The 144179-nt window shown below is 46.9% G+C and overlaps 4 protein-coding genes across 4 annotated transcripts in view; all 4 read right to left on the bottom strand.

Annotated features, from left to right (window-relative positions):
- LOC311121669 (uncharacterized protein) overlaps window positions 1-23736 on the bottom strand; it is a gene marked incomplete at its 3' end in the record, with an annotated part of 30389 nt that extends 6653 nt beyond the window's left edge. The window contains exons 1-10 of the mRNA XM_084196127.1: window positions 23614-23736; window positions 23233-23276; window positions 22723-22798; window positions 21750-21925; window positions 21570-21653; window positions 13082-13123; window positions 10355-11671; window positions 7434-7613; window positions 7252-7306; window positions 6892-6982 (exon numbers count right to left, since the gene is read on the bottom strand). Of these exons, the coding sequence (XP_084052253.1) occupies window positions 6892-6982; window positions 7252-7306; window positions 7434-7613; window positions 10355-11671; window positions 13082-13123; window positions 21570-21653; window positions 21750-21925; window positions 22723-22798; window positions 23233-23276; window positions 23614-23647 (2099 nt within the window). The remainder of the gene's footprint in view (window positions 1-6891; window positions 6983-7251; window positions 7307-7433; window positions 7614-10354; window positions 11672-13081; window positions 13124-21569; window positions 21654-21749; window positions 21926-22722; window positions 22799-23232; window positions 23277-23613) is intronic.
- An 8308-nt stretch (window positions 23737-32044) lies between these two features.
- LOC311121668 (putative N-acetyltransferase CML1) lies at window positions 32045-42257 on the bottom strand. The gene is made up of 2 exons (XM_084196126.1): window positions 42181-42257; window positions 32045-33202 (listed from the first exon to the last, which is right to left on the bottom strand). The coding sequence occupies exon 2, from the start codon at window positions 33191-33193 to the stop codon at window positions 32519-32521; it is 675 nt and encodes a 224-aa protein (XP_084052252.1). The 5' UTR covers window positions 33194-33202; window positions 42181-42257; the 3' UTR covers window positions 32045-32518.
- An 11279-nt stretch (window positions 42258-53536) lies between these two features.
- On the bottom strand, window positions 53537-105343 carry LOC311121666 (beta-mannosidase-like). Its single transcript, XM_084196125.1, has 17 exons — window positions 104938-105343; window positions 93010-93104; window positions 92655-92760; window positions 92120-92293; window positions 86632-86755; window positions 85868-86037; window positions 82607-82720; window positions 81133-81284; window positions 79415-79532; window positions 77535-77621; window positions 76731-76898; window positions 67944-68162; window positions 67686-67850; window positions 65781-65925; window positions 60059-60201; window positions 55576-55839; window positions 53537-55137 (listed from the first exon to the last, which is right to left on the bottom strand). Exons 1-17 carry the CDS (start codon window positions 105151-105153, stop codon window positions 54910-54912), a joined length of 2688 nt encoding a protein of 895 aa, XP_084052251.1. The 5' UTR covers window positions 105154-105343; the 3' UTR covers window positions 53537-54909.
- Window positions 105344-109077: 3734 nt separating this feature from the next.
- LOC311121671 (ubiquitin-conjugating enzyme E2 D2-like) lies at window positions 109078-137889 on the bottom strand. Its single transcript, XM_084196130.1, has 7 exons — window positions 137439-137889; window positions 128727-128790; window positions 128504-128535; window positions 128259-128336; window positions 127581-127686; window positions 127183-127276; window positions 109078-110129 (listed from the first exon to the last, which is right to left on the bottom strand). The coding sequence occupies exons 1-7, from the start codon at window positions 137460-137462 to the stop codon at window positions 110084-110086; spliced, it is 444 nt and encodes a 147-aa protein (XP_084052256.1). The 5' UTR covers window positions 137463-137889; the 3' UTR covers window positions 109078-110083.
- Window positions 137890-144179: the final 6290 nt, after the last annotated feature.

Raw genomic sequence — 144179 nt, 5'->3', positions numbered from 1 at the left:
GATAACTAGCTAACGAAATAACTACTAACTAGTTAACATTTCACACAGATTGCCAGGGTCCAGTATGCAACTAACGCGTTATAACGTGAGGAACGGTAAGGAGTCGTATACCAGTTAATACTATAGCGAATTGGTTGGGTTACTAACATTAGCTCATCTGATGTAACGTTAGCTGTCTTGACTATTAGCCAGCTAATTTTCACACCATAAACTCAATTATTTTGATCAGTTAAGTTCGCTAACGTTGCTCAACATTTCTCTGGCTAGCTAAAGGAGAATTCGATGGAGCTAGCAAGACTCTTAACAACGCTAACAACACTTGTCCCACCACGACACTTTTTCCCTCACCTCAAACTTTCCAAATGCCAGGTTGTTTTTCGGTTCCAGCTCATGAAGTACGCATCATCATCATCCCCCGTTACCGTTCAGGGGGACGCGTTGCTGTAACTGACAAACTGCCTTTCTAGCGCGCGCTGACGCTGTAACTAGGGTGTGGGCTGTCTCTTCAGTCGCGCGCTGACGCTGTAACTAGGGAGTAGGTTGTCTCTTCAGTCACGCGCTGACGCTGTAACTAGGGAGTGGGCTGTCTCTTCAGTCGCGCGCTGACGCTGTAACTAGGGAGTGGGCTGTCTCTTCAGTCACGCGCTGACGCTGTAACTAGGGAGTGGGCTGTCTCTTCAGTCGCGCGCTGACGCTGTAACTAGGGAGTGGGCTGTCTCTTCAGTCACGCGCTGACGCTGTAACTAGGGAGTGGGCTGTCTCTTCAGTCGCGCGCTGACGCTGTAACTAGGGAGTGGGTTGTCTCTTCAGTCGCGCGCTGACGCTGTAACTAGGGAGTGGGTTGTCTCTTCAGTCGCGCGCTGACGCTGTAACTAGGGAGTGGGTTGTCTCTTCAGTCGCGCGCTGACGCTGTAACTAGGGAGTAGGTTGTCTCTTCAGTCACGCGCTGACGCTGTAACTAGGGAGTGGGTTGTCTCTTCAGTCGCGCGCTGACGCTGTAACTAGGGAGTGGGTTGTGTCTTCAGTCGCGCGCTGACGCTGTAACTAGGGAGTGGGCTGTCTCTTCAGTCGCGCGCTGACGCTGTAACTAGGGAGTGGGTTGTGTCTTCAGTCGCGCGCTGACGCTGTAACTAGGGAGTGGGCTGTCTCTTCAGTCACGCGCTGACGCTGTAACTAGGGAGTGGGCTGTCTCTTCAGTCGCGCGCTGACGCTGTAACTAGGGAGTGGGTTGTGTCTTCAGTCGCGCGCTGACGCTGTAACTAGGGAGTGGGTTGTGTCTTCAGTCGCGCGCTGACGCTGTAACTAGGGAGTGGGCTGTCTCTTCAGTCACGAGCTGACGCTGTAACTAGGGAGTGGGCTGTCTCTTCAGTCGCGCGCTGACGCTGTAACTAGGGAGTGGGTTGTGTCTTCAGTCGCGCGCTGACGCTGTAACTAGGGAGTGGGTTGTGTCTTCAGTCGCGCGCTGACGCTGTAACTAGGGAGTGGGCTGTCTCTTCAGTCGCGCGCTGACGCTGTAACTAGGGAGTGGGTTGTCTCTTCAGTCGCGCGCTGACGCTGTAACTAGGGAGTGGGTTGTGTCTTCAGTCGCGCGCTGACGCTGTAACTAGGGAGTGGGCTGTCTCTTCAGTCGCGCGCTGACGCTGTAACTAGGGAGTGGGTTGTCTCTTCAGTCGCGCGCTGACATTGTAACTAGGGAGTAGGTTGTCTCTTCAGTCACGCGCTGACGCTGTAACTAGGGAGTGGGCTGTCTCTTCAGTCGCGCGCTGACGCTGTAACTAGGGAGTGGGTTGTGTCTTCAGTCGCGCGCTGACGCTGTAACTAGGGAGTGGGTTGTGTCTTCAGTCGCGCGCTGACGCTGTAACTAGGGAGTGGGTTGTGTCTTCAGTCGCGCGCTGACGCTGTAACTAGGGAGTAGGTTGTCTCTTCAGTCGCGCGCTGACGCTGTAACTAGGGAGTGGGTTGTGTCTTCAGTCGCGCGCTGACGCTGTAACTAGGGAGTGGGTTGTCTCTTCAGTCGCGCGCTGACGCTGTAACTAGGGAGTAGGTTGTCTCTTCAGTCACGAGCTGCATTCTGTTGCTATGTGAACGATTGGCTGAGCCTTACTTACAGCCAGTACTGCTCCAAACGCGCATCACTTTTTTCCTTCACTCTGCGGTCCAACTCATCCCAAACCATCTCAATTGGGTTGAGGTCGGGGGATTGTGGAGGCCAGGTCATCTGATGCAGCACTCCATCACTCTCCTTCTTGGTCAAATAGCCCTTACACAGCCTGAAGGTGTGTTGGGTCATGATAGTTCCACTAAGCCCAAACCAGATGGGATGGCATATCGCTGCAGAATGCTGCGGTAGCCATGCTGGTTAAGTGTGCCTTGAATTCTAAATAAATCACAGACAGTGTCACCAGCAAAGCACCCCCACACCATCACACTTCCTCCTCCATGCTTCACGGTGGGAACCACACATACGGAGATCATCAGTCCACCTACTCTGCGTCTCACAAAGACATGGCGGTTGGAACCAAAAATATCAAATTTGGACTCATCAAACCAAAGGACAGATTTCAACCGGTCTAATGTCCATAGCACGTGTTTCTTGGCCTAAGCAAGTCTTATTTTTATTGGTGTCCTTTAGTAGTGGTTACTTTGCAGCAATTCAACCATGAAGGCCTGATTCATGCAGTCCCCTCTGAACAGTTGATGTTGAGATGTGTCTCTTACTTGAACTCTGTGATGCATTTATTTGGGCTGCATTTATTTGGGCTGACCTTCATGTCTTAAAGTAATGATGGACTGTCGTTTCTCTTTGCTTATTTCAGCTGTTCTTGCCATAATATGGACTTGGTCTTTTACCAAATAGGGCTATCTTCTGTATACCCCCCCCCCCCCCCCCCCCCCCCCCTCCCCCTACCTTGTCACAACACAACTGATTGGCTCAAACTCATTAAGGAGGAAAGAAATTCCACAAATTAACTTTTAACAAGGCACACCTGTTAATTGCATTTCATGAAGCTTGTTCAGAGAATGCCAAGAGTGTGCAAAGCTGTCATCAAGGCAAAGGGTGGCTACTTTGAAGAATCTCAAATATAAAATACATTTTTGATTTAACACTTTTTTGCTTACTACATGATTGCATATGTGTTATTTCATAGTTTTGATGTCTTCACTATTATTCTACAATGTAGAAAATAGTCCAAATAAAGATAAACCCTGGAATGAGTAGGTGTGTCCAGAATTTTGACTGGTACTGTATGTATATTGCACCTTGTGTATTCTACTATTCTAACAATAACAATTGTTTTGGGAAATTGACCCGCCAGCCTACTAAAGGGGGGTTGTTAGCTAGCTAGCTAGGTAGGTAACATGACTGAACAATGTTGTTTGTTATCAAACCAATAATTAGCGGCCCGGAATTCGCTTAAAACTGCCCGCGACATGGTTTGTGAAATTATTTCAAATGCGCGCGATTTCAGCACTAAAATGAAAAAATGTAGTTGGCTAGAGACATGCCGTTTTCTGTGTTGTAAAGCTGCGAGCATGCCTGTCGCGAAGCTGTGCACAATTTTCCCCTCTCTGGCACTCAGAGACTGCATGACAGCGAAACACGCAAAGCCTCAGACTGGCATGTGCTTTTGGTTCTAACAAGCGATGAAATTATACAATGTATCAAATCAAATCACATTGTATTTGTCACATGCGCCGAATACAACAGGTGTAGACCTTACAGTGAAATGCTGACTTACAAGCCCTTAACCAACAATGCAGTTAAGAAAAATAAGTGTTAAGTAAAAAATAAAAAGCTGTAAAATAACAGTAGTGAGGCTTTATACAGGGGGTACCGGTTAGTTGAGATAATTGAGGTAATATGTACATGTAGGTAGAGTTAAAGTGACTATGCATAGATAATAAACAGAGAGTAGCAGCAGCGTAAAAGAGGGGTTGGTGTGGGACAATGCAAATAGTCCAGGTAGCCATTTGATTAGCTGTTCAGGAGTCTTATGGCTTGGGGGTAGACGCTGTTTAGAAGCCTTTTGGACCTAGACTTGGCGCTCCGGTACCGCTTGCCCTGCGGTAGCAGAGAGAACAGTCTATGACTAGGGTGGCTGGAGTCTTTGACAATTTTTAGGGCCTTCCTCTGACAACGCCTAGTGTATAGGTCTTGGATGGCAGGAAGCTTGGCCCTAGTGATGTACTGGGCTGTACGCACTACCCTCTGTGGTGCCTTGCGGTCGGAGGCCGAGCAGTTGCCATACCAGGCGGTGATGCAACCAGTCAGGATGCTCTCGATGGTGCAGCTGTAGAACTTTTTGAGGATCTGAGGACCCATGCCAAATCTTTTCAGTCTCCTGAGGGGGAATAGGCTTTGTCGTGCCCTCTTCACGACTGTCTTGGTGTGTTTGGACCATGATAGTTTGTTGGTGATGTGGACACCAAGGAACTTGAAGCTCTCAACCTGTTCCACTACAGCCCCGTCGATGAGAATGGGGGCGTGCTCGGTCCTTCTTTTCCTGTAGTCCACAATCATCTCTTTTGTCTTGATCACGTTGAGGGAGAGGTTCTTCTCCTGGCACCACACGGCTAGGTCTCTGACCTCCTCCCTATAGGCTGTCTCATCGTTGTCGGTGATCAGGCCTACCACTGTTGTGTCGTCAGCAAACTTAATGATGGTGTTGGAGTCGTGCCTGGCCATGCAGTCATGGGTGAACAGGGAGTACAGGAGGGGACTGAGCACGCACCCCTGAGGGGCCCCCGTGTTGAGGATCAGTGTGGCAGATGTGTTGTTACCTATCCTTACCACCTGGAGGCGGCCCGTCAGGAAGTCCTGTATCCAGTTGCAGAGGGAGGTGTTTAGTCCCAGGGTCCTTTGCTTAGTGATGAGCTTTGAGGGCACTATGGTGTTGAACGCTGAGCAGTAGTCAATGAATTGCATTCTCACGTTGGTGTTCCTTTTGTCCAGGTGGGAAAGGGCAGTGTGGAGTGCAATTGAGATTGCATCATCTGTGGATCTGTTGGGGCAGTATGCAAATTGGAGTGTGTCTAGGGTTTCTGGGATAATTGTGTTGATGTGAGCCATGACCAGCCTTTCAAAGCACTTCATGGCTACAGATGTGAGTGCTACGGGTCTGTAGTCATATAGGCAGGTTATCTGTTTAAAGGTCTTACTCACATCGGCGACGGAGAGTTTGATCACACAGTCGTCCGGAACAGCTGATGCTCTCATGCATGCTTCAGTGTTGCTTGCCTCGAAGCGAGCCTAGAAGTAATTTAGCTTGTCTGGTAGGCTCGTGTCACTGGGCAGCTCGCAGATGTGCTTCCCTTTGTAGTCTGTAATAGTTTGCAAGCCCTGCCACATCCAACGAGCGTCGGAGCCGGTGTAGTACGATTCAATCTTAGTCCTGTATTGACTCTTTGCCTGTTTGATGGTTCGTCGGAGGGCATAGCGGGATTTATTATAAGCTTCCGGGTTAGAGTCCCGCTCCTTGAAAGCGGCAGCTCTACCCTTTAGCTCAGTGCAGATGTTGCCTGTAATCCATGGCTTCTGGTTGGGGTATGTACGTACGTACAGCCACTGTGGGGATGTGGTGTACTCCTCAATGCTATCTGAAGAATCCCGGAACATGTTCCAGTCTGTGCTAGCAAAACAGTCCTGTAGCTTAGCATCTGCGTCATCTGACCACTTCTTGTCGGGTGTCTGAAGTAAATCCTTCGCGTCCGACTCGTTGAAGAAAAAATCTTTGTCCAGTACGAGGTGAGTAATCGCTGTCCTGATATCCCGAAGCTCTTTTCGGTCATAAGAGACGGTGGCAGAAACATTATGTACAGAATAAGTTACAAATAACGCGAAAAAACACACAATAGCACAATTGGTTAGGAGCCCATAAAACGGCAGCCATCATGTCCGGTGCCATTATGTACATATCAACTTTGGTCGCGCTGCTCCAATCAGATGCCTCATCAGGGACTGCATCTCCGCTCGATATCAAAGCTACATTCTATATTAGATCTTAAAAATAGATGGAGAAATATAGATGAACAGGAAGAGCCGACGGAGAAGCAGGAGTGAGGGCTGGTAGGAGATGTGAGGGCTGGTAGGAGATGTGAGGGCTGGTAGGAGATGTGAGGGCTGGTAGGAGATGTGAGGGCTGGTAGGGGATGTGAGGGCTGGTAGGGGATGTGAGGGCTGGTAGGGGATGTGAGGGCTGGTAGGGGATGTGAGGGCTGGTAGGGGATGTGAGGGTTGGTAGGGGATGTGAGGGTTGGTAGGGGATGTGAGGGTTGGTAGGGGATGTGAGGGCTGGTAGGGGATGTGAGGGGATGTGAGGGCTGGTAGGGGATGTGAGGGCTGGTAGGGGATGTGAGGGCTGGTAGGGGATGTGAGGGCTGGTAGGGGATGTGAGGGCTGGTAGGGGATGTGAGGGCTGGTAGGGGATGTGAGGGGATGTGAGGGCTGGTAGGGGATGTGAGGGCTGGTAGGGGATGTGAGGGCTGGTAGGGGATGTGAGGGCTGGTAGGAGATGTGAGGGCTGGTAGGGGATGTGAGGGCTGATATGCGCATGAAAGTGAAGTTGACATTATTGGACCTAGCGCATACAAGAGAAATACTAGATGCTGTTGCCCGAAAATATAACTGAATTAAACTGTCTTTATAAACATTTTAAACCAGGCAGCAGCGGGGTTTTTAAACCTGTAGAGAAGAAAGGTGGTAGCATCATGTGAAACGGTATTCAAAAATATTTTTTATCATAAGTATTATGACATTTTGGTACCGTGATATTACCATGGTACCGGTATATCATGGGGCACTCCTATATAGGGAATAGGGTGGCATTTTGGATGCAGTCCATAGCATACATAAGCCGAGTGCCAGCCGGTGTCATTGACGTTGATACTCACTTAAATTCTGTAGGATTGTGTTTAATAGCGTCAGTGAAATACTTGACTGCCATTTCCAACTGGCCACAGGCTGCGAACTGGTTTCCTATGACTGGGGAGAAGAGAAAGACTGTTAAAAGCATGCCCCCTTGTGGTTTAAATAAGTACTGGAAATAAACCCACCGAAGTGGAGTGCTTTGATTTGATGTTTTCGATCAGTAAGAGCTCGTCTGTGTCCCAAATGGCACTATTCCCTCTGTAGTGCAGTGCTGTTGACCAAAGACCAAAATGGGCCCTGGTGCACTACACAGGGTACAGCTCGGCATTTGGGACACACCGTAGTGATCGACATTTTACCGGTATGAATGGAATAGGACTTACGGGCGAGCTCTGTGCTTCTTTTAACAATATCATCAACATTGGCCTCCGCCTTTTTCTATTGGGAGGCATGGTGTCAGTTAGTACATCACAGTGCAGGAGGTCTACGGCATTACACTGCAGACAGACATGTAGTACACGCTTCATCATAAATCATCAAGTTTGTTTAATTCTTTCAAAATCACCTCCTTTTTCCTGACAATAACCTCCCGCTGTTCCTCCAGCTCTTCCTCCTCCTGCCGTTCCACAGCTGGCTCATGAGGCTTCTGGATAATCGTTTTCTTCTCTGGTTTGGGGTTCTGTTGTGGTTGTCGTTTAGCAATACAAGAAGCCGTAGAGATGAAGCAGCTACTCATATCCAACTCCTGTATGGAGACAGATCCAAGATGGAGGAGCAGTTACACACTAGAAGCAGCTACTCATATCCAACTGCTGTATGGAGACAGATCCAAGATGGAGGAGCAGTTACACACTAGAAGCAGCTACTCATATCCAACTGCTGTATGGAGACAGATCCAAGATGGAGGAGCAGTTACACACTAGAAGCAGCTACTCATATCCAACTGCTGTATGGAGACAGATCCAAGATGGAGGAGCAGTTACACACTAGAAGCAGCTACTCATATCCAACTGCTGTATGGAGACAGATCCAAGATGGAGGAGCGGTTACACACTAGAAGCAGCTACTCATATCCAACTGCTGTATGGAGACAGATCCAAGATGGAGGAGCAGTTACACACTAGAAGCAGCTACTCATATCCAACTGCTGTATGGAGACAGATCCAAGATGGAGTAACTAGTAGACAGACGGTTCAAACGCACGTCAGGAACGTACTGCTCTAAGGGGAATTTAATTTGATGGAACTATTAGATGCAATTTTCTAAGTGAAATTACAGTTATATAGAATTGTGAAGAATTGAACAAATACACAGAGTTGTATGAGCTGGTTACTTCCTTTCAGAGCGTTAATGACATATCAGAGCGTCACAACATGCGTTAATGAGTTTCCGTGCACTCCTCTTACCGTGACCACATCTGTGGAGGACAATTCAAACACTAAACAGCTGATTACTATAAAGCACAGAAGCAGAATCTATAGAAAGGGACTTGGAACCTCTTACCCTGGCAATTTGACTGGTAAACGCAAGAGTACAGTCCATAAAGCTCTCAGTCTACCCATTATGCCATCATTGACTTGAATGGGGAGGCCCGTTCAATAGATTATATTTCTATGACTATAGCTACCTTCACTATAAGCAGGGTGCACTGTACAATTAAAATGCAGTGAGGGAAAAAAGTATTTGATCCCCTGCTGATTTTGTACGTTTGCCCACTGACAAAGACATGATCAGTCTATAATTTTAATGGTAGGTTTATTTGAACAGTGAGAGACAGAATAACAACAAAAAAAATCCAGAAAGACGCGTCAAAAATGTTATAAATTGATTTGCATTTTAATGAGGGAAATAAGTATTTGACCCCCTCTCAATCAGAAAGATTTCTGGCTCTCAGGTGTCTTTTATATAGGTAACGAGCTGAGATTAGGAGCACACTGTTAAAGGGAGTGCTCCTAATCTCAGTTTGTTACCTGTATAAAAGACACCTGTCCACAGAAGCAATCAATCAATCAGATTCTCCACCATGGCCAAGACCAAAGAGCTCTCCAAGGATGTCAGGGACAAGATTGTAGACCTACACAAGGCTGGAATGGGCTACAAGACCATCGCCAAGCAGCTTGGTGAGAAGGTGACAACAGTTGGTGCGATTATTCGCAAATGGAAGAAACACAAAATAACTGTCAATCTCCCTTGGCCTGGGGCTCCATGCAAGATCTCACCTCGTGGAGTTGCAATGATCATGAGAACGGTGAGGAATCAGCCCAGAACTACACGGGAGGATCTTGTCAATGATCTCAAGGCAGCTGGGACCATAGTCACCAAGAAAACAATTGGTAACACACTACTCTGTGAAGGACTGAAATCCTGCAGTGCCCGCAAGGTCCCCCTGCTCAAGAAAGCACATATACAGGGCCGTCTGAAGTTTGCCAATGAACATCTGAATGATTCAGAGGAGAACTGGGTGAAAGTGTTGTGGTCAGATGAGACCAAAATTGAGCTCTTTGGCATCAATTCAACTCGCCGTGTTTGGAGGAGGAGGAATGCTGCCTATGACCCCAAGAACACCATCCCCACTGTCAAACATGGAGGTGGAAACATTATGCTTTGGGGGTGTATTTCTGCTAAGGGGACAGGACAACTTCACCGCATCAAAGGAACGATGGACGGGGTCATGTACCGTCAAATCTTGGGTGAGAACCTCCTTCCCTCAGCCAGGGCATTGAAAATGGGTCGTGGATGGGTACTCCAGCATGACAATGACCCAAAACACACGGCCAAGGCAACAAAGGAGTGGCTCGAGAAGAAGCACATTAAGGTCCTGGAGTGGCCTAGCCAGTCTCCAGACCTTAATCCCATAGAAAATCTGTGGAGGGAGCTGAAGGTTCGAGTTGCCAAACGTCAGCCCCGAAACCTTAATGACTTGGAGAAGATCTGCAAAGAGGAATGGGACCAAATCCCTCCTGAGATGTGTGCAAACCTGGTGGCCAACTACAAGAAACGTCTGACCTCTGTGATTGCCAACAAGGGTTTTGCCACCAAGTACTAAGTCATGTTTTGCAGAGGGGTCAAATACTTACTTCCCTCATTAAAATGCAAATCAATTTATAACATTTTTGACATGTGTTTTTCTGGAGTTTTTTGTTGTTATTCTGTCTCTCACTGTTCAAATAAACCTACCATTAAAATTATAGACTGATCATGTCTTTGTCAGTGGGCAAACGTACAAAATCAGCAGGGGATCGAATACTTTTTTCCCTCACTGTACAGGAGCTAAACAATCAAACCTCTTGCCTCCCTGGCTAAGCCCTAGTCGCTCACCTCCTCCTGGTGCCTGGCTAACCTCTTGCCTCCCTGGCTAAGCCCTAGTCGCTCACCTCCTCCTGGTGCCTGGCCAACCTCTTGCCTCCCTGGCTAAGCCCTAGTCGCTCACCTCCTCCTGGTGCCTGGCTAACCTCTTGCCTCCCTGGCTAAGCCCTAGTCACTCACCTCCTGGTGCTCATTACTGCTACCACAGTTCTCCTCCAAAGGAGGAGGTGAATCCTGCGCCTCCTGCTGCCTGCTGCCACCAGGTCCCAGACCAAGGCTCTCCTCCGTAAACTTCTTCTCCTCCCGCTCTCTTTCAATGTTTATATCACCTCCCTGATTCTCTGAGCGGCTGGACCTCCCTGGCCCTGGCCCCTGATTCTCTGAGGGGATGGACCTCCCTGGCCCTGGCCTCTGATTCTCTGAGCGGTTGGACCTCCCTGGCCCTGGCCCCTGATTCTCTGAGCGGCTGGACCTCCCTGGCCCTGGCCCCTGATTCTCTGAGGGGATGGACCTCCCTGGCCCTGGCCCCTGATTCTCTGAGCGGATGGACCTCCCTGGCCCTGGCCTCTGATTCTCTGAGGGGATGGACCTCCCTGGCCCTGGCCTCTGATTCTCTGAGCGGCTGGACCTCCCTGGCCCTGGCCCCTGATTCTCTGAGGGGATGGACCTCCCTGGCCCTGGCCCCTGATTCTCTGAGCGGATGGACCTCCCTGGCCCTGGCCTCTGATTCTCTGAGGGGATGGACCTCCCTGGCCCTGGCCTCTGATTCTCTGAGCGGCTGGACCTCCCTGGCCCCTGATTCTCTGAGGGAATGGACCTCCCTGGCCCCTGATTCTCTGAGGGGATAGACCTCCCTGGCCCTGGCCCCTGATTCTCTGAGGGGATGGACCTCCCTGGCCCTGGCCCCTGATTCTCTGAGCGGCTGGACCTCCCTGGCCCTGGCCCCTGATTCTCTGAGGGGCTGGACCTCCCTGGCCCTGGCCCCTGATTCTCTGAGGGGCTGGACCTCCCTGGCCCCTGATTCTCTGAGCGGCTGGACCTCCCTGGCCCCTGATTCTCTGAGGGGCTGGACCTCCCTGGCCCCTGATTCTCTGAGGGGATGGACCTGCCTGGCCCCTGATTCTCTGAGGGGATGGACCTCCCTGGCCCTGGCCCCTGATTCTCTGAGCGGCTGGACCTCCCTGGCCCTGGCCCCTGATTCTCTGAGGGGCTGGACCTCCCTGGCCCTGGCCCCTGATTCTCTGAGGGGATGGACCTCCCTGGCCCTGGCCCCTGATTCTCTGAGCGGCTGGACCTCCCTGGCCCTGGCCCCTGATTCTCTGAGCGGCTGGACCTCCCTGGCCCTGGCCCCTGATTCTCTGAGGGGCTGGACCTCCCTGGCCCCTGATTCTCTGAGGGGCTGGACCTCCCTGGCCCTGGCTCCTGATTCTCTGAGGGGCTGGACCTCCCTGGCCCTGGCTCCTGATTCTCTGAGGGGCTGGACCTCCCTGGCTCCTCCTAGAGGCAAATAAGGCAAATATGTTCAGTGTACAAATGCATATACAAGATAACAGGGGCTGCATCCGAAAAAGGACCCCATTCACTATAAAGTGCACTACTTTTGGCCAGGGCCCTATAGCGCACTATATAGGGAATAGGGTGCCATTTGGAATACACTAATTTCCCTGCATTCGGTAAGTATTCAGACCTCTGCTTTTTCCACATTTCGTTACATTACGGAGACTTATTCTAAAATGGATTAAATTGTTTTTTCCCCCCTCATCGATCTACACACAATACCCCATAATGACAAAGCAAAAACAGGTCTTTAGAAATGTTTTGCTAATTTATTAAATAAATAAAAAACTCCCAGTCCCTGCCGCTGAAAAACATCCCACAGCATGATGCTGCCACCACCATGCTTCACCGTGGAGATGGTGCCAGGTTTCCTCCAGACGTGACGCTTGGCATTCAGGCCAAAGAGTTCAATCTTGGTTTCATCAGACCAGAGAATCTTGTTTCTCATGGTCTGAGAGTCCTTTAGGTGTCTTTTGGCAAACTCCAAGCGGGCTGTCATGTGCCTTTTACTGAGGAGTGGCTTCCGTCTGGCCACTACCATAAAGTCCTGATTGGTGGAATGCTGCAGAGATGGTTGTCCTTCTGGAAGGTTCTCCACAGAGGAACTCTGGAGCTCTGTCAGAGTGACCATCGGGTTCTTGGTCACCTCCCTGACCAAGGCCCTTCTCCCCCGATTGCTCAGTTTAGCCGGGCGGCCAGTCTTGGTGGTTCCAAACTTCTTCCATTTAAGAATGATGGAGGCCACTGTGTTCTTGGGGACCTTCAATGCTGCAGACATTTTTTGGTTCCCTTCCCCAGATCTGTGCTTCGACACGATCCTGTCTCAGTGCTCTACAGCAATTCCTTCGGCCTCATGGCTTGTTTTTTACTCTGACATGCACTGTCAACTGTGGGGCCTTTCCAAATCATGTCCAATCAATTGAATTTACCACAGGTGGACTCCAATCAAGTTGTAGAAACATCTCAAGGATGATCAATGGAAACAGGAAGCCCCTGAGCTCAATTTCGAGTCTCATAGCAAAGGGTCTGAATACTTATGTAAATAAGGTATGTTTTTTATTTTTAATATACATTTGCAAAAACGTCTAAAAAGCTGTTTTCGCTTTGTCATTATGGGGTATTACGTGTAGATTGATGAAGAACATTTTTTATTAAATCCATTTTAGAATAAGGCTGTAACGTAACAAAATGTGTAGAAAGTCAACGGGTCTGAATACTTTCCGAATGAACTGTATTATATTTCCCTATAATAGCGCACTCCTTTTGACCAGAGCCCAATGGGCTACATTAGGAAATAGGGCGTCAAGCCCAGACTTTATACAAGTGGTGAAAGTGGAACATAAAACTTACAGGCTCCTTTTCTTTCCCTGCACGTTTCCTCTCCTTCTGTCGCTGTGGGGGGGGGGGGGGGGGGGGGGGGGTAAGAACAGAGAGAAATACCTGCATTAGAACAACAGGTGGTTTCCCCTGGAGGGCGAAGAGCATGTGTACCAAATGCCACCCTTTTCTCTATACACACACACTATGGGCATGAGGCCAAAAATTCAACACTTCATAGGGAATAGGATGTAATTTGGGATGAAACACATGATTACTGCTTGACCCTGTTTGGCTACTGCTGTCACCACACACAGACGGTGCAGTAGGATCGGGGAGGATTTTCATATCGTCATACCGTCCTTCTCTCATATACATTATTACCCCTTAGGGGGCACCAACAAAACACTAAAAAGCCTATTGGGTATCTATTGCCAGAACACTAATGAAATTAGCACAAGTAACAGTTGAAATGAAGAACGCGATCTGCTTTATCGCCGAACGTATTGCACAAGTTGACAGCAGGTATTCATTTAAAAAGTGGCTACAAATATTTAAAATGTATTGAAAAACTTAAAATAAATAGTTTAAAACAGCATTGAAAAAAGCATCATGTGGTTATTTCCAAATACCGCCCAAGCCTACAATACAGACAGAGACAATACAGACAGGACAGGACAGACAGGACAGGACAGACAGGACAGGACAGACAGGACAGGACAGACAGAGACAGACAGGACAGGACAGACAGGACAGGACAGACAGGACAGGACAGACAGAGACAGACAGGACAGGACAGAGACAGACAGGACAGGACAGACAGGACAGGACAGACAGAGACAGACAGGACAGGACAGACAGAGACAATACAGACAGGACAGGACAGACAGAGACAGGACAGACAGGACAGGACAGACAGAGACAGACAGAGACAGACAGGACAGGACAGACAGGACAGACAGAGACAATACAGACAGGACAGACAGAGACAGGACAGACAGGACAGACAGGACAGGACAGACAGGACAGACAGGACAGGACAGACAGGACAAGACAGGACAGACAGGACAGGACAGACAGGACAGGACAGACAGGACAGGACAGACAGGACAGGACAGACAGGACAGGACAGGACAGACAGGACAGACAGGACAGGACAAGACAGAGACAGGACAGACAGGACAGACAGAGACAGGACAGACAGGACAGAGACAGGACAGGACAGAGACAGGACAGACAGGACAGGCAGGACAGACAGGACAGACAGGACAAGACAGGACAGACAGAGACAGGACAGACAGGACAGAGACAGGACAGAGACAGGACAGGACAGACAGAGACAAGACAGACAGGACAGGACAGCCCATCACTACAGACTAGGATTAACATGGTAACTGGGATCATCCCTGGAACACTTTATATTTCCTGAAAAGAATAGAACTGACAAGACCCGGGAAATCAAACCTTTTCCCCATGTTTCAGGCCCTCACTCAGGCCCTCACTCAGGCCCTAACCCTAACCCTCACTCAGGCCCTAACCCTAACCCTCACTCAGGCCCTAACCCTAACCCTCACTCAGGCCCTAACCCTAACCCTCACTCAGGCCCTAACCCTAACCCTCACTCAGGCCCTAACCCTAACCCTCACTCAGGCCCTAACCCTAACCCTCACTCAGGCCCTAACCCTAACCCTCACTCAGGCCCTAACCCTAACCCTCACTCAGGCCCTCACTCAGGCCCTAACCCTAACCCTCACTCAGGCCCTAACCCTAACCCTCACTCAGGCCCTGACTCAGGCCCTCACCACCATGCGTAGTATCAAACAGGTTGTCCATGAAGCCTTTAGCCTGTAAACAACAGCAAATCAGCTCCAAGAGATTTTAATTTTGGAAATCTGTTCCAAAGTACAGCAGTATGTGGACACTCCTTCAAATTAGTGGATTCGGCTAATCCAGCCACACCCGTTGCTGACAGGTGTATAAAATCGAGCACACAGCCATGCAATCTCCATAGACAAACATTGGCAGTAGAATGGCCCGTACTGAAGAGCTCAATGACTTTCAACGTGGCACCGTCATAGGATGCCACCTTTCCAACAAGTCAGTTCATCAAATTTCTGCCCTGCTAGAGCTGCCCCGGTCAACTGTAAGTGCTGTTATTGTGAAGTGGAAACGTCTAGGAGCAACAACGGCTCAGCTGCGAAGTGGTAGGCCACACAAGCTCACAGAACCGGACCTCTGAGTGCTGAAGCGTGTAAGAATCGTCTGCCCTCGGTTGCAACACTCACTACCGAGTTCCAAACTGCCTCTGGAAGCAACGTCAGCACAAGAACTGTTCGTCTGGAGCTTCATGAAATGGGTTTCCATTGCCGAGCAGCCGCACACAAGCCTAAGATCACCATGCGCAATGCCAAGTGTGGGCTGGAGTGGTGTAAAGCTCGCCACCATTGGACTCTGGAGCAGTGGAAACGCGTTCTCTGGAGTGATGAATCAAGCTTCACCATCTGACAGTCCGATGGACGAATCTGGGTTTGGCGGATGCCAGGAGAACGCTACCTGCCCAAATGCATAGTGCCAACTGTAAAGTTTGGTGGAGGAGGAATTAGGGCTGACCCCATTTAGTCGACTGGTCGATTGTTTGGTCCATAGGCTGTTGGTCGACCAAGATTTATTTAGTAGAGCAGTCACTTTAGAGAATATGGCAGTACGTCCAACCGGCCTCACAACTTCAGACCATGTGTAACCACGCCAGCCCAGGACCTCCACTTCCTGCTTCTTCACCTGCAGGATCGTCTGAGACCAGCCACCCAGACAGCTGATGAAACTGAGGAGTATTTCTGTCTGTAATAATGCCCTTTTGTGGGGGAAAAACTCATTCTGATTGGCTGGTCCTGGCTCCCCAGTGGGTGGGCCTATGCCCAGTCACATAAAATCCATTGATTAGGGCCTAATGAATTGATATCAATTGACTGACTTCCTGACATGAACTGTAACTCAATAAAATAGTTGAAATTGTTGCGTTTATATTTTTGTTCAGTAGAGTTGATAATGCCTGCTATAAAAGAACGTACGACTCTTAGAGCTGTCATTGTGAATCTTCACAAAATTGATATGCAATCCACTACATAGGAATCGGTCACTAACCAGGATTCCCTCCAACCTTGTAATGCCAGTAAAGTATATGTTGATTAAAAATAAAGGTCACGAAAGGCCTGATTGAAACAGAAAATTTGTCAGTAAACTTTCAAAATGTCGACAAAACACAAGGTGGGATCCTTTTGTGTATAAAATGTATTATGCAAGAAATGGCGGTGGAAACATTTATGCGCAAATATTGATATAATAACCATAATTTCAAAGTAAACTTGGGAGTCACTGGTGTGAGGTCCTCCCACTACGACTCATTGGAAACCATGCAGTTTATTAGACTAATGAAATAAATGATGATGAACTTCACAGGGTGGTGAGAGTGCACGGTGAGGAGCTTGATGCTCCTTTGCAATAAATATCGAGGGTCTTATTCCGGTGACATGATGATCGATGCTTGGCTGCAGTTTGACAAATATAAATAATCTCATTGTCCATAATGATCTCATGTAGGCTATATAGAGTGCAGGTGCAAACCAGAGTGGGCACATTACACGCTGTAACTAGTGATGGGGAAAATATACAAAAAAAGTAGATATTTACATATCGGGATATTATATTAGACGATATATTGTATAGTTTTGACAATATCGCAATATTATTTAATGCGCAAATTGTCTGTAACATGCACCAAAACTCCTGTCTTTCTCCTTCATAGCTTGATCTCCATTCTTTAAATAGGGAGCCAATTTGTTTTAAGCACTTTAATTTCTATGACTGATTAAAACTCGTTTTCTCACGTCTCCATCTGGTCCCACTGCGGCAGACATGAGCAATATGTTTGGAACATCGAATCGCCATAAAAAAAAAAAAATCACAGTATTGAATCGCAATACATATCATATCGGCACCAAAGTATCGTGATAATATCGCATCGTGAGGTCCCTGGCAAATCCCAGTCCTAGCTATAAAACGCAAAACATTTGTGACTAAACCATCAGTAGAGTTTAAAATGTGACGGAAACCCATTTAACTATTAAAACATGTCAATTGGATGGAAAACTAGCTACAGATATGAAGTCTTAACAATTAAAAATCCAAAAAAATCACATTGTATGATTTTTAAGTAATTAATTTGCATTTTATTTTATTTAATTCAGAGAGGCATGAGAGAAAATTCAGATCTTCTCCTGTCCTGTCCCAATCCCACTGAAACCCCAAAATCCTGATTCCTGTCTCGCATGAAAATTCATATCTTTATTCTGTAATCCATAGTTTGTATTATCAAAGCATGTATCTCGCCTACGCATGTCAAAACACTGCTATAACATTTCCCCTGCTTCTCTGCGTTGTCTCGTATTGCTGCCGATATGAGAGCGTCGGCAGAGAATGTGTGATGAACAAACAGTATGAGTAGATATGGATAACAGAGTTACTCCCCCGTTAAGATACCTTGATATTGGGGCCTCCCGAGCGGCGCAGCGGTCTAAGGCACTGCATCACAGTGCTTGAGGCGTCACTACAGACCCGGGTTCGATCCCAGGCCGTGTCACAACCGGCCGTGACCGGGAGTCCCATAGGCCGGCGCACAATTGGCCCAGCGTCGTCTGGGTTAGGGGAGGGTTTTGGCCAGGGGTGCTTTACTTGTCTCATCGCGCTCTAGCGACTCCTTGAGGCGGGCCGGGCGCCTGCAGGCTGACTTCAGTCGCCAGTTGAACGGTGTTTCCTCCATTGGTGCAGCTGGCTTCCTGGTTAAGTGAGCGGGCGTTAAGAAGCACGGTTTGGCGGGTCATGTTTCGGAGGACGCATGACTTGACCTTCGCCTCTCCCGAGCCCGTTGGGGAATTGCAGCGATGTGACAAGATCGTAATTGGGTAGGAAAAGGGGGTTAAAAAATAAAAGATACCTTGATATTTCTAATATTTCCACTCTTCAACCCATTACTCATGAGCTGATCTGCTATCTGTATAATCAACTAGATTTTGCCAAATATAGGAGATATTCTGTCATTCGTTGGAGGTTATCTAGCAAGTTTAGCAACTTTTGACTTTTGTTTGACAGCCGTTACAAAGTTAGAATAATTTGACAACGCTATACTCAGAGTGCTCTGTGCATCCGGAGCGTGCTCTGTCGAAATGCGCTGCCGATCAAAGATAGTTACTATCATTACTAAATATCAGTTTAATTTGCTGTGAAATCTTGACATAGCGGCACAGCCAAGCCAACCAGGTGGCACAGCGCCCCTCTTATTTGGGGAGAACCCTGGCATAGTGACCAGATCTTGGTTTTAAAACACTTTAAAAACGGGCACTTCCGATTGATGCGGTACTTTCCAGGACTCTCTGGATAAATATGCATTATTCCCGGTATTGAAACGTGGTAGATTTTCAGGAAAAATATTAATCCCTACGACAGACACTACAGACAGACTATAGATAGACAGACATACACTACAGACACACACTACACAGACAGACAGACAGACACTACAGACACAGACATACACACTACAGACAGACATGACAGACAGACACACTACAGACAGACAGACAGACTCTACAGACAGAGACAGACAGAGAAAGACACTACAGACCGAGACAGACAGAGACAGACAGACACTACAGACAGAGACAGACACACTACAGACGGAGACAGACACAATACAGACAGACACTACAGACAGACTATAGATAGACAGACATACACTACAGACAGAGACACTACAGACAGAGACACACTACAGACAGACAGACACCACAGACAGACACCACAGACAGACAGACTACAGACACTACAGACAGACACACTACAGACAGAGACAGACAGACAGACAGAGACACTACAGACAGACTACAGACAAACACTACAGACAGAGACAGACACGACAGACAGAGACAGACAGACACGACAGACAGAGACAGACAGAGACACTACAGACAGACAGACACTACAGACAGACAGACACTACAGACAGAGACAGACAGACAGAGACAGACAGACACTACAGACACTACAGACAGAGACAGACACACTACAGACAGAGACAGCAACACTACAGACAGAGACACACTACAGACAGACATACACTATAGACAGACACCACAGACAGACACATACACACTACAGACAGAGACAGACACTACAGACAGAGACAAACACTACAGACAGAGACAGACACTACATACAGAGACAGACAGACACTACAGACAGAGACAGACACGACAGACAGACAGAGACAGACACTAGACAGACACTAAAGACAGAGACAGACAGACACTAGACAGAGACAGACACACTACAGACAGAGACACACACTACAGACAGAGACAGACACACTACAGACAGAGACAGACACACTACAGACAGAGACACACACTACAGACAGAGACATACACACTACAGACAGAGACAGCAACACTACAGACAGAGACAGCAACACTACAGACAGAGACACTACAGACAGAGACACACACTACAGACAGAGACAGACACTACATACAGAGACAGACAGACACTACAGACAGAGACAGACACTAGACAGACACTACAGACAGAGACAGACAGACACTAGACAGAGACAGACACACTACAGACAGAGACACACACTACAGACAGAGACATACACACTACAGACAGAGACAGCAACACTACAGACAGAGACAGCAACACTACAGACAGAGAAACACTACAGACAGACGGACACGACAGTCAGAGACACTACAGACAGAGACAGCAACACTACAGACAGAGACAGCAACACTACAGACAGAGACAGCAACACTACAGACAGAGACAGACAAACTAGAGACAGGCAGACACTACAGACAGGAGACAGACACGACAGACAGAGACAGACACTACAGACAGAGACAGACACGACAGACAGACAGAGACAGACACTAGACAGACACTACAGAGACAGACAGACACTAGACAGACAGAGACAGACAGAGACAGACAGACACTACAGACAGAGACAGACAGACAGACACACTACAGACAGAGACAGACACACTACAGACAGAGACAGACACACTACAGACAGAGACAGACACACTACAGACAGAGACAGACACTACAGACAGACAGAGACACTACAGACAGACTATAGATAGACAGACACACATACACTACAGACAGACAGACAGACACGACATACACTACAGACAGACTACAGAGACAGACAGACTCTACAGACAGAGACAGACAGACTCTACAGACACGACAGACAGATAGAGACACTACAGACACACTACAGACAGAGACAGACAGACACACTACAGACAGACAGACAGACAGACTACAGACACTACAGACAGAGACAGACAGACACAGACACACTACAGACAGAGACAGACAGATACAGACAGAGACAGACACTACAGACAGAGACACTACAGACAGACACAGACACACTACAGACAGAGACAGACAGAGACAGACACTACAGACAGAGACACTACAGACAGAGACACTACAGACAGACAGACAGACAGACACTACAGACAGACAGACACTACAGACACTACAGACAGACACACTACAGACAGAGACAGACACACTACAGACAGAGACAGACAAACTAGAGACAGGCAGACACTACAGACAGGAGACAGACACTACAGACACTACAGACAGAGACAGACACTACAGACAGACAGACAGAGACAGACACTACAGACAGACAGAGAAGACACTACAGACAGACAGAGACAGACACACTACAGACAGAGACAGACACACTACAGACAGAGACAGACACACTACAGACAGAGACAGACACACTACAGACAGGCAGACACTACAGACAGGAGACAGACAGAGACAGACACTACAGACAGAGACACTACAGACAGACAGACAGAGACAGACACTACAGACAGACAGAGACAGACACTACAGACAGACAGAGACAGACACACTACAGACAGAGACAGACACACTACAGACAGGAGACAGACACACTACAGACAGGCAGACACTACAGACAGGAGACAGACACTACAGACAGAGACACACTACAGACAGAGACTACAGACAGAGACAGACACTACAGACAGACAGAGACAGACACTACAGACAGACAGAGACACACACTACCTACAGACAGAGACACACTACAGACAGAGACACACTACAGACAGAGACAGACACTACAGACAGACAGAGACAGACACACTACAGACAGAGACAGACACACTACAGACAGAGACAGACACACTACAGACAGGCAGACAGACAGACACTACAGACAGAGACAGACACTACAGACAGAGACAGACACTACAGACAGACAGAGACACTACAGGCAGACTACAGACAGACAGAGACACACTACAGACAGAGACACACTACAGACAGAGACAGACACACTACAGACAGAGACACACTACAGACAGAGACACACTACAGACAGAGACTACAGACAGAGACTAACCATCTTTTTAAGTCTTTTCTTTTCTGCTTTTTCTTTCAGTTTGTTCTCTTCTTCTATAAGTTCTCTGGCGTTTTTTTCAGCTTCCTAAAAAGGAAAGTTATTCTCAGTAAAAACGTCCTCTTCATGCTGAATGTAATACAAAATGATGTGATTGACTGAAAAAGTTGTTTGGCATCTTACCTCAGGAGTGAGTTGTCTTATACGTGGGTGGGGGGTTAATGATTTCTTTGGGACACTATGCCCTAAAAAATTCTGTGCAAATCCGCAATAGGCTTTATTATTTTTCAGCTTTCTGTCATCATAATAGTCTTCGTCATCGTCAACATAGTCAATCATGGGGTTGACAAAATCAAGACCTGGAAATCAAACATAGGGTGAAATGCATGGCAATGGACAGCAATAATACATATCTGCTGATTAACTAAAGCAGTCTTTCCCAATCCTGGCCCTGGGCACCCAAAGGGGCAAATCCTGGCCCTGGGCACCCAAAGGGGCAAATCCTGGCCCTGGGCACCCAAAGGGGCAAATCCTGGCCCTGGGCACCCAAAGGGGCAAATCCTGGCCCTGGGCACCCAAAGGGGCAAATCCTGGCCCTGGGGTCCCAAAGGGGCAAATCCTGGTCCTGGGGTCCCAAAGGGGTGCACATTTCTGTCCTTAGTAGCACTATACAGGTGATTCAAAAAATCTACTCATCATCAAGCTGTGTAAAGCTAGCGAAAAAACTAAAATGTGTACCAATTGCGGTCCCCAGGACCAGGATTGGGAAATGCTGAACTAAATCAATAAATGGTACCGTGTAATGACAATTCACATTAGGACCACATCTTTACAAGGCAGACATGTAGATCCCTCATCTGGCCTTTCAGTAGGCCTCCGTCCCAAATGGCACCCTATTCCCTATGTAGTACACTACTTTTGACCAGGGCCCATATGGATCTGGTCAAAAGTAGTGCACTACATAGGGAATAGTGTGTTATTTGGAACACATCTCTGAGTTCACCTGAACTTGAACTGGCTATCATACAGCATATGACCTAATCAGACTTGAATCATCCAAAGATTTCCAAACAAAAATATGACTTGCTAAACAGTATTTCTTACCAATCTGGCATATATAGGGAACAAGGTACCATTCTGGACTGTATGTTCTTACCAAACATGCCAGAGTTGAACAAATCCATAAAGGTGTGTTTAGTGTCTCGTCCACTTATCAGATCCACCAAAGCTTCCTGTCGGTGAGAGAGAGAGAGAGATTAAAGTAGATTTACTGGGAACCATGAGGCTATATAGCTAACTAACTATATACTGCCGCACTTATCATTGGAGCAGAAGGCAAACATGAATCTGATCTGTCATGCATCAGATTTAGATTCTAGTCATTTAGCAGACGCTCTTATCCAGAGCGACTTACAGTTAGTGAGTGCATACATTATTTTTCTCCATACTGGCACCCCGTGGGAATCGAACCCACAACCCTGGCGTTGCAAGCGCCATGCTCTACCAACTGAACTACAGGAGGCATGTACTCACTCGCTCACACACACACACACACACACACACACACACACTCGCTCACACACACACACACACACACACACACACACACTCGCTCACACACACACACACACACACACACACACACACACACACACACACTACTCACGTGGGTTTGCAAAATGTGTGGGTTTTCCTGAATGATGACATGGTCTGATGAAGTGAAGAGAAAATATAATCAGAGACAGGGTAAGTTACCTCATGTCTATGTGCGAATCTTTGACAACAAATGGCATAGCTAGCTAATTATGTTCAGAATGACATCAATTTCCTATTAATGTGTGTGGTTGATGGTGACCTGTGTTGCCACCTGCTCCTACACGCTGGTGCACATGCTGAAGAAAACAGAAGCTGAAGTTTGCCAACTTAATACGGTTACCTCAAATTCAGCAGTGGCTAACTGGCTAACGTTGGCGTTATATAGCTAGCTACCTTTCCTTGGTTACGCGACGAGACTGACACATTTCAAGCTAGCTCATCTCGATCTTACCTGGTTTCCAATCTCTCTTTCTAATGTTAGACATTTTATTTGACTAATTTGTGGTGCTTGGTTCGACAGAAAAGGACTTCTCTGAAACTCAACGTCTTCCTTGTTTCTCCTTTCCGGGTTTACGTGACGCCCAGACACGCCTGCGTAGTTTAACTCGCTACCTTCATCCTCCACTGCTCTGAAGGGAATCCAAACTAGCCTCACATATGAACGCCAGAGGTCGTCACTAGTTACCCCAGCCACAAAGTCATAAACCCCGCCTATTTCTAGAATGTATCTTCTTAAAATGTGACGTTAAACCTAACCTTAACCACACTGCTAACCTTATGCCTTACATTAAGACAAAAAGCTAATTTTAGTCTTCATACAGTTTTACGATATATCCAATTTGAACTTTGTGACTGTGGTAACTGGTGGAAACCAGTCAGAGTGGAAGAAACATAATTGGCCTACATAATTGACCTTATGCCAAATCCATTCATCTGTGGTTACTTCTGTTTCCTAAATTGCAGCCAATTAAAGAGTTGCAAATTGTTTCTATAGCTCAGTTTCCATCCAACTGGCGACCGATTTTCATAAGAATATTCTAAAATCCGCATTTTTACAACACGGGTAGGTAGGTAACAACACATCTGCCACGCTGATCCTCAACACGGGGGCCCCTCAGGGGTGCGTGCTCAGTCGCCTCCTGTACTCCCTGTTCACCCATGACTGCATGGCCAAACACGACTCCAACACCATCATTAAGTTAACCGACGACACGATTGTGGTAGGCCTGATCACCGACAACGATGAGACAGCCTATAGGGAGGAGGTCAGAGATCTGGCAGTGTGGTGCCAGGATAACAACCTCTCCCTCAACGTCAGCAAGACAAAGGAGCTGATCGTTGACTACAGGAAAAGGAGGGCCGAACACGTCCCAATTCACATCGACAGGGCTGTAGTGGAGCAGGTCGAGAGTTTCAAGTTCCTTGGTGTCCACATCACCAACAAACTATCATGGTCCAAATAAACCAAGACAGTCGTGAAGAGGGCACGACAAAGCCTATTCCCCATCAGGAGACTGAAAAGATTAGGCATGGGTCCCCAGGTCCTCAAAAAATTCTACAGCTGCTCCATCGTGAGCATCCTGACTGGTTGCATCACCGCCTGGTTTGCAACTGCTCGTCATCTGACCGTAAGGCGCTACAGAGGGTAGTGCGTACGGCCCAGTACATTACTGGGGCCGAGCTTCCTGCCATCCAGGACCTCTATACCAGGTGGTGTCAGAGAAAGGCCCTAAAAATGGTCAAAGGCTCCAGCAACCCAAGTCATTGACTGTTCCCTCTGCTACCACACGACAAGCAGTACCGGAGCGCCAAGTCTAGGTCCAAAAGGCTCCTTAACAGCTTCTACCCCCAAGCCATAAGACTGCTGAACAATTAATCAAATGGCTACCTGGACTATTTGTATTGACCCCCTTTTTTTTTTTACGTTGCTGCTACTTGCTGTTTATTATCTATGTATAGTCACTTTACCCCTACCTACATGTACATATTACCTCGACCAACCTGTACCCCCGCACATTGACTCGGTACCGGTACCCCCTCTATATAGCCTCGTTATTGTTATTTTATTGTTACTTTTATACTTTAGTTTATTTAATACATATTTTCTTAACTCTTATTTTCTTAAAACTGCATTGTTGGTTAAGGGCTTGTCAGCATTTCTACACCTGCTGTATTCGGCGCATGTGACAAATAAAATGTGATTTTATTATTTGTATTTGTCAAACTGCAGCCAATCATCGATTATCATGTCACCACAATAATGCCGCGTTCACATGCTAATCGGGTGTCAGAACTTGGAAACTCAGACATTTATGACATGCTGATTCGTTGAACGTGGCACGTGTATAACTACAACCAGATAGCAAGTTGGGCATTTCAGAGTTTCCTAGTTCCGACTAGCATGTGAACGCGGCATAAAACCCTCGATATTTATTGGAAAGGACGGAGCGTCAAACGCATCACCTTGCACTTTCACCACGCTGTGCAGTTCATATTATATTTCATCTGTAGACTCATAAACTGCACGCTTTCCCGACGAGTCATAGTGGGAGGAGCACAGCATGCTGGGAGATCTCAGACTGAGGATAAGGAAGGAACTAGAGGAAGTACACGAGCCGTGATAAATTCCAACCATCTCCTGTGATTACCTTCAGTTAGCGTTCTTTGTTTTATCCAAGGCCAGTGTACATCGTTCAGAAATTTGAGTTCATATTTCCTACAATTCATGTGTTGTGGACGCACTTCTTTGTTATGCTAGTTAGCGTTTTTACCGCGAGCTAGCAACTGTAAGCTTGCTGACCCTGTTTGTCATCTAATTTCAGACATTTAGCATTTCAGGGTCTAGTCTTATATGGACTGTGGTTATATGGATGTATGCTGTTTAGATTATGTGGGTATTTTGTTAGCAATTAGCCTTGTGGATGCATTATACATTCAAGTTCATGCAGTTGTGTGAGGATGATGGTGCTGTGTAGTTGCACTCCTCTGATCATTCATTAGTGAAGTCACAGTCATGTTGTTAGGTTGTATTGCCCTTGTGCAGCAGATAACCTATTGTAGCCATATTATTTATAGCTTATGTAATTGGAGGTTGTATTAAGCCTGTACCTGCCATTTACTATTGTATATCATTTTCCCTTTTTCAGAACCACACACAAACTCTTGGTTAACACAATTGTGCCATTACTGCTCTTTGAATCAGCGTAAATTAAACAACCTCAACTGGAATCATACCGGTCTGTCATCTGTGCCATTACAAGCACCTGGGAGAGAACACATAGAGCTAAGTACAACCCTACATAATATACAGTCCACCAAGTCCTCAACTACCTGGCCTCCTGTACTCAGTTGGTAGAGCATGGTGTTTGCAACGCCAGGGTTGTGGGTTCGTTTCCCACGGGGGGCCAGTATGAAAATGTATGCACTCACCTACTGTAAGTCGCTCTGGATAAGAGCGTCTGCTAAATGACTAAAATGTAAAATTGTTATATCAATATGTGCGCATAAAAGCGTTTCCATCGACATTTCTCGCATAATTCATTTTACTAGGGGGTAGATCAGCTTAATATTGCAGATCGATTGTAACACCCACATACATGCATACATACACATACAGTGGGAAGAACAAGTATTTGATACACTGCCGATTTTGTAGGTTTTCCTACTTACAAAGCATGTAGAGGTCTGTAATTTTTATCATAGGTACACTTCAACTGTGAGAGACGGAATCTAAAACAAAAATCCAGAAAATCACATTGTATGATTTTTAAGTAATGAATTTGCATTTTAGTGCATGACATAAGTATTTGATCACCTACCAACCAGTAAGAATTCTGTCTCTCACAGACGTGTTAGTTTTTCTTTAAGAAGCCCTCCTGTTCTCCACTCATTACCTGTATTAACTGCACCCGTTTGAACTCGTTACCTGTATAAAAGACACCTGTCCACACACTCAATCAAACAGACTCCAACCTCTCCACAATGGCCAAGTCCAGAGAGCTGTGTAAGGACATCAGGGATAAAATTGTAGACCTGCATAAGGCTGGGATGGGCTACAGGACAATAGGCAAGCAGCTTGGTGAGAAGGCAACAACTGTTGGTGCAATTATTAGAAAATGGAAGAAGTTCAAGATGACGCTCAATCAGCCTCGGTCTGGGGCTCCATGCAAGATGTCACCTCGTGGGGCATCAATGATCATGAGAAAGGTGAGGGATCAGCCCAGAACTACACGGCAGGGGCGGCAGGTAGCTTAGTGGGTAAGAGCGTTGTGCCAGTAACCGAAAGGTCGCTGGTTCTAATCCCCGAGCCGACTAGGTGAAAAATCTGTCGATGTGCCCTTGAGCAAGGCACTTAACCCTAATTGCTCCTGTAAGTCGCTCTGGATAAGAGCGTCTGCTAAATGACTAAAATGTAATGTAAATGTAAATGGTCAATGACCTGAAGAGAGCTGGGACCACAGTCTCAAAGAAAACCATTAGTAACACACTACGCCATCATGGATTAAAATCCTGCAGCGCACGCAAGGTCCCCCTGCTCAAGCCAGCGCATGTTCAGGCCCTTCTGAAGTTTGCCAATGACCATCTGGATGATCCAGAGGAGGAATGGGAGAAGGTTCATGTGGTCTGATGAGACAAAAATAGAGCTTTTTGGTCTAAACTCCACTCGCCGTGTTTGGAGGAAGAAGAAGGATGAGTACAACCCCAAGAACACCATCCCAACCGTGAAGCATGGAGGTGGAAACATCATTCTTTGGGGATGCTTTTCTGCAAAGGGGACAGGACGACTGCACCGTATTGAGGGGAGGATGGATGGGGCCATGTATCGCGAGATCTTGGCCAACAACCTCCTTCCCTCAGTAAGAGCATTGAAGATGGGTCGTGGCTAGGTCTTCCCGCATGACAATGACCCGAAACACACAGCCAGGGCAACTAAGGAGTGGCTCCGTAAGAAGCATCTCAAGGTCCTGGAGTGGCCTAGCCAGTCTCCAGACCTGAACCCAATAGAAAATCTTTGGAGGGAGCTGAAAGTCCGTATTGCCCAGCGACAGACCCGAAACCTGAAGGATCTGGAGAAGGTCTGTATGGAGGAGTGGGCCAAAATCCCTGCTGCAGTGTGTGCAAACCTGGTCAAGACCTACAGGAAACGTATGATCTCTGTAATTGCAAACAAAGGTTTCTGTACCAAATATTAAGTTCTGTTTTTCTGATGTATCAAATACTTATGTCATGCAATAAAATGCAAATTAATTACTTAAAAATCATACAATGTGATTTTCTGGATTTTTGTTTTAGATTCCGTCTCTCACAGTTGAAGTGTACCTATGATAAAAATTACAGACCTCTACATGCTTTGTAAGTAGGAAAACCTGCAAAATCGGCAGTGTATCAAATACTTGTTCTCCCTACTGTATGCCCCTTTGGCTGTAGTGGCCTGTATGCAGCCGGCATCTCAGCAGCTGTCTTCTCAGGTGAGTTCTGTGGCTCTGGCCTCGCAATCTGCTTCGAGACTCGGCAGAGGCCGGATCGATGGTGAGGCATATATCTGTAACCAAAGACTTTGTGTTAAGCCAGTGTGTTAATGTATGCGGATGACTCAACACTACAGTTGAAGTCGGAAGTTTACATACACCTTAGCCAAATACATTTAAACTCAGTTTTTCACAATTCCTGACATTTAATCCTAGTAAAAATTCCCTGTCTTAGGTCAGTTAGGATCACCACTTTATTTTAAGAATGTGAAATGTCAGAATAATAGTAGAGAGAATTATTTATTTAAGCTTTTATTTATTTCATCACATTCCCAGTGGGTCAGAAGTTTACATACACTCAATTAGTATTTGGTAGCATTGCCTTTAAATTGTTTAACTTGGGTCAAACTTTTCGGGTAGCCTTCCACAAGCTTCCCACAATAAGTTGTGAATTTTGGCCCATTCCTCCTGACAGAGCTGGTGTAACTGAGTCAGGTTTGTAGGTCTCCTTGCTCGCACACGCTTTTTCAGTTCTACCAACAACTTTTCTATAGGATTGAGGTCAGGGCGTTGTGATGGCCACTCCAATACCTTGACTTTGTTGTCCTTAAGCCATTTTGCCACAACTTTGGAAGTATGCTTGGGGTCATTGTCCATTTGGAAGATCCATTTGCGACCAAGCTTTAACTTCCTGACTGATGTCTTGAGATGTTGCTTCAATATATCCACATAATTTTCCTTCCTCACGATGCCATCTATTTTGTGAAGTGCACCAGTCCCTCCTGCAGCAAAGCACCCCCACAGCATGATGCTGCCACCCCCGTGCTTCACGGTTGGGATGGTGTTCTTCGGCTTGCAAGCAGCCCCCTTTTTCCTCCAAACATAACGATGGTCATTATGGCCAAACAGTTCTATTTTTGTTTCATCAGACCAGAGGACATTTCTCCAAAGACTACGATATTTGACCCCATGTGCAGTTGCAAACCGTAGTCTGGCTTTTTTATGGCGGTTTTGGAGCAGTGGCTTCTTCCTTGCTGAGCGGCCATTCAGGTTAGGTCGATATAGGACTCGTTTTACTGTGGATATAGATACTTTTGTACCTGTTTCCTCCAGCATCTTCACAAGGTCCTCTGCTGTTGTTCTGGGATTGATTTGCACTTTTCGCACCAAAGTACATTCATCTCTAGGAGACAGAACGCGTCTCCTTCCTGAGCAGTATGACGGCTGCGTGGTCCCATGGTGTTTATACTTGTGTACTATTGTTTGTACAGATGAACGTGGTACCTTCAGGCGTTTGGAAATTGCTCCCTAGGATGAACCAGACATGTGGAGGTCTACAATTTATTTTCTGAGGTCTTGGCTGATTTCTTTTGATTTTCCCATGATGTCAAGCAAAGAGGCACTGACTTTGAAAAAATGAAGGTAGGTCTTGAAATACATCCACAGGTACACCTCCAATTGACTCAAATGATGTCAATTAGTCTATCAGAAGCTTCTAAAGCCATGACATCATTTTCTGGAATTTTCCAAGCTGTTTAAAGGCACAGTCAACTTAGTGTATGTAAACTTCTGACCCACTGGAATTGTGATACAGTGAATTATAAGTGAAATAATCTGTCTGTAAACAATTGTTGGAAAAATTACTTGTCATGCACAAAGTAGATGTCCTAACCGACTTGCCATAACTATAGTTTGTTCACAAGACATGTGTGGAGTGGTTGAAAAACGAGTTTTAGTGACTCCAACCTAAGTGTATGTAAACTTCCGACTTCAACTGTATACATGTCAGCTACCACAGCGACTGAAATGACTGCAACACTTAACAAAGAGCTGCAGTTAGTTTCAGAATGGGTGGCAAGGAATAAGTTAGTCCTAAATATTTCTAAAACTAAAAGCATTGTATTTGGGACAAATCATTCACTAAACCCTAAATCTCAACTAAATCTTGTAATGAATCATGTGGAAATTGAGCAAGTTGAGGAGACTAAACTGCTTGGAGTAACCCTGGATTGTAAACTGTCATGGTTAAAACATATTGATACAACAGTAGCTAAGATGGGGAGAAGTCTGTCCATAATAAAGCGCTGCTCTGCCTTCTTAACAGCACTATCAACAAGGCAGGTCCTACAGGCTCTAGTTTTATCGCACCTGGACTACTGTTCAGTCTTGTGGTCAGGTGCCGCAAAGAGGGACTTAGGAAAATTGCAATTATCTCAAAACAGGGCAGCACGGCCGGCCCTTGGATGTACACAGAGAGCATTAATAATATGCATGTCAATCTCTCCTGGTTCAAAGTGGAGGAGAGATTGACTTCATCACTACTTGTATTTGTGAGAGGTATTGACATGTTGAATGCACCGAGCTGTCTGTTTAAACTACTAGCACACAGCTCAGACACCCATGCATATCCCACAAGACATGCCACCAGAGGTCTCTTCACAGTCCCCAAGTCCAGAACAGACTATGGGAGGCGCACAGTACTACATAGAGCCATGACTACATGGAACTCTATTCCATATCAGGTAACTCACAGTAAAATTAGATTTTAAAAAATTGATAAAAATCCACTTTATGGAACAGCGGGGACTGTGAAGCAACACAAACATAGGCACAGACACATGCATACAAACACACGATAACATACGCACTATACACACATGGATTTTGTGTTATAGATATGTGGTAGTAGAGTAGAGGCCTGAGGTCACACACTTAATATGTTGTGAAATCTGTTATGAATTTATTGTAACGTTTTTAAAATGTATAACTGCCTTAACTTTGCTGGACTCCAGGAAGAGTAGCTGCTGCCTTGGCAGGAACTAATGGGGATCGATAATAAACCCCAGGAAGAGTAGCTGCTGCCTTGGCTGGAACTAATGGGGATCCATAATAAACCCCAGGAAGAGTAGCTGCTGCCTTGGCAGGAACTAATGGGGATCCATAATAAATACAAATACAAATGTAGAAAAACACTTTTTTATGCATTTTATATTTTAATGTTTAATTATTGTATTTCAATTACTTTACTATTAATTTATTACAATGATTCTTAACACTGTTTTTAACATTGTTTTAAAAATTAATCATAATGCATCATTTTAATCCTGTTTTTAGAAGTTAATTGTCATGTTCTAAATGAAATGTTTCTGCGTGATAATCATTTGAGTCACATTTTTTGTATTTTATTAAGCATTAAAAGGCATCGTTGTTGAATAATAAACCGTGTTTGATTAAGAGGGGAACGGAGAATCTGCCCAAAACATTACACCATATCAAAATAGTCATGCGGTGCGACCAGCAATGTTCATTCGGTACAACCAGTGTTTTTAATGTTAATTTTTTTCTATAAGAGACTGGTTTTCATTTATTTAACAGAAGTTGTAGTTGAGTCATTCAAAATGAGGGTTCGTCCAGTGAAAAGTGAAAAAAATAGATATTTATTATACTGTAACTTATAACTTCTTTAATGTTGAATATTTGAGATATGCATATATTCATATTTTACTCTTATTTGCTTGAAATAATGGTCCGAAAACATTTTTTTATTTTTGATTCATGGTCGCACCAAATCACTTTTTTTTTGGAGGTCAATTTAACAAATCGCATAAAAAAATGAAAATTAACAACCATTTTTTGCGACAAACCCTGAACGTGCATACGTAACACTCAAGGGAACATAAAGTGTTTGAAATTAAATAGTTTTCCCTTTTCAAAATGTTTACCTTTTTAAAACCTTATACGTTATTGACCCTTCAACAAAGTACTGAGTAAAGGGTCTGAATACTTTCCGAATGAACTGTAGATATGTGTCTGTCTGTCTGTCTGTCTGTCTGTCTGTCTGTCTGTCTGTCTGTCTGTCTGCGTCCTACTGTCCTTTCAGTCCTCCTCCTATTCCCCCCCCCCCTGCAGTAAGTCCAGTCTGTACTCTATCAGAGTAAAGTTGGTGATTTTGGCGATGGGCTCAGGGATGACGAACTCTCTGATCCGTGTGTAGCCCATGTTCTCATACAGCCTCTGTGCATCAGTCTGCACTACAGACGTGTAGAGGATGACAGCAGGGAAGCCTCTCTCCCTGCTGAAGTCTGCCACTGTCCTGCTGAGGGCCTTGGCGATGCCCATACCCCGGTGTGTCCGGCGTACAGACAACCTCTTCAGCTCCATGTAGCCTGGTTCCCTCTCCGCGGGCAGGCAGGCCACCGTTGCCACCACCCGGCCGTCGCTCTCAGCCACCCAGAAACACGAGTCCTTGTTCTCCAGGTAGGTCTCCTGGATGTGGTTGAGGTCCTTCTTAAGGGAGGTGTCGATGTAGCTGTTGAAGAGGTAGCCCACCAGCTGCTTGGCCCCGGCCAGGAGGAGAGTGACCGCTACTACAGGCAGCAGGATGGACTTGGAGCTGGCCAGCAGGGCGCAGAACGTGACCATCAGGGTCATCTGGGTCAGGGGCTGTTTGAGGAGGTGCATGAAGGAGGAGGGGACGTGCTCGCTCATCCCCAGGGTGAAGATCTCCTTCACGGACTCCTTGTCATCATCCTGGTACCTTCGGATCGTGACGCCAGCAACCATGGCACTGGTCTGTAGGGTTGGGCAGATATTATTAAATTGAACATTGTGATATTTGACATTGATGATATAGTGATGTGCAAGATGATATATCATGATTTACAAAAATATACTTATTTGAACTTTACAAATCAAAACTGTGCAGTTTTATCAGTTAGACTATCAATCTGTCAAATGAAGTCTAAATGAATTAACTAGGCTAAGCCTTATTTTTTCATCATACGAAGATTACTTAATGAGAATGCGACCATTATATAATAAATTAGCAAAATAATGACAGTCTGGATTTAGTCACAGTCTATAATGATTTAGTCACAGTCTATAATGATTTAGTCACAGTCTATAATGATTTAGTCACAGTCTATAATGATTTAGTCACAGTCTATAATGATTTAGTCACAGTCTATAATGATTTAGTCACAGTCTATAATGATTTAGTCATTAACGGTGCAAAACGATTGTATCGTATATATCAAGATATTTTTAGAGTAGCATATCGTAGAAGAAGTCTCCCCAAATATCAGCCAACCCTACCGTTCTGTCTACTGTCTGCACAATAACAACACAGAAAGAGCAGAAACCTTCCGTTCAACCCACAAACAAACATGGTAGTCAGTCACACTAAACCTGAGTCTCCTCTGGCTCCCATAAACACACACTGGTCTGCCCTTCAATACATACAGAGATGACAGTGAGAGATGACAGTGAGAGATGACAGTGAGAGATGACAGTGAGAGATGGCAGTGAGAGATGACAGTGAGAGATGACAGTGAGAGATGACAGTGAGAGATGACAGTGAGAGATGACAGTGAGAGATGGCAGTGAGAGATGACAGTGAGAGATGACAGTGAGAGATGACAGTGAGAGATGACAGTGAGAGAGAACAGTCTAGTAGTCTAGTCACTACAACCCGTAGAAATATAATCTATAGATGGTATAATAGGTGACCTGGCAACATTAGTTCACATTTCCAGGGTTAAAGGTTAAGCCCTTTCTATAGAGTATATGTCTACGCTACAACCTACCTACCACTCAACACTCCAAGGTACCTTCGACACACACACACACACACAACACACACACACACACAACAGCAACACTCTCCCTCCCAACCCTCATCAACAGACTCCCTCATCAACAGACTCCCTCATCAACAGACTCCGTGTCCTTGGAGGAGGTCTTGCCTCAGATAGGTACTTTCAGCAACACGGGTGTATTTACATACAGTGCATTTGGAAAGTATTCAGACCCCTTGACTTTTTCCACATTTTGTTACATTACAGCCTTATTCTAAAATTGATTAAATAGCGTTTCCCCTCATCAATCTACAAACAATATCCCATAATGACAAAGCAAAAACAGTTTTTTGAAATTTTTGCAAATGTATTAAAAATGAAAAACGGAAATATCACATTTACATAAGTACTCAGACCCTTTACTCAGTACTTTGTTGAAGCACCTTTGGCTGAGATTACAGCCTTGAGTCTTCTTGGGTATGACGCTACAAGCTTGGGACACCTGTATTTGGAGAGTTTCTCCCATTCTTCTCTGTAGATCCTCTCAAGCACTGTCAGGTTGGATGGGGAGCGTCGCTGCACAGCTATTTTCAGGTCTCTCAAGAGACGTTCTATCGGGCTCTGGCTGGGTCACTCAAGGACATTCAGAGACTTGTCCCGAAGCCACTCCTGCATTGTCTTGGCTGTGTGCTTAGGGACGTTGTCCTGTTGGAAGGTGAACCTTCGCCCCAGTCTGAGGTCCTGAGTGCTCTGGAGCAGGTTTTCATCAAGGAACTCTCTGTACTTTGCTCTGTTCATCTTTCCCTCGATCCTGACTAGTCTCCCAGTCCCTGCCACTGAAATACATCCCCACAGCATGATGCTGCCACCACCATGCTTCACCGTAGGGATGGTGCCAGGTTTCGTCCAGATGTGACGCTTGGCATTCAGGCCAAAGAGTTCAATCTTGGTTTCATCAGACCAGAGAATCTTGTTTCTCATTGTCTGAGAGTTCTTTAGGTGCCTTTTGGCAAACTCCAAGCAGGCTGTCATGTGCCTTTTACTGAGGTGTGGCTTCCGTCTGGTCACTCTACCATAAAGGCCTGATTGGTGGAGTGCTGTAGAGATGGTTGTCCTTCTGGAAGGTTCTCCTATCTCCACAGAGGAACTCTAGAGCTCTGTCAGAGCGACCATCAGGTTCTGGGTCACCTCCCTGACCAAGGCCCTTCTCCCCCGATTGCTCAGTTTGGCGCCTGGCCAGCTCTAGGAAGAGTCTTGGTGGTTCTAAACTTCTTCCATTTAAGAATGATGGAGGCCACTGTGTTCTTGGGGACTTTAAATGCTGCAGACATTTTTTGGTATCCTTCCCCAGATCTGTGTCTTGGAGCTCTACAGACAATTCCTTCAACCTCATGGCTTGGTTTTTGCTCTGACATGCACTGTCAACTATGGGACCTTATATAGACAGGTGTGTGCCTTTCCAAATCATGTCCAATCAATTGAATTTACCACAGGTGGACTCCAATCAAGTTGTAGAAACATCTCAAAGATGATCAATGGAAAGCTCAATTTCAAGTCTCATAGCAAAGGGTCTGAATACTTATGTAAATAAGTATTTTTTATATTTTTTTATATACATTTGCTAACATTTCTAAAAACCTGTTTTCGCTTTGTCATTATGGGGTATTGTGTGTAGATTGATGAGGAACTTGTATTTATTTAATCCATTTTAGAATAAGGCTGTAACGTAACAAAATGTGGACTGAATACTTTCCGAATGCACTAGTATTGCTTTCAATTATCCTGGGTTGCACAAAAACAGTCCTTGGGAAGCCACAAGTTAAATACAATTCCATGTCAACTTATTGTGACAGTGGGAAGGACGGTTGGTCATTATGACGGGGGAATTTGAGACAACATATCTTAAGGTTCGTATTATGAAACAGACTTTCCAAACGTGAAACGGAATTGTATTTAACTTGTGGCTTCCCAGGGACTGTTTTTGTGCAACCCAATACAATTGAAAGCAACACTAGTGTACACTGAGTGTATAAAACATTAGGAACACCTTTGTAATATTGAGTTTCACCCCCACAAATCATCAAGGAACCTACCAGGTACAACCCTAAATCCGTAAACATGGGCACCCTCATAGATATCATCCTGACTAACTTACCCTCTAAATACACCTCCGCTGTCTTCAACCAGGATCTCAGCGATCACTGCCTTATTGCCTGCGTCCGTAACGGGTCCGCGGTCAAACGACCACCCCTCATCACTGTCAAACGCTCCCAAAAACACTTCAGCGAGCAGGCCTTTCTAATTTAGTCATTTAGCAGACGCTCTTATCCAGAGCGACTTACAGTTAGTGAGTGCATACATTTTTCATACTGGCCCCCCGTGGGAATCGAACCCACAACTCTGGCATTGCAAGCGCCATGCTCTACCAACTGAGCTACAGGAGGCCCAAAATAGACCTGGCCCGGGTATCCTGGATGGATATTGACCTCATTCCGTCAGTAGAGGATGACTGGTTGTTCTTTAAAAGTGCTTTCCTCTCAATCTTAAATAAGCATGCCCCATTCAAAAAATTCAGAACTAAGAACAGATATAGCCCCTGGTTCACCCCAGACTTGACTGCCCTTGACCAGCACAAAAACATCCTGTGGCGTACTGCATTAGCATCGAACAGCCCCCGCGATATGCAACTTTTCAGGAAAGTCAGGAACCAATATACACAAGCAGTTAGGAAAGCAAAGGCTAGCTTTTTCAAACAGAAATTTGCATCCTGTAGCACTAACTCCAAAAAGTTTTGGGACACTGTAAAGTCCATGGAGAATAAGAGCACCTCCTCCCAGCTGCCCACTGCACTGAGGCTAGGAAACACTGTCACCACCGATAAATCTACGATAATTTCAATAAGCATTTTGCTACGGCTGGCCATGCTTTCCACCTGGTGCCTACCCCTAACCCGGCCACCAGCTCTGCACCCTCCGCTGCAACTTGCCCATGCCCCCCCCGCTTCTCCTTCACACAAATTCAGACAGCTGATGTTCTGAAAGAGCTGCACAATCTGGACCCCTACAAATCAGCTGGGCTAGACAATCTGGACCCTTTCTTTTTAAAATTAGCCGCCGAAATTGTCGCAACCCCTATTACTAGCCGGTTCAACCTCTCTTTCGTATCGTCTGAGATCCCCAGAGATTGGAAAGCTGCCGCGGTCATCCCCCTCTTCAAAAGGGGGTGACACTCTAGATCCAAACTGTTACAGACCTATATCCATCCTGCCCTGCCTTTCGAAAGTATTTGAAAGCCAAGTTAACAAACAGATCACCGACCATTTCGAATCCCACCGTACCTTCTCCGCTATGCAATCTGGTTTCCGAGCTGGTCATGGGTGCACCTCAGCCACGCTCAAGATCCTAAACGATATATAATAACCGCGATCGATAAAAGACAGTACTGTGCAGCCGTCTTCATCGACCTGGCCAAGGCTTTTGACTCTGTCAATCACCGCATTCTTATTGGCAGACTAAATAGCCTTGGTTTCTCAAATGACTGTCTCGCCTGGTTCACCAACTACTTCTCAGATAGAGTTCAATGTGTCAAATCGGAGGGCCTGTTGTCTGGACCTATGGCAGTCTCTATGGGGGTGCCACAGGGTTCAATTCTCGGGCCGACTCTATTCTCTGTGTATATCAATGATGTCGCTCTTGCTGCTGGTGACTCTCAGATCCACCTCTACGCAGACGACACCATTTTGTAAACATCTGGCCCTTCATTGGACACTGTGTTAACAAACCTCCAAACGAGCTTCAATGTCATACAACACTCCTTCCGTAGCCTCCAATTGCTCTTAAACGCTAGTAAAACTAAATGCATGCTCTTCAATCAAACGCTGCTGGCACCCGCCCGCCCGACTAGAATCACTACTCTCGGCGGGTCTGACATAGAATATGTGGACAACTACAAATACCTAGGTGTCTGGTTAGACCGTAAACTCTCCTTCCAGACTCACATTAAGCATCTCCAATCAAAAGTTAGATCTAGAATCGGCTTCCTATTTCGCAACAAAGCCTCCTTCACTCATGCTGCTAAACATGCCCTCGTAAAACTGACTATCCTACCGATCCTTGACTTCGGCGATGTCATTTACAAAATAGCCTCCAACACTCTACTCAGCAAATTGGATGTAGTCTATCACAGTGCCATCCGTTTTGTCACTAAAGCCCCATATACTACCCACCACTGTGACCTGTACGCTCTTGTTGGCTGGCCCTCACTACATATTCGTCGCCAAACCCACTGGCTCCGGGTCATCTATAAATCACTGCTAGGCAAATCCCCGCCTTATCTTAGCTCATTGGTCACCATAGCAACACCCACCCGTAGTATGCGTTCCAGCAGGTATATCTCACTGGTCATCCCCAAAGCCAACACCTCCTTTGGCCGCCATTCCTTCCAGTTCTCTGCTGCAAATGACTGGAACGAACTGCAAAAATCTCTGAAGCTGGAGACTCTTATCTCCCTCACTAACTTTAAGCATCAGTTGTCAGAGCAGCTTACCGATCACTGCACCTGTACACAGCCCATCTGAAATTAGCCCACCCAACTACCTCATCCCCATATTGTTATTTATTTTGCTCATTTGCACCCCAGTATCTCTATTTGCACATCATCTTCTGCACATCTATCACTCCAGTGTTAATACTAAATTGTAATTATTTTGCACTATGGCCTATTTATTGCCTTACCTCCATAACTTACTACATTTGCACACACTGTATATAGATTTTCTATTGTGTTATTGACTTTATGTTTTGTTTATTCCATATGTAACTCTGTGTTGTTGTTTTTAATCGCACTGCTATGCTTTATCTTGGCCAGGTCGCAGTTGTAAATGAGAACTTGTTCTCAACTGGCTTCTTACCTGGTTAAATAAAGGTGAAATACAAATAAATGTAAAAAACATCCAAGCTAAAAGTGCCTGCATATGGAATTTGGCCAATTTTACTGGGATTTTATCAACATCAAAATTACACACAAGCTGAAATTCTAAACCACCACCAGAGTCAAATAAATACTTAGGGAAGACATTCCAAATACTGTTCTGGTTCTTAATATACTTCAGAATCCAATTTATTTTACAATTATTATTTAGAGTATTGAAATCTAAAACCTCAAGACCTCCTTGTTCTTGGGTATTACTGAGAATATATTTCCGTAGAGTGAGGCTTGTTCCTCCAAATAAAATTATAAAGAATCTTATCTAAGTCCTTTACAATTTTAGTGGGTAAGTCAAGTGATAACCCTTTCGCTTTGGACAACTTGGGAACTATTTCACACTGGGACGATTTTTACATGACACCTGGCACCTACATCTTTTGTCTTGCCCATTCACCCTCTGAATGGCACAAATACACAATCAATGTTTCTCAAAATGCATGCTACCGTGCTCCGAGTACGCAAATTGGAGCTTCTCAAATGTACTCTCCTCCTCACAAGAGAACGTGGTCGGAGAATGCACTCGGAGCATGAGTGTGGAGCACGGTAGTTCCATATTGAGAAACACCCAATGTCTCAAATCGGAGGGCCTGTTGTCTGGACCTATGGCAGTCTCTATGGGGGTGCCACAGGGTTCAATTCTCGGGCCGACTCTATTCTCTGTGTATATCAATGATGTCGCTCTTGCTGCTGGTGACTCTCAGATCCACCTCTACGCAGACGACACCATTTTGTAAACATCTGGCCCTTCATTGGACACTGTGTTAACAAACCTCCAAACGAGCTTCAATGTCATACAACACTCCTTCCGTAGCCTCCAATTGCTCTTAAACGCTAGTAAAACTAAATGCATGCTCTTCAATCAAACGCTGCTGGCACCCGCCCGCCCGACTAGAATCACTACTCTCGGCGGGTCTGACATAGAATATGTGGACAACTACAAATACCTAGGTGTCTGGTTAGACCGTAAACTCTCCTTCCAGACTCACATTAAGCATCTCCAATCAAAAGTTAGATCTAGAATCGGCTTCCTATTTCGCAACAAAGCCTCCTTCACTCATGCTGCTAAACATGCCCTCGTAAAACTGACTATCCTACCGATCCTTGACTTCGGCGATGTCATTTACAAAATAGCCTCCAACACTCTACTCAGCAAATTGGATGTAGTCTATCACAGTGCCATCCGTTTTGTCACTAAAGCCCCATATACTACCCACCACTGTGACCTGTACGCTCTTGTTGGCTGGCCCTCACTACATATTCGTCGCCAAACCCACTGGCTCCGGGTCATCTATAAATCACTGCTAGGCAAATCCCCGCCTTATCTTAGCTCATTGGTCACCATAGCAACACCCACCCGTAGTATGCGTTCCAGCAGGTATATCTCACTGGTCATCCCCAAAGCCAACACCTCCTTTGGCCGCCATTCCTTCCAGTTCTCTGCTGCAAATGACTGGAACGAACTGCAAAAATCTCTGAAGCTGGAGACTCTTATCTCCCTCACTAACTTTAAGCATCAGTTGTCAGAGCAGCTTACCGATCACTGCACCTGTACACAGCCCATCTGAAATTAGCCCACCCAACTACCTCATCCCCATATTGTTATTTATTTTGCTCATTTGCACCCCAGTATCTCTATTTGCACATCATCTTCTGCACATCTATCACTCCAGTGTTAATACTAAATTGTAATTATTTTGCACTATGGCCTATTTATTGCCTTACCTCCATAACTTACTACATTTGCACACACTGTATATAGATTTTCTATTGTGTTATTGACTTTATGTTTTGTTTATTCCATATGTAACTCTGTGTTGTTGTTTTTAATCGCACTGCTATGCTTTATCTTGGCCAGGTCGCAGTTGTAAATGAGAACTTGTTCTCAACTGGCTTCTTACCTGGTTAAATAAAGGTGAAATACAAATAAATGTAAAAAACATCCAAGCTAAAAGTGCCTGCATATGGAATTTGGCCAATTTTACTGGGATTTTATCAACATCAAAATTACACACAAGCTGAAATTCTAAACCACCACCAGAGTCAAATAAATACTTAGGGAAGACATTCCAAATACTGTTCTGGTTCTTAATATACTTCAGAATCCAATTTATTTTACAATTATTATTTAGAGTATTGAAATCTAAAACCTCAAGACCTCCTTGTTCTTGGGTATTACTGAGAATATATTTCCGTAGAGTGAGGCTTGTTCCTCCAAATAAAATTATAAAGAATCTTATCTAAGTCCTTTACAATTTTAGTGGGTAAGTCAAGTGATAACCCTTTCGCTTTGGACAACTTGGGAACTATTTCACACTGGGACGATTTTTACATGACACCTGGCACCTACATCTTTTGTCTTGCCCATTCACCCTCTGAATGGCACAAATACACAATCAATGTTTCTCAAAATGCATGCTACCGTGCTCCGAGTACGCAAATTGGAGCTTCTCAAATGTACTCTCCTCCTCACAAGAGAACGTGGTCGGAGAATGCACTCGGAGCATGAGTGTGGAGCACGGTAGTTCCATATTGAGAAACACCCAATGTCTCAAGGCTTAAAAATCCTTCTTTAACCTGTCTCCTCCCCTTCATCTACACTGATTGAAGTGGATTTAACAGGTGACATCAATAAGGGATCATAGCTTTCACCTGGTCAGTCTGAAAGAGCAGGTGTTCCTAATGTTGTAAATACACCCGCGTTGCTAAAAGCACCCGGTTTCCCGTTACCTGACTGCAGTGTCAGTGTCCTATCCGTCATCAAACCTCTGATCATCCCTAGCTATAATAAAAAACGTTATTTGATACCTAGCTATATTAGTTATCAAATCATTTAAATAAACTAAAATAATTTATCCCGATTAGCAAATAGCACGTGACTCTACTAGTAAGCTAAATGTAGGAATTGCTAACTCGCCAAATGATACGTTGGCCATCAAATTATTAATATTTCTGCTGTAATGCAAATGCTGTTTGTAAGAGATAACCCACCTGATTTAGATATGTCTCAGAGAAATAGAATCCAATCTGAACAGGTCGAACAACAGGCGGACTTCCGTCTTCGCAGAGGTGGGAGGGATTTATGGTATGTCTTGTTTCTAATTGGCTGAAAGAAAGACCTTATAGCTCATATATTCTGAAGTTTATTTTAGCACCATTATAAAAATGAGAAAGAAACTCAAGGCCAATGTAGCTATTTAGAAAGGTAAAACAAGGGGTAGCTTAACATGTGAAAAATTATCTTGATAAAAAACAGCTCACACATGATTGTATACTTCAGAGGAAGGCCCTCAAAATTGTCAAAGACTCCAGCCACCCTAGTCATAGACTGTTCTCTCTGCTACCACACGGCAAGCGGTACCGGAGCACCAAGTCTAGGTCCAAAAAGCTTCTTAACAGCTTCTACACCCAAGCCATAAGACTCCTGAACAGCTAATCATGGCTACCCAGACTATTTGCACTGCCCGCCCCATCTTTTTACGCTGCTGCTACTCTGTTAATTATTTATGCATAGTCACTTTAACTCTACCCACATGTACATATTACCTCATCTAGCCGGTGCCCCCGCACATTGACTCTGCACCGGTACCCCCCTGTATATATAGCCTCCCTACTGTTATTTTATTTTACTTTTGCTCTTTTTTTCTCAACACCTTTTTGTTGTTGTTGTTTTATTTTACTTTTTTATTAACAAATAAATGCATTGTTGGTTAAGGGCTGTAAGTAAACATTTCACTGTAATGTCTACACCTGTTGTATTCGGCGCATGTGGCAAATAAAATGCTGAGTCAGTATCTCTCTAACCCTGCTGTACCCTACCGTGCTGAGACAGTATCTCTCTAACCCTGCTGTACCCTACCGTGCTGAGTCAGTATCTCTCTAACCCTGCTGTACCCTACCGTGCTGAGTCAGTATCTCTCTAACCCTGCTGTACCCTACCGTGCTGAGACAGTATCTCTCTAACCCTGCTGTACCCTACCGTGCTGAGACAGTATCTCTCTAACCCTGCTGTACCCTACCGTGCTGAGTCAGTATCTATCTAACTGCTGTACCCTACCGTGCTGAGACAGTATCTCTCTAACCCTGCTGTACCCTACCGTGCTGAGTCAGTATCTATCTAACCTTCATAACTTAACCTACTGTTCTGACTTGGTGGTGCACATGTAGCCTATAGGCTGTTTTAAAGAAATGTAAATATCATCGAATATTGTAAGAGCTTTCATTGTCTGCTTATATGCCCCCTTTATTTATCCTACGGTTCTGACTTGGTGTACAGGGAGAACACTGTAAGGACGGCCCATGTTCTGAATTCTGTTGCTGTAGATTTCAAAAGCGCTGAACAAATAGTTATATTGACTACGTCCGTCCTAGCTCGCTCGTTAATGTCTTAAACAAAATTACGGATTGCCTCTTATCCGCTTGGCGTCCCCTTATGCCATAGTTTGTACATCTCAATTGTCAGTAGAAACCACATTTGTTTAAGCAAGTCAGCCATTTCAGAGGGACTACAGGGGACAGACAGAGGGACACTGCAGTGGACAGACAGAGAGGGACTACAGGGAACAGAAAGAGAGAGACTGCAGGGGACAGAACGAGAGAGACTGCAGGGGACAGACAGAGAGGGACTGCAGGGGACAGACAGAGAGGGACTGCAGGGGACAGACAGAGAGGGACTGCAGGGGACAGACAGAGAGACTGCAGGGGACAGACAGAGAGAGACTGCAGGGGACAGACAGAGAGGGACTGCAGGGAACAGAAAGAGAGAGACTGCAGGGGACGGACAGAGAGAGACTGCAGGGGACAGACAGAGAGAGACTGCAGGGGACAGACAGAGAGAGACTGCAGGGGACAGACAGAGAGACTGCAGGGGACAGACAGAGAGAGACTGCAGGGGACAGACAGAGAGAGACTGCAGGGGACAGACAGAGAGAGACTGCAGGGGACAGACAGAGAGACTTCAGGGGACAGACAGAGAGACTGCAGGGGACAGACAGAGAGAGACTGCAGGGGACAGACAGAGAGAGACTGCAGGGGACAGACAGAGAGAGACTGCAGGGGACAGGAAGAGAGAGACTGCAGGGGACAGACAGAGAGGGACTGCAGGGGACAGACAGAGAGGGACTGCAGGGAACAGAAAGAGAGAGACTGCAGGGGACAGACAGAGAGAGACTGCAGGGGACAGACAGAGAGACTGCAGGGGACAGACAGAGAGAGACTGCAGGGGACAGACAGAGAGAGACTGCAGGGGACAGACAGAGAGAGACTGCAGGGGACAGACAGAGAGACTGCAGGGGACAGACAGAGAGACTGCAGGGGACAGACAGAGAGACTGCAGGGGACAGAAAGAGAGAGACTGCAGGGGACAGACAGAGAGAGACTGCAGGGGACAGACAGAGAGACTGCAGGGGACAGACAGAGAGAGACTGCAGGGGACAGACAGAGAGACTGCAGGGGACAGACAGAGAGAGACTGCAGGGGACAGACAGAGAGACTGCAGGGGACAGACAGAGAGACTGCAGGGGACAGACAGAGAGACTTCAGGGGACAGACAGAGAGACTGCAGGGGACAGAAAGAGAGAGACTGCAGGGGACAGAAAGAGAGAGACTGCAGGGGACAGACAGAGAGACTGCAGGGGACAGACAGAGAGAGACTGCAGGGGACAGACAGAGACTGCAGGGGACAGACAGAGAGAGACTGCAGGGGACAGACAGAGAGAGACTGCAGGGGACAGACAGAGAGAGACTGCAGGGGACAGACAGAGAGAGACTGCAGGGGACAGGAAGAGAGAGACTGCAGGGGACAGACAGAGAGACTGCAGGGGACAGACAGAGAGACTGCAGGGGACAGACAGAGAGAGACTGCAGGGGACAGACAGAGAGAGACTGCAGGGGACAGACAGAGAGAGACTGCAGGGGACAGACAGAGAGAGACTGCAGGGGACAGACAGAGAGACTGCAGGGGACAGACAGAGAGAGACTGCAGGGGACAGACAGAGAGACTGCAGGGGACAGACAGAGAGACTGCAGGGGACAGACAGAGAGACTGCAGGGGACAGACAGAGAGAGACTGCAGGGGACAGACAGAGAGACTGCAGGGGACAGACAGAGAGAGACTGCAGGGGACAGACAGAGAGACTGCAGGGGACAGACAGAGAGAGACTGCAGGGGACAGACAGAGAGAGACTGCAGGGGACAGACAGAGAGAGACTGCAGGGGACAGACAGAGAGACTGCAGGGGACAGACAGAGAGAGACTGCAGGGGACAGACAGAGAGACTGCAGGGGACAGACAGAGAGGGACTGCAGGGAACAGAAAGAGAGAGACTGCAGGGGACAGACAGAGAGACTGCAGGGGACAGACAGAGAGAGACTGCAGGGGACAGACAGAGAGACTGCAGGGGACAGACAGAGAGGGACTGCAGGGAACAGAAAGAGAGAGACTGCAGGGGACAGACAGAGAGGGCCTGCAGGGAACAGAAAGAGAGAGACTGCAGGGGACAGACAGAGAGAGACTGCAGGGGACAGACAGAGAGACTGCAGGGGACAGACAGAGAGAGACTGCAGGGGACAGACAGAGAGACTGCAGGGGACAGACAGAGAGGGACTGCAGGGAACAGAACGAGAGAGACTGCAGGGAACAGAAAGAGAGGGACTGCAGGGGACAGACAGAGAGAGACTGCAGGGGACAGACAGAGAGAGACTGCAGGGGACAGACAGAGAGAGACTGCAGGGGACAGACAGAGAGACTGCAGGGGACAGACAGAGAGACTGCAGGGGACAGACAGAGAGACTGCAGGGGACAGACAGAGAGAGACTGCAGGGGACAGACAGAGAGAGACTGCAGGGGACAGACAGAGAGACTGCAGGGGACAGACAGAGAGAGACTGCAGGGGACAGACAGAGAGGGACTGCAGGGAACAGACAGAGAGAGACTGCAGGGGACAGACAGAGAGACTGCAGGGGACAGACAGAGAGGGACTGCAGGGGACAGACAGAGAGACTGCAGGGGACAGACAGAGAGACTTCAGGGGACAGACAGAGAGACTGCAGGGGACAGAAAGAGAGAGACTGCAGGGGACAGACAGAGAGAGACTGCAGGGGACAGACAGAGAGACTGCAGGGGACAGACAGAGAGAGACTGCAGGGGACAGACAGAGAGACTGCAGGGGACAGACAGAGAGGGACTGCAGGGAACAGACAGAGAGAGACTGCAGGGGACAGACAGAGAGACTGCAGGGGACAGACAGAGAGAGACTGCAGGGGACAGACAGAGAGACTGCAGGGGACAGACAGAGAGGGACTGCAGGGGACAGACAGAGAGAGACTGCAGGGGACAGACAGAGAGAGACTGCAGGGGACAGACAGAGAGACTTCAGGGGACAGACAGAGAGACTGCAGGGGACAGAAAGAGAGAGACTGCAGGGGACAGAAAGAGAGAGACTGCAGGGGACAGACAGAGAGACTGCAGGGGACAGGAAGAGAGAGACTGCAGGGGACAGACAGAGACTGCAGGGGACAGACAGAGAGAGACTGCAGGGGACAGACAGAGAGAGACTGCAGGGGACAGACAGAGAGAGACTGCAGGGGACAGACAGAGAGAGACTGCAGGGGACAGACAGAGAGACTGCAGGGGACAGACAGAGAGAGATTGCAGGGGACAGACAGAGAGACTGCAGGGGACAGACAGAGAGACTGCAGGGGACAGACAGAGAGAGACTGCAGGGGACAGACAGAGAGAGACTGCAGGGGACAGACAGAGAGAGACTGCAGGGGACAGACAGAGAGAGACTGCAGGGGACAGACAGAGAGACTGCAGGGGACAGACAGAGAGAGACTGCAGGGGACAGACAGAGAGAGACTGCAGGGGACAGACAGAGAGAGACTGCAGGGGACAGACAGAGAGACTGCAGGGGACAGACAGAGAGAGACTGCAGGGGACAGACAGAGAGACTGCAGGGGACAGACAGAGAGAGACTGCAGGGGACAGACAGAGAGAGACTGCAGAGGACAGACAGAGAGAGACTGCAGGGGACAGACAGAGAGACTGCAGGGGACAGACAGAGAGAGACTGCAGGGGACAGACAGAGAGACTGCAGGGGACAGACAGAGAGGGACTGCAGGGAACAGAAAGAGAGAGACTGCAGGGGACAGACAGAGAGAGACTGCAGGGGACAGACAGAGAGACTGCAGGGGACAGACAGAGAGAGACTGCAGGGGACAGACAGAGAGACTGCAGGGGACAGACAGAGAGGGACTGCAGGGAACAGAAAGAGAGAGACTGCAGGGGACAGACAGAGAGGGACTGCAGGGAACAGAACGAGAGAGACTGCAGGGAACAGAAAGAGAGGGACTGCAGGGGACAGACAGAGAGAGACTGCAGGGGACAGACAGAGAGAGACTGCAGGGGACAGACAGAGAGACTGCAGGGGACAGACAGAGAGAGACTGCAGGGGACAGACAGAGAGGGACTGCAGGGAACAGACAGAGAGAGACTGCAGGGGACAGACAGAGAGAGACTGCAGGGGACAGACAGAGAGACTGCAGGGAACAGAAAGAGAGAGACTGCAGGGGACAGACAGAGAGAGACTGCAGGGGACAGACAGAGAGACTGCAGGGGACAGACAGAGAGAGACTGCAGGGGACAGACAGAGAGGGACTGCAGGGAACAGACAGAGAGAGACTGCAGGGGACAGACAGAGAGAGACTGCAGGGGACAGACAGAGAGGGACTGCAGGGAACAGACAGAGAGAGACTGCAGGGGACAGACAGAGAGAGACTGCAGGGGACAGACAGAGAGACTTCAGGGGACAGACAGAGAAACTGCAGGGGACAGACAGAGAGAGACTGCAGGGGACAGACAGAGAGACTGCAGGGGACAGACAGAGAGACTGCAGGGGACAGACAGAGAGAGACTGCAGGGGACAGACAGAGAGAGACTGCAGGGGACAGACAGAGAGAGACTGCAGGGGACAGACAGAGAGAGACTGCAGGGGACAGACAGAGAGAGACTGCAGGGGACAGACAGAGAGAGACTGCAGTGGACAGACAGAGAGACTGCAGGGGACAGACAGAGAGACTGCAGGGGACAGACAGAGAGAGACTGCAGGGGACAGACAGAGAGAGACTGCAGGGGACAGACAGAGAGAGACTGCAGGGGACAGACAGAGAGAGACTGCAGGGGACAGACAGAGAGAGACTGCAGGGGACAGACAGAGAGACTGCAGGGGACAGACAGAGAGGGACTGCAGGGAACAGAAAGAGAGAGACTGCAGGGGACAGACAGAGAGAGACTGCAGGGGACAGACAGAGAGACTGCAGGGGACAGACAGAGAGACTGCAGGGGACAGACAGAGAGAGACTGCAGGGGACAGACAGAGAGAGACTGCAGGGGACAGACAGAGAGAGACTGCAGGGGACAGACAGAGAGAGACTGCAGGGGACAGACAGAGAGGGACTGCAGGGGACAGACAGAGAGGGACTGCAGGGAACAGACAGAGAGAGACTGCAGGGGACAGACAGAGAGACTGCAGGGGACAGACAGAGAGGGACTGCAGGGGACAGACAGAGAGAGACTGCAGGGGACAGGAAGAGAGACTGCAGGGGACAGACAGAGAGACTGCAGGGGACAGACAGAGAGACTTCAGGGGACAGACAGAGAGACTTCAGGGGACAGACAGAGAGAGACTGCAGGGGACAGACAGAGAGACTGCAGGGGACAGACAGAGAGACTGCAGGGGACAGACAGAGAGACTTCAGGGGACAGACAGAGAGACTTCAGGGGACAGACAGAGAGAGACTGCAGGGAACAGACAGAGAGAGACTGCAGGGGACAGACAGAGAGACTGCAGGGGACAGACAGAGAGGGACTGCAGGGGACAGACAGAGAGAGACTGCAGGGGACAGACAGAGAGGGACTGCAGGGGACAGACAGAGAGAGACTGCAGGGGACAGACAGAGAGACTGCAGGGGACAGAAAGAGAGAGACTGCAGGGGACAGACAGAGAGACTGCAGGGGACAGAAAGAGAGAGACTGCAGGGGACAGACAGAGAGACTGCAGGGGACAGACAGAGAGACTGCAGGGGACAGACAGAGAGAGACTGCAGGGGACAGACAGAGAGAGACTGCAGGGGACAGACAGAGAGACTGCAGGGAACAGACAGAGAGAGACTGCAGGGGACAGACAGAGAGACTGCAGGGGACAGACAGAGAGACTGCAGGGGACAGGAAGAGAGAGACTGCAGGGGACAGACAGAGAGAGACTGCAGGGAACAGACAGAGAGGGACTGCAGGGGACAGACAGAGAGAGACTGCAGGGGACAGGAAGAGAGAGACTGCAGGGGACAGACAGAGAGGGATACCATTCAGTCATGTTTTGTGTTTATTACTATAATGGAATAATAGTTGTAAACATGGGATTACATTAATAAGACATTCATAATATTAAACTCTCCACAATCCAACATCTTCATGGAGTAGGCTGCAACATCTTCATGGAGTAGGCTGCAACATCTTCATGGAGTAGGCTGCAACATCTTCATGGAGTAGGCTGCAACATCTTCATGGAGTAGGCTGCAACATCTTCATGGAGTAGGCTGCAACATCTTCATGGAGTAGGCTGCAACATCTTCATGGAGTAGGCTGCATTTATTTTCTTCCATGATTATCTTTGAGCTATTAGCTGATTGCTCAGACTGTTAACTTCACTGGATGGTAGATTAAAGTAGACTACAATACAATCATTAGTGGAAAGTTGTTAAATAGACATAAATATTTGACCTCAGAATTGACCAGTGGGTTTTCCTCAGCCACTATAAAAGCCACTGGTTGATATTAACAGCAGAAAGTTTTGAAGATGTGCTGTTGAAATAGTAATTTTCACCGTTCGCGTTCTGTATCCACTTGTACACTATTCGACCCAGAAATAAAAAGTAGCGCTAAAGATCTGAAGTGATACATTAAATACCTGCAGGGAGGGAACTGGGAGGGAACTGGGAGGGAACTGGGAGGGAACTGGGAGTGAACTGGGAGGGAACTGGGAGTGAACTGGGAGGGAACTGGGAGGGAACTGGGAGTGAACTGGGAGGGAACTGGGAGGGAACTGGGAGTTGTGCTGGATAAAGTTTTGAAGCGTCGCTGAACAAGAAAGGTGTAAATATTGCCTGCCGGATTCATTGAAATAAATAGTCTCCAATCCTACAGGAAAACAGAACAAACTCTTTCAGCGGAGGAAAGTGTTCATCGATCTAAAGCTGTTTCCATAAAATGCCCTTTTCAAATCAAGGACTGCCATGATAAAGACAAATCCTGTTGCTCATTAAAACCTCTTCTGGATAGGACCCTTCATCTCAATTTCCGCCTAAAATGACATACCCCAAATCTAACTGCCTGTAGCTCAGTGCCTGAAGAAAGGATATGCATATTCTTGATACCATTTGAAAGGAAACGCTTTGAAGTTTGTGTAAATGTGAAATTAATGTAGGCCAATATAACACATTAGATCTGGTAAAAGATCAAACAAACAAAAAATACATGTTTTCTATTTTTCAAATCAAATCAAATCAAATTTTATTGGTCACATGCGGGGAGTGCATCATCTTTTAAATGCACAAGAAAGGAAAGGCCAGACGTTGAGACAGGAAGCTGGGGGTCATCTAGATGTTGTCCCAACAGGGAAACAGTGTGAGTGCAAAGTTTCAGACTGATACATTCAAGAATGAATGTTTAGTATGAAGTCTCCCAGGTGTCCCTCACGAGTTTGCCCAAATGTACCCAAGTGGCCAAATAGGTCAATTTATACATTTTCAAGTACATAACTATAGAGAACATACAAAAATGCTATAGTAATACAAAAAAAAAGTATGTTTACACACAAAGATGAAGGGGTCTGTACTTTCCAGCCATCTCACGGGGCGGCAGGTAGCTTAGTGGTTAAGAGCGTTGTGCCAGTAACCGAAAGGTCGCTGGTTCTAATCCCTGAGCCAACTAGGCGAAAAATCTGTCGATGTGCCCTTGAGCAAGGCACTTAACCCTAATTGCTCCTGTAAGTTGCTCTGGATAAGAGTGTCTGCTAAATGACAACAACAAAAAATGTCCAGCTGAGGTCCTGGCTGCCTTTTAGGTCTAAATGTTGGTGGAAGTGGCTCCACATCAACCTCTAGCACAGTGGTAGTTGCCTCTGGTGCACTGGCCCTCCCCCGCTTCTGGGCTGGCCTCTTCACACCTCAGGATGGCCCGGCCGGGGGGGTGGGTGTGGCGCCTCAGACAGCAGGAGTCAGACTGGAGGAACCAGTTCCTACGTTTGAATGAGTGGGGGATGGAGGACTTGAATGTGGTCTCTTTTGGAGTTGGCTCCCAGAGGTTATCTGAGTCAGAGATCTAAAAGTGGATATTTTCCTTCCAAAAACATTTATTCCGCGCTGGAATCAAAACTGTGCTCACTCAAGAGTCCTCATCCATTCGTTCTGTGTCACTCTCCCAGTCAATTTCTGCAATAATCTCATCCAAATATCTACACTTGGACTTCAATTGATCTTTTCCACTCTTAGTAGCCATGTTTTACTTTTTCAGTTTTGAGAAAAGTTTGTAGAAGAGAAGGAACTGCAGCGTGACGTAAACTACCGCGCGTCCTGTTTCCTTTCACCCTTGGAATGAACACTGTTGCGCACTGCTCTAGCATGATGGCTGTTTGTCACACTGCTGGAGAGTCACAGCTCATTGGCTATCTCGCTAGCAGTGTTTCAACATATTAGGTGGTCATTGGACCAAGACACTGTAAATCAAGTGAACACTGCTCGTCTCATTGGTGCGTAATGATGGCTGACCTTCATGGGCTAATTGACGTGTTGTGTAGCCAATACGTCATGTAGAATGATGAAACGTTTGGTTGCCTTCTAGAGTCTGGAGGATTGCACAGAAACCGAACTTGACCGGGGTTAAACAACGTTTTTCTGATTAGATTTTCATAAATTGTTTTGTTTAAAGAGTCAGAATTCATGCAAAATGCTGTATTCAACATGGATCGTGTTAGGATATACAAATGGATTTTATCAAACAAAACTATGCTACATTTTATCTCTGGGACCCTCAGGATGACAAATCAGAGCAAAATTACATTATTTACCTTCAGAGGTGAATGTACCAAACCAGTTGCCGTTATAAAAGTGTTGTGTTGTTGTGCACTCTCCTCAAACAATAGCATGGTATTTTTTCACTGTAATAGCTACTGTAAATTGGACAGTGCAGTTAGATTAACAATCATTTAAGCTTTCTGACAATATAAGACATGTCTATGTCCTGGAAAGTTGGCTGTTGTTTACAATGCCATTCTAGTCACATATCGCATATTGAGCAGCAACTGTCCCGAATTCGGGACACTGATCCTGTAGAGGTGACATAGTTCGTCCTGTGATGTTCACTGAATCAATACTAGCGGGGCTATCCTATCAGTAACTGAATCAATACTAGCGGGGCTATCCTATCAGTAACTGAATCAATACTAGCAGGGCTATCCTATCAGTAACTGAATCAATACTAGCGGGGCTATCCTATCAGTAACTGAATCAATACTAGCGGGGCTATCCTATCAGTAACTGAATCAATACTAGCGGGGCTATCCTATCAGTAACTGAATCAATACTAGCGGGGCTATCCTATCAGTAACTGAATCAATACTAGCGGGGCTATCCTATCAGTAACTGAATCAATACTAGCGGGGCTATCCTATCAGTAACTGAATCAATACTAGCAGGGCTATCCTATCAGTAACTGAATCAATACTAGCGGGGCTATCCTATCGGTAACTGAATCAATACTAGCGGGGCTATCCTATCAGTAACTGAATCAATACTAGCGGGGCTATCCTATCAGCAGTTGCAGTGATCAGAAAGCCCTCTAGCGGTTAAAAGATCACCTCGGGGGAGACCAATATGGAGGTGACCGTTCTGACTGACCACACACTTGCCTGGCAAATTGCAACATGTTCAATTACAGAATGAAAACATTTAGTAGAGGATTAAATGGGAATAAATTGATAGCCCCCATATGACAACACATGGAACAATGGTAAAATGGACTGTTACTTCAATCCCAGTTTTAGAACGTGTAGTTTTGGGTAGCGGGGACAGTGAAGACAAAGTGAAATATGAAGGGTACTTTGGTAATTTATTCCCACTGGCTCCTTGTGGATATCACTTAATGGTATTCCAATTTACTGTAGGCTCCTAAACCCAATGGCCTACAGTAGTTAGATAGTTAATTAGTGTATGTAAAGCCTTACCAACAACATTGGACTTTCATTGTAGTCTGAAATCGACAAATCTAAATTATAGCAAAATACAAACATACAAAATATATCTCCATTTACTTTATTATTGCAAATTCCTTCAATGATATCTTATTTACAACAAATCTCACACACAACATTGTCCATCCACCGTCTGAGAGTGTTGGGGTTTCTCGTGTCTCAGTACTCATCTCTGAGGGAGGTTAGGGAGAGGGTTTCAGTCAGGGCAAAAAAAAACAAAAAAAAAGATTGGTAGCACTGGTTTTCCCTACTTAAAAAAATTAGGCGCACCACATGAAATTTAGGAGCACCAGAAAATTAGATTTTCTTAATTGATTAAGTTCCAGGCAAGGCGTGGCTGACCCATGGGGCGGCGCACAATTGGCCCAGCGTCGTCCAGGGTAGGGGAGGGAATGGCCGTCAGGGATGTAGCTCAGTTGGTAGAGCATGGCATTTGCAACGCCAGGGTTGTGGGTTCGATTCCAGTATAAAAAATAAAAATGTATGCACTCACTAACTGTAAGTCGCTCTGGATAAGAGCGTCTGCTAAATGACTAAAATGTAAATGTAAATGTTAACGTGACCACACCACAGAGCAGGGTACAGACGTAGGGTACTCCCGGTACTCCCGTTACTCCCATGTAATTAGCCTAACTTTTGGCGCCATCTTCAGCAAACTACTGACACTTTTTTGTCATTTCAATAAAGGTTTTCAGCAGCCTCACGTGTCATTAACATATTTGGCTGTCACAACAACAAATGATTTGCATGATTCTTATTCTCAGTACTCATCTCAGAGGTTAGGGAGAGGGTCTTAGTACTCATCTCAGAGGTTAGGGAGAGGTCTCAGTACTCATCTCAGAGGTTAGGGAGAGGGTCTCAGTACTCATCTCAGAGGTTAGGGAGAGGTCTCAGTACTCATCTCAGAGGTTAGGGAGAGGGTCTCAGTACTCATCTCAGAGGTTAGGGAGAGGGTCTCAGTACTCATCTCAGAGGTTAGGGAGAGGTCTCAGTACTCATCTCAGAGGTTAGGGAGAGGGTCTCAGTACTCATCTCAGAGGTTAGGGAGAGGGTCTCAGTACTCATCTCAGAGGTTAGGGAGAGGGTCCCAGTACTCATCTCAGAGGTTAGGGAGAGGGTCTCAGTACTCATCTCAGAGGTTAGGGAGAGGTCTCAGTACTCATCTCAGAGGTTAGGGAGAGGGTCCCAGTACTCATCTCAGAGGTTAGGGAGAGGTCTCAGTACTCATCTCTGAGAGGTTATAGAGAGGGTCTCAGTACTCATCTCAGAGAGGTTATAGAGAGGGTCTGGGTTAACTCCTGGGTACTGGGTAGTGGTTCAGTAAGTACGTCCCAAACTGCACCCTATTCCCTATATAGTACACAACCCATAGGGATCTGGTCAAAAGTAGTGCACTACGTTGGGTATAGGATGCCATGTCAGTACACATCTCTCAATGACGTAACAGTCAGAGCCTTGGCTAGCTGCTGGGTACTGGTCAGACCCCAGGGGTTAAAGGTCACTGTTCTGTTCCTGGTGACCATGAGGAACCCGTTGGTGCCGAATCGTCCTGGGACGTCCCCCACATCCAGCCATACGAAGGCTGCTACGGCGGAGGACTGCAGGGTCACGGTGTATTCTCCCACCTCGTCCTGCTGCACCTTGGCCTGAGAGGAGAGAGAGAGAGAGGGGTCACTACGGTAGTCATGCTGCCATCCAGAGAGACGGGCTGAAAACGGAGCACTCCTGGTCCATTCCTATCAATAACATATTCGTGATGTGTTATAGGCACGTTTATAACACCCTATGAACTATGCGTAATGTATTATAAACGCACAACCAATAACAAGCTGTGTATTAACCCAGACTACCATAAGAGTGTATACATTAGTCATGCTGCCATCCAGAGAGACGGGGGGGACGGGCACTCCTTATCTATCCAATAACAATCTGTATATTAACCCCAACTGCCCTATAGGAGATCCAGCGGACAAATATGATTGATGTGACGTAATTAGAACCAGAACTAACGAAGATGCTGCAGTCAGTTGTGATGATGTCATTGTGCTGCTGGAGAGTGTGTCCTTCCTATTGGTTCATCTTACAGTGATGTTGGGTCTCAGCATCCCCTGGGCCTTTTTGGGTGAGCTGAGGAAGAGGTGGTTGATGGGACCTTGCTGGCCGTTGACATCCTCAAGGTGAAAGGTCAGGAGACAGGTGAGGCGGGTACAGCTCCCACCCCCACACCCCGCCAGCAGGGCTGTGATTGGCTGTTTGTGGATGACCTCAGCACTTCCTCCTTCCACCAGCACCTGTCCGGAAGCCACAGTGCACACAGGATCCAGACTGCTCCACTCATACACCGAAACCTGATAACAAGATAAATCAGTCTACAATCACTACTCTGTCACCGATGGTGTTTTTATTTATTAGGGATCCCCATTAGCGGTTGCCAAGGCAGCAGCTACTCTTCCTGGGGTTTATTAGGGATCCCCATTAGCGGTTGCCAAGGCAGCAGCTACTCTTCCTGGGGTCCAACCCCAATTTACATACAATAAAACAATCCATAACACAACACCTTATTACATACTACTCTACCATAACATATTTACAATACAACATCAATAATACAGCAAAATAACAATATTAAAATGTGTGTGTGTAGAGTGCGTGTGTTAGCATGTGTTTGCGAATGCTGTGTGTGTGCCTGTGTGTGTGTGTGTGTGTGCCTGTGTGTGTGTGTGTGTGTGTGTGTGTGTGTGTGTGTGTGTGTGTGTTTCTTCACAGTCCGCGCTGTTCCATAAAGTGTTGTTTATGTAGTCATGGCTCTATGTAGCATTGTGTGTTTCCCGTAGTCTGTTCTGGACTGTGAAGAGACCTCTGGTGGCATGTCTTGTGGGGTATGCATGGATGTCCGAGCAGTGTGCTAGTAATTTAAACAGACAGCTCGGTGCATTCAGCTGGTCAACACCTCTTACAAAAACAAGTAGTGATGAAGTCAATCTCTCCTCCACTTTGAGCCAGGAGAGACTGACATGCATATCATTAATGTTGGCTCTCCGTGTACTTTTAAGGGCCAGCCGTGCTGCCCTGTTCTGAGCCAATTGCAATTTTCCCAAGTCCCTCTTTGTGGTACCTGACCACAAGACTGAACAGTAGTCCAGGTGTGACAAAACTAGGGCCTGTAGGACCTGCCTTGTTGATAGTGTTGTTAAGAAGGCAGAGCAACGCTTTATTATGGACAGACTTCTCCCCATCTTAGCTACTGTTGTATCAATATGTTTTGACCATGACAGTTTACAATCCAGGGTTACTCAAAGCAGTTTAGTCACCTCACCTTGCTCAATTTCCACATTATTCATTACAATATGTAGTTGAGGTTTAGGGTTTAGTGAATGATTTGACCCAAATACAATACTTTTAGTTTTTGAAATATTTAGGTTGAACTTATTCCTTGCCACCCATTCTGAAACTAACTGCAGCTCTTTGTTAAGTGTTGCAGTCATTTCAGTCACTGTAGTAGCTGACGTGTATAGTGTTGAGTCATCCGCATACATAGACACACTGGCTTTACTCAAAGCTTTACTCAAAGCCAGTGGCATGTCGTTAGTAAAGATTGAAAAAAGTAATGGGCCTAGACAGCTGCCCTGGGGAATTCCTGATTCTACCTGGATTATGTTGGAGAGGCTTCCATTAAAGAACACCCTCTGTGTTCTGTTAGACAGGTAACTCTTTATCCACATTATAGCAGAGGGTGTAAAGCCATAACACATACGTTTTTCCAGCAGCAGACTATTGGATTAGAGTTATCCACTTTGCCTGCCTGAGGACTACGGAGGAAAAGAGTTATCCACTTCGCCTGCCTGGGGACTACGGAGGAAAATAGTTATCCACTTCGCCTGCCTGGGGACTGGTTCTAAAGGGCAGTAGTGAAGTACTTACATAAATACAGTCAGGTCCATAATTATTGACACCCTTGATAAAGACGAGAAAGAAGAGTGTATAAAATAAATACAAATACTGAACTTTATTGTAAAAAGAATTACAAGTATTTTATTTTATACTAATACAATTGCTCAGAGAAAGAGATTTTGTTTAACAAGTAATAAAAACATTTTTAAGATAGGGGTCAATATTATTGGCACCCTTGTTTTCAATATTCTAGCACCCTCCCCTTGCTAGGATAACGACACTGAGCCTTTTTCTATAATGCCTGATGAGATTGGAGAACACATAGGGAGGGATCTTAGACCATTCCTCCAATCAGAATATTTTCTGATCCTTGATATCCTTCGTCTGCACTTATGGACTGCCCTCTTCAATTCAAACCAGAGGTTTTCAATTGGGTTCAAGTCTGGAGACTGAGATGGCCATTGCCAAATGTTGATTTTGTGGTCAATAAACCATTGATTTGTGGATTTTGATGTGTGCTTGGGGTTATTATCTTGCTGGAAGATCCACTTGGAAGTGTCAGCATCCTGGCGGAGGCATCCAGGTTGTTGGCTAAAATGTCCAAGTACCTGGAATATTTCATGACCTTAAAAAGGGCCTCAGGACCAGTGGAACCAACATAGCCCCATAAAATCGAAGATGAACCATTTTGCTTTCAACCTGTCCTGTAGCCCTTGTTAAGGTCAATGGCATCATGAACTTTACCAAGTACCAGCATATATTTGCCAAAAACCTTTTTGCCTCTGCCAGGAGGCTGATATCCCCAAACACACATCAAAATCCACGAAGAAATTGTTAATTGACCACAAAATAAACATTTTGCAATGGCCACCTCAATCTTCGGACATGAACCCCATTGAAAACATGTTGTTTTAATTGAAGAGGGCAGTCCATAAGCGCAGACAAAGGATATCAAGGATCTGGAATGATTCTGAATGGAGGAATGGTCTAAGATCCCTCCCAATGTGTTCTCCAATCTCATAAAACAGGGGGGTGTACTGAAATTAGGGTTACCAATAATCTTGACTCCTATCTTTTTGTAGATTTTTTTTATATTACTTGAAGCACCTTTGGCAGCGATTACAGTCTCGAATCTTCTTGGGTATGACGCTACAAGCTTGGCACACCAGCATTTGTGGAGTTTCTCCCATTCTTCTCTGCAGATCCTCTCAATCTCTGTCAGGTTGGATGGGGAGCGTCGCTGCACAGCTATTTTCAGGTCTCTCCAGAAATGTTCGATCAGGTTCAAGTCTGGGCTCTGGCTGGGCCACTCAAGGACATTCAGAGACTTGTCCCGAAGCCACTCCTGCGTTGTCTTGGCTGTGTGCTTAGGGTCGTTGTCCTGTTAGAAGGTGAACCTTCGCCCCAGTCTGAGGTCCTGAGCGCTCTAGAACAGGTTTTAATCAAGGATCTCTCTGTACTTTGCTCCGTTCATCTTTCCCTCGATCCTGACTAGTCTCCCAGTCTCTGCCGCTGAAAAACATCCCCACAGCATGATGCTGCCACCACCATACTTCACCGTAGGGATGGTGCCAGGTTTCCTCCATACGTGACGCTTGGCATTCAGGCCAAAGAGTTCAATCTTGGTTTCATCAGACCAGAGAATCTTGTTTCTCATGGTCTGAGAGTCTTTAGGTGCATTTTAGCAAACTCCAAGCGGGCTGTCATGTGCCTTTTACTGAAGAGTGGCTTCTGTCTGGCCACTCTACCATAAAGGCCTGATTGGTGGAATGCTGCAGAGATGGTTGTCCTTCTGGAAGGTTCTCCCATCTCCACAGAGGAACTCTACAGCTCTGTCAGTGACCATCGGGTTCTTGGTCATCTCCCTGACCAAGGCCCTTCTCCCCTAATTGCTCAGTTTGGCCGGGAGGCCAGCTCTAGGAAGAGTCTTGGTGGTTCCAAACTTTTTCCATTTAAGAATGATGGAGGCCACTGTGTTCTTGGGGACCTTCAATGCTGCAGACATGTTTTGGTACCCTTCCCCAGATCTGTGTCTCGACACAATCCTGTCTCGGAGCTCTACGGACAAGTCCTTCAACCTCATGGCTTGGTTTTTGCTCTAACATGCACTGTCAACTGTGGGACCTTATATAGACAGGTGTGTGCCTTTCCAAATCATGTCCAATCAAATGAATTTACCACAGGTGGACTCCAATCAAGTTGTAGAAACATCTCAAGGATGATCAATGGAAACAGGATGTACCTGAGCTAAATTTCGAGTCTCACAGCAAAGGGTCTGAATACTTATGTAAATTAGGTATTTCTGTTTTGTATTGTTAATAAATTAGCAACATTTTCAAGAAATCTGTTTTCGCTTTGTCATCATGGGGTATTGTGTGTAGATTGATGAGGAAAAAAATTAATTTAATCCATTTTAGAATAAGGCTGTAACGTAACAAATGTGGAAAAAGTCAAGGGGTCTGAATACTTTCCGAATGCACTGTAGATCAATATTTGTATAATTTATTTTATACAGTATTTTTTGCTAATCTTTATCAAGATAATTATGGATCTGTCTGCATCAATAGGTTAATAAACAGACATGTTTCTGTGTTCTGTGTTTTTAATGTGTGGACTCAATGTGGTATTGAGAAACAGTTATTTTATGGGTTAAAAATGGCGAGAGGGTCAACGTACCACAGTCCTGAGGTGAAGGTCGTGGCTCAGGTCAGACACAGCATAGACCACCAGACTACCCTGGTCCTCGAAGCCCACCGGCAGCACAGGGGAGAAGAAGTCCTGGGCAAAGTAATGCAGCATCTTCCACTTCCCACCAAACTCTGCAGACGAAGAAGAAGAACAGTGAAGCGCAGGATCTGAACCCTGGTCTCCCATGGGAGAAACCAACGTCTTGACCGTGAGACCAAAAGGCAATTTCCCCTTCCGCCGAGGGTGACTGATTTTGAAGTCGCAGGCATGAGCCGGACTCACCTCTGCTTCAGAGGCACTGTATGATATGAAGCCTCCTGTAGCTCAGTTGGTAGAACATGGCGCTTGTAACGCCAGGGGTGTGGGTTCGATTCCCACGGGGGGCCAGTATGAAAAATGTATGCACTCACTAACTGTAAGTCGCTCTGGATAAGAGCGTCTGCTAAATGACTAAAATGTAACACATTAGAGGCTGCTGCTGCCTATTGAAATCACTGGCCACTTTAAGAAATGGAACACTAGTCACTTTAATAATGTTTCCATATCTTGCACTACTCATCTCATATGTATATACTGCATTCTATTCTATAATATTCTACTGTATCTTAGTCCATGCCGCTCTGACATTGCTTGTCCATATACAGTGGGGGAAAAAAGTATTTAGTCAGCCACCAATTGTGCAAGTTCTCCCACTTAAAAAGATGAGAGAGGCCTGTAATGTTCATCATAGGTACACGTCAACTATGACAGACAAAATGAGATTTTTTTTTCCTGAAAATCACATTGTAGGATTTTGAATACATTTATTTGCAAATTATGGTGGAAAATAAGTATTTGGTCAATAACAAAAGTTTCTCAATACTTTGTTATATACCCTTTGTTGGCAATGACACAGATCAAACATTTTCTGTAAGTCTTCACAATGTTTTCACACACTGTTGCTGGTATTTTGGCACCATTCCTCCATGCAGATCTCCTCTAGAGCAGTGATGTTTTGGGGCTGTCGCTGGGCAACACGGACTTTCAACTCCCTCCAAAGATTTTCTATGGGGTTGAGATCTAGAGACTGGCTAGGCCACTCCTGGACCTTGAAATGCTTCTTACGAAGCCACTCCTTCGTTGCCCGGGCGGTGTGTTTGGGATCATTGTCATGCTGAAAGACCCAGCCACGTTTCATCTTCAATGCCCTTGCTGATGGAAGGAGGTTTTCACTCAAAATCTCACGATACATGGCCCCATTCATTCTTTCCTTTACACGGATCAGTCGTCCTGGTCCCTTTGCAGAAAAACAGCCCCAAAGCATGATGTTTCCACCCCCATGCTTCACAGTAGGTATGGTGTTCTTTGGATGCAACTCAGCATTCTTTGTCCTCTAAACACGACGAGTTGAGTTTTTACCAAAAAGTTCTATTTTGGTTTCATCTGACCATATGACATTCTCCCAATCCTCTTCTGGATCATCCAAATGCACTCTAGCAAACTTCAGACGGGCCTGGACATGTACTGGCTTAAGCAGGGGGACACGTCTGGCACTGCAGGATTTGAGTCCCTGGCGGCGTAGTGTGTTACTGATGGTAGGCTTTGTTAGTTTGGTCCCAGCTCTCTGCAGGTCATTCACTAGGTCCCCCCGTGTGGTTCTGGGATTTTTGCTCACCGTTCTTGTGATCATTTTGACCCCACGGGGTGAGATCTTGCGTGGAGCCCCAGATCGAGGGAGATTATCAGTGGTCTTGTATGTCTTCCATTTCCTAATAATTGCTCCCACAGTTGATTTCTTCAAACCAAGCTGCTTACCTATTGCAGATTCAGTCTTCCCAGCCTGGTGCAGGTCTACAATTTTGTTTCTGGTGTCCTTTGACAGCTCTTTGGTCTTGGCCATAGTGGAGTTTGGAGTGTGACTGTTTGAGGTTGTGGACAGGTGTCTTTTATACTGATAACAAGTTCAAACAGGTGCCATTAATACAGGTAACGAGTGGAGGACAGAGGAGCCTCTTAAAGAAGAAGTTACAGGTCTGTGAGAGCCAGAAATCTTGCTTGTTTGTAGGTGACCAAATACTTATTTTCCACCATAATTTGCAAATAAATTCATTACAAATCCTACAATGTGATTTTCTGGAAAAAAAAATCTCAATTTCTCTGTCATAGTTGACGTGTACCTATGATGAAAATTACAGGCCTCTCTCATCTTTTTAAGTGGGAGAACTTGCACAATTGGTGGCTGACTAAATACTTTTTTCCCCCACTGTATCACCGCCTGGTACGGCAACTGCACCCCCCGCAACCGCAGGGCTCTCCAGAGGGTGGTGCGGTCTGCCCAACGCATCACCGGGGGCACACTGCCTGCCCTCCAGGACACTTACAGCACCCGATGTCACAGGAAGGCCAAAAAGATCATCAAGGACATCAACCACCAAAGCCACGGCCTGTTAACCCCGCTATCATCCAGAAGGCGAGGTCAGTACAGGTGCATCAAAGCTGGGACCGAGAGACTGAAAAATAGCTTCTATCTCAAGGCCATCAGACTGTTAAATATCCATCACTAGCCGGCTACCACCCGGTTACTCAACCCTGCACCTTACATAGACATGGAATCACTGGCCACTTTAATAATGGAACACTAGTCACTTTAATAATGTTTACATACTACTCATTTCATTTGTATATACTGTATTCTAATCAATGCCACTCGGACATTGCTCGTCCTAATATTTATATATTTCTTCATTCCATTATTTTACTTTTAGATAATCAAATCACATTTTATTTGTCACATGTACCGAATACAACAGTTGCAGACCTTACCATGAAATGCTTACTTACAAGTCCTTAACCAACAATGCAGTTCAAGAAATAGAGTTAAGAAAATATTTACTAAATAAACTAAAGTAAAAAAAAATAATTAAACCAAAAAGTAACACAAGAAAATTACATAACAATAACGAGGCTATATACAGGGGGTACCGGTACCGAGTCAATGTGCGGGGGTAATTTGTAAAGTGACTATGCAAATAGTCCGGGTGGCCATTTGATGAATTGTTCAGCAGTCTTATGGCTTGGGGGTAGAAGCTGTTAAGGAGCATTTTGGTCCTAGACTTGGCACCCCGGTACCGCTTGCTGCGCGGCAGCAGAGAGAACAGTCTGACTAGGGTGGCTGGAGACCTCCTCTGACACTGCCTAGTATATATAGTGGGGAGAACAAGTATTTGATACACTGCCGATTTTTGCAGGTTTTCCTACTTACAAAGCATGTAGAGGTCTGTAATTTTTATCATAGGTACACTTCAACTGTGAGAGACGGAATCTAAAACAAAAAATCCAGAAAATCACATTGTATGATTTTTAAGTAATTAATTTGCATTTTATTGCATGACATAAGTATTTAATCACCTACCAACCAGTAAGAATTCCGGCTCTCACAGACCTGTTAGTTTTTCTTTAAGAAGCCCTCCTGTTCTCCACCCATTACCTGTATTAACTGCACCTGTTTGAACTCGTTACCTGTATAAAAGACACCTGTCCACACACTCAATCAAACAGACTCCAACCTCTCCACAATGGCCAAGACCAGAGAGCTGTGTAAGGACATCAGGGATACAATTGTAGACCTGCACAAGGCTGGGATGGGCTACAGGACAATAGGCAAGCAGCTTGGTGAGAAGGCAACAACTGTTGGCGCAATTATTAGAAAATGGAAGAAGTTCAAGATGACGGTCAATCACTCTCGGTCTGGGGCTCCATGCAAGATCTCACCTCGTGGGGCATCAATGATCATAAGGAAGGTGAGGGATCAGCCCAGAACTACACGGCAGGACCTGGTCAATGACCTGAAGAGAGCTGGGACCACAGTCTCAAAGAAAACCATTAGTAACACACTACGCCGTCATGGAATAAAATCCTGCAGCGCACGCAAGGTCCCCCTGCTCAAGCCAGCGCATGTCCAGGCCCGTCTGAAGTTTGCCAATGACCATCTGGATGATCCAGAGGAGGAATGGGAGAAGGTCATGTGGTCTGATGAGACAAAAATAGAGCTTTTTGGTCTAAACTCCACTCGCCGTGTTTGGAGGAAGAAGAAGGATGAGTACAACCCCAAGAACACCATCCCAACCGTGAAGCATGGAGGTGGAAACATCATTCTTTGAGGATGCTTTTCTGCAAAGGGGACAGGACGACTGCACCGTATTGAGGGGAGGATGGATGGGGCCATGTATCGCGAGATCTTGGCCAACAACCTCCTTCCCTCAGTAAGAGCATTGAAGATGGGTCGTGGCTGGGTCTTCCAGCATGACAACGACCCGAAACACACAGCCAGGGCAACTAAGGAGTGGCTCCGTAAGAAGCATCTCAAGGTCCTGGAGTGGCCTAGCCAGTCTCCAGACCTGAACCCAATAAAACATCTTTGGAGGGAGCTGAAAGTCCGTATTGCCCAGCGACAGACCCGAAACCTGAAGGATCTGGAGAAGGTCTGTATGGAGGAGTGGGCCAAAATCCCTGCTGCAGTGTGTGCAAACCTGGTCAAGACCTACAGGAAACGTATGATCTCTGTAATTGCAAACAAAGGTTTCTGTACCAAATATTAAGTTCTGCTTTTCTGATGTATCAAATACTTATGTCATGCAATAAAATGCAAATTAATTACTTAAAAATCATACAATCTGATTTTCCGGATTTTTGTTTTAGATTCCGTCTCTCACAGTTGAAGTGTACCTATGATACAAATTACAGACCTCTACATGCTTTGTAAGTAGTAAAAACCCGCAAAATCGGCAGTTTATCAAATACTTGTTCTCCCCACTGTAGGTCTTGGATGGCAGGAAGCTTGGCCCCAGTGATGTACTGGGCCGTACGCACTACCCTCTGTAGTGCCTTGCGGTCGGAGGCCAAGCAGTTGCCATACCAGGCGGTGATGCAACCAGTCAGGATGCTCTCGATGGTGCAGCTGTAGAACCTTTTGAGGATCTGAGGACCCATGCCAAATCTTTTTAGTCTCCTGAGGGGGTAAAGGTGTTGTCGTGCCCTCTTCACGACTGTCTTGGTGTGTTTGGACCATGATAGTTCGTTGGTGATGTGGACACCACGGAACTTGAAACTCTCGACCCATTTTAACATTTGTGTTTATTGGTGTGAATTGTTAGATATTACTGCACTGTTGGAGCTAGGAACACAAGCTTTTTCGCTACACCCGCAATAACATCTGCTAAACATGTTTTTAACATTTTAAAGTATTTTATTTTAACGGACACTTCAGACAAAAGGCAACATGGGACATAATCATGCAGATGTGTAATGTGTAAATGCCCTCCAGTACATGCAGATGTGTAATGTGTAAATGCCCTCCAGTACATGCAGATGTGTGATGTGTAAATGCCCTCCAGTACATGCAGATGTGTAATGTGTAAATGCCCTCCAGTACATGCAGATGTGTAATGTGTAAATGCCCTCCAGTACATGCAGATGTGTAATGTGTAAATGCCCTCCAGTACATGCAGATGTGTAATGTGTAAATGCCCTCCAGTACATGCAGATGTGTAATGTGTAAATGCCCTCCAGTACATGCAGATGTATGATGTGTAAATGCCCTCCAGTACATGCAGATGTGTAATGTGTAAATGCCCTCCAGTACATGCAGATGTGTAATGTGTAAATGCCCTCCAGTACATGCAGATGTGTAATGTGTAAATGCCCTCCAGTAACACACAGTAACAGTACCTACCTATAGAGGACCAGGAAGGGCCCTGCCAGATATCATTGAGTTGCCAATAGAGAGCTCCCATGGTGTGACCTTTGCCCTCGATGACCTCACTCTGGCTGCGGCGGTAGAACTCTGTCTGGGCCTTAACACACTGGGCCTGCATGACCTGGAGGAAGACCAGTCATAGTGAACCCTGAGACAGATGGCTGTAGGCTCCTATGGAGTCGCTATATATATATATATATATATATATATGTGTGTGTCAAGGCAAAGTGAACACACGCTCTGATCTCTGGCTGTGGTGTAAAGCGTCTGGTGTACCTGTGTAATGTACAGTGCCTTCAGAAAGTATTCATACCCCTTGACTTATTCCCCTTGACTTATTCCACATGTTGTGGTGTTCAGCCTGAATTCAAAATGGATTAAAAATAAATTAAATTAAATGTGTCACCCATCTACATACAATACACCTTAATGACAAAGTGAAAACATGTTTTTAGAAATGTTTGCACATTTATTGAAAATGAAATACAGAAATATCTAATTTACATAAGTATTCACGCCTCAGAAAATGTTAGAATCACCTTTGGCAGCGATTGCAGCTGTGAGTCTTTCTGGGTAAGTCTCTAAGAGCTTTCCACTCCTGGATTGTTCAACATTTGCCCTTTATTCTTTTAAAGATTCTTCAAGCTCTGTCAAATTGGTTGTTGATCGTTGTTAGACAACCATTTTCAAGTCTTGCCATAGATTTTCAAGTAGATTAAATAAAAACTAACTTGGCCACTGTTTTAGGTTATTGTCCTGATGAAAGGTCAATTAATCTCCCAGTGTCTGGTGGAAAGCAGATTTACCAGGCTTTTCTATAGGATTTTGCCTGTGCTTAGCTCCAATCCATTTCTTTCTTATCCTGAAAAACGATTACAAGCATACACATAACATGATGCAGCCACCACTATGCCTGAACAGCTAATCAAATGGCTACCCGGGCTATTTGCATTGTATTTTTCTTGAAACTGCATTGTTGGTTAAGGGCTGTAAGTAAGCATTTCACTGTAAGGTGTACACCTGTTGTATTCGGCACATGTGACAAATAAAATGTGATTTGATTGGAAATATGGAGAGCGGTACTCAGTGGTGTTGTATTGAATTTGTCCCAAACATAACACTTTGTATTCGGGACAAAAAGTGAATTGCTTTGCCACATTTTTTGTAGTATTACTTTAGTGCCTTGTTGCAAACAGGATGCATGTTTTGGAATATTTTTATTCTGTACAGGCTTCCTTCTTTTCAATCTGTCAATTATGCTAGTATTGTGGAGTAACTACAATGTTGTTGAGCCATCCTCAGTTTTCTCCTTTCACAGCCATTAAACTCTGTAACTGTTTTTAAGTCACCATTGGCCTCGTGGTGAAATCCCTGAACGGTTTCCTTCCTCTCGGGCAACTGAGTTAGGAAAGGACGCCTGTATCTTTGTAGTGACTGGGTGTATTGATACACCATCCCAAGTGTAATTAATAACTTCACCATTCTTAAAGGGATATTCAATGCCCTTCTTTGCGAGGCATTGGAAAACCTCCCTGGTCGAATCCGTGTTTGATATTCACTGCTTGACTGAGGGACCTTACAGATAAGTGTATGTGTGGGGTACAGAGATGAGGTAGTCATTCAAAAATCATGTTAAACAATCCATGCAACTTATTATGTGACTTGTTAAGCACATTTTTACTCCTGAACATATTTAGGCTTGCCATAACAATTAATTTGTAAACATTTCGAAAAAAAAAACATAATTCCTTTGACATTATGGGATATGGTGTGTAGGCCAGTCACCAAAAATCTCAATTTAATCACTTTTAAATTCAGGCTGTAACACAACAAAATGTGGAAAAAGTCTCACAGGGGTGTGAATCCTTTCTGAAGGGGTACCTGTGTGATGTAAAGCGTGTCTCTGTATCTCTTCAGTGGATCTGCCGAGGCTGGGAGCTGGTAGTGTAGCCCAGCCTGCTGGAGCATCTGCTGGTTGCCAGTTTGGTGGTGCTGACGGTGAGAAGAGAAGTGACTCCCATAGCTCCAGTCTTCTGACACAGACACCTGAGGGCAGAGAAAATCTAAAATCACTGGATGACGTGAAGGTAGTACAATACAGGAATTGAAATGTGGCCATCCCCAACCTTGGTACAGTACCTTCTGTAAGGTGGAGAAGGAGGGCCAGGACTGGAAGCCGTACTCTGAGGCGAAGCGGGTGCGTGGCATGGCCGTCCAGTCCCAGCAGTCACGGCTGTAGCTGTAGTAGTGGGTGTCTCCGTAGTGCAGGTCGTAGGGGTCGTGGGCCACCCAACCCTCCCGCTGAGACTCTGCTCCGTTTGTGGGACTGGAGACCAGGAACGGGCGACTACCGTCCTCCTGAGGGCGAGAAGGTGATACCCTGAAGCAGCGTTTTTCCCAAAACTAGGGGATTTGAAAATGGGGTCGTGAGAGAAACAGAACCGGGGTTACGTCAGGTAACCTCCAGTAGACGCTAGATGAGGTTGTCATCTTCTGTTTCCCTCTACAATGCCCACAAGCCACACAGGATTCATTACAACAGAGTGGACAAGCCCAGGCACTAAATCAAAAGGCACTAAATCAGACAATGTTGGTGAGCGCAGGGTTCAGTCTGGTTCAACCAGGCTAGGGAGGGATAGGGTTCAACCAGGCTAGGGAGGGATAGGGTTCAACGAGGCTAGGGAGGGATATGGTTCAACCAGGCTAGGGAGGGATATGGTTCAACCAGGCTAGGGAGGGATAGGGTTCAACCAGGCTAGGGAGGGATAGGGTTCAACCAGGCTAGGGAGGGATAGGGTTCAACCAGGCTAGGGAGGGATAGGGTTCAACCAGGCTAGGGAGGGATAGGGTTCAACCAGGCTAGGGAGGGATAGGGTTCAACCAGGCTAGGGAGGGATAGGGTTCAACCAGGCTAGGGAGGGATAGGGTTCAACCAGGCTAGGGAGGGATATGGTTCAACCAGGCTAGGGAGGGATAGGGTTCAACCAGGCTAGGGAGGGATAGGGTTCAACCAGGCTAGGGAGGGATATGGTTCAACCAGGCTAGGGAGGGATAGGGTTCAGTCTGGTTCAACCAGGCTAGGGAGGGATAGGGTTCAACCAGGCTAGGGAGGGATAGGGTTCAACCAGGCTAGGGAGGGATATGGTTCAACCAGGCTAGGGAGGGATAGGGTTCAGTCCGGTTCAACCAGGCTAGGGAGAGATAGGGTTCAACCAGGCTAGGGAGGGATAGGGTTCAGTCCGGTTCAACCAGGCTAGGGAGGGATAGGGTTCAGTCCGGTTCAACCAGGCTAGGGAGGGATAGGGTTCAACCAGGCTAGGGAGAGATAGGGTTCAGTCCGGTTCAACCAGGCTAGGGAGGGATAGGGTTCAACCAGGCTAGGGAGGGATAGGGTTCAACCAGGCTAGGGAGGGATATGGTTCAACCAGGCTAGGGAGGGATAGGGTTCAGTCTGGTTCAACCAGGCTAGGGAGAGATAGGGTTCAGTCCGGTTCAACCAGGCTAGGGAGGGATAGGGTTCAGTCCGGTTCAACCAGGCTAGGGAGGGATAGGGTTCAACCAGGCTAGGGAGGGATAGGGTTCAACCAGGCTAGGGAGGGATAGGGTTCAACCAGGCTAGGGAGGGATAGGGTTCAGTCCGGTTCAACCAGGCTAGGGAGAGATAGGGTTCAACCAGGCTAGGGAGAGATAGGGTTCAACCAGGCTAGGGAGAGAGGGGCTCCTCCTTCATCCATCCGTTATCAAACTACTGAGTTATGGTACAACGACGTCACTGTATTACATGGCTGGGTCTGAAATGGTACCCTGTTCATTATACAGGACCCTGGTTAAAGGAAGTGTACTATGTAGGGAACAGGACCCTGGTTAAAGGAAGTGTACTATGTAGGGAACAGGACCCTGGTTAAAGGAAGTGTACTATGTAGGGAACAGGACCCTGGTTAAAGGAAGTGTACTATGTAGGGAACAGGACCCTGGTTAAAGGAAGTGTACTATGTAGGGAACAGGACCCTGGTTAAAGGAAGTGTACTATGTAGGGAACAGGGCCCTGGTTAAAGGAAGTGTACTATGTAGGGAACAGGACCCTGGTTAAAGGAAGTGTACTATGTAGGGAACAGGACCCTGGTTAAAGGAAGTGTACTATGTAGGGAACAGGACCCTGGTTAAAGGAAGTGTACTATGTAGGGAACAGGACCCTGGTTAAAGGAAGTGTACTATGTAGGGAACAGGACCTTGGTTAAAGGAAGTGTACTATGTAGGTGATTCTACAGAAGTGGTACAAATTGCAGTCCCACCCCTCAAAAACTATTTTAAAAAACAGTTAAGTCTCCAAATGTAGGACATTTATTTACATAATGATATGTTCTAATTCAATCCAAGGCAATAACAAACATATTGTTAAATTAATCCACTGTAGCACCCAGTCCTTGTTAATACACATGTTTCTATAGAGGTGGCTGGCCCAAACACTGACTCCTAAACTTCATGTTGGAAAATAAAACAAAATCATGATTTTTGATTGTTTTTGAACACTATTATTTCAATAGAACATCTTGAGTTGTTCTATTAATGCATTGCAAGATACTGACATAATTAGTCGTTTTGTTGATTTTAAAACATCTTTCTCTGAAAAATATTGTCCCCACTTTCGATGTCACTACTGAAACACACACTTTAAAAAGACTGTAGAATGAATGTACCTTAAGCCACACCCCTACACATGTCACCAGGTGATGAGATTGCACCCCTCTACCGTACCCTACCACCCCTCTACCGTACCCTACCCTACCACCCCTCTACCGTACCCTACCCTACCCTACCACCCCTCTACCGTACCCTACCCTACCCTACCACCCCTCTACCGTACCCTACCCTACCCTACCACCCCTCTACCGTACCCTACCCTACCGTACCCTACCACCCCTCTACCGTACCCTACCCTACCGTACCCTACCCTACCACCCCTCTACCGTACCCTACCCTACCACCCCTCTACCCTACCCTACCCTACCACCCCTCTACCGTACCCTACCCTACCACCCCTCTACCGTACCCTACCCTACCGTACCCTACCCTACCACCCCTCTACCGTACCCTACCCTACCCTACCACCCCTCTACCCTACCACCCCTCTACCGTACCCTACCCTACCACCCCTCTACCCTACCCTATCCTACCACCCCTCTACCCTACCCTACCACCCCTCTACCGTACCCTACCCTACCACCCCTCTACCGTACCCTACCCTACCACCCCTCTACCGTACCCTACCCTACCCTACCACCCCTCTACCCTACCCTACCCTACCACCCCTCTACCGTACCCTACCCTACCACCCCTCTACCCTACCCTACCCTACCACCCCTCTACCCTACCCTACCCTACCACCCCCCTACCCTACCCTACCCTACCACCCCTCTACCGTACCCTACCCTACCCTACCACCCCTCTACCGTACCCTACCCTACCCTACCACCCCTCTACCCTACCCTACCCTACCACCCCTCTACCCTACCCTACCCTACCCTACCACCCCTCTACCCTACCCTACCCTACCACCCCTCTACCCTACCCTACCCTACCACCCCTCTACCGTACCCTACCCTACCACCCCTCTACCCTACCCTACCCTACCACCCCTCTACCCTACCCTACCCTACCACCCCTCTACCGTACCCTACCCTACCACCCCTCTACCGTACCCTACCCTACCACCCCTCTACCCTACCCTACCCTACCACCCCTCTACCCTACCCTACCCTACCACCCCTCTACCGTACCCTACCCTACCACCCCTCTACCGTACCCTACCCTACCACCCCTCTACCGTACCCTACCCTACCCTACCACCCCTCTACCCTACCCTACCACCCCTCTACCGTACCCTACCCTACCACCCCTCTACCCTACCCTACCCTACCACCCCCCTACCCTACCCTACCCTACCACCCCTCTACCGTACCCTACCCTACCCTACCACCCCTCTACCGTACCCTACCCTACCCTACCACCCCTCTACCCTACCCTACCCTACCACCCCTCTACCCTACCCTACCCTACCACCCCTCTACCCTACCCTACCCTACCACCCCTCTACCCTACCCTACCCTACCCTACCACCCCTCTACCCTACCCTACCCTACCACCCCTCTACCCTACCCTACCCTACCACCCCTCTACCCTACCCTACCCTACCACCCCTCTCCAGCATGGCCACATGGTGAGCAATCTGTCTGCAAACATTTTGGAGAAAATGAGTGAGCAAGTTGGTCAATCTTCATGTATTTTTAAGAAATGTCACTACCGAACATCTAATATATCAAGAAATATGTTTAGCACGGTTTTGGAACTAAAGTATCTGTCAAAATGAAAAATAGCCAGCCATGTGGTAGCTATGGGGATTATTTAAAGTCCAAAATAAGTCAGAACTGCAAAATGTCACAACCGAAACAATTGATCCCATAGAGTTTGTGTTGTGTGGCTAAATTGTTGTATCTGTGACATGATGGAGTCTGTGACAGAACAGGCAGCACCATTGAGGCTGTCTTTTTAAAGCTGCATGGGTCATGCTCTACCAACTGAGCTACAGAGGACCAGCATGTGGGTCGTGGACAAGTAGAGTACTGAGATGCAAAGTCAGCAGGGGGGCTCCAACCCTCCAAGAGCCCAAACATTGACATCTATTTGGCCAAAACATAGACGTCTATAATGTGCTATACAGTACTGCTCTGTATTGTACTGGACTGGACCCTACCCTACCGTACTCTAGTGTACCGTACCCTACCGTACTCTACCCTACTGTACTCTACCCTACCGTACTCTACCCTACCGTACTCTAGTGTACCGTACCCTACCGTACTCTACCCTACTGTACTCTACCCTACCGTACTCTACCCTACCGTACTCTACCCTACCCTACCGTACTCTACCCTACCGTACTCTAGTGTACCGTACCCTACCGTACTCTACCCTACCCTACCGTACTCTACCGTACCGTACTCTACCCTACCGTACTCTACCCTACCGTACTCTAGTGTACCGTACCCTACCGTACTCTACCCTACCCTACCGTACTCTACCCTACCGTACTCTAGTGTACCGTACCCTACCGTACTCTACCCTACCCTACCGTACCCTACCCTACCCTACCGTACTCTACCCTACCCTACCGTACTCTACCCTACCGTACTCTACCCTACCGTACTCTACCCTACCATACTCTACCCTACTCTACCCTACTCTACCCTACCGTACTCTACCCTACCGTACTCTACCCTACCGTACTCTACCCTACCCTACTCTACCCTACCGTACTCTACCCTACCATACTCTACCCTACTCTACCCTACTCTACCCTACCGTACTCTACCCTACTCTACCCTACCCTACCATACTCTACCCTACCGTACTCTACCCTACCATACTCTACCCTACTCTACCCTACCCTACCCTACCGTACTCTACTCTACCCTACTCTACCCTACCCTACCATACTCTACCCTACCGTACTCTACCCTACCATACTCTACTCTACCCTACCCTACCGTACTCTACCCTACCCTACCGTATTCTACCCTACCCTACCGTATTCTACCCTACCGTACTCTACCCTACCGTACTCTACCCTACCATACTCTACTCTACCCTACCCTACTCTACCCTACCGTACTCTACCCTACCCTACCGTATTCTACCCTACCATACTCTACCCTACTCTACCCTACTCTACCCTACCGTACTCTACCCTACTCTACCCTACCGTACCATACTCTACCCTACTCTACCCTACCATACTCTACCCTACCGTACCGTACTCTACCCTACCGTACTCTACCCTACCGTACTCTACCCTACCGTACTCTACCCTACCGTACTCTACCCTACCCTACCGTACCATACTCTACCCTACTCTACCCTACCATACTCTACCCTACCCTACCGTACTCTACCCTACTCTACTCTACTCTACCCTACCGTACTCTACCCTACCCTACCCTACTCTACCCTACCGTACCATACTCTACCCTACCGTACTCTACCCTACCGTACTCTACCCTACCGTACTCTACCCTACCGTACTCTACCCTACCCTACTCTACCCTACCGTACCATACTCTACCCTACCGTACCATACTCTACCCTACCGTACCATACTCTACCGTACCATACTCTACTCTACCCTACCATACTCTACCCTACCCTACCCTACCGTACTCTACCCTACCCTACTGTACTCTACCCTACCATACTCTACTCTACCCTACCGTACTCTACCCTACCGTACTCTACCCTACCGTACTCTACCCTACCATACTCTACCCTACCATACTCTACCCTACCATACTCTACCCTACCATACTCTACCCTACCATACTCTACCCTACCGTACTCTACCCTACTCTACCCTACCGTACCATACTCTACCCTACCGTACCCTACCGTACTCTACTCTACCCTACTCTACCCTACTCTACCCTACCGTACTCTACCGTACCGTACTCTACCCTACCCTACCGTACCCTACCCTACCGTACTCTACCCTACCGTACTCTACCCTACCATACTCTACCCTACCATACTCTACCCTACCATACTCTACTCTACTCTACCCTACCCTACTCTACCCTAGCGTACTCTACCCTACCCTACCGTACTCTACCCTACCATACCGTACTCTACCCTACCATACTCTACCCTACTCTACCCTACCGTACTCTACCCTACTCTACCCTACCGTACCATACTCTACCCTACCGTACCATACTCTACCGTACTCTACCCTACCGTACTCTACCCTACTCTACCCTACCGTACCATACTCTACCCTACCGTACCATACTCTACCGTACTCTACCCTACCGTACTCTACCCTACCGTACCATACTCTACCCTACTCTACCCTACCATACTCTACCCTACCGTACTCTACCCTACTCTACTCTACTCTACCGTACTCTACCCTACCGTACCATACTCTACCCTACCGTACCATACTCTACCGTACCATACTCTACCCTACTCTACCCTACCATACTCTACCCTACCATACCGTACTCTACCCTACTCTACTCTACCCTACTCTACCGTACTCTACCCTACCGTACTCTACCCTACCCTACTCTACCCTACCGTACCATACCCTACCGTACCATACTCTACCGTACCGTACTCTACCCTACCATACTCTACCCTACCCTACTCTACCCTACCGTACTCTACCCTACCGTACCATACTCTACCGTACCATACTCTACTCTACCGTACCATACTCTACTCTACCCTACCATACTCTACTCTACCCTACCATACTCTACCCTACCCTACCCTACCGTACTCTACCCTACCCTACCGTACTCTACCCTACCGTACTCTACCCTACCGTACTCTACCCTACCGTACTCTACCCTACCCTACCGTACTCTACCCTACTCTACCCTACCGTACTCTACCCTACCGTACTCTACCCTACCGTACTCTACCCTACTCTACCCTACCGTACTCTACCCTACCGTACTCTACCCTACCATACTCTACTCTACCCTACCGTACCATACTCTACTCTACCGTACTCTACCCTACCATACTCTACTCTACCCTACCGTACCATACTCTACTCTACCCTACCGTACTCTACCCTACCCTACCCTACCCTACCGTACTCTACCGTACTCTACCCTACCGTACCCTACTCTACCCTACCGTACCATACTATACCCTACCCTACCGTACTCTACCCTACCGTACTCAAGTTTACTCTACTTGAGTTTCTTACAACCACATAAATTCGGTCTTTAATTGTCATGGTCTCAACTCTCTGGGTCAGGATCTTATGACCAATGTCTTGGCTAATGATCCTGGATATTAACTTAGTCTTTGGTATATAAACCATAGGCAACCCAACTAGACGAAGAAGAAAATGCTCTCTGACCACCCAGTTGATTACTTTTAAATGGTGGAAGACTTCAATGGCAATGTCTATACTAAAATCAGTTATATATTATTATTATTTTAATGCCATTTAGCAGACGCTTTTATCCAAAGCGACTTACAGTCATGTGTGCATACATTTTTACGTATGGGTGGTCCCGGGGATCGAACCCACTACCCTGGCGTTACAAACGCCATGCTCTACCAATTGAGCTACAGAGGATATGTATCTCTATGATTGATACTTGACACCAAAACACCTGTTATTTTGCCAAAATAAAGATGTTTAAATGATCACTTTACCTGTCTAACAACATAATTAATTAGATGCATAAATCAAATCAGCAAGTTTCAGATTCATACAATCCACACTGAACTTTTTACAGAGAAGAATAGAGATGATATTTCTCTGAATTCAATTTAAAGGTTTTGAAAATCAGTTTAAAAATATTGTTTTTACTATTTAGTTAATTTGGTATGCAAATAAAATGTCTAAAATGAATCTGTAATATTAGGTTAATCAAAATGATCACTACTGTGCAGGGGTCTCTCTCCCCTGCACCCTTTTCACCATGTTTCAGTAGTGACTAATGTAGTTTAGTATCCTGTATATGTCTACCTGACATGTTGGAAGACGTGCTGAAAGTTAGGGGGAAAATAAGATGCAAATTAGAAGAAGAAAAATATCATCCCCCAATTTACACTTCTGTAGAATGACCCACATAGGCACTAGGGTTAATAATAATAATAATATGCCATTTAATAATAATAATAATAATAATAATAATAAGCCATTTAGCAGACGCTTTTATCCAAAGCGACTTACAGTCATGCGTGCATACATTTGTTTTTGGTGTATGGGTGGTCCCGGGGATCGAACCCACTACCTTGGCGTTCCAAGCGCCGTGCTCTACCAGCTGAGCTACAGAGGACCACATTAGACGCAGGTCATGACTCTTACTACAGTATTTCTTAGTTAACTGTCTCAGACATGCCTCTCACCTTCTGAACAATAGCCCTGATGTTGTCCACATACAGAGTCACATAGTCTCTATGGTACCGGGGTTGCTGGGCAACAGGGATGCCGAACCAATCAGTGGCCAGGGCAGCCTCATTCTCGTTGTTCCCACTCCACACGATGACCGAGGGGTGGGACTTTAAGCGCCTCACCTGATTGGGGTGAGGAAACAGGAAGGAACACGTGTTATAACATGTTATTACATGCTATAACCAGGAAATGAGTCATCATAATCAATATTAACATACATCAAGGCCTTGTCCAGGGGATGCTACATTAAGCTGTCTGAAACAGGAGATTTGTAGTGTACTCTATGGGCCGTCGAGGCCTGGACAAAGCTACTAACATCAACCTGTAGTGTACTCTATGGGCCGTCGAGGACAAAGCTACTAACATCAACCTGTAGTGTACTCTATGGGCCGTCGAGGCCTGGACAAAGCTACTAACATCAACCTGTAGTGTACTCTATGGGCCGTCGAGGCCTGGACAAAGCTACTAACATCAACCTGTAGTGTACTCTATGGGCCGTCGAGGCCTGGACAAAGCTACTAACATCAACCTGTAGTGTACTCTATGGGCCGTCGAGGCCTGGACAAAGCTACTAACATCAACCTGTAGTGTACTCTATGGGCCGTCGAGGCCTGGACAAAGCTACTAACATCAACCTGTAGTGTACTCTATGGGCCGTCGAGGCCTGGACAAAGCTACTAACATCAACCTGTAGTGTACTCTATGGGCCGTCGAGGCCTGGACAAAGCTACTAACATCAACCTGTAGGTGTAGCTCACCTGTTGGACAACCTCCTCTCTAACCGTCTCTATGAAGTCAGGCTCAGTGGGATACATGGCACAGGCAAACATGAAGTCCTGCCAGATCTAAGGACAGACAAGGTATTTGTCAAAAGTACTGCACCATATAGGGAACAGGGTGCCATTCTCTGGTCTAAAGTAGTGCACTATATAGGGAATAGGGTGCCATTCTCTGGTCTAAAGTAGTGCACTATATAGGGAATAGGGTGCCATTCTCTGGTCTAAAGTAGTGCACTATATAGGGAATAGGGTTCCATTCTCTGGTCTAAAGTAGTGCACTATATAGGGAATAGGGTGCCATTCTCTGGTCTAAAGTAGTGCACTATATAGGGAATAGGGTTCCATTCTCTGGTCTAAAGTAGTGCACTATATAGGGAATAGGGTGCCATTCTCTGGTCTAAAGTAGTGCACTATATAGGGAATAGGGTGCCATTCTCTGGTCTAAAGTAGTGCACTATATAGGGAATAGGGTGCCATTCTCTGGTCTAAAGTAGTGCACTATATAGGGAATAGGGTGCCATTCTCTGGTCTAAAGTAGTGCACTATATAGGGAATAGGGTTCCATTCTCTGGTCTAAAGTAGTGCACTATATAGGGAATAGGGTGCCATTCTCTGGTCTAAAGTAGTGCACTATATAGGGAATAGGGTTCCATTCTCTGGTCTAAAGTAGTGCACTATATAGGGAATAGGGTTCCATTCTCTGGTCTAAAGTAGTGCACTATATAGGGAATAGGGTGCCATTCTCTGGTCTAAAGTAGTGCACTATATAGGGAATAGGGTGCCATTCTCTGGTCTAAAGTAGTGCACTATATAGGGAATAGGGTGCCATTCTCTGGTCTAAAGTAGTGCACTATATAGGGAATAGGGTGCCATTCTCTGGTCTAAAGTAGTGCACTATATAGGGAATAGGGTGCCATTCTCTGGTCTAAAGTAGTGCACTATATAGGGAATAGGGTGCCATTCTCTGGTCTAAAGTAGTGCACCACATAGGGAATAGGGTGCCATTCTCTGGTCTAAAGTAGTGCACTATATAGGGAATAGGGTGCCATTCTCTGGTCTAAAGTAGTGCACCATATAGGGAATAGGGTGCCATTCTCTGGTCTAAAGTAGTGCACTATATAGGTAATAGGGTGTAATTCTCTGGTCTAAAGTACTGCACTATATAGGGAATAGGGTGCCATTCTCTGGTCTAAAGTAGTGCACTATATAGGGAATAGGGTGCCATTCTCTGGTCTAAAGTAGTGCACTATATAGGGAATAGGGTGCCATTCTCTGGTCTAAAGTAGTGCACTATATAGGGAATAGGGTGCCATTCTCTGGTCTAAAGTAGTGCACTATATAGGGAATAGGGTGCCATTCTCTGGTCTAAAGTAGTGCACTATATAGGGAATAGGGTGCCATTCTCTGGTCTAAAGTAGTGCACCACATAGGGAATAGGGTGCCATTCTCTGGTCTAAAGTAGTGCACTATATAGGGAATAGGGTGCCATTCTCTGGTCTAAAGTAGTGCACCATATAGGGAATAGGGTGCCATTCTCTGGTCTAAAGTAGTGCACTATATAGGTAATAGGGTGCCATTCTCTGGTCTAAAGTAGTGCACCATATAGGGAACGGGGTGCCATTCTCTGGTCTAAAGTAGTGCACTATATAGGGAACGGGGTGCCATTCTCTGGTCTAAAGTACTGCACTATATAGGGAACGGAGTGCCATTTGGTACGGACCCCTTGTTTGAGTTTGGCAACAGACTTAGGTCTTGTCTGTCGGTCTCTATACTATTAAAATGGGGTAAAAAATGAACATTTGTTTACGAAGACAAGGAGAAAGAGCACTCGTCAGTCAGTCAGTCAGTTTGTTAGTTACCATGACGCCCATCTCATCACAGAGAGTGTAGAACAGGTCCTGCTCATAGACTCCACCCCCCCAGACCCTGAGAGCGTTCATATTAGCGTCTACAGTCGACTGTAGAAGGTTCCTCACACTGAAACAGAACACAACTGTTGTCAATGGTTAGGCAATGAATAAAACGAGACACTAACAACTAACTACTGTCTGTTCAAATCTATCAGGTTACAGTGAGAGTTTTAATTCTTTAGAGTCTAAGACGTTGGGGGAGGGGGGTTGCTAAGCTAAGACGTTGGGGGAGGGGGGTTGCTAAGCTAAGACGTTGGGGGAGGGGGGTTGCTAAGCTAAGACGTTGGGGGAGGGGGGTTGCTAAGCTGACATGTGGAATTGTTTTAAGATGGTCATACTATGGATCATTTAGCTATTAGATTTTTAGGAACCCTTTAGGAAGAAAAAAAAATTGCTACATTAAAAAAAATAATGTTTTTTGTCCTTTACGTCTAAAGCCCATTGAAACACATTGAATAACGGAGAACACTGTTCCACAGTGGGGTTCCACGATGGGGTTCCACAGTGGGGTTCCACGATGGGGTTCCACAGTGGGGTTCCACGATGGGGTTCCACAGCGGGGTTCCACAGCGGGGTTCCACGATGGGGTTCCACAGTGGGGTTCCACGATGGGGTTCCACAGTGGGGTTCCAACGATGGGGTTCCACAGTGGGGTTCCACGATGGGGTTCCACAGTGGGGTTCCACGGTGGGGTTCCACAGTGGGGTTCCACGGTGGGGTTCCACAGTGGGGTTCCACGATGGGGTTCCACAGTGGGGTTCCACGATGGGGTTCCACGATGGGGTTCCACGATGGGGTTCCACAGTGGGGTTCCAACGATGGGGTTCCACGATGGGGTTCCACAGTGGGGTTCCAACGATGGGGTTCCACGATGGGGTTCCACGATGGGGTTCCACAGTGGGGTTCCACAGTGGGGTTCCACGATGGGGTTCCACGATGGGGTTCCACGATGGGGTCCCATTAATTTGTAGCCCAAACAGTTCGGACGCTACAGACGTTTACATGAGAAGACCAATTTTCAGGATGTCTCACGGTCTGACAAACACCGCTCTAGCTCTGTCACCTTTCACCTCAGATATGGAAGTGGGACACTGGTGAATGTGGTGGATTGAGACTCATCCACTGGTGAATGTGGTGGATTGAGACTCATCCAATGCAAAAAAAAAAATATATAAAAAAAAAAATATATATATATCTTGTTTAAACTGACAGATTTTTATGGAGATTTTTTTGTTATGTAACTTAGATTGACGCACCGGTGTGTCAATCGACTCTAGGGGGTTAAATCAGAACACTAAAGTCTTGTTTGAATCATAATGCAAATACAATGACATTGTAATAGTCCCCTGTAGCTCAGTTGGTAGAGCATGGCGCTTGCAACGCCAGGGTTGTGGGTTCGATTCCCACAGGGGGCCAGTATGAAAAATGTATGCACTCACTAACTGTAAGTCGCTCTGGATAAGAGCGTCTGCTAAATTACTAAAATGTTAATGTAATGTGGCCGTTTCAAATATACAAAACACATCCCATCTTAGAAGTATTTAATGAGTGAAAGGTTGATATCATGATTAAGACCAAAGACGATTAAGTGTCTGTGTGTGTGTGTGTGTGTGAGTGTGTGTGTGTGTGTGAGTGTGTGTGTGTGAGTGTGTGTGTGTGTGCCTCACTCAGCAGGGCTGACCAGGTCCTGAAGGGCGTGAGCTGGGATCCAGTTTGACCCCTTCAGGAAGATGGGCTTCTTGTTGACCCGGAAGTAGAAACTCAGCCCAGGGGAACCAGCGATTGGCTCCTGGACCAGCTCCACTGTACGGAAATACACCTTGGGATTAACATAGAGAGGATGTTAAATACATCTGGAGATGGATGATAAATACAGTAACACCTGTTGGAAGCAGAATACCAGCCTGGTTAAACCTAAGATCCTAAAGACTAAGATCACCAGTGAAGCAATAGTGATTTTAGCATTCTGTCTGGTTTAACCAGGTTAGCTAAATACTACTTACATTACATCTGATGAATTTACACTTTGAGAGGGAATAGGAGGTGAGAAGAGAGGGGACTGGAGACAGTCAGAAGAGAGAGGACTGGAGACAGTGAGAAGAGAGAGGACTGGAGACAGTGAGAAGAGAGAGGACTGGAGACAGTGAGAAGACAGAGGACTGAAGAGAGAGGACTGGAGACAGTGAGAAGACAGAGGACTGAAGAGAGAGGACTGGAGACAGTGAGAAGAGAGAGGACTGAAGAGAGAGGACTGGAGACAGTGAGAAGAGAGAGGACTGGAGACAGTGAGAAGAGAGAGGACTGGAGACAGTGAGAAGAGAGAGGACTGGAGACAGTGAGAAGAGAGAGGACTGGAGACAGTGAGAAGAGAGAGGACTGGAGACAGTGAGAAGAGAGAGGACTGGAGACAGTGAGAAGAGAGAGGACTGGAGACAGAGAGAAGAGAGAGGACTGGAGACAGAGCGAAGACAGAGGACTGGAGACAGTGAGAAGACAGAGGACTGGAGACAGTGAGAAGAGAGAGGACTGGAGACAGTGAGAAGAGAGAGGACTGGAGACAGTGAGAAGAGAGAGGACTGGAGACAGTGCGAAGAGAGAGGACTGGAGACAGTGAGAAGAGAGAGGACTGGAGACAGTGAGAAGAGAGAGGACTGGAGACAGTGAGAAGAGAGAAGAGAGAGGACTGGAGACAGTGAGAAGAGAGAGGACTGGAGACAGTGAGAAGAGAGAGGACTGGAGACAGTGAGAAGAGAGAGGACTGGAGACAGTGAGAAGAGAGAGGACTGGAGACAGAGCGAAGAGAGAGGACTGGAGACAGTGAGAAGAGAGAGGACTGGAGACAGAGAGAAGAGAGAGGACTGGAGACAGAGCGAAGACAGAGGACTGGAGACAGTGAGAAGACAGAGGACTGGAGACAGTGAGAAGACAGAGGACTGGAGACAGTGAGAAGACAGAGGACTGGAGACAGTGAGAAGAGAGAGGACTGGAGACAGTGAGAAGACAGAGGACTGGAGACAGTGAGAAGAGAGAGGACTGGAGACAGTGAGAAGAGAGAGGACTGGAGACAGTGAGAAGAGAGAGGACTGGAGACAGTGAGAAGAGAGAGAATAGGAGAGAGGAGTAGAGATGTTGAGTTCTGACCTGTGTGTCTGTCCTGAGTATGGCTGTTCCCTCCAGCATGGTTCCTCTTACACTGAGACGATAGGAGGGCTGCTCACCATGGCCACTGGGCCACCACAGCTTCACCTGGTTACTCTACAACACACACACTAGACATTTACCTCAGCACTGCGAAGAACAGAGATATGCTAAAACTCTGACATTCAGAGGTCATTCCAGTAGTCATAGGATGTGTCCCAAATGGCATCCTATTCCCTATTTAATGCACTAACACTATGGACCCTAACACTATGGACCCTAACACTATGGGCCCTAACACTATGGGCCCTAACACTATGGACCCTAACACTATGGACCCTAACACTATGGACCCTAACACTATGGGCCCTAACACTATGGACCCTAACACTATGGACCCTAACACTATGGACCCTAACACTATGGACCCTAACACTATGGACCCTAACACTATGGACCCTAACACTATGGGCCCTAACACTATGGACCCTAGCACTATGGACCCTAACCCCCTGGACCCTAACACTATGGACCCTAACCCCCTGGACCCTAACCCCCTGGACCCTAACCCCCTGGACCCTAGCACTATGGACCCTAACACTATGGACCCTAACCCCCTGGACCCTAACACTATGGACCCTAACACTATGGACCCTAGCACTATGGACCCTAACCCTATGGGCCCTAACACTATGGGCCCTAACACTATGGACCCTAACACTATGGACCCTAACACTATGGGCCCAAACACTATGGACCCTAACACTATGGACCCTAACACTATGGACCCTAACACTATGGACCCTAACACTATGGACCCTAACCCCCTGGACCCTAACACTATGGACCCTAGCACTATGGGCCCTAACCCCCTGGGCCCTAACCCCCTGGGCCCTAACCCTATGGGCCCTAACACTATGGACCCTAACCCTATGGACCCTAACCCTATGGACCCTAACACTATGGACCCTAACACTATGGACCCTAACACTATGGACCCTAGCACTATGGACCCTAACACTATGGACCCTAACCCTATGGACCCTAACACTATGGACCCTAACACTATGGACCCTAACACTATGGACCCTAACACTATGGACCCTAACACTATGGGCCCTAACACTATGGGCCCTAGCACTATGGGCCCTAACACTATGGACCCTAACACTATGGACCGTAGCACTATGGACCCTAACACTATGGACCCTAACACTATGGGCCCTAACACTATGGGCCCTAACACTATGGGCCCTAACACTATGGACCCTAACACTATGGACCCTAACACTATGGGCCCTAACACTATGGGCCCTAACACTATGGACCCTAACACTATGAACCCTAACCCCCTGGACCCTAACACTATGGACCCTAACACTATGGACCCTAACACTATGGACCCTAACACTATGGGCCCTAACACTATGGGCCCTAACCCCCTGGACCCTAACACTATGGACCCTAACACTATGGGCCCTAACACTATGGACCCTAACACTATGGACCCTAACACTATGGACCCTAACCCCCTGGACCCTAACCCTAAGGACCCTAACACTATGGGCCCTAACACTATGGGCCCTAACACTATGGACCCTAACACTATGGACCCTAGCACTATGGACCCTAACACTATGGGCCCTAACACTATGGGCCCTAACACTATGGGCCCTAACCCTATGGGCCCTAACACTATGGACCCTAACACTATGGACCCTAACACTATGGACCCTAACACTATGGACCCTAACCCCCTGGACCCTAACACTATGGGCCCTAACCCCCTGGACCCTAACACTATGGACCCTAACACTATGGACCCTAACACTATGGACCCTAACACTATGGGCCCTAACACTATGGGCCCTAACACTATGGGCCCTAACACTATGGGCCCTAACACTATGGACCCTAACACTATGGACCCTAACACTATGGACCCTAACCCTATGGGCCCTAACACTATGGGCCCTAACACTATGGACCCTAACACTATGGACCCTAACCCTATGGACCCTAACACTATGGACCCTAACACTATGGACCCTAACACTATGGACCCTAACCCTATGGACCCTAACCCTATGGACCCTAACACTATGGACCCTAACCCCCTGGACCCTAACCCTATGGGCCCTAACACTATGGACCCTAACCCTATGGACCCTAACCCTATGGACCCTAACACTATGGACCCTAACACTATGGACCCTAACACTATGGACCCTAGCACTATGGACCCTAACACTATGGACCCTAACCCTATGGACCCTAACACTATGGACCCTAACACTATGGACCCTAACACTATGGACCCTAACCCTATGGACCCTAACCCTATGGACCCTAACACTATGGGCCCTAGCACTATGGGCCCTAACACTATGGACCCTAACACTATGGACCCTAGCACTATGGACCCTAACACTATGGACCCTAACCCTATGGACCCTAACACTATGGGCCCTAACACTATGGGCCCTAACACTATGGACCCTAACACTATGGACCCTAACACTATGGGCCCTAACACTATGGGCCCTAACACTATGGACCCTAACACTATGAACCCTAACCCCCTGGACCCTAACACTATGGACCCTAACACTATGGACCCTAACACTATGGACCCTAACACTATGGGCCCTAACACTATGGGCCCAAACCCCCTGGACCCTAACACTATGGACCCTAACACTATGGGCCCTAACACTATGGACCCTAACACTATGGACCCTAACACTATGGACCCTAACACTATGGACCCTAACCCCCTGGACCCTAACCCCCTGGACCCTAACACTATGGGCCCTAACACTATGGGCCCTAACACTATGGACCCTAACACTATGGACCCTAGCACTATGGACCCTAACACTATGGACCCTAACACTATGGGCCCTAACACTATGGGCCCTAACACTATGGGCCCTAACCCTATGGGCCCTAACCCTATGGACCCTAACACTATGGACCCTAACACTATGGACCCTAACACTATGGACCCTAACACTATGGACCCTAACCCTATGGACCCTAACACTATGGACCCTAACCCTATGGACCCTAACACTATGGACCCTAACCCTATGGACCCTAACACTATGGACCCTAACCCCCTGGACCCTAACACTATGGACCCTAACCCCCTGGACCCTAACACTATGGACTCTGCTCAATAGTAGTACACTATAAAGGGAATAGGGTGCTATTGGGGACACAACCATACAGTCACCTTCCCACCCAGCAGCCCATACTAACTGTGTTCACATGGAGGCTGAAGGTGTTCCTGCTCTGCCCAGAGAGAAACATCACTGTGAAGGTGTGTTGTGTAGACAGCTCCATCAGAGAGAGGTTGACCTGGGCTTCAGTCTCCTCCACAGCATCAACCAACACTTCCACCCTCACCGCCCACTGAGACAGAGAGGAGTCTGGGAGACAGGAAGAGGAAGAAGAGGGCTTTCCATGACTAGCGGTGAATCCCAAACCACCCCCTCGCCCCTACCAACGTGCTTGGTGGGCCCTCCATTGTCACGTGTTGCTGACGAAACTCAGAGGGTGACTTCAAGAATTGCGAGGGGATCAAATAAAAGCATAAACTTCTGGACACACTTATAAAACGAGCATGAAATTTAACTGAGAAAATTCCCCGTCGTTTCACAAGAAATATACCTCAGTAACAGTTAAACAGTTCATTTGGAAAGTATTTCACATGTTACATTAGGCATGTGGTGTGTTATGGGATATATCACTTCACTCTGAAGCCAGCAGCGAAGCAGACTCGGTCAAAGTGGCTATCGATGAGTCTAATTAGCCACTACACCCTCCAGCATTTTAACTCCCTCAGCTTTGGGACATTTGTGCATATGGCAGAGGCGTGCCTGAACGCACAAATGGAGGCCAGAGGAGCGAGGGGAAGGGATGATCTGGGATTCAGCCTAGGAGAGTTCACCGAGTAACTGTACTGATACCGATTTCAGAATAGTTAGATGCACATGCAGAGAGAGAGAGAGAGAGACACATACCATAGACTGGCACGGTAGAGAGATGGATCAGTCGCAGCACATCAAAGGCCTCCAGGTGAACACCCTTCCACAGCCCCAGGGTTGGGAATGACGGTCCCCAGTCCCAACTGAAGGAACTCTGAGCCTGGCGGGGTAAAAGACCATCAGACAGGAGAGCTATCCAACAGGTGAATGGTGATCACAAATATAACTGACTGTTATTTTGTAGGGCACACAATAATGATGCCAATGTTTTAAGTATCTGTACGTTGGATGGTGATTTAAAACCTTAACCACACTGCTAACCTTATGCCTAACCTTAAATGAAAACCAAAAAACAACTTTTAGTTTTCATCCATTTTTACGATAGACTATTGTCTTTGTGGCTGTGGTAACTAGTGGAAACCGTGCCTGTTGTTCACACGCGTGTCTGCCCTCTCATGAGCTAGAATGGTTTCACCTGATCTTGCCTCCTCCCGACTGCGTTATATATATATATTTGAAGACATTTATTTTAATTGTTAGAGCGGCCACTAGAGTATCTGGTTAAAGTAATGGATCACCTGGCTCCATCATGATAAACAGAGCCGTTAGAAGAACAGCAACGTACTAGAAACCAGTGGACATGTGCAGGATGCCAGCGGTGCGTTATGGTGTGGAAGTGAAACGCCAAAGTAGGTAAGTTGAAATAAGCAAACAGCAATTGCAAAGTGTTGTGGTGTCTCTCTCTTTATGTAGTGTTGTGGTGTCTCTCTTTATGTAGTGTTGTGGTGTCTCTCTTTATGTAGTGTTGTGGCGTCTCTCTTTATGTAGTGTTGTGGTGTCTCTCTTTATGTAGTGTTGTGGTGTCTCTCTTTATGTAGTGTTGTGGCGTCTCTCTTTATGTAGTGTTGTGGTGTCTCTCTTTATGTAGTGTTGTGGCGTCTCTCTTTATGTAGTGTTGTGGTGTCTCTCTTTATGTAGTGTTGTGGTGTCTCTCTTTATGTAGTGTTGTGGTGTCTCTCTTTATGTAGTGTTGTGGTGTCTCTCTTGTCGTGATGTGTGTTTTGTCCTATATTTTAATTTTTAATCCCAGCCCCCGTCCCCGCAGGAGGCCCTTTGGTATGCCGTCATTGTAAATAAGAATTTGTTCTTAACTGACATGCCTAGTTAAATAAAGGTAAAATAAAACTAAATCTTTAATCTGACGGTGGTCCTGACCTCTTTAATCTGACGGTGGTCCTGACCTCTTTAATCTGACGGTGGTCCTGACCTCTTTAATCTGACGGTGGTCCTGACCTCTTTAATCTGACGGTGGTCCTGACCTCTTTAATCTGACGGTGGTCCTGACCTCTTTAATCTGACGGTGGTCCTGACCTCTTTAATCTGACGGTGGTCCTGACAGTGAGTCCAGCTGTTTTCAGTGGAAAGAGACAGATATTGATCTGTTTGTGTGTCTCTTTCTCTTGTTTGTGTCCCAAATTGCACCCTATTCCCTATATAGTGCACTATATATGGTAGTGCACTATATAGGGAATAGGGTGCCATTTGGGATGCACACTCTGTGTCTATCACTCTGGTCTTACGTACTTGTTTTATCAAACCTGTGATCTGATCTGTTCTCTGATCTAGTTAAAAATATTTTCCATTTTGTAATTATTTCATTACTTTATTCTACTTCTTTCCAGAACAATTGAAGCTAAAAATATTGAATAAATTGATGGTGGTAGAGGAAAAACAAGCTTCTGGGTGTTTCTTTACGTTTTCACCATATCTTTCTTTGACTGCTACTTCTGATGTCCATATATTAAAGAAAGCAACTTTACCTGCTAAAACTTCAACATCTGCACACTGCAATATTGAGTCAAGAGGTTGGCAAAATATATATAAAAGTACCAGAGAATCTCTTTAATCTTTACTTCAAGTCAGATGTTTATGTGTTATGTATAAGAGGCATACAGGAAGTATTCACACCCCTTGACTTTTTCCACATTTTGTTGTGTTACAGCCTGAAATTTCTGTTTAAAATGATTACATTTAGATTTTGGGGGGACACTGACCTACACACAATACCCCATCATTTCAAAGTGGAATTATGTTTTTAGACATTTCTACAAATTAATAAAAATGAAAATCTGAAATGTCTTGAGTCAATAAGTATTCAAGCCATTTTTTTTTATGGCAAGCCTAAATAAGTTCAGGAGTAAAAATGTGCTTACCCCACAGTCACATAATAAGTTGCATGGACTCACTCTGTGTGCAGTAATAGTGTTTAACATGATTTTTGAATGACTACCTCATCTCTGTCCCCCCACACATACAATTATCTGTAAGGTCCCTCAGTCGAGCAGTGAATTTCAAACACAGATTTAACCACAAAGACCAGGGAGGTTTTCCAATGCCTCACAAAGAAGGGCACCTATTGATAGATGGGTAAAAAGTAGACACTAAAGCAGACATTGAATATCTCTTTGAGCATGGTGAAGTTATTAATGACACTTTGAATGGTGTATCAATACACTCAGTCACTCCAAAGATACAGGCGTCCTTCCTAACTCAGTTAACGGAGAAGAAGGAAACCACTTACGGATTTCACCATGAAGCCAATGGTGACTTTAAAACAGTTACAGAGTTTAATGGCTGTGATAGGAGAAAACTGAGGATGGATCAACATCATTGTAGTTACTCCACAATACTAACCAAAATGACAGATTGAAAAGAAGGAAGCCTGTACAGAATACAAATATTCCAAAACATGCATCCTGTTTGCAACTAGGCACTAAAGTAATACTACAAAAAATGTGGCAAAGCTATTAACTTTTTGTCCTGAATACAAAGTGTTATGTTTGGGGCAAATCCAATACAACACATTACTGAGTACCACTCTCCATATTTTAAAGCATAGTGGTGGCAGCATCATGTTATGGGTATGCTTGTAATAGTTAAGAACTAGGGAGTTTTTCAGGATAATTTTTTTTTTTTAATGGAATGGAGCTAAGCACAGGCAAAATTCTAGAGGAAAACCTGGTTCAGTCTGCTTTCCACCAGACACTGGGAGATGAATTCACCTTTCAGCAGGACAATAACCTAAAACACAAGGCCAAATCTACACTGGAGTTGCTTACCAGGAAGACAGTGAATGTTCCAGTGGCTGAGTTTTGACTTAAATCTATGGCAAGACTTGAAAATGGTTGTCTAGCAACGATCAACAACCAATTTGACACAGCTTGAAGAATTTTGAAAAGAATAAAGGGCAAATGTTGCACAATCCAGGAGTGGAAAGCTCTTAGAGATTTACCCAGAAAGACGCACAGCTGTAATCGCAGCCAAAGGTGATTCTAACATCTATTGACTCAGGGGTGTGAATACTTATGTAAATGAGATACTTTTGGTGATGTAGTGTATGTGGACACCTGCTTGTCCAACATCTCATTCCAAAATCATGGGCATTAATATGGAGTTGGTCCCCCTTTGCTGCTATAACAGCCTCCACTCTTCTGGGAAGGCTTTCCACTAGATGTTGGAACATTGCTGAGGGGACTTGCTTCCATTCAGCTACAAGAGCATTAGTGAGGTCGGGCACTGATGTTGGGCGATTAGGCCTGGCTCGCAGTCTGTGTTCCAATTCATCCCAAAGGTGTTCGATGGGGTTGAGGTTAGGGCTCTGTGCAGGCAGGTCAAGTTCTTCCACACCGATCTTGACAAACTATTTCTGTATGGATCTCGCTTTGTGCACAAATGTCCCAGGAAAGGGTCTTCCCAAACTGTTGCCACAAAGTTGGAAGCACAGAATCATCTATAATGTCATTGTATGCTGTAGCGTTAAGATTTCCCTTCACTGGAACTAAGGGGCCTAGCCCGAACCATGAAAAACAGCCCCAGACCATTATTCCTCCTCCACCAAACTTTACAGTTGGCACTATGCATTCAGGCAGGTAGTGTTCTCCTGGCATCCACTAAACCCAGATTAGTCCGTCGGACTGCCAGATGGTGAGCGTTATCCATCACTCCAGAGAACGCGTTTCCACTGCTCCAGAGTCCAATGGCGGCGAGCTTTACACCACTCCAGCTGACACTTGGCATTGCGCATGGTGATCTTAGGCTTGTGTGCGGCTGCTCGGCCATGGAAACCCATTTCATGAAGCTCCCGACGAACAGTTATTGTGCTGATGTTGCTTCCAGAGGCAGTTTCGAACTCGGTAGTGAGTGTTGCAACCGAGGACAGATGATTCACGCGTTACGCGCTTCAGCACTCAGAGGTCCCGTTCTGTGAGCTTGTGTGGCCTACCACTTCACGGCTGAGCCGTTGTTGCTCCTAGACGTTTCCACTTCACAATAACAGCACTTACAGTTGACCGGGGCAGCTCTAGCAGGGCAGAAATTTGACAAACGGACTTGTTGTAAAGCTGGCATCCTATGACGGTGCCACATTGAATGTCACTGAGCTCTTCAGTAAAACCATTCTACTGCCAATGTTTGTCTATGGAGATTGCATGGCAGTGTGCTCAATTTTATACACCTGTCAGCAACGGTTGTGGTTGAAATAGCCAAATCCACTAATTTGAAGGGGTGTCCACATACATTTATAGATTTATAGTGTATTTTTGTATTTCATTTTGAATAAATTTATTAAAATGTCTAGGTTAGGTTAGGATAATTAGGTTAAGGTTAGGATAATTAAGTTAAGGTTTGGACACTGGTTTAGGGTTAGTTAAAATGCTCCCTGAAACGATTCCAAAATGACGATGATTTTGATGATTTATGCGTCACATCCATCCGTAGCTGGTATACCGTCTAGCCACAACCTAAAATAAGGGTATGTTGCTAATATCATCTAGGTAGCTAGCTAGATCGCTAGCTTTTTTTTTTTGCAAAAAAAACTAGCCCATTCATTGCACATTGTAAATATCTGACGGCTACTAGGATAGAAAACACAAGACCAAATGCATAAATAAGCCAACAGATATTAGTTAAATAAAATATGGAACAGTAAATTAATGTTCAGTATATCTTTCGTTTTGGATCGAGCTAGCTAGTAGCGAGCTAGCTGACAGCAAAGGTGTCCTCTAGAGATGACGTGCAGGAGCTTGCAGGGATTTGTAGTCTTGCATGATGTCTACTTTGATGCTAATTAGCATTTTCGAAATCTGAGAGTAAATAGAGTCAAATATATTGATAAAAGTCACCTTGTCCGAGAGGGATTTACATGGGTTATCAAAACATCAGAGAAAAAAAAACAGACTTAATTTGAAGTGTTTCTAAAATGGGGGCTACTATTGGAACCATTTCCGCTAGGCTTAATGGGTATTATGACGACAACCCTGTGGGGATCTATAAAGGTTAAATAAATACAAATACATTCTTCCCAAGAGTTACAGCTTTCAAGAGTGACATAATTTGATGGAGATCAAATTACACATGACTAAACTGTAAAAAAACTGAAAGATTAAATGTTTTCTGTCAACACACAATAAGCACTATTAACTGAAAAGATGATATTATAAATTCCCAAGAGTTTCAAGCCACTCACCTTTCTGATAAAGTTGACGTGACATTCGCCCTTCTGGACGGGCGGAGGACAGTCCGGGGGCACCCTGTAGGAGGAGTGGGCCTGACTCCTTTCTGAGGCGTACACTACAGGGGAAAGGAGGCTCACCTTCACAACGTTCTTCCCTTCTCTCAACAACTGGCCTACGCTGAAGTCCTGAAGATCAGGGAAACCATGTTATCAAGTGGTCCTGTGTGGCTCTGCCTCAGTTGGTAAGCATAGTCAGGATTTCGGGTTCGATGCCCTCTGGGGGGGGGGTCACCCATATACGAAAAATTTATGCACGCTTTGCTGAATGTCGCTTTGGATAAAAGTGTCTGTAAATGGCTTATGTTAGTAATGTTATCTAAAGAGATTGTTGGGCCAGATCAAACACAAATCACTATACATACATATTATGTAAATGGTAACACAGATTTGACAATTGAACTAAAACTATCATACACACCTTAAATCATACTACAAAATGTGCAACATAAATCATGTTCATACGGGAAATAATAAAAATTTTCCATACATATCTGCGGAACATGTTGTCCGTCTTTCCCACAACAACTCCATTCAGAGAGATGGACGCTACAGTGTCCACCCCTTCAAACACCAGCTGGACTCTCTGTTTAGCCCTGGAGAAGGGGACAACAAGGTTTATCTTAGAAAAACGGAGGGGTGGCTTCCCGGACACAGATTAATCCTAGTCCTAGACTAAAAAGACAGCTCAATGGAGAATCTCCATAGAAAGTTATTTTTATTCCGAGACGAGGCTTATTCTGTGTCCGGGTGAACCGGCCTTGAAAGACAAGGCTTGTTCTGTGTCCGGGTGAACCGGCCCTGGGAGTAGAGAATACATTAAGTGTAAGCTGTGCAAATAGTACCTTAGCTCAGTTGAGGCAGAAAATGTAGTGGTGTATGTCCAGTTGTCAAGAGCGATCCACCTGTATGCTACGTCATTGAACCTGAAGTAGAGATCCTGAGAGAGAGAGAGAGAGAGAGAGAGAGAGAGAGAGAGAGAGAGAGAGAGAGAGAGAGAGAGACAGAGAGAGAGAGACAGAGAGAGAGAGACAGAGAGAGAGGGAGAGATGCATTTTCATGTAATAAATAATAAAGGAGGCTCCGTCAGTCAGTAGGTGTAGCTGCAGCCCAACATGGCGACCGGAGTATGGGCGAGTCGAAAGGAGTGAGTACGGAAAGCGAATCAGCTAATTGGGCAGATTTGTTGCCACTCAAGACTGTTTTGCGTGGCTGATTGGGCTGCACGACGAGTCGATAAGCCGGTGCGAATGACTAGTGCACCGCCATTGGATGGATTTTTTTTTCCATCTCAGGATTTTTTTTCAAGTAGGATAGCAGGCTACACAAGAAATAACTAATATTGATAACCATAACAGAAATAACTAATATTGATAACCATCACAGAAATAACTAATATTGATAATCATCTAGATACATGTCATACTATTTTTGCCCAGACAGCATCAGATACATGGGCTACACATAGAGAGACAGAGGGGCGCTGTTTCGCTCGCTCGGATGCTTTCTCCGGTGAGATAGTTTTAGCCACTTGCAAATTGAAGGAAAGTTGGCAGGTGCACACCATTTTCGTATGCTGGAATAATTTTGGACTAACGTGCGAAGGAAACCTAGTTTTTGAAGTGATTTGTTTGACAATCAGATGAAAACATCATGACTGGTTGTGTTCATGCCACAATAAAAAGTAATACATTTTTACAGTTAAATGACATGTCTTTACTATAAAAACCCATTAAAACTCAACATAAGCCTCGTGAAACAACGTGCTAGCCATGCTATAAAGTTATAGTTAGCCATGCTATAGTTATAGTTAGCCATGCTAGCCATGCTATAGTTATAGTTAGCCATGCTAGCCATGCTATAGTTATAGTTAGCCATGCTAGCCATGCTATAGTTATAGTTAGCCATGCTATAGTTATAGTTAGCCATGCTAGCCATGCTATAGTTATAGTTAGCCATGCTAGCCATGCTATAAAGTTATAGTTAGCCATGCTAGCAATCTCTGCTGCTAGCCATCTCATTTCAGCAACAAAACCCGCTAGGTGAATATTTTTGGTTAACGCTTACTAGTTAATAGAATTGATTCGCCATCTGGCTAGAATAGATGGTCCTCAGGCTGGTCACTGTAGATAGGAGCCTGGCAGACTGATCAGCCTGCAGTGCCTTCGGAAAGTATTCAGACCCCTTGAGACTTTTTCCACATGTTGTTACGTTACAACCTTATTCTAAAATGGATTGAATCGTTTTTTTCCCCCTCAACAATCTACACACAATACCCCATAATCACAAAGCAAAAACTGGTTTTTAGAAATGTTAGCACATTTATAAAAAATAAAAAACTTATGACATTTACATAAGTATTCAGACCCTTTACTCAGTACTTTGTTGAAGCCCCTTTAGCAGCGATTACTGCCTCGAGTCTTGTTTGGTATGACGCTACAAGCTTGGCACACCTGTATTTGGGGAGTTTCTCCATTTTCTTCTCTGCAGATTCTCTCAAGCACTGTCAGGTTGGATGGGGAGCGTTGCTGCACAGCTATGTTCAGGTCTCTCCAGAGATGTTCGATTGGGTTCAAGTCCGGGCTCTGACTGGGCCACTCAAGGACATTCAGAGACTTGTCCCGAAGCCACTCATGCGTTGTCTTGGCTGTGTGCTTAGGGTCGTTGTCCTGTTGGAAGGTGAACCTTCGCCTCAGTCTGAGGTCCTGAGCGCTCTGGAGCAGGTTTTCATCAAGGATCTCTCTGTACTTTGCTCCGTTAATCTTACCCTTGATCCTGACTAGTCTCCCAGTCCCTGCTGCTGAAAAACATCCCCACAGCATGATGCTGCCACCACAATGCTTTTGGCAAACCCAAAGTGGGCTGTCATGTGCCTTTTACTGAGGAGTGGCTTCCGTCTGGCCACTCTACCATAAAGGCCTGATTGGTGGAGTGCTGCAGAGATGGTTGTCCTTCTGGAAGGATATCCCATCTCCACAGAGAAACTCTGGAGCTCTGTCAGAGTGACCATCGGGTTCTTGGTCACCTCCCTGACCAAGGCCCTTCTCCCCCGATTGCTCAGTTTGGCCGGGTGGCCAGCTCTAGGAAGAGTCTTGGTGGTTCCAAACTTCTTCCATTTAAGAATGATGGACACTGGGTTCTTGGGGACCTTCAATGCTGCAGAAATTTTTTGGTACCCTTTCCCAGATCTGTGCGTCGACACAATCCTGTCTTGGAGCTCTATGGACAATTCCTTCGACCTCATGGCTTGGTTTTTGCTCTGACATGCACTGTCAACTGTGGGACCTTATATAGACAGGTGTGTGCCTTTCCAAATCATGTCCAATCAATTGAATTTACCACAGGTGGACTCCAATCAAGTTGTAGAAACATCTCAAGGATGATCAATGGAAACAGGATGCACCTGAGCTCAATTTCGAGTCTCACAGCAAATGGTCTGAATACTTATGTAAATAAGGTATTTTTGTATTGATCTATTTTATATAAATATGCAAACATATCTAAAAACCTGTTTTCGCTTTGTTATTAATTAATTAATTAATTAATATGCCATTTAGCAGACGCTTTTATCCAAAGCGACTTACAGTCATGCGTGCATACATTTTTGTGTATGGGTGGTCCCGGGGATCGAACCCACTACCTTGGCGTTACAAGCGCCGTGCTCTACCAGCTGAGCTACAGAGGACCACATGTTATTACGGGGTATTGTGTGTAGATTGATGAGGATTTGTATTTATTTAATCAATTTTAGAATAAGGCTGTAACGTAACAAAATGTGGAAAAAGTCAAAGGGTCTGAATACTTTCCGAATGCACTGTATGTAGCAGCCTGCCAGACTGATTGTGCTAAGGCCAACCATATCTACTCGCTGCTAGTGTGATCTTGCAATCGGCGAAACACAAAGGCCACAATAATTGCTACAAATCAGCCTCCCAAGTGGCGCAGCGGTCTAATGTACTGCATCTCAGTGTTTGAGGCGTCACTGATTGGGAGTCCCATAGGGCGGCGCACAATTGGCCCAGCGTTGTCCGGGTTTGACCGGTGTAGGCCGTTATTAACAATAAGAATTTGTTCTTACTGACTTGCCTAGTTAAATAAAGGTAAAATAAATAAATAAAAATTGCAGTGCTTGAGGAGTCACTAGACCTGGGTTCAATCCCAGGCTGTGTCACAACCGGCCGTGACTGGGGTCCCATAGGCCGGCGCACAATTGGCCCAGCGTCGCCCGGGTTAGGGGAGGGTTTGGCCGAGGGGGCTTTACTTGGCTCATCGCACTCTAGCGACTCCTTGTGGCGGGCCGGGCGCCTGCAGGCTGACTTCGGTCATCAGTTGGACAGTGTTTCCCTCGACACATTGGTGCAGCTGGCTTCCGGTTTAAGCGGGCAGGTGTTAAGAAGCACGGTTTGGCGGGTCATGTTTCGGAGGACGCATGACTCGACCTTCGCATCTCCCGAGCCCGTTGGGGAGTTGCAGCGATGAGACAAGATCGCAGTTGGATATCATGAAATTGGGTAGAAAATGGGTGTAAAATACAAACAAAAAAAATATATGCTACAAATCATGACTCCGTTTTTAGATCGGGCAGCAGGCTCAATCAACCAATGACAACATTGGTGGAACTCTCCCGGCGGGAAAAATTCTAAATACCGCTATAGTGCATAATTATGTCTGAAACACCCTCTAATCACTCAGGATTTCGTAGGGAGACTGGAAAAACACCCCACATAGTGTCTCGCAGGTGAAGTTCCCACTGAATATCTTACTTAAAAGCTAAAAAGGTTTTGAAGGGGAATAATAACACTGTACTCTATATAGCCATTGAAATGTGTAAATGCCTGCTGAGCTTTATCCAACTGTCTCACACCATCACAACCATAAACATCAACGCATTTTACTCCATCGTTTGTAAACAATGTAATTGTAAATAAACACTTCATAGCTTCAAAACATGGTTAAAACTTTCATTTTGATCTTATGGATTGAGCCGTCCTTGCATCCATGGCTCAGTCTATGAATTTGAAGAGGTCAAGGGGCAGGGTACAGTAGACAGGGAAGAGGTCAGGGGGCAGGGTACAGTAGACAGGGAAGGGGTCAGGGGGCAGGGTACAGTAGACAGGGAAGAGGTCAGGGGGCAGGGTACAGTAGACAGGGAAGAGGTCAGGGGGCAGTAGACAGGGAAGAGGTCAGGGGGCAGGGTACAGTAGACAGGGAAGAGGTCAGGGGGCAGGGTACAGTAGACAGGGAAGAGGTCAGGGTACAGTAGACAGGGAAGGGGTCAGGGGGCAGGGTACAGTAGACAGGGAAGAGGTCAGGGGGAAGGGTACAGTAGACAGGGAAGAGGTCAGGGTACAGTAGACAGGGAAGAGGTCAGGGGGCAGGGTACAGTAGACAGGGAAGAGGTCAGGGTACAGTAGACAGGGAAGAGGTCAGGGTACAGTAGACAGGGAAGAGGTCAGGGGGCAGGGTACAGTAGACAGGGAAGAGGTCAGGGTACAGTAGACAGGGAAGAGGTCAGGGGGAAGGGTACAGTAGACAGGGAAGAGGTCAGGGGGCAGGGTACAGTAGAAAGGGAAGAGGTCAGGGGGAAGGGTACAGTAGACAGGGAAGAGGTCAGGGGGCAGGGTACAGTAGACAGGGAAGAGGTCAGGGGGCAGGGTACAGTAGACAGGGAAGAGGTCAGGGGGCAGGGTACAGTAGACAGGGAAGAGGTCAGGGGGCAGGGTACAGTAGACAGGGAAGAGGTCAGGGGGCAGGGTACAGTAGAAAGGGAAGAGGTCAGGGGGAAGGGTACAGTAGACAGGGAAGAGGTCAGGGGGCAGGGTACAGTAGAAAGGGAAGAGGTCAGGGGGCAGTAGACAGGGAAGAGGTCAGGGGGCAGGGTACAGTAGACAGGGAAGAGGTCAGGGGGCAGGGTACAGTAGACAGGGAAGAGGTCAGGGGGCAGGGTACAGTAGACAGGGAAGAGGTCGGGGGGGGAGGGTCCAGTAGACAGGGAAGAGGTCAGGGGGCAGGGTACAGTAGACAGGGAAGAGGTCAGGGGGCAGTAGACAGGGAAGAGGTCAGGGGGCAGGGTACAGTAGACAGGGAAGGGGGCAGGGTACAGTAGACCGGGAAGAGGTCAGGGGGCAGGGTACAGTAGAAAGGGAAGAGGTCAGGGGGAAGGGTACAGTAGACAGGGAAGAGGTCAGGGTACAGTAGACAGGGAAGAGGTCAGGGGGCAGGGTACAGTAGACAGGGAAGAGGTCAGGGGGCAGGGTACAGTAGAAAGGGAAGAGGTCAGGGGGCAGGGTACAGTAGACAGGGAAGGGGGCAGGGTAGAGTAGACAGGGAAGAGGTCAGGGGGCAGGGTACAGTAGAAAGGGAAGAGGTCAGGGGGCAGGGTACAGTAGACAGGGAAGAGGTCAGGGGGCAGGGTACAGTAGACAGGGAAGAGGTCAGGGGGCAGGGTACAGTAGACAGGGAAGAGGTCAGGGGGCAGGGTACAGTAGAAAGGGAAGAGGTCAGGGGGAAGGGTACAGTAGACAGGGAAGAGGTCAGGGGGCAGGGTCCAGTAGACAGGGAAGAGGTTAGGGGGCAGGGTACAGTAGACAGGGAAGAGGTCAGGGGGCAGGGTCCAGTAGACAGGGAAGAGGTCAGGGGGCAGTAGACAGGGAAGAGGTCAGGGGGCAGGGTACAGTAGAAAGGGAAGAGGTCAGGGGGCAGGGTACAGTAGACAGGGAAGAGGTCAGGGGGCAGGGTCCAGTAGACAGGGAAGAGGTCAGGGGGCAGTAGACAGGGAAGAGGTCAGGGGGCAGGGTACAGTAGACAGGGAAGGGGGCAGGGTACAGTAGACAGGGAAGAGGTCAGGGGGCAGGGTACAGTAGACAGGGAAGAGGTCAGGGGGCAGGGTACAGTAGAAAGGGAAGAGGTCAGGGGGAAGGGTACAGTAGACAGGGAAGAGGTCAGGGGGCAGGGTACAGTAGACAGGGAAGAGGTCAGGGGGCAGGGTCCAGTAGACAGGGAAGAGGTCAGGGGGCAGGGTACAGTAGACAGGGAAGAGGTCAGGGGGCAGGGTACAGTAGACAGGGAAGAGGTCAGGGGGCAGGGTACAGTAGACAGGGAAGAGGTCAGGGGGCAGGGTACAGTAGACAGGGAAGAGGTCAGGGGGCAGTAGACAGGGAAGAGGTCAGGGGGCAGGGTACAGTAGACAGGGAAGAGGTCAGGGGGCAGTAGACAGGGAAGGGGTCAGGGGGCAGGGTACAGTAGACAGTGAAGAGGTCAGGGTACAGTAGACAGGGAAGAGGTCAGGGGGCAGGGTACAGTAGACAGGGAAGAGGTCGGGGGGCAGGGTCCAGTAGACAGGGAAGAGGTCAGGGGGCAGGGTACAGTAGACAGGGAAGAGGTCAGGGGGCAGTAGACAGGGAAGAGGTCAGGGGGCAGGGTACAGTAGACAGGGAAGGGGGCAGGGTACAGTAGACAGGGAAGAGGTCAGGGGGCAGGGTACAGTAGAAAGGGAAGAGGCCAGGGTACAGTAGACAGGGAAGAGGTCAGGGGGCAGGGTACAGTAGACAGGGAAGGGGGCAGGGTACAGTAGACAGGGAAGAGGTCAGGGGGCAGGGTACAGTAGACAGGGAAGAGGTCAGGGTACAGTAGACAGGGAAGAGGTCAGGGGGCAGGGTACAGTAGACAGGGAAGGGGGCAGGGTACAGTAGACAGGGAAGAGGTCAGGGGGCAGGGTACAGTAGAAAGGGAAGAGGTCAGGGGGCAGGGTACAGTAGACAGGGAAGGGGGCAGGGTAGAGTAGACAGGGAAGAGGTCAGGGGGCAGGGTACAGTAGAAAGGGAAGAGGTCAGGGGGCAGGGTACAGTAGACAGGGAAGAGGTCAGGGGGCAGGGTACAGTAGACAGGGAAGAGGTCAGGGGGCAGGGTACAGTAGAAAGGGAAGAGGTCAGGGGGAAGGGTACAGTAGACAGGGAAGAGGTCAGGGGCAGGGTACAGTAGAAAGGGAAGAGGTCAGGGGGCAGGGTACAGTAGACAGGGAAGAGGTCAGGGGGCAGGGTACAGTAGACAGGGAAGGGGGCAGGGTACAGTAGACAGGGAAGAGGTCAGGGGGCAGGGTACAGTAGACAGGGAAGAGGTCAGGGGGCAGGGTCCAATAGACAGGGAAGAGGTCAGGGGGCAGGGTACAGTAGACAGGGAAGAGGTCAGGGGGCAGGGTACAGTAGACAGGGAAGAGGTCAGGGGGCAGGGTCCAGTAGACAGGGAAGAGGTCAGGGGGCAGGGTCCAGTAGACAGGGAAGAGGTCAGGGTACAGTAGACAGGGAAGAGGTCAGGGGGCAGGGTACAGTAGACAGGGAAGAGGTCAGGGGGCAGGGTACAGTAGACAGGGAAGAGGTCAGGGGGCAGGGTACAGTTGAAGAGGTCAGGGGGCAGGGTACATTAGACAGGGAAGAGGTCAGGGGGCAGGGTCCAATAGACAGGGAAGAGGTCAGGGGGCAGGGTACAGTAGACAGGGAAGAGGTCAGGGGGCAGGGTACAGTAGACAGGGAAGAGGTCAGGGGGCAGGGTACAGTAGACAGGGAAGAGGTCAGGGGGCAGGGTACAGTAGACAGGGAAGAGGTCAGGGGGCAGTAGACAGGGAAGAGGTCAGGGGGCAGTAGACAGGGAAGAGGTCAGGGGGCAGTAGACAGGGAAGAGGTCAGGGGGCAGTAGACAGGGAAGAGGTCAGGGGGCAGGGTACAGTAGACAGGGAAGAGGTCAGGGGGCAGGGTACAGTAGACAGGGAAGAGGTCAGGGGGCAGGGTCCAGTAGACAGGGAAGAGGTCAGGGGGCAGGGTACAGTAGACAGGGAAGAGGTCAGGGGGCAGTAGACAGGGAAGAGGTCAGGGGGCAGGGTACAGTAGACAGGGAAGAGGTCAGGGGGCAGGGTACAGTAGACAGGGAAGAGGTCAGGGGGCAGGGTACAGTAGACAGGGAAGGGGGCAGGGTACAGTAGACAGGGAAGAGGTCAGGGGGCAGGGTACAGTAGACAGGGAAGAGGTCAGGGGGCAGGGTACAGTAGAAAGGGAAGAGGTCAGGGGGAAGGGTACAGTAGACAGGGAAGAGGTCAGGGGGCAGGGTACAGTAGACAGGGAAGAGGTCAGGGGGCAGGGTACAGTAGACAGGGAAGAGGTCAGGGGGCAGGGTACAGTAGACAGGGAAGAGGTCCGGGGGCAGGGTACAGTAGACAGGGAAGAGGTCAGGGGGCAGGGTACAGTAGACAGGGAAGAGGTCAGGGGGCAGGGTACAGTAGACAGGGAAGAGGTCAGGGGGCAGGGTCCAATAGACAGGGAAGAGGTCAGGGGGCAGGGTACAGTAGACAGGGAAGAGGTCAGGGTCCAATAGACAGGGAAGAGGTCAGGGGGCAGGGTACAGTAGACAGGGAAGAGGTCAGGGTACAGTAGACAGGGAAGAGGTCAGGGTACAGTAGACAGGGAAGAGGTCAGGGGGCAGGGTACAGTAGACAGGGAAGAGGTCCGGGGGCAGGGTACAGTAGACAGGGAAGAGGTCAGGGGGCAGGGTACAGTAGACAGGGAAGAGGTCAGGGGGCAGGGTACAGTAGACAGGGAAGAGGTCAGGGGGCAGGGTACAGTAGACAGGGAAGGGGTCAGGGGGCAGGGTACAGTAGACAGGGAAGAGGTCAGGGGGCAGGGTACATTAGACAGGGAAGAGGTCAGGGGGCAGGGTACAGTAGACAGGGAAGAGGTCAGGGGTCAGGGTACAGTAGACAGGGAAGGGGTCAGGGGGCAGGGTACAGTAGACAGGGAAGAGGTCAGGGTCAGGGTACAGTAGACAGGGAAGGGGTCAGGGGGCAGTAGACAGGGAAGAGGTCAGGGGGCAGGGTCCAGTAGACAGGGAAGAGGTCAGGGGGCAGGGTACAGTAGACAGGGAAGGGGTCAGGGGGCAGGGTACAGTAGACAGGGAAGAGGTCAGGGGGCAGGGTACAGTAGACAGGGAAGAGGTCAGGGTACAGTAGACAGGGAAGAGGTCAGGGGGAAGGGTACAGTAGACAGGGAAGAGGTCAGGGGGCAGTAGACAGGGAAGAGGTCAGGGGGCAGGGTACAGTAGACAGGGAAGGGGTCAGGGGGCAGTAGACAGGGAAGAGGTCAGGGGGCAGGGTCCAGTAGACAGGGAAGAGGTCAGGGGGCAGGGTACAGTAGACAGGGAAGGGGTCAGGGGGCAGGGTACAGTAGACAGGGAAGAGGTCAGGGGGCAGGGTACAGTAGACAGGGAAGAGGTCAGGGTACAGTAGACAGGGAAGAGGTCAGGGGGAAGGGTACAGTAGACAGGGAAGAGGTCAGGGGGCAGTAGACAGGGAAGAGGTCAGGGGGCAGGGTACAGTAGACAGGGAAGAGGTCAGGGGGCAGGGTACAGTAGACAGGGAAGAGGTCAGGGGGCAGGGTACAGTAGACAGGGAAGAGGTCAGGGGGCAGGGTACAGTAGACAGGGAAGAGGTCAGGGTACAGTAGACAGGGAAGAGGTCAGGGTACAGTAGACAGGGAAGAGGTCAGGGGGCAGGGTACAGTAGACAGGGAAGAGGTCAGGGGGCAGGGTACAGTAGACAGGGAAGAGGTCAGGGGGCAGGGTACAGTAGACAGGGAAGAGGTCAGGGGGCAGGGGATGTTTATGAGGGGGAAGGCAGAAGGAAGTGTGCGACATTAAAAAGAGCACTGACAACAACAAAAGGAATCTACAGTAATATCAGGCATGGGAACTATTCAGATTGTAATTATACAACATGGAATTCAACACGCTACATTTTAATCCCAGATGTACATTTATAAAACTCCCTAGGTCAGCCAATTACTATGAAAAGACTACACAAACGTATATTTAATGTCTAATCATCTATAGTAGGGCTGGGTAGTATACCTTATTTCACTATATACCGGAATTGATACACGGACCGGTTTGGCTTTCTACTTTACCTTCTAAAACGACACTTGAATGTTTGGTTTGTTAAATGTGATACGCTGTGTGTAACGTCCATTTTCATAATTTACTACTTGAATCATCTACGTCTCTCTCTCCCTCTCTACACAGACCTAGCCCCGCCCCCTGTCACTCAAGGAGCACATGTGTTGTTCCTCGACCACGAGACGCTTGCGTTCAGTCGGCATGGTCAATGCAGCGCATGCAACAATGATGCTGTTTCCACTTTGCTTCTTAATATAAATCCAGAAGCGTTCTATAATTACACTATTAGTTTGTGTTTCTTACATCTGCAAACAGCTAGTTTGTCTTTTCTTAGCAAGTTGTGGCTAAATTGTGTTAGCCACTAATGCTAATAGCTAGCTAGCTAATAAATGTACTGAGTCAGAGCAAACATAGCTTGCTGATACCAGTGATGGTGTCGGTTTGAACAACAGACCAAAGAGGATCAGGTGAAGCATGAATACAGTAGCTACATGAAGTAGCTAAGAGAAAATATTTAATGTAGCAAAAGATTATAGGGTCCCCTAGGAAACACTGACCAACACTTTGGTTCCTACCCTGTCACAATAACTCCTCCCTGGCATTTTCATTAGTTGTCATGTCAAACAACACTGTATTCAAAGTGCCAACTACTATATTCTAACTATATAATTTGAATAATCATTCTATTTCCATGATTCCAACAGCTCACCCAAGTGTTTAGAAGTGTCAGAGCACCTTACCGATCACTGCACCTGTACACAGCCCATCTGTAATTAGCCCCCCCCAACTACCTCATCCCCATATTGTTATTTATTTTGCTCATTTGCACCCCAGTATCTCTATTTGCACATCATCTCTTGCACATCTATCATTCCAGTGTTAAAACTAATTGTAATTATTTTGCCCTATGGCCTATTTATTGCCCTACCTCCATACCTTACTACATTTGCACACACTGTATATATATTTTCTGTTGTATTTTTGACTTTATGTTTTTTACCCCATATGTAACTCTGTGTTGTTGTTTTTATCGCACTGCTTTGCTTTATCTTGGCCAGGTCGCAGTTGTAAATGAGAACTTGTTCTCAACTGGCTTACCTGGTTAAATAAAGGTTAAATAAATAATAATAATAAAAAATAAATATAGAATCACAAGTCAAATCGCAAATGCAACATTTGGTTAAAAATAAGGCCTTGATTTTTTTCCAAAATCGTGCAGCCCTACAGTGCAGGAAATGCAAAAAATGTATAAAAATGCTGGAAATTATTTTTGGTTGAAGTTTAATTGAACAGTATAAAAATAATCAGAATGGAGAAAGACCCACTGAAATAACTTAGTGACGTATGTGTTGCCACAACCTAGCGTCACGCACCACTCATAAAGAAAATATAGAATTTGTATTATTCAAAAACATAAAACACCGTCAAATTAGAAAAATACCATTTGATATTTTGGACACAAGTTCAATAATTATATTTATCAACAGAGATGCAGAAGGTGTAAAGGAGAAGAAGTGAAGTGTCGGTTCAAAGTTGTAAAAAATGCATTATTAAAGGAGCCTGACTTCTGTTTCATGATGATGAATTGACGATGAAATAACCACCATATTACAGCGATCATGTTGGTTTTGGTGAGGACCACTTTTTGTGATTACTATACGTAAACTGGCCAGTAGATGACGATAGTATTGGTGACTGCTTTCCTTTCGACCCCCACTCGCCCATCCTCCGGTCGCCATATTGGGCTGTAGCTACCCCCTTCTCGCTCACCTGGCTAATCTTAAAATAATCAGTACAAACCAAAAGGGGAAGACGGAAGACATCACGACTCTTCTCACCTTGATAAAGCCCTGTTTCAGGAGAGCTGAGTGTACACACCCCGGTACCTCTGCAGGAAGCGACAGAGACCCATTTGAGTTCTGTATGGTCCATTCCCCGTTCAGGCTGAGTTGCTGCTGCTCTTCTCTGGAAACATTGTATCCGAAAAGGACGTGAAAACTCCAGACATAATAAAGGACAACAAAAATGCTTCCTCTTTTTCTAAACGCGCTCATGTTGTGGCTTCTGCAGCGAAAAGTATCTAGTCAGGTTTCGAACATTTAATACGAACCAAATGATTTATCAACATGTATTACTGCATAAAAATAAAAAAACGTTTAACATCAAACACTGATTATAAACGTTATAAAAACGCTGTATGTTCTCAGTACAAACTGCTTCTTTCTTGTTGTTAAAAAATCATGTGACCATACATATCAGCTGATCCATGGCACATCACGTGGCAACATCTTCTTCTTCTATGGTATATTGGCGATCGCACAATTTAATGTGCATTCCGCCACCTACTGTGCGGGATGGAAACAGGATTCCCCAAAATGGAATCAAAATACCCCCCAGAAACTACCAAATAAATATATATATATATATATATATTAACTAAACTAAAATCAAACAATTTTTCTGGAAACAAATGTATAAAACAGATCTGATCCCTACACAGGCTCAAGGGGAACCTGGGAGGGCTGTTCTTCCGACGCCAGTACCACTTGCAAGTCTTCACTTTTCTGCCGCACCCACAATAATATCGAGTTTCTTAGATTTCTTTGAGACTTGTGCCGTACAGTTTATAACCGTGGCAATGAACGCCACAAAATCCACCTTTTTAACACACAGGGTATCTTGTGACTGGCAGAAAACATTTCATTTTACATTTACATTTTAGTCATTTAGCAGACGCTCTTATCCAGAGCGACTTACAGGAGCAATTAAGGTTAAGTGCCTTGCTCAAGGGCACATTTACGTCATTTAGCAGACGCTCTAGTCCAGAGCGACTCACAAATTGATGCATTCACCCTATAGCCAGTGGGATAACCACTTTACAATTTTTTGGGGGGGGGGGGGTAGAAGGATTACTTTATCCTATCCCAGGTATTCCTTAAAGAGGTGGGGTTTCAAATGTCTCCGGAAGGTGGTGAGCGACTCCGCTGTGTGTGTGTGGGGGGGGGGGGGGGTAGAAGGATTACTTTATCCTATCCCAGGTATTCCTTAAAGAGGTGGGGTTTCAAATGTCTCCGGAAGGTGGTGAGCGACTCCGCTGTGTGTGTGTGGGGGGGGGGGGGGGGTAGAAGGATTGCTTTATCCTATCCCAGGTATTCCTTAAAGAGGTGGGGTTTCAAATGTCTCCGGAAGGTGGTGAGTGACTCCGCTGTGTGGGGGGGGGGGGGGGGGTAGAAGGATTACTTTACATTTCCTACAGGCTGTAGCGTCCTCTACCATATCTTCACTAACATCACTTGTTTTCTCAATTATTTTAATCGCCTCCGCATAGAAGATTCGATTGGTCGCTCTAACTTTTGCCACTCCTGCACCCTTCCAGGGCACTCCAGGAACGGGATGATGATCCCCACCACAATTGCAACACCGTCGTCCTTCTACACAGCGTTCTTCAATAGACTATGTCCGTCTGCATACTCTTGAAAAATTGCCAAATCCTTTACAATTGTTACACTGCAGTGGTTTGGGGAGGAAAGCGCTCACATTGTTACACTGCAGTGGTTTGGGGAGGAAAGCGCTCACATTGTTACACTGCAGTGGTTTGGGGAGGAAAGCGCTCACATTGTTACACTGCAGTGGTTTGGGGAGGAAAGCGCTCACATTGTTACACTGCAGTGGTTTGGGGAGGAAAGCGCTCACATTGTTACACTGCAGTGGTTTGGGGAGGAAAGCGCTCACATTGTTACACTGCAGTGGTTTGGGGAGGAAAGCTCTCACAGCGTATCTTACATAACCAAGCTTCACATGCGCAGGTATTTGCTCTTTATCTCAAAACCACAGGACCGACAGACTTTCTTATTTTTCTCCATTCACCCAGCGGGTCAGACGCCGGGCACCAACATTCACCCAGCGGGTCAGACGCCAGGCACCAACCACACCTGGAATTCTCTTCAGGTACTCAACCTGAACATCCGTCGTCACCCCTGAGATGACTCCTTTGACGGGTGCTCTTCTCCGAAGTTCAAAACACAAAACTTCTGTTGTCCGGATTCTTTTGAGGCCTCACTGCAATTCTTCAGAAATACAATGAATCAAAATAAGACCACTCCTGGTCACTCTGACAGACTGCACTTTTCCCAGCACCTACTTCACCATTCGACACCTCAAACAGGTCTCCCACATACGCATCTTTACTCAACAAACGCTTCCCAACAAGAAGCGATTCATTATCATTCATACACGTATCCTCCACTCCGATTTTAGACAACTTCCTTTTTGTTCCAGTTTTAGATACTACTGTTGTCCATTCAGAACCTTCATCTTCACCAACTTTTCTCGACCCGCTGCTTGATTCGAACTCATCATCCACTTCTGCCATATTTCCCAATGTGGCAACATCAAAACAGGTTTGGAGCAAAATTATTTCCTTCCTCTCATTGGTCAGATGGATCATGATTTATAATAATCAGTGCTTTACAATATGCAATAATAGCCATTAGGAATTTACATGATATACTGAAAGCCTATGGAATTTACATGATATCCTGAAAGCCTATGGAATTTACACATCTCTTTTCTGATGGCAGGGATTCGTTTCAATGGATTAACCTGGGGTCTTTCTTACTTTATTCATATAAATATGACACTGCTTGATACTACCAGGGCTGTGCACAGACCTTTTGGGGGGAATGTGCAAAAAAAAAATATATATATATATTTTCCTGCAACTGCGGTCCCAGGCTCAGACTGGGCAGTTATTCCAAGAAGAGGGGAAAGCAGCACAATCTGACGAGGAGGGAAAGCAGCACAATCTGACGAGGAGGGAAAGCAGCACTATCTGACGAGGAGGGAAAGCAGCACAATCTGACGAGGAGGGAAAGCAGCACAATCTGACGAGGAGGGAAAGCAGCACAATCTGACGAGGAGGGAAAGCAGCACAATCTGACGAGGAGGGAAAGCAGCACAATCTGACGAGGAGGGAAAGCAGCACAATCTGACGAGGAGGGAAAGCAGCACAATCTGACGAGGAAAGTATTTTTTCTAAACCATTTTGAACTCAAATAAATGCTGAATTTATTAACAATGACCAACACAATTCCATTCAAAATAGAAGATTGTTTCTTACAATTGTGGAAAGCCGTTTTAACATCCACACAGTGTATTAGCTACACCCATCTAGTACTGGGCCTACCCCCCACGTTGCCTCCAGAACAGCCTGGACGGGTGACCAGCCTGGACGGGTGACCAGCCTGGACGGGTGACGCCAGGCAGGATGGGGCCATGGACTCACGCAGCTTAAGCAAAATCCTGACTCTCCCATCAGCATGATGCAACAGGAACCAGACTTAATCGGACCAGGCGATATTTTTCCACTCCTCAATTGTGTTCACTGGAGCCACTTCTTGTTTTTAGTTGATAGGAGTGTAACCCGGTGTGGTCGTCTGCTGCCCATCCATGACAAGGCAAGGACCGACGAGTGCCGTTCTGCGCCGTTAATTGCCTGTTTGTGACCTGCCTTCTAGCTGCCACTGACTGGATGTTTTTTGGTCTGCCTACGGCGGCCTTTCTCAATAGCAAGGCTATGCTCACTGAGTCTGTACATAGTCAAAGCAATTACATTTTAATCGATGGCAATTTGAAGAGATCCTGAGGCCCATTTTCTTAAGGTATCTGCATATCTGTATTCCCAGTCACGTAAAATCCATAGATTAGGGCCTAATGAATATATATCAATTGACAGTTGCATGTATATTTTTGTTCAGTATAGTGAGACATGAACTGGGTAGATAGTGGAGTCAAAGATTATCAATATACATTACTGATTTCCTCTTCGTTCAGTGCTGCCTGACTCTCCTCCCCCCCCCCCCCCACTCTAGGACCCCCCCCCCCCCCCCCCCAACCACTACATATAAACTCAACAGATCGCACACAGGTGTATATAGATCATTTACAGTAGCCAACGATAAAATTGGTAAGAATCTACAAAGTGTTTATGATTTAACTTTTATTGATGGGAAAACTAAAAAAAGGCAACAGAGGCACCAGTTGATAAGTTCAACCGTTAGCTCTGCATAACGTCTCAGGGCTACAAGAAGACAGTGTTTTAGGTAGGTGACTTAACTATAAGCTCTCAACTTCTAAAACCATCAAAAAGATAAAAGCTTTAATTTAATATTTTTTTTTACCCCATTTGCCCTGCAATGTATCCACTTCATATGGATACCACCCCCCTATTACTTATATCTCCATTAACATGCATAAAATACATTACATTTCTTATATTTTCCTGACTGTGGATGTTGTTGACTCATACCGCAGCATTGTCTGTCTGTTCACACATCTGGTTATGACGTGGTAAATATTCTCTCAGGCCATGGGGGGGGGGGGGGGGGGGGGGGGGGTCGATAACAATATTAAAAGCATTACACTGCTGCCAAACGAAATGGCACCCTATTCCCTATATAGTGCACTACTTTTGACCAGGATCCATAGGGATATTCCCGTAGTAGGGTTCTGGTCAAAAGTAGTGCACTATATATATATAGGGAATCGGGTGCCATTTCAGACAGCCAACATCACACACACCAGTGGGTGTATCCTGAAGAGACATGTCTGTCGGTCTGTCCGGTCCGATCAGGTGCCTTTAACGTCTTGTGGTTTAGTCTGATAACCAAGGAGGCCAGCGCAGGCAGGCCAGCCGGCACGGCTGTGTACTGTTGTTGCATGCTCAACACGGAGAGTTCAGAACCCATGAAAGACTTTACATTACATTTTTTTTTTGGTTTTTTCCCCCCACTTAAAATGAAAATGGTACACGCCGACTGTCCAAGCAGGAAACACTATCTTTTTAATAGCACATGAATGAAAGAGTGAAAATGGGAGCAAAATGGGTCTAATTCAATAACAAAAACGAGAAGAAAAAAAATTAAAACCAGCAATTGAAGTTTGACTCCAGCTACGACGACGTTCTCCTTCAGATGATCCGTGTCATCACATGGCGTATTTCTGCGTCCATTCTCTTGCTATTCTGCTGTATCTGTAGGAGAGAGAACACAATACATGATGCGGTCCAAATGGCACCCTGTTCCCTATATATTACACTACTTTTGACCAGGGTCAGAAAGGGGGCCATTTGGGACGCAAACAAATCTAGCTGTTCATCAGGAAATCCAAAACAGACAGTCATCAGAGCAGGTTCATCTGTATAGAACAAATGAACGGCGCCGGAGATTGCTGCCGTTTTACGGAATCCTAACCAATGGTGCTATTTTGTGTGTTTTTTTCCCCATTGTTTGTAGCTTATTTTGTACATGTTTCTGCCAACCGTCTCTTATGACCGAAAAGAGTTTCTGGACATCAGAACAGCGATTACTCACCTCCAACTGGACAATGATTTTTTTCTTTAACGAGTCGAACGCGAAGGATTTAATGCTGATACCAGACCAGGCCCAAATCCCCGTCATTCACATGAAGAAGAGACGCCGATACAGGGGACGCAGGTCCGGGTGCCTTGTGAGAATTAGTCGGCGAGTGGGTAACGCGCCTCTACCATTCGTCCTATTGGCCAACTTCCAATCACTGGAGAATAAACTGGATGAGCTCCGTTCGAGACTATACTACCAACGGGACATTAAAAACTGTAATATCTTATGTTTCACCGAGTCGTGGCTGAACGACGACATGGATAATATACAGTTGGCTGGGTTTTCTGTGCATCGGCAGGACAGAACAGCTGCCTCCGGTAAGACGAGGGGCGGCGGTCTATGTCCATTTGTCAATAACAGCTGGTACGCAAAATCTAATATTAAGGAAGTCTCGAGGTTTTGCTCGCCTGAGGTAGAGTATCTCATGATAAGCTGTAGACCCACTATCTACCAAGAGAGTTTATCTATATTTTTCATAGCTGTATATTTATCACCACAAACTGATGTTGGCACTAAGATTGCACTCAATGAGCTGTATAAGGCCATAAGCAAACAGGAAAACGCTCATCCAGGTGACACTCCTATTGGCCGAGGACTTTAATGCAGGGAAACTTAAATCCGTTTTACCTCATTTCTACCAGCATGTCACATGTGCAACCAGAGGGGGGGGGGGGGAAACTAGACCACCTTTACACAACACAGACGTGTACAAAGCTCTCTCACGCCCTCCAAATGGCAAATCTGACCGTAATTCTATCCTCCTGATTCCTGCTTACAAGCAAAAACTAAAGCAGGAAGCACCAGTGACTCACTCAATGCAGAAGTGGTCAGATGACGCAGATGCTAACCTACAGGACTGTTTTGCTAGCACAGACTGGAATATGTTCTGGGATTCATACGATGGCATTGAGGAGTACACCGCATCAGTCACCGGCTTCATTAATAAGTGCGCCGATGACGTCGTCCCACAGTGACTGTACATACAGACCCCAACCAGAAGCCATGGATTACAGGCAACAGCCGCACTGCACTAAAGGATAGAGCTGCAGCTTTCAAGGAGCGGGACTCTAACCCGGACGCTTATAAGAAATCCCACTATGCCCTCCGACGAACCATCAAACAGGCAAAGTGTCAACACAGGACTAAGATTGAATCCTACTACACCGACTCCGACGCTCATCTGATGTGGCAGGGCTTGAAAACTATTACGGACTACAAAGGGAAGCCCAGCCACGAGCTGCCCAGTGACACGAGCCTACCAGATGAGCTAAATTACTTCTAAGTTCAATTCGAGGCAAGTAACCCTGAAGCATGCATGAGAGCACCAGCTGTTCTGGACGACTGTATGATCACGCTCTCCGTAGCAGATGTGACTAAGACCTATAAAACCGGTCAACATTCACAAGGCCGCAGGGCCAGACAGATTACCAGTACATGCACTCAGAGCATGCACTGATCAACTGGCAAGTGTCTACACTGACATTTTCAACCTGTCCCTGACCGAGTCTGTAATACCTACATGTTTCAAGTAGACCACCATAGTCCCTATGCCCAAGAACACCAAGGTAACCTGCCTAAATGACTAACGACCCGTAGCACTCACGTCTGTAGCCATGAAGTGCTTTGAAAGGTTGGTCATGGCTCACAACACCACCATCATCCCAGAAACACTAGATCCACTCCAATTCACATACCACCCCAACAGATCGACAGATGACGCAATCTCCATTGCACTCCACACTGACCTTTCCCACCTGGACAAAAGGAACACCTAAATGAGAATGCTGTTAATTGACTACAGCTCAGTGTTCAACACCATAGTGCCCTCAAAGCTCATCACTAAGCTAAGGACCCTGGGACTAAACACCTCCCTCTGCAACTGGATCCTGGACCTCCGGACGGGCCGCCCCCAGGTGGTAAGGGTAGGCAACAACACATCTGCCACGCTGATCCTCAACACGGGGGCCCCTCAGGGGTGCGTGCTCAGTCCCCTCCTGTGATCCCTGTTCACCCACGACTGCGTGGTCAAGCACGACTCCAACACCATCATTAAGTTTACTGACGACACAACAGTGGTAGGCCTGATCACTGACAACGATGAGACAGCCGATAGGGAGGAGGTCAGAGACCTGGCAGTGTGGTGCCAGGACAACAACCTCTCCCTCAACGTGATCAAGACAAAGGAGATGATTGTGACAGGAAAAGGAGGGCCGACCATCGAGAGCATCCTGACTGGTTGCATCACCGCCTGGTATGGAAACTGCTCAGCCTCCGACCGCAAGGCACCACAGAGGGTAGTGTGTACGGCCCAGTACATAACTGGGGCCAAGCTTCCTGCCATCCAGGACCTCTATACCAGGCGGTGTCAGAGGAAGGCCCTAAAAATTGCCAAAGATTCCAGCCACCCTAGTCATAGACTGTTCTCTGCTACCACAAGGCAAGCGGTACTGGAGCGCCAAGTCTAGGTCCAAAAGCCTTCTTAACAGCTTCTACCCCCAAGCCATAAGACTCCTGAACATCTAATCATGGCTACCAGGACTGGCTACCCCCCCCCCCCCCCTTTCATTATTTTACTTTAGTTCCTTACTAATCAGTGACCAGGGCCTGTATTCATAAGGAGGGGAGGGGAGTTCCTTACTAATCAGTGACCAGGGCCTGTATTCATAAGGAGGGGAGGGGAGTTCCTTACTAATCAGTGACCAGGGCCTGTATTCATAAGGAGGGGAGGGGAGTTCCTTACTAATCAGTGACCAGGGCCTGTATTCATAAGGAGGGGAGGGGAGTTCCTTACTAATCAGTGACCAGGGCCTGTATTCATAAGGAGGGGAGGGGAGTTCCTTACTAATCAGTGACCAGGGCCTGTATTCATAAGGAGGGGAGGGGAGTTCCTTACTAATCAGTGACCAGGGCCTGTATTCATAAGGAGGGGAGGGGAGTTCCTTACTAATCAGTGACCAGGGCCTGTATTCATAAGGAGGGGAGGGGAGTTCCTTACTAATCAGTGACCAGGGCCTGTATTCATAAGGAGGGGAGGGGAGTTCCTTACTAATCAGTGACCAGGGCCTGTATTCATAAGGAGGGGAGGGGAGTTCCTTACTAATCAGTGACCAGGGCCTGTATTCATAAGGAGGGGAGGGGAGTTCCTTACTAATCAGTGACCAGGGCCTGTATTCATAAGGAGGGGAGGGGAGTTCCTTACTAATCAGTGACCAGGGCCTGTATTCATAAGGAGGGGAGGGGAGTTCCTTACTAATCAGTGACCAGGGCCTGTATTCATAAGGAGGGGAGGGGAGTTCCTTACTAATCAGTGACCAGGGCCTGTATTCATAAGGAGGGGAGTTCCTTACTAATCAGTGACCAGGGCCTGTATTCATAAGGAGGGGAGTTCCTTACTAATCAGTGACCAGGGCCTGTATTCATAAGGAGGGGAGGGGAGTTCCTTACTAATCAGTGACCAGGGCCTGTATTCATAAGGAGGGGAGGGGAGTTCCTTACTAATCAGTGACCAGGGCCTGTATTCATAAGGAGGGGAGTTCCTTACTAATCAGTGAACAGGGCCTGTATTCATAAGGAGGGGAGGGGAGTTCCTTACTAATCAGTGACCAGGGCCTGTATTCATAAGGAGGGGAGGGGAGTTCCTTACTAATCAGTGACCAGGGCCTGTATTCATAAGGAGGGGAGGGGAGTTCCTTACTAATCAGTGACCAGGGCCTGTATTCATAAGGAGGGGAGGGGAGTTCCTTACTAATCAGTGACCAGGGCCTGTATTCATAAGGAGGGGAGGGGAGTTCCTTACTAATCAGTGACCAGGGCCTGTATTCATAAGGAGGGGAGGGGAGTTCCTTACTAATCAGTGACCAGGGCCTGTATTCATAAGGAGGGGAGTTCCTTACTAATCAGTGACCAGGGCCTGTATTCATAAGGAGGGGAGTTCCTTACTAATCAGTGACCAGGGCCTGTATTCATAAGGAGGGGAGGGAGTTCCTTACTAATCAGTGACCAGGGCCTGTATTCATAAGGAGGGGAGGGGAGTTCCTTACTAATCAGTGACCAGAGCCTGTATTCATAAGGAGGGGAGTTCCTTACTAATCAGTGACCAGGGCCTGTATTCATAAGGAGGGGAGGGGAGTTCCTTACTGATCAGTGACCAGGGCCTGTATTCATAAGGAGGGGAGGGGAGTTCCTTACTAATCAGTGACCAGGGCCTGTATTCATAAGGAGGGGAGGGGAGTTCCTTACTAATCAGTGACCAGGGCCTGTATTCATAAGGAGGGGAGTTCCTTACTAATCAGTGACCAGGGCCTGTATTCATAAGGAGGGGAGTTCCTTACTAATCAGTGACCAGGGCCTGTATTCATAAGGAGGGGAGTTCCTTACTAATCAGTGACCAGGGCCTGTATTCATAAGGAGGGGAGTTCCTTACTAATCAGTGACCAGGGCCTGTATTCATAAGGAGGGGAGTTCCTTACTAATCAGTGACCAGGGCAAGTATTCATAAGGAGGGGAGTTCCTTACTAATCAGTGACCAGGGCCTGTATTCATAAGGAGGGGAGGGGAGTTCCTTACCAATCAGTGACCAGGGCCTGTATTCATAAGGAGGGGAGGGGAGTTCCTTACTAATCAGTGACCAGGGCCTGTATTCATAAGGAGGGGAGGGGAGTTCCTTACTAATCAGTGACCAGGGCCTGTATTCATAATGAGGGGAGGGGAGTTCCTTACTAATCAGTGACCAGGGCCTGTATTCATAAGGAGGGGAGTTCCTTACTAATCAGTGACCAGGGCCTGTATTCATAAGGAGGGGAGGGGAGTTCCTTACTAATCAGTGACCAGGGCCTGTATTCATAAGGAGGGGAGGGGAGTTCCTTACTAATCAGTGACCAGGGCCTGTATTCATAAGGAGGGGAGTTCCTTACTAATCAGTGACCAGGGCCTGTATTCATAAGGAGGGGAGTTCCTTACTAATCAGTGACCAGGGCCTGTATTCATAAGGAGGGGAGTTCCTTACTAATCAGTGACCAGGGCCTGTATTCATAAGGAGGGGAGTTCCTTACTAATCAGTGACCAGGGCAAGTATTCATAAGGAGGGGAGTTCCTTACTAATCAGTGACCAGGGCCTGTATTCATAAGGAGGGGAGGGGAGTTCCTTACCAATCAGTGACCAGGGCCTGTATTCATAAGGAGGGGAGGGGAGTTCCTTACTAATCAGTGACCAGGGCCTGTATTCATAAGGAGGGGAGGGGAGTTCCTTACTAATCAGTGACCAGGGCCTGTATTCATAATGAGGGGAGGGGAGTTCCTTACTAATCAGTGACCAGGGCCTGTATTCATAAGGAGGGGAGTTCCTTACTAATCAGTGACCAGGGCCTGTATTCATAAGGAGGGGAGGGGAGTTCCTTACTAATCAGTGACCAGGGCCTGTATTCATAAGGAGGGGAGGGGAGTTCCTTACTAATCAGTGACCAGGGCCTGTATTCATAAGGAGGGGAGTTCCTTACTAATCAGTGACCAGGGCCTGTATTCATAAGGAGGGGAGGGGAGTTCCTTACTAATCAGTGACCAGGGCCTGTATTCATAAGGAGGGGAGTTCCTTACTAATCAGTGACCAGGGCCTGTATTCATAAGGAGGGGAGGGGAGTTCCTTACTAATCAGTGACCAGGGCCTGTATTCATAAGGAGGGGAGGGGAGTTCCTTACTAATCAGTGACCAGGGCCTGTATTCATAAGGAGGGGAGGGGAGTTCCTTACTAATCAGTGACCAGGGCCTGTATTCATAAGGAGGGGAGGGGAGTTCCTTACTAATCAGTGACCAGAGCCTGTATTCATAAGGAGGGGAGTTCCTTACTAATCAGTGACCAGGGCCTGTATTCATAAGGAGGGGAGGGGAGTTCCTTACTGATCAGTGACCAGGGCCTGTATTCATAAGGAGGGGAGGGGAGTTCCTTACTAATCAGTGACCAGGGCCTGTATTCATAAGGAGGGGAGGGGAGTTCCTTACTAATCAGTGACCAGGGCCTGTATTCATAAGGAGGGGAGTTCCTTACTAATCAGTGACCAGGGCCTGTATTCATAAGGAGGGGAGTTCCTTACTAATCAGTGACCAGGGCCTGTATTCATAAGGAGGGGAGTTCCTTACTAATCAGTGACCAGGGCCTGTATTCATAAGGAGGGGAGTTCCTTACTAATCAGTGACCAGGGCAAGTATTCATAAGGAGGGGAGTTCCTTACTAATCAGTGACCAGGGCCTGTATTCATAAGGAGGGGAGGGGAGTTCCTTACCAATCAGTGACCAGGGCCTGTATTCATAAGGAGGGGAGGGGAGTTCCTTACTAATCAGTGACCAGGGCCTGTATTCATAAGGAGGGGAGGGGAGTTCCTTACTAATCAGTGACCAGGGCCTGTATTCATAATGAGGGGAGGGGAGTTCCTTACTAATCAGTGACCAGGGCCTGTATTCATAAGGAGGGGAGGGGAGTTCCTTACTAATCAGTGACCAGGGCCTGTATTCATAAGGAGGGGAGGGGAGTTCCTTACTAATCAGTGACCAGGGCCTGTATTCATAAGGAGGGGAGGGGAGTTCCTTACTAATCAGTGACCAGGGCCTGTATTCATAAGGAGGGGAGTTCCTTACTAATCAGTGACCAGGGCCTGTATTCATAAGGAGGGGAGGGGAGTTCCTTACTAATCAGTGACCAGGGCCTGTATTCATAAGGAGGGGAGTTCCTTACTAATCAGTGACCAGGGCCTGTATTCATAAGGAGGGGAGGGGAGTTCCTTACTAATCAGTGACCAGGGCCTGTATTCATAAGGAGGGGAGGGGAGTTCCTTACTAATCAGTGACCAGGGCCTGTATTCATAAGGAGGGGAGGGGAGTTCCTTACTAATCAGTGACCAGGGCCTGTATTCATAAGGAGGGGAGTTCCTTACTAATCAGTGACCAGGGCCTGTATTCATAAGGAGGGGAGTTCCTTACTAATCAGTGACCAGGGCCTGTATTCATAAGGAGGGGAGTTCCTTACTAATCAGTGACCAGGGCCTGTATTCATAAGGAGGGGAGGGGAGTTCCTTACTAATCAGTGACCAGGGCCTGTATTCATAAGGAGGGGAGGGGAGTTCCTTACTAATCAGTGACCAGGGCCTGTATTCATAAGGAGGGGAGTTCCTTACTAATCAGTGACCAGGGCCTGTATTCATAAGGAGGGGAGGGGAGTTCCTTACTAATCAGTGACCAGGGCCTGTATTCATAAGGAGGGGAGGGGAGTTCCTTACTAATCAGTGACCAGGGCCTGTATTCATAAGGAGGGGAGTTCCTTACTAATCAGTGACCAGGGCCTGTATTCATAAGGAGGGGAGTTCCTTACTAATCAGTGACCAGGGCCTGTATTCATAAGGAGGGGAGTTCCTTACTAATCAGTGACCAGGGCCTGTATTCATAAGGAGGGGAGGGGAGTTCCTTACTAATCAGTGACCAGGGCCTGTATTCATAAGGAGGGGAGGGGAGTTCCTTACTAATCAGTGACCAGGGCCTGTATTCATAAGGAGGGGAGTTCCTTACTAATCAGTGACCAGGGCCTGTATTCATAAGGAGGGGAGTTCCTTACTAATCAGTGACCAGGGCCTGTATTCATAAGGAGGGGAGGGGAGTTCCTTACTAATCAGTGACCAGGGCCTGTATTCATAATGAGGGGAGGGGAGTTCCTTACTAATCAGTGACCAGGGCCTGTATTCATAAGGAGGGGAGTTCCTTACTAATCAGTGACCAGGGCCTGTATTCATAAGGAGGGGAGGGGAGTTCCTTACTAATCAGTGACCAGGGCCTGTATTCATAAGGAGGGGAGGGGAGTTCCTTACTAATCAGTGACCAGGGCCTGTATTCATAAGGAGGGGAGGGGAGTTCCTTACTAATCAGTGACCAGGGCCTGTATTCATAAGGAGGGGAGGGGAGTTCCTTACTAATCAGTGACCAGGGCCTGTATTCATAAGGAGGGGAGTTCCTTACTAATCAGTGACCAGGGCCTGTATTCATAAGGAGGGGAGGGGAGTTCCTTACTAATCAGTGACCAGGGCCTGTATTCATAAGGAGGGGAGGGGAGTTCCTTACTAATCAGTGACCAGGGCCTGTATTCATAAGGAGGGGAGTTCCTTACTAATCAGTGACCAGGGCCTGTATTCATAAGGAGGGGAGTTCCTTACTAATCAGTGACCAGGGCCTGTATTCATAAGGAGGGGAGTTCCTTACTAATCAGTGACCAGGGCCTGTATTCATAAGGAGGGGAGTTCCTTACTAATCAGTGACCAGGGCCTGTATTCATAAGGAGGGGAGGGGAGTTCCTTACTAATCAGTGACCAGGGCCTGTATTCATAAGGAGGGGAGGGGAGTTCCTTACTAATCAGTGACCAGGGCCTGTATTCATAAGGAGGGGAGGGGAGTTCCTTACTAATCAGTGACCAGGGCCTGTATTCATAAGGAGGGGAGGGGAGTTCCTTACTAATCAGTGACCAGGGCCTGTATTCATAAGGAGGGGAGTTCCTTACTAATCAGTGACCAGGGCCTGTATTCATAAGGAGGGGAGTTCCTTACTAATCAGTGACCAGGGCCTGTATTCATAAGGAGGGGAGTTCCTTACTAATCAGTGACCAGGGCCTGTATTCATAAGGAGGGGAGTTCCTTACTAATCAGTGACCAGGGCCTGTATTCATAAGGAGGGGAGTTCCTTACTAATCAGTGACCAGGGCCTGTATTCATAAGGAGGGGAGTTCCTTACTAATCAGTGACCAGGGCCTGTATTCATAAGGAGGGGAGTTCCTTACTAATCAGTGACCAGGGCCTGTATTCATAAGGAGGGGAGTTCCTTACTAATCAGTGACCAGGGCCTGTATTCATAAGGAGGGGAGTTCCTTACTAATCAGTGACCAGGGCCTGTATTCATAAGGAGGGGAGGGGAGTTCCTTACCAATCAGTGACCAGGGCCTGTATTCATAAGGAGGGGAGGGGAGTTCCTTACTAATCAGTGACCAGGGCCTGTATTCATAAGGAGGGGAGGGGAGTTCCTTACTAATCAGTGACCAGGGCCTGTATTCATAATGAGGGGAGGGGAGTTCCTTACTAATCAGTGACCAGGGCCTGTATTCATAAGGAGGGGAGTTCCTTACTAATCAGTGACCAGGGCCTGTATTCATAAGGAGGGGAGGGGAGTTCCTTACTAATCAGTGACCAGGGCCTGTATTCATAAGGAGGGGAGGGGAGTTCCTTACTAATCAGTGACCAGGGCCTGTATTCATAAGGAGGGGAGGGGAGTTCCTTACTAATCAGTGACCAGGGCCTGTATTCATAAGGAGGGGAGTTCCTTACTAATCAGTGACCAGGGCCTGTATTCATAAGGAGGGGAGGGGAGTTCCTTACTAATCAGTGACCAGGGCCTGTATTCATAAGGAGGGGAGTTCCTTACTAATCAGTGACCAGGGCCTGTATTCATAAGGAGGGGAGGGGAGTTCCTTACTAATCAGTGACCAGGGCCTGTATTCATAAGGAGGGGAGGGGAGTTCCTTACTAATCAGTGACCAGGGCCTGTATTCATAAGGAGGGGAGGGGAGTTCCTTACTAATCAGTGACCAGGGCCTGTATTCATAAGGAGGGGAGTTCCTTACTAATCAGTGACCAGGGCCTGTATTCATAAGGAGGGGAGTTCCTTACTAATCAGTGACCAGGGCCTGTATTCATAAGGAGGGGAGGGGAGTTCCTTACTAATCAGTGACCAGGGCCTGTATTCATAAGGAGGGGAGTTCCTTACTAATCAGTGACCAGGGCCTGTATTCATAAGGAGGGGAGTTCCTTACTAATCAGTGACCAGGGCCTGTATTCATAAGGAGGGGAGTTCCTTACTAATCAGTGACCAGGGCCTGTATTCATAAGGAGGGGAGTTCCTTACTAATCAGTGACCAGGGCCTGTATTCATAAGGAGGGGAGTTCCTTACTAATCAGTGACCAGGGCCTGTATTCATAAGGAGGGGAGTTCCTTACTAATCAGTGACCAGGGCCTGTATTCATAAGGAGGGGAGGGGAGTTCCTTACCAATCAGTGACCAGGGCCTGTATTCATAAGGAGGGGAGTTCCTTACTAATCAGTGACCAGGGCCTGTATTCATAAGGAGGGGAGGGGAGTTCCTTACCAATCAGTGACCAGGGCCTGTATTCATAAGGAGGGGAGGGGAGTTCCTTACTAATCAGTGACCAGGGCCTGTATTCATAAGGAGGGGAGGGGAGTTCCTTACTAATCAGTGACCAGGGCCTGTATTCATAATGAGGGGAGGGGAGTTCCTTACTAATCAGTGACCAGGGCCTGTATTCATAAGGAGGGGAGTTCCTTACTAATCAGTGACCAGGGCCTGTATTCATAAGGAGGGGAGGGGAGTTCCTTACTAATCAGTGACCAGGGCCTGTATTCATAAGGAGGGGAGGGGAGTTCCTTACTAATCAGTGACCAGGGCCTGTATTCATAAGGAGGGGAGGGGAGTTCCTTACTAATCAGTGACCAGGGCCTGTATTCATAAGGAGGGGAGGGGAGTTCCTTACTAATCAGTGACCAGGGCCTGTATTCATAAGGAGGGGAGGGGAGTTCCTTACTAATCAGTGACCAGGGCCTGTATTCATAAGGAGGGGAGGGGAGTTCCTTACTAATCAGTGACCAGGGCCTGTATTCATAAGGAGGGGAGGGGAGTTCCTTACTAATCAGTGACCAGGGCCTGTATTCATAAGGAGGGAGGGGAGTTCCTTACTAATCAGTGACCAGGGCCTGTATTCATAAGGAGGGGAGGGGAGTTCCTTACTAATCAGTGACCAGGGCCTGTATTCATAAGGAGGGGAGTTCCTTACTAATCAGTGACCAGGGCCTGTATTCATAAGGAGGGGAGTTCCTTACTAATCAGTGACCAGGGCCTGTATTCATAAGGAGGGGAGTTCCTTACTAATCAGTGACCAGGGCCTGTATTCATAAGGAGGGGAGGGGAGTTCCTTACTAATCAGTGACCAGGGCCTGTATTCATAAGGAGGGGAGGGGAGTTCCTTACTTATCAGTGACCAGGGCCTGTATTCATAAGGAGGGGAGTTCCTTACTAATCAGTGACCAGGGCCTGTATTCATAAGGAGGGGAGGGGAGTTCCTTACTAATCAGTGACCAGGGCCTGTATTCATAAGGAGGGGGAGTTCCTTACTAATCAGTGACCAGGGCCTGTATTCATAAGGAGGGGAGTTCCTTACTAATCAGTGACCAGGGCCTGTATTCATAAGGAGGGGAGTTCCTTACTAATCAGTGACCAGGGCCTGTATTCATAAGGAGGGGAGTTCCTTACTAATCAGTGACCAGGGCCTGTATTCATAAGGAGGGGAGGGGAGTTCCTTACTAATCAGTGACCAGGGCCTGTATTCATAAGGAGGGGAGGGGAGTTCCTTACTAATCAGTGACCAGGGCCTGTATTCATAAGGAGGGGAGTTCCTTACTAATCAGTGACCAGGGCCTGTATTCATAAGGAGGGGAGTTCCTTACTAATCAGTGACCAGGGCCTGTATTCATAAGGAGGGGAGTTCCTTACTAATCAGTGACCAGGGCCTGTATTCATAAGGAGGGGAGTTCCTTACTAATCAGTGACCAGGGCCTGTATTCATAAGGAGGGGAGGGGAGTTCCTTACTAATCAGTGACCAGGGCCTGTATTCATAATGAGGGGAGGGGAGTTCCTTACTAATCAGTGACCAGGGCCTGTATTCATAAGGAGGGGAGTTCCTTACTAATCAGTGACCAGGGCCTGTATTCATAAGGAGGGGAGGGGAGTTCCTTACTAATCAGTGACCAGGGCCTGTATTCATAAGGAGGGGAGGGGAGTTCCTTACTAATCAGTGACCAGGGCCTGTATTCATAAGGAGGGGAGTTCCTTACTAATCAGTGACCAGGGCCTGTATTCATAAGGAGGGGAGGGGAGTTCCTTACTAATCAGTGACCAGGGCCTGTATTCATAAGGAGGGGAGTTCCTTACTAATCAGTGACCAGGGCCTGTATTCATAAGGAGGGGAGGGGAGTTCCTTACTAATCAGTGACCAGGGCCTGTATTCATAAGGAGGGGAGGGGAGTTCCTTACTAATCAGTGACCAGGGCCTGTATTCATAAGGAGGGGAGGGGAGTTCCTTACTAATCAGTGACCAGGGCCTGTATTCATAAGGAGGGGAGTTCCTTACTAATCAGTGACCAGGGCCTGTATTCATAAGGAGGGGAGTTCCTTACTAATCAGTGACCAGGGCCTGTATTCATAAGGAGGGGAGGGGAGTTCCTTACTAATCAGTGACCAGGGCCTGTATTCATAAGGAGGGGAGGGGAGTTCCTTACTAATCAGTGACCAGGGCCTGTATTCATAAGGAGGGGAGGGGAGTTCCTTACTAATCAGTGACCAGGGCCTGTATTCATAAGGAGGGGAGGGGAGTTCCTTACTAATCAGTGACCAGGGCCTGTATTCATAAGGAGGGGAGTTCCTTACTAATCAGTGACCAGGGCCTGTATTCATAAGGAGGGGAGTTCCTTACTAATCAGTGACCAGGGCCTGTATTCATAAGGAGGGGAGTTCCTTACTAATCAGTGACCAGGGCCTGTATTCATAAGGAGGGGAGTTCCTTACTAATCAGTGACCAGGGCCTGTATTCATAAGGAGGGGAGGGGAGTTCCTTACTAATCAGTGACCAGGGCCTGTATTCATAAGGAGGGGAGGGGAGTTCCTTACTAATCAGTGACCAGGGCCTGTATTCATAAGGAGGGGAGTTCCTTACTAATCAGTGACCAGGGCCTGTATTCATAAGGAGGGGAGTTCCTTACTAATCAGTGACCAGGGCCTGTATTCATAAGGAGGGGAGTTCCTTACTAATCAGTGACCAGGGCCTGTATTCATAAGGAGGGGAGTTCCTTACTAATCAGTGACCAGGGCCTGTATTCATAAGGAGGGGAGTTCCTTACTAATCAGTGACCAGGGCCTGTATTCATAAGGAGGGGAGGGGAGTTCCTTACTAATCAGTGACCAGGGCCTGTATTCATAAGGAGGGGAGTTCCTTACTAATCAGTGACCAGGGCCTGTATTCATAAGGAGGGGAGTTCCTTACTAATCAGTGACCAGGGCCTGTATTCATAAGGAGGGGAGTTCCTTACTAATCAGTGACCAGGGCCTGTATTCATAAGGAGGGGAGTTCCTTACTAATCAGTGACCAGGGCCTGTATTCATAAGGAGGGGAGGGGAGGTCCTTACTAATCAGTGACCAGGGCCTGTATTCATAAGGAGGGGAGGGGAGTTCCTTACTAATCAGTGACCAGGGCCTGTATTCATAAGGAGGGGAGTTCCTTACTAATCAGTGACCAGGGCCTGTATTCATAAGGAGGGGAGTTCCTTACTAATCAGTGACCAGGGCCTGTATTCATAAGGAGGGGAGGGGAGTTCCTTACCAATCAGTGACCAGGGCCTGTATTCATAAGGAGGGGAGGGGAGTTCCTTACTAATCAGTGACCAGGGCCTGTATTCATAAGGAGGGGAGGGGAGTTCCTTACTAATCAGTGACCAGGGCCTGTATTCATAAGGAGGGGAGGGGAGTTCCTTACTAATCAGTGACCAGGGCCTGTATTCATAAGGAGGGGAGGGGAGTTCCTTACTAATCAGTGACCAGGGCCTGTATTCATAAGAAGGGGAGGGGAGTTCCTTACTAATCAGTGACCAGGGCCTGTATTCATAAGGAGGGGAGTTCCTTACTAATCAGTGACCAGGGCCTGTATTCATAAGGAGGGGAGTTCCTTACTAATCAGTGACCAGGGCCTGTATTCATAAGGAGGGGAGTTCCTTACTAATCAGTGACCAGGGCCTGTATTCATAAGGAGGGGAGTTCCTTACTAATCAGTGACCAGGGCCTGTATTCATAAGGAGGGGAGGGGAGTTCCTTACTAATCAGTGACCAGGGCCTGTATTCATAAGGAGGGGAGTTCCTTACTAATCAGTGACCAGGGCCTGTATTCATAAGGAGGGGAGTTCCTTACTAATCAATGACCAGGGCCTGTATTCATAAGGAGGGGAGTTCCTTACTAATCAGTGACCAGGGCCTGTATTCATAAGGAGGGGAGTTCCTTACTAATCAGTGACCAGGGCCTGTATTCATAAGGAGGGGAGTTCCTTACTAATCAGTGACCAGGGCCTGTATTCATAAGGAGGGGAGGGGAGTTCCTTACTAATCAGTGACCAGGGCCTGTATTCATAAGGAGGGGAGGGGAGTTCCTTACTAATCAGTGACCAGGGCCTGTATTCATAAGGAGGGGAGGGGAGTTCCTTACTAATCAGTGACCAGGGCCTGTATTCATAAGGAGGGGAGGGGAGTTCCTTACTAATCAGTGACCAGGGCCTGTATTCATAAGGAGGGGAGGGGAGTTCCTTACTAATCAGTGACCAGGGCCTGTATTCATAAGGAGGGGAGTTCCTTACTAATCAGTGACCAGGGCCTGTATTCATAAGGAGGGGAGGGGAGTTCCCTACTAATCAGTGACCAGGGCCTGTATTCATAAGGAGGGGAGGGGAGTTCCTTACTAATCAGTGACCAGGGCCTGTATTCATAAGGAGGGGAGGGGAGTTCCTTACTAATCAGTGACCAGGGCCTGTATTCATAAGGAGGGGAGGGGAGTTCCTTACTAATCAGTGACCAGGGCCTGTATTCATAAGGAGGGGAGGGGAGTTCCTTACTAATCAGTGACCAGGGCCTGTATTCATAAGGAGGGGAGGGGAGTTCCTTACTAATCAGTGACCAGGGCCTGTATTCATAAGGAGGGGAGGGGAGTTCCTTACTAATCAGTGACCAGGGCCTGTATTCATAAGGAGGGGAGGGGAGTTCCTTACTAATCAGTGACCAGGGCCTGTATTCATAAGGAGGGGAGTTCCTTACTAATCAGTGACCAGGGCCTGTATTCATAAGGAGGGGAGTTCCTTACTAATCAGTGACCAGGGCCTGTATTCATAAGGAGGGGAGGGGAGTTCCTTACTAATCAGTGACCAGGGCCTGTATTCATAAGGAGGGGAGTTCCTTACTAATCAGTGACCAGGGCCTGTATTCATAAAGCCTCTCAGAGTAGGAGTGCTGATCTGGGATCAGGTCCCACCTGTCCATATAATCTCATTCATTATAAACTAATAGGCTAAACTGGCCCTAGATCAGCACTTTTACTCCGAGATGCTTTATGAATACAGGCCCTGATGACAATCAACACCATACATGAACTCTCAATTGCACATCACCTGTGTCATGAAACATCTGAACTTTAAGGTCAATTTAGTTCTCTAATTAAAAATCACTGGCTGGACAATAAGCACAGACAAACCCATTCACCAATATCCATACTCAAGCCTAGCTTTTAGACTACAGCAAAAACACATTTGCGTTCCACACACAACCAAACTAAAGCCTTACAAGACTGTGGTAGACAGCTGTGGGCTGAGTGATGCGGAAGCTTCTGGAGAATCCAGCGAGACCAGACAACATGCTGCCATAAACACCAAACAACAACCTCCTCTCCACCTTCTGGCACAAACCATACTGCCCCCGTCCATTCAGCCAGTGGGGTTCTCCGTCCATTCTACACTGAGTATACGAAACATTAGGAACACCTTCCTACTATTGAGTTGCAAGTTCAAGTTCCTCGGCATGCACATCACTGACAATCTGAAACGGCCCACCCCACACAGACAGCGTGGTGAAGAAGGCGCAACAGAGCCTCTTCAACCTCAGGAGGCTGAAGAATTTCGGCTTGGCCCCTAAGACCCTCACAAACTTCTACAGATGAATCATTGAGAACATCCTGTCGGACTGTATCACCGCCTGGTACTGCAACGTCCACAACCGCAGGCCTCTCCAGAGGGTGGTGAGGTCAGCACAACGCATCATCGGGGGCACACTACCTGCCCTCCAAGACATCTACAGCACCCGGTATCACAGGAAGGCCAAAAAGATCAAAGGGCCTCAGCCAACCGAGCCACAGCCTGTTCACCCCGCTACCATCTAGATGGAGACAGAACAGGTGTACTCACACCACACCATCACACATCTTTCTCTCCCTCACACCCCACCCTCACACATCTTTCTCTCTGCTTTGATAGACACTGGGCATTATTCTGCTTCGAGAGAGACACTGGGCATTATTCTGCTTCGAGAGAGACACTGGGCATTCTTCTGCTTCGAGAGAGACACTGGGCATTACTCTGCTTCGAGAGAGACACTGGGCATTACTCTGCTTCGAGAGAGACACTGGGCATTACTCTGCTTCGAGAGAGACACTGGGCATTATTCTGCTTCGAGAGAGACACTGGGCATTATTCTGCTTCGAGAGAGACACTGGGCATTATTCTGCTTCGAGAGAGACACTGGGCATTATTCTGCTTCGTCTCTGCTATAGACCATGATTGTGTGTAAAGGTAACCAACAACGCAGACAGGAACATGTTATAATGCATATCACTTTCCCAGTGACCAAAACTGGTTGAAAATAAGTATTTTCACTGGGTTATACAGAACGAAAATATGAAAGATAAAGTGTGCCCTTCCAGGACACCTGCTGTATAAAATGAGACGGGTGCATTTCCAACAGACAGCGACAGTACAAAGGACACTTACTTGTCACTATCTGTTTTATAGATGCGCGCGATCTCTGGCACTAGAGGGTCGTCTGGGTTGGGGTCACATAACAGGGAGCAGATGGAGAGAAGAACTGCAGAGGAAGACCGTTACAAGAGTTACAACCCATTTCTCTGTAATGTAACTAGAAACAGGGGCATGGGATTAGATCCCCACTATAGACTACTCTCTCTCGCTCTCAGACATCAAGGCCATGCGATGTAGTAATGTCTGATATACAGTATATCCACTGGGGGCACATTCATTCTAGAAAACATCTCCAGAATCTCCATTGAAATAACTTTATAGTGCAGGACTAGGCTTTAATCCGTGTCCAGGAAACTGCCCCATAATGCACCTTTAGTGGATCTGTCCGCCGCAGAGTAGTCCTAACTCACCTTTAGAAATAGTTAACGCCGGAGACCACTGTGATCTGAGAATATCCAGACAGATACTGCCGTTACTGTTAATATTGGGGTGGTAAATTCTTGTGGTAAACGCTAACTGGAAGAGAGAGAGAGAGAGGGGGAGAGAGAGAGAGAGGGGGAGAGAGAGAGAGGGGGAGAGGGGGGGGGGAGAGGGGGGGGAGAGAGAGGGGAGAGAGAGAGAGGGGGGGAGAGAGAGGGGGAGAGAGAGAGAGAGAGAGAGAGAGGGGGAGAGAGAGGGGGAGGGGGGAGAGAGAGAGGGGGGAGAGAGGAGAGAGGGGGGAGAGAGAGACATAGAGACAGAGAGACAGAGAGACAGAGAGACAGAGAGACAGAGAGACAGAGAGACAGAGAGAGAGAGAGAGAGAGAGAGAGAGAGAGAGGGGAGAGAGAGACAGAGAGAGGGGGGAGAGAGAGACACAGAGAGAGAGACAGAGAGAGAGAGAGAGAGAGAGAGAGAGACAGGGAAAGATGAATTCAACAAAATGTTAATACAGTAAATCATGCCCTCCTGCTACCTAACATCAACTACATACAGCACCACCAGGCTGCGGCCTAGAACAATACAAATGGCCGTAAGTCTAACCATTTGACACTGATTTAGGAACGAGCCCCTTTGCTAACCTATGTGAGGTGACATGGACCCCTTACCTTTGGGGGTTTGAAAGGATAGTCTGTAGGGAAATGAATGGTCAAGAAGAAAACACCCCCCTGATATGGACTGTCATTCTGAAAGGAGAGAAAGAGCATCACATTAAAGTCCATCTGTAATTACTACTGATCACATTTCACTCCAAAAGCCTTTACTTCCAGAAAATGGAATACATTCATCAAACTAGCAATTCAAGAATTTAGAAAATTCTCCCATTAAAGTGGGATATATGACTTGTACTTACAGGTCCCATGATTGTGGCTTGCCAGTGAAACACTGACGGAAGGAGAGAAAGTGAGTTAGTGCACATTAAATGGGTATTATAATCTTTAACCAGTGTTTCTTAACGCTCGTCGCACCTTTGATCAGGGCAAAAACTAAAATATTTCACCCCTTTGGTTCTTCGGGACCAGGATTAAGAAACACTGCCTTCAACAGTTCCACGACAACACGACTAAGACACCTACTGTCATCTCCCACTGGTCCTGCCGAGCACTGTGCCGGAGGGTCACGAGCCAGGTCATTCAGCTCCTGCAAATCAACAAAGAGACGAGGAACAATTAGCTCTGGAAACCAGGCAGACATTTTGAATGATTAAAGCTACACAGTGCCTACCGTTGAGCTCCCATCTGAGAACAAAGAATGAGCGATGGCCTATCAGCCCACAGTAACCTACACCTGGGGCATATTCAGTAGGGCACACCGTAGCAAAACGTCAGCCCACAGTAACCTACACCTGGGGCATATTCAGTAGGGCACACCGTAGCAAAACGTCAGCCCACAGTAACCTACACCTGGGGCATATTCAGTAGGGCACACCGTAGCAAAACGTCAGCCCACAGTAACCTACACCTGGGGCATATTCAGTAGGGCACACCGTAGCAAAACGTCAGCCCACAGTAACCTACACCTGGGGCATATTCAGTAGGGCACACCGTAGCAAAACGTCAGCCCACAGTAACCTACACCTGGGGCATATTCAGTAGGGCACACCGTAGCAAAACGTCAGCCCACAGTAACCTACACCTGGGGCATATTCAGTAGGGCACACCGTAGCAAAACGTCAGCCCACAGTAACCTACACCTGGGGCATATTCAGTAGGGCACACCGTAGCAAAACGTCAGCCCACAGTAACCTACACCTGGGGCATATTCAGTAGGGCACACCGTAGCAAAACGTCAGCCCACAGTAACCTACACCTGGGGCATATTCAGTAGGGCACACCGTAGCAAAACGTCAGCCCACAGTAACCTACACCTGGGGCATATTCAGTAGGGCACACCGTAGCAAAACGTCAGCCCACAGTAACCTACACCTGGGGCATATTCAGTAGGGCACACCGTAGCAAAACGTTTGGCAAAGGGAAACAGGTAGTCCCTCCCTGTTTCCGTTGGTTTCCTTCCATTTGGTGTCTACTAGTAGTAGTGAATACAACCCAACTGTGTGTTGTTCTGAAAGGAAGATGCCATTTCTCCCAGAACCAGTCAGACGGTCATTCAACACCACCTATACAATGAGGCAAGCATAACATCACCTCCGCCACCATGGCAACCACTGATTGAAAGTTGTTGTACTGTACACATTACAGAAAACAGAACTATGGGCTCTGGTCAACAGTAGTGCTCTTCTGTAAAGGGCTCTGGTCAACAGTAGTGCACTATAAAGGGAATAGGGTACCATTTGGGACTCACTAGGGCCGACAGCAAGATGGCGGTTTTTAAGATGTGGGGGCTACGCTCTACCCTGCGGGGGCTCGACACCACAACCACCCACGTACCTTTAGAATTTACACTAAGGGCTTTCTCACAGTAGCCGTGGGGTTATGTAAATGAAGTATCTAGGTCTTGTGCAGGTTACTTTCCCATTGCACGACTTCATTTGGCTGAATCACCCATGCCATGGCAGAAGGCAGATTCACTGAAAGAGAAAGACCCTACCAGGAAACCAAATATTTTGATTATATGATGAACGTGTTGCCGCAAACAACCAGTGTGTGTGGCCCAAGTCATCGTCACAGCAGTGTACATTCCCCTCAAGCAAATACCACAACGGCTCTCACGGAACTACACTGGGCTTTGTGCAAACTAGAAACCATCATATCCTGAGGCCACACTTATTGTTGCTGGGGACTTTAACAAAGCAAATCTGAGGAAAACACTACCGAAGATTTACCAACACATTGCCTGCGCCACTAGCACATCAAAAACTCTCGATCATTGCTACACTCCCTTCCGGGGCGGCTACAAGGCCCTCCCACAAATCAGATCACGCCTCCATTCTGCTCCTCCCTTCCGAGAGGCAGAAACTCAAACAGGAAGTACCCGTGGTAAGGACTGTTCAACACTGGTCTGACCATTCGGAAGATTGTTTTGATCACGCGGACTGGGATATGTTCTCGTCCTCTGTAGCTCAATTGGTAGAGCACGGCGCTTGTAACGCCAGGGTAGTGGGTTCGATCCCTGGGACCACCCATACGTAAAAATGTATGCACACATGACTAAGTCACTTTGGATAAAAGCGTCTGCTAAATGGCATATTAATTATTATTACCTCTGAGAATAACATTGAAGTATACACTGACACGGTGACTATAGGGGATGTTTCCACCGTGACGTAAAACCTATCCGAACTAAACCTGTGGATAGATGGCAGCATTCATGCAAAACTGAACGCACGAACCACCACATTTAACCACAGCAAGGTGACTGTGAATATGGTTGAGTACAAACAGTCCAGTTATGCCCTTTGTAAGGCAATTAAACTGGCAAAATGTCAGGACGGGAACAAAGTGGAGTCAGAATTCAATGGCTCAGCCACGAGAAGCCTCCAGACAATCACGGATTATAAAGGGAAAATCAGCCAAAATCGCGGACACCGACATCTTGCTACTGGACAAGCTAAACACCTTCCACCGCCACTCCCCAGGACCGTGAGCTCACCTTCCACCAACACTCCCCAGGACCGTGAGCTCACCTTCCACCAACACTCCCCAGGACCGTGAGCTCACCTTCCACCAACACTCCCCAGGACCGTGAGCTCACCTTCCACCAACACTCCCCAGGACCGTGAGCTCACCTTCCACCAACACTCCCCAGGACCGTGAGCTCACCTTCCACCAACACTCCCCAGGACCGTGAGCTCACCTTCCACCAACACTCCCCAGGACCGTGAGCTCACCTTCCACCAACACTCCCCAGGACCGTGAGCTCACGTTCTCTGTGGCCGACATAAGACATTTAAGCATGTTAACCCTCGCAAGGCTGCCGGCCCAGACGACATCCCTAGCCACGTCATCAAAGCATGCACAGAACAGCTGGCTGGAGTGTTTACGGAAATATTCTCTCTCTCCCTATCCCAGTCTGCTGTCCCCACTTGCATCAACATGTCCACCATTGTTCCTGTACTCAAGAAAGCAAAGTTAACTGAACTAAATGACTATCGCCCCGTAGCACTCACTTCTGTCATCATGAAGTGCTTTGAGAGGCTAGTTAAGGATCATATCACCTCCATCTTACCTGACACTCTAGACCCATTGCAATTTGCATACCACCCGAATAGACTTCAGAAGCCAGCAGAGGGAGCACACCCCATCCACATCGACGGAGTGGAGAAGGTTAAAAAGCTTCAAGTTCCTCGGCGTACACAACACTGACAATCTGAAACGGCCCACCCCACACAGACAGTGTAGTGAAGAAAGCGCAACAGTGCCTCAACCTCAGGAGGCTGAAGAAATTTGTCTTGGCCCCTAAGACCCTCATAAACTTCTATAGCACCATTAAGAGCATCCTATTGGGCCTTTTGGACCTAGACTTGGCGCTCCGGTACCACTTGCCGTGCGGTAGCAGAGAGAACAGTCTATGACCTGGGTGACTGAAGGCCGACAATTTTTTAACTGTCATGTGCCTTTTACTGAAGAGTGGCTTCCGTCTGGCCACTCTACCATAAAGGCCTGATTGGTAGAGTGCTGCAGAGACGGTTGTCCTTCTGGAAGGTTCTCCCATCTCCACAGAGAAACTCTGGAGCTCTGTCAGAGTTTACGTCGGGTTCTTGGTCACCTCCCAGACCAAGGTCCGTCTCCTCCCATTGCTCAGTTTGGCCGGGCAGCCAGCTCTAGGATGAGTCTTGGTGGTTCCAAACCTCCTCCATTTAAGAATGATGGAAGCCATTGTGTTCTTGGGGACCTTCAATGCTGCAGAAATGTTTTGGTAACCTTCCCCAGATCTGTGCCTTGACACAATCCTGGCTCGGAGCTCTACAGACAATTCCTTCGACCGCATGGCTTGGTTTTTGCTCTGACATGCACTGTCAACTGTGGGACCTTATATAGACAGGTGTGTGCCTTTCCAAATCATGTCCAATCAATTGAATTTAACAGGTGGACTCCAATCACCTTGTAAATATATCAAGGATGATCAATGGAAACAGGATGCACCTGAGCTTAATTTAAAGTCCCATAGCAAAGGGTCTGAATACTTATGTAAATACGGTACCTTTTATTTGTAATTCATTTGCAAACATTTCCACAAATTTTTTTTCGCTTTGTCATTATGGGGTATAGCGTGTAGACTGAGGAAAAACAATTATTTAATCCATTTTAGAGTAAGCCTGTAACATAACAAAATGTGGAAAAGGGGAAGGGGTCTGAATACTTTCCGAATGCGCGGTATCTACAGAAATAAAATAGATCCTACTTCTGTTGCCTGTTTGAGTGTTTGTTTAATAGCCTACTGATTCCTTGAGCACCAACCACAACATGTCGGATAAACAATTTCACAAATTTGGCTGGTTTTTAATTTTATTTAACCTTTATTTAACTAGGCAAGTCAGTTAAGAACAAATTCTTATTTACAACGACGGCCTACACCGGCCAAACCCGGACGACGCTGGGCCAATTGTGCGCCGCCCCTATGGGACTCCCAATCACGGCCGGTTGTGATACAGCCTGGAATCGAACCAGGGGGTCTGTAGTGATGCCTCAAGCACTGAGATGCAGTGTCTTAGACCGCTGGGCCACTCGGGAGCTTTGCTATGCTGTAATAAAGGCTTTACACTTTTCTCTCTCTCTCTCTCTCTCTCTCGTTAGAACAGCCTCTAATAATAATGGTATTATTTATAATGTATTGATCTCCTTATTGATATTATTATTACTGTTATGATCATCATTATTATTATTAGAATAAGTAATGTCATTATCAATAGTAGGCTTAGTATAGCAGCCTTGTATAACCACCATCGAGCTGTAGGCCTAAGAGCGCGTCCTGTTTAGTCTGAATACCGGAACTTCCTTAGGCCTATATTTCAATACTTATCAGCTATAGTCCTGTATCAATCATTCATTCGTACATGTCATCACACAGCATACCAGTCATTCATGATTTGAAATGCAATTAAGCATTTTAGTTGTAAAATAAAATAAAGCGACCCTTGAATAATTAGCATAAACAACAAATAAACCGTTCCATTTAGGAAATTGCATTCACGAATTAATGCGGCTGGTTTTAGTCTTTGCTAAAAAAAAACGTTTGCTCCTTACCTTATTTTCCTAGATCTCCAGTATATTCCCCTTTACCTCCTGAGCAACCAGTAAACATTCCCCCGTTTGTCACTTCCTCTGCATCCATTTTGCTGTCACGTGTTACGGCGTTATAACCAGTTTATTGATGTGATTATGATATGCTATAGGTATTGTGCATGCAATGCATTACATGTGTCATGTAAAGACAACAAGGGTGTCACGTCTCCTCCCGTTGCTCCCCTCCGGCGCTCTGATTCGCCGGTCTACCGAGCCACCGGTCAGAGCGCACCACCTCGGCAACACCGGAATGGAAACCAAAAACGACTCAAATGAAACCCAACGCACCCTAAAATCACCTCCAGCGCACCTGCACCTCATCACCACCCCTATTTAGCCCTGGACTGTTCTGGGTGATGTTGTGTGTGATTGTTAAGCTTCGTGTCGGTTACTCCATCTTTGTTATTTCTCTTCCTCATTGTTAAGTCAACCTTGACCTTGTTAATTCCTGCGTCTGCGTCCTGCCTATTCGTATACTCAGTACTCGTCACAAAGGGTTGAGGGAATAGGGAATGTTTTCCTAAACAAATGGAGGGATATCTGTATCAACTTTTCAGTCAGGCTGTAATTATGTTGCATCTTCAGCAATACGGACAGCGTGATAAATACTCGATGTCATGTGGTGTTCGCTGCAGCGGGGAGGAGAGAGAGACGATGGGTGCTAGTCACTCGCAGTAATTTTTAACACAGCGCAGCCAGTCTGAGCCAGGCCCAATCAAAATCAATTGCGGTCGAACTCCCTCTAGTCCTTTGTGTGTCTTAATTATTTCATCAAACAGCGCTTAAAGCATCAGACAAGCTCAGTGCATATAGTTGATTTGATTAAAACACATAGGAAGTGTCTGTATGGAAAAATAGATGATACAATTTCAACCAATCGATTGTTCGAAAGAACAGACTACTCTCGGTCGACCAAGATTTTGTCTGTCGGGGACAGCCCTATTAGTGATGTTTTCATACTGTTTTTCCCACTTCATATGTATATACTGTATTCTAGTCATGGTTCATCCTATTTAACTATTGCTGTACTATTCTTCAGATATACTACATATTCTATCCATATTGTCTATACATCCCATCATATACACAAAACACACACGTGTATATACACACACACAAAATATACAAAAGTATGTGGACACCCTTCAAATTAGTTGATTGAACGCAACCTGCCCCAATGCAGTGCCAACTGTAAAGTTTGGTGGAAGAGGAATAATGGTCTGCGGCTGTTTTTCATGGTTCGGGCTAGGCCCCTTAGTTCCAGTGCTTTCAACTTTTTAGCAACAGTTTGGGGAAGGCATTTTCCTGTTTCAGCATGACAATGTCCCTGTGCACAAAGCGAGGCCCATACAGAAATGGTTTGTCGATATCTGTGTGGAAGAACTTCACTGGCCTGCACAGAGCCCTGACCTCAACACCATCGAACGGCTTTGGGATGAATTGGAACGCTGACTGCGAGCCAGGCCTAATCGCCCAACGTCAGTGCCCGACCTCACTAACGCTGTTGTGGCTGAATGGAAGCAAATCCCCACAGCAATGTTCCAACATCTAGTCGAAAGTCTTCCCAGAAGAGTTGAGGCTGTTATAGCAGCAAAGGGGGGACCAACTCCATATTAATGCCCATGATTTTGGAATGAGCTGTTTGATGAGCAGGTGTCTGTTGTATGTATACTGAACTAAAATATAAGCGCAACATGTTGGTTTCATGAGCTGAAATTAAAGATCGCAGAAATTGCTCATACGCACAAAAAGCTTATTCCATCCACCTGGCTGCAGGAATGAGGAGGATTTCTGTCTGTAATAAAGCCCTTTTGTGGGGGAAAACTAATTCTGATTGGCTGGGCCTGGCTCCCAAGTGGGTGGGCCTATGCCCTCCTAGGCCCATCCATGGCTGCGCCCCTGCCCAGTCATGTGAAATCCACAGATTAGGGCCTAATGAATTCATTTCAATTGACTGATTTTGTTATATGAACTGTAACTCAGTAAAATCTTTTAAAATTGCTGCATGTTGCGTTTATATTTTTGTTCAGTATACATTCACATATTAGTACATACATACTGTACTCCAGACTACGACATCGCTCGTCCTAATATTTCTAAATTCCATTATTTTAATTTCTAGATGTGTGTATTGTTAGTTATTACTGCACTGTTGGCGCTAGGAACACACATTTCACTACACCCGCAACAACATCTGCAAAATATGTGTATGCAAACAATAAGATTTGATTGATTTGTGTTGCATTACCCTATGTTGAATTTAAGTAACTTCATGTGATCCCTTTGAAAACAAAGCTGTTATCAATATGAAACATTAACTACACCTGCTGATGTGTAACTGAGTGACTGATAATCACTGATGACTGTATTCATGTCCACATCTTGTGGCCCCCCAGGGGCCTCTCCATTGGGATATCAATGGCCCAACTTCATCAAATGGCTGTGGTGTCGCTTACAGACGAACAGGTTCAGAGAGGGTACCAGAATTAGATACACACATTTATATTAAGTTATATTGTTAGTGATCTTCCTAGCTAACGTTTTATCAACCTAGCTAGCTACCCCATCCCACCTACATGTACGTTTTGCTAGCTAACGTTTCCGTTAGCATACGTTACCTGTAACTTTTAGCTAGGTCTGGTGAGACGGCTAACATCTAAATGAGTTAGCTGGCAGCACAACAATGATAACTGAAATTGAAATTCAGTAGCCAACTAGCATTAACGTTGCCTCTGAAATGCTGTTGGTTTTCACTCAGACAGGCCTTGTATCAGAAGTTAGCGGAGTGTCTCGCTTTGAGATAGCCGATGATGATAACTATGGCCTATTTATTGCCTTACCTCCATAACTTACTACATTTGCACACACTGTATATAGATTTTCTGTTGTATTTTTGACTTTATGTTTTGTTTACCCCATATGTAACTCTGTGTTGTTGTTTTTATCGCACTGCTTTGCTTTATCTTGGCCAGGTCGCAGTTGTAAATGAGAACTTGTTCTCAACTGGCTTACCTGGTTAAATAAAAGAAATAAAATGAAACTCAACTCCAAGGTAGGAATTACGACTATGTGGTCGGCCTGGAACTCCGACGTCACTTAACTAGATTGTATGAAAACTCCATATTTCAGCACCCAAAGGATAGCAGGCAATTACACACGATCGGTCTGTGGAATTACGGGCTATTCGTTGGGTGCTCAAATCAGTAGTTTGATAACTTTCATCAGTAAAAGGCCAAATAGTAAGTCAATGTAACGTTAGCTAACGTTAGTTAACTAGATTACTAATTTACTGTACAAATAACCAGTTTAGTTAACTAACTAGACTTACACGAGACCCCAAAACCCAAATAACTAGTAATACATACCGTACTAGCTCGTTAACTAGCTAGCTAGATACTACTACCTAACGAGCTAGCCGGTCTAGTGTCAACAAACCGATGGCACAGATGAAAGGGGAAAAGTATATTTGGATATGGGACGGGCGTTAGCTAGCTAGATAGTTAGCTAGCCAACTTTAGCCATAATTAACGTTAACTAGCTAGCTAACGACGTACATCGACAATCGAGGTAACGTAAACCTGGCTAACTAGCTACCTAGTTAGTTACCTTATGGATCCTTTTCAGCGCCATCCTCGCTTCGAGAGAGTCGCAATCAATGTTGCAATGCGAATCTTCACCGAGTTTGCCCAACTGGGCAACTGACGCGGTATAACAGGGGAGCTAGCTAGCTAGCTGGCCAGGCAAATCCAATGTTAGCTAACGTTAAGCGTCGACCCTAATATAGCTAGCTAGGCTAACGTTAGCTAGATGGCTAACGTACGACTGTGCGTATGCCGCGGCGTCGAAAAACCAAACAGTTCCTTGACAAAAAAAGCTAGCTATCTAATCTTCACTTGAAATAAATCAATACGGGAACGACCACGTCTTTATCGTCGTTAACGTATATCTTCCTCCGTAGCTTGTATAAATAACTGTTCTTCCGTAAAATATTAGCAACAAGATGTCGTCTCCGTCCGAAACAACTAGCATGACAGGGAGCTAACCGCTTGCTAGCCACATCATGCATTCCTAATGGGCGGTCCTGTGGAGAACTCCGCCCCAGCCCTTTTTGACCGTCATATAATAATATCCCACTAATAGGTACCTATTTATGTATTAGGTGACGCATAGTTACAGTAATCACACACACACATCATTTATATACAAAAATAATGAGTAGTTATACATCTCAGCAGTTGGACAACAGGAGCCACTGTTCAATTCTGTGCTTCATACATATCGGTACCGCAGGTATCATAGGAAATTACTTCAAACAACCATAGAGCATCGTGTCAGCAAACATGATTCATTAGTTTATAATCCACAGTAGACAATATGGTAGTTTATGTTATTGTTGGCCTATAAATAAACCTGAAGTGACCATGACCATGACATACTTTGTACAGTTGACACAGAACTATGATGAGACAATTTCCATTTACATATGGCAGAATAAATATGCACTTGGTGTTTCAGTGGCAGAATTGTAGTCAAAAGAAAATAACATGCTCCCCAAGAAGGTACTTCATTTTCAGGTGTATGCTACCTTATATTGTTAGCCTGGGTACCAGTCTGTTAGTGCTAACATTCCCCTCCTTGTCATGTTTGGCATGGCAAAGAGTTGGAATGATAGCACAAACAGATCTTCGACCAGGCTAACCTTCTATATCATCATCATTATTATTATGATTATTATTTATTTAATACCAAAACGACAACATCACTCCTGCCCAGACCCACCACAACATCACTCCTGCCCAGACCCACCACCACATCACCCCTGCCCAGACCCACCACCACATCACCCCTGCCCAGACCCACCACCACATCACCCCTGCCCAGACCCACCACCACATCACCCCTGCCCAGACCCACCACCACATCACCCCTGCCCAGACCCACCACCACATCACCCCTGCCCAGACCCACCACAACATCACTCCTGCCCAGACCCACCACCACATCACCCCTGCCCAGACCCACCACCACATCACCCCTGCCCAGACCCACCACCACATCACCCCTGCCCAGACCCACCTGCCCCCACCCCCCTCTCCACCACCACATGGCGTCAAACGTCACCATTTTGTTTCTCTCCGTCGCCCATATACTTTCAACATTTAGATAATAAACATTTGACCTTTCCACTGTGTTAACGATGGAGGATTGGTTGATTTCCAGTTTTTAAGTATACGTTTTTTCAAGATGATTGACAAGGAATGTATTGTCCAACCCATCGGGTTTCTCTGCACCCTCATATGACATGTTTTGAAATATGCAAGCAGGCGGATTAAAAGTACATTTCCATGGTAATACTTCTGACAGCCATCTTTCTAACTCCGCCCACAACTTTTGGATTTACAACATTCCCAGAAGCCATGAATTATTGAGTCATTGTTAGTTTTACACTTAAGACATGACTCTGCCGTTGTGCTGTAGAATTTGTCAATTTTGTCTCGTGCAATACATTCTATACATTAGTTTATACTGGATTAAGCGTACTTTTTAGTTATCTGTAATTTAGTTAGTTATGTTCCAACTTTCCTTCCATCTTGTGCCAACATCAGTTATATTTAATGTCTTGGTTCCAATAGTTGATATATTTGTTTCTAAGAGGTAGTCAGTTGGATCGGCTCTCTGCTCTCTGCAAGGTTTGGTAGATCTTCCCTATCATATGAATATCCTTTTACATTTAATTTTTTTTTACATTACACTTTTCTGACTCAAATAGGGTTCCCTCAAGATTACTCTGATGTCCAAAAGCATTTCAAGCACATTTATTATTAGATTGTCAGCTGAAGGGTTGGACATTTGTTTTCCAACATTGTTTCACAGGTTTTTCAGTGGACTTGTTGGAGTTTCCCTTCACCACTCCTTCAAGGTCCCGTTGTGATGGGGTCCCCCCTCCTCTGTTCTGATAGGTCCTGTTGTGATGGGGTCCCCCCTCCTCTGTTCTGATAGGTCCTGTTGTGATGGGGTCCCCCCTCCTCTGTTCTGATAGTAGAACTACAGGTCCCGTTGTGATGGGGTCCCCCCTCCTCTGTTCTGAGAGTAGAACTACAGGTCCCGTTGTGATGGGGTCCCCCCTCCTCTGTTCTGATAGTAGAACTACAGGTCCCGTTGTGATGGGGTCCCCCTCCTCTGTTCTGATAGTAGAACTACAGGTCCCGTTGTGATGGGGTCCCCCCTCCTCTGTTCTGATAGTAGAACTACAGGTCCTGTTGTGATGGGGTCCCCCCTCCTCTGTTCTGATAGTAGAACTACAGGTCCTGTTGTGATGGGGTCCCCCCTCCTCTGTTCTGATAGGTCCTGTTGTGATGGGGTCCCCCCTCCTCTGTTCTGATAGTAGAACTACAGGTCCTGTTGGCCCATCTGTGTAGCCTAGATCTCTGTCACAGAGTAGGATTTCACCTCTCAGGGCGTGTCCAGTTCTACACTGTATGACCGTGGCCGTCCCCTGTGTTCATGGTTCTGTTGGGTGAGGTCTCCCATCCTGCTCGCAGTCTCAGCCCTTCAGGTCTTTCTGGTTGTTTTCCCTGACAGAGGTCCACAGCTGTTTTCTCCTAGAAGGTTGTTCTCAGTCCTGCAGTTCTGTATAGCCACATTCACTCTAGTCAATACTCGGCCATTCCACTCTTTGAGAGTAGATTGCACTAACAGTCCTTTGGTTATGCAGTCAACCCCTCCACCGTTGCTCCTGCTCCCCTGAAGGCCTGTGTTGTCTCTGTTGGTAGGATGAGCTCCATCCCAAGGCTCCAGTCTCCAGTCTCCAGGACTATCCCCAGAAGAGCAACTGGACCCTAGGCTGACAAAGCCTACAAAGTCCCCTGTGGAGCTGAAGCGGAGACCCTGGACAGGCTTCCTGCGTGGGCATCCAGGTCTGTCCTCTCTATCTAAACCTCCCTCTCCCAGGGTCTCTGGCCCTCCTGGTGATCTGGGGAGCCTGGGGATGGCCGGTTAGCTGCAGTTCGTCAACACGGCTGAGCTCATTTCCTGGAAAGGAAGAGATGTGTGTTTTACTGGAAGGAACTAACAAGAACTAGCCAAGCTCAAAACTCTCTCAAAGCTCTCTCCCAGGAACATCAACCCTCTGACTATTTGGTATGATTAACTATTTGGTAAATCATAATGTCATGACTATGTTTATATTGTACCCATATCTATATATACATACAGGGCTTTCAGAAAGTATTCATACCCCTTGACTTATTCCACATTTTGTTGTGTTACAGCCTGAATTAAAAATTGATTTAAAAAAAAAAAGCCACTCACCCAGCTATACACAATACCCCATAATTACAACGTGAAAACATGTTTTTAGACATTTTAGCAAATGTATTGAAAATGTATTACAGAAATATATAATTTCCATAAGTATTCACACCTCAGTCAATAGTTTGTAGAAGCACCTTTGGCAGCGATTACAGCTGTGAGTCTTTCTGGGTAAGTCTCTAAGAGCTTTCCACACCTGGATTGTGCAACATTTGCCCATTATTTTTTTCAAAATTCTTCAAGCTCTGTCAAATTGGTTGTTGATCATTGCTAGACAACCTGTTTCAGGTCTTGCTATAGATATTCAAGTAGATTTAAGTCAAAACTAACTCCGCCACTCAGGAACATTCACTGTCTTCTTGGTAAGCAACTCCAGTGTAGATTTGGCCTTGTGTTTTGGGTTATTGTCCTGCTGAAAGGTGAATTCATCTCCCAGTGTCTGGTGGAAAGCCGACAACCAGGTTTTCCTCCAGGATTTTTCCTGTGCTAAGCTCCATTCCGTTTTTTATCCTGAAAAACTCCCCAGTCCTTATCGATTACAAGCATACCCATAACATGATGCAGCCACCACTATGCTTGAAAATATGGAGAGCGGTACTCAGTAATGTGTTGTATTGGATTTGCCCCAAACATAACACTTTGTTTTCAAGACAAAAAGTTAATTGATTTGCCAAATTGTTTGCAGTATTACTTTAGTGCCTTGTTGCAAACAGGATGCATGTTTTGGAATATTTGTATTCCTTCTTTTCACTCTGTCATTTAGGTTAGTATTGTAGAGTAACTACAATGATGTTGATCCATCCTCAGTTTTCTCCTATCACAGCCATTAAACTCTGTAACTGTTTTAAAGTCACCATTGGCCTCATGGTGAAATCCCTAAGTGGTTTCCTTCTTCTCCGTTAACTGAGTTAGGAAGGACGCCTGTATCCATCCAAAGTGTAATTAAATAACTTCCCCATGCTCAAAGGGAAATTCAATGTTTGCTTCTTTAATTTTTACCCATCTCCCAACCGATGCCCTTCTTTGCCGAGGCATTGGAAAACCTCCCTGGTCTTTGTGGTTGAATCTGTTTGAAATTCACTGCCGGGGTACAGAGGTGAGGTAGTCATTCAAAATCGTGTTAAACACTATTATTGCACACAGAGTGAATCCATGCAATGTATGTGACGTGTTAACCCTTCAGACCCCAATATAATGATAGAATGCTGCTGCAGATTACTGAGACATGGCTCAAAAACAAAGAACAAATGACAATTACAAGGTGACGTAGTTTTAAAGAGCACGACCTCTTCTTTAATATGACACCCCATTCAGGTCAAGAGGAATAACACTCATTTTGTCCTCCAGTGTGTAAAGACACGCACTATCAAACAACGATTAACACTCAACACAGCGAAAAACCCCTAGAGTATTTAAATTGCAGTAAATTTGACTAAATTACTCACTCAATATGTACTAAGTATAATATATAATACTAATAAATATTATGTACATATGAATAAAACTATTATCCAAAATGTGACCAGAGGACAATATTCAGAAAGTATTTCAAAACACAAAATAGGCTATTTGATTAACAACAATTGTAACTTCTGTAACAATGTAAAAATGCAAAACAACTATTCAGAGACTATTTCAAAATGTAGATAACCTCCCTCAATAAGATTTAGTGAAGACCATGCCTGATCTTCCTGTCCGGTTTTGCGCCCCCTTGGGGTCGTGCGGTGGAGGAGATCTTCGTGGGCTATACTCAGCCTTGTCTCAGGGTAGTAGGTTGGTGGTCTGTTGATATCCCTCTGGGGGTGTGGGGGCTGTGCTTTGGCAAAGTGGGTGGGGTTATATCCTGCCTGGTTGGCCCTGTCTGGGGGTTTCGTCGGACGGGGCCACAGTCTCAGCCTCCCCCCTGTCTCAGCCTCCAGTATCTATGCTGCAATAGTCTATGTGCCGGGGGGCTAGGGTCAGTCTGTTATATCTGGTGTTATTGTCCTGTCTTATCCGGTGTCCTGTGTGAATTTAAGTATTCTCCCTCTAATTCTCTCTCTCCCCCTCCCCTCCCAGAGGACCTGAGCCCTAGGACCATGCCTCAGGACTACCTGGCCTGATGACTCCTGGCTGTCCCCAGTCCACCTGGTCGTGCTGCTGCTCCAGTTTCCACTCTTCTGCCTGCGGCTATGGAACCCTGACCTGTTCACCGGACGTGCTACCTTTTCCCGGACCTGCTGTTTTCAACTCTCTCTCTCTCTACCGCACCTGCTGACTCGACCTCTGAATGCTTGGCTATGAAAAGCCAACTGACATTTACTCCAGAGCCTGGTTCCTCTCTAAGTTTCTGCCTTTCTAGGGAGTTTTTCCTAGCCACTGTGCTTCTACATCTGCATTGCTTGCTGTTTGGGGTTTTAGGCTGGGTTTCTGTATAGCACTTTGTGACATCTGCTGATGTAAAAAGGGCTTTATAAATACATTTGATTGATTGATTGATTGATGCCTGACACAAAATGTAGATAACCTCTCTCAATAAGATTTAGTACAGAGCAGGCCTGACAACATGTAGAAATAGACTCAGCAAAAAAAGAAATGTCCCTTTTTCAGGACCCTGTCTTTCAAAGATCATTAATAATAATCCCTCTTCCTTCCTCTTCCGTTTTCTCAACCGTACTCACTCTCTTCCTAATAAGGGGTTTTCTCAACCGTACACGCTCTCTTCCTAATAAGGGGTTTTCTCAACCGTACACGCTCTCTTCCTAATAAGGGGTTTTCTCGATGAGAGACGAGAGACGAGAGAGTCTAACTGAGTCTCATATTACATCCCAGCTCTGCCCTGACTATAACCCTGTCTAACTGAGTCTCATATTACATCCCAGCTCTGCCCTGACTATAACCCTGTCTGAGTCTCATATTACATCCCAGCTCTGCCCTGACTATAACCCTGTCTGAGTCTCATATTACATCCCAGCTCTGCCCTGACTATAACCCTGTCTGAGTCTCATATTACATCCCAGCTCTGCCCTGACTATAACCCTGTCTAACTGAGTCTCA

The sequence above is a fragment of the Coregonus lavaretus genome, assembly GCF_964263955.1.
Source record: "Coregonus lavaretus genome assembly, contig: HAP1_SCAFFOLD_728, whole genome shotgun sequence".
NCBI classification, from domain to species: domain Eukaryota; kingdom Metazoa; phylum Chordata; class Actinopteri; order Salmoniformes; family Salmonidae; genus Coregonus; species Coregonus lavaretus.
The sequence above is the reverse complement of the archived record's forward strand: the minus strand, read 5'-3'. Positions and strand labels throughout refer to the sequence as shown.

Bases quoted from the DNA above. Each gene is read 5' to 3' on its own strand.
- LOC311121668 (XM_084196126.1), bottom strand. From the start codon at position 33,193: ATGGTTGCTGGCGTCACGATCCGAAGGTACCAGGATGATGACAAGGAG.
- LOC311121666 (XM_084196125.1), bottom strand. From the start codon at position 105,153: ATGAGCGCGTTTAGAAAAAGAGGAAGCATTTTTGTTGTCCTTTATTAT. The intron at 65,926-67,685 runs GTACCCCTTCAG...GTCTTCCTCCAG, and splicing joins ACACGCTTTACATCACACAG to GTCATGCAGGCCCAGTGTGT. The intron at 55,138-55,575 runs GTAAGATGAACC...CTCTCCTCTCAG, and splicing joins TGCTGAGACCCAACATCACT to GCCAAGGTGCAGCAGGACGA.
- LOC311121671 (XM_084196130.1), bottom strand. From the start codon at position 137,462: ATGGCGCTGAAAAGGATCCATAAG. The intron at 128,791-137,438 runs GTAACTAACTAG...GTTGATTTGCAG, and splicing joins CGCTGAAAAGGATCCATAAG to GAGCTGAATGACCTGGCTCG. The intron at 127,277-127,580 runs GTGAGTTAGGAC...CTTCCTCTGCAG, and splicing joins GGCGTTAACTATTTCTAAAG to TTCTTCTCTCCATCTGCTCC.